This window comes from Carica papaya, chromosome 7 (genome assembly GCF_054855325.1).
Source record: "Carica papaya isolate Zhongbai chromosome 7, ASM5485532v1, whole genome shotgun sequence".
Lineage (NCBI taxonomy): Eukaryota > Viridiplantae > Streptophyta > Magnoliopsida > Brassicales > Caricaceae > Carica > Carica papaya.
In genome coordinates, this window is record NC_142315.1 from 8,337,910 (window position 1) to 8,480,136 (window position 142,227).

General features: G+C 34.0%; 12 protein-coding genes across 18 annotated transcripts; 6 read left to right on the forward strand and 6 right to left on the reverse strand.

Annotated features, from left to right (window-relative positions):
• Window positions 1-11,079: 11,079 nt before the first annotated feature.
• Window positions 11,080-26,663, forward strand: TIFY8 (TIFY domain protein 8). Of its 2 annotated transcripts, XM_022037799.2 has the most exons (7): window positions 11,080-11,513; window positions 12,434-12,600; window positions 12,715-12,829; window positions 12,899-13,169; window positions 13,288-13,375; window positions 25,828-26,056; window positions 26,351-26,663. In XM_022037799.2, the coding sequence occupies exons 1-7, from the start codon at window positions 11,288-11,290 to the stop codon at window positions 26,440-26,442; spliced, it is 1,188 nt and encodes a 395-aa protein (XP_021893491.1). In that variant the 5' UTR covers window positions 11,080-11,287; the 3' UTR covers window positions 26,443-26,663. The 2 variants fall into 2 exon arrangements, with proteins under 2 accessions (XP_021893491.1, XP_021893490.1); XM_022037798.2 differs by having other exon boundaries at window positions 12,715-13,169.
• Window positions 26,664-28,359: 1,696 nt separating this feature from the next.
• LOC110811373 (gibberellin 3-beta-dioxygenase 1-like) lies at window positions 28,360-30,306 on the forward strand. Its single transcript, XM_022037863.2, has 2 exons — window positions 28,360-28,909; window positions 29,631-30,306. The coding sequence occupies exons 1-2, from the start codon at window positions 28,425-28,427 to the stop codon at window positions 30,181-30,183; spliced, it is 1,038 nt and encodes a 345-aa protein (XP_021893555.2). The 5' UTR covers window positions 28,360-28,424; the 3' UTR covers window positions 30,184-30,306.
• Window positions 30,307-30,703: 397 nt separating this feature from the next.
• On the reverse strand, window positions 30,704-41,014 carry LOC110811341 (paramyosin-like protein). Of its 2 annotated transcripts, none has more exons than XR_015813535.1 (11): window positions 40,703-41,014; window positions 39,984-40,143; window positions 37,240-37,347; window positions 37,012-37,125; window positions 36,299-36,478; window positions 35,957-36,036; window positions 35,536-35,575; window positions 35,295-35,402; window positions 33,772-33,841; window positions 33,008-33,130; window positions 30,704-30,990 (listed from the first exon to the last, which is right to left on the reverse strand). XR_015813535.1 is itself a non-coding variant. In XM_088208215.1 (11 exons), the coding sequence occupies exons 1-11, from the start codon at window positions 40,894-40,896 to the stop codon at window positions 30,928-30,930; spliced, it is 1,251 nt and encodes a 416-aa protein (XP_088064341.1). In that variant the 5' UTR covers window positions 40,897-41,012; the 3' UTR covers window positions 30,704-30,927. The 2 variants fall into 2 exon arrangements, 1 of the variants encoding a protein (XP_088064341.1); XM_088208215.1 differs by having other exon boundaries at window positions 33,761-33,841; window positions 40,703-41,012.
• A 562-nt stretch (window positions 41,015-41,576) lies between these two features.
• On the reverse strand, window positions 41,577-56,810 carry LUG (transcriptional corepressor LEUNIG). 2 transcript variants are annotated; one of them, XM_088208214.1, is made up of 19 exons: window positions 56,682-56,810; window positions 56,340-56,477; window positions 55,531-55,628; window positions 55,257-55,366; window positions 54,653-55,081; window positions 54,473-54,561; window positions 54,043-54,121; window positions 53,893-53,968; window positions 53,566-53,615; window positions 52,940-53,251; window positions 52,647-52,859; window positions 48,162-48,407; window positions 47,938-48,055; window positions 44,958-45,067; window positions 44,569-44,718; window positions 44,299-44,454; window positions 44,066-44,182; window positions 42,627-42,833; window positions 41,577-42,044 (listed from the first exon to the last, which is right to left on the reverse strand). In XM_088208214.1, the coding sequence occupies exons 2-19, from the start codon at window positions 56,369-56,371 to the stop codon at window positions 41,901-41,903; spliced, it is 2,736 nt and encodes a 911-aa protein (XP_088064340.1). In that variant the 5' UTR covers window positions 56,372-56,477; window positions 56,682-56,810; the 3' UTR covers window positions 41,577-41,900. The 2 variants fall into 2 exon arrangements, with proteins under 2 accessions (XP_088064340.1, XP_088064339.1); XM_088208213.1 differs by having other exon boundaries at window positions 47,938-48,082.
• A 9,607-nt stretch (window positions 56,811-66,417) lies between these two features.
• Window positions 66,418-68,687, reverse strand: LOC110811342 (putative indole-3-pyruvate monooxygenase YUCCA4). Its single transcript, XM_022037818.2, has 4 exons — window positions 67,839-68,687; window positions 67,473-67,721; window positions 67,286-67,408; window positions 66,418-66,869 (listed from the first exon to the last, which is right to left on the reverse strand). The coding sequence occupies exons 1-4, from the start codon at window positions 68,478-68,480 to the stop codon at window positions 66,657-66,659; spliced, it is 1,227 nt and encodes a 408-aa protein (XP_021893510.2). The 5' UTR covers window positions 68,481-68,687; the 3' UTR covers window positions 66,418-66,656.
• Window positions 68,688-98,845: 30,158 nt separating this feature from the next.
• DBP1 (DNA-binding protein phosphatase 1) lies at window positions 98,846-105,536 on the forward strand. The gene is made up of 4 exons (XM_088208328.1): window positions 98,846-99,535; window positions 101,181-101,387; window positions 102,293-102,504; window positions 104,214-105,536. The coding sequence occupies exons 1-4, from the start codon at window positions 99,383-99,385 to the stop codon at window positions 104,776-104,778; spliced, it is 1,137 nt and encodes a 378-aa protein (XP_088064454.1). The 5' UTR covers window positions 98,846-99,382; the 3' UTR covers window positions 104,779-105,536.
• A 434-nt stretch (window positions 105,537-105,970) lies between these two features.
• On the reverse strand, window positions 105,971-113,097 carry LOC110819674 (pleiotropic drug resistance protein 1-like). Its single transcript, XM_022048953.2, has 24 exons — window positions 112,558-113,097; window positions 112,340-112,460; window positions 112,156-112,244; window positions 111,989-112,073; window positions 111,739-111,898; window positions 111,570-111,646; window positions 111,354-111,407; window positions 111,172-111,262; window positions 110,783-111,084; window positions 110,268-110,549; window positions 109,823-110,139; window positions 109,576-109,736; window positions 109,386-109,489; window positions 109,141-109,297; window positions 108,962-109,066; window positions 108,721-108,875; window positions 108,306-108,638; window positions 107,940-108,230; window positions 107,775-107,858; window positions 107,560-107,693; window positions 107,236-107,463; window positions 106,978-107,149; window positions 106,627-106,881; window positions 105,971-106,536 (listed from the first exon to the last, which is right to left on the reverse strand). The coding sequence occupies exons 1-24, from the start codon at window positions 112,884-112,886 to the stop codon at window positions 106,279-106,281; spliced, it is 4,344 nt and encodes a 1,447-aa protein (XP_021904645.2). The 5' UTR covers window positions 112,887-113,097; the 3' UTR covers window positions 105,971-106,278.
• Window positions 113,098-121,462: 8,365 nt separating this feature from the next.
• LOC110811363 (V-type proton ATPase subunit c''2) lies at window positions 121,463-126,182 on the forward strand. Its single transcript, XM_022037847.2, has 4 exons — window positions 121,463-121,745; window positions 121,863-121,940; window positions 125,514-125,684; window positions 125,816-126,182. The coding sequence occupies exons 1-4, from the start codon at window positions 121,618-121,620 to the stop codon at window positions 125,985-125,987; spliced, it is 549 nt and encodes a 182-aa protein (XP_021893539.1). The 5' UTR covers window positions 121,463-121,617; the 3' UTR covers window positions 125,988-126,182.
• A 163-nt stretch (window positions 126,183-126,345) lies between these two features.
• LOC110811362 (FAD/NAD(P)-binding oxidoreductase family protein) lies at window positions 126,346-128,100 on the reverse strand. The gene is made up of 4 exons (XM_022037846.2): window positions 127,736-128,100; window positions 127,352-127,656; window positions 127,080-127,290; window positions 126,346-127,004 (listed from the first exon to the last, which is right to left on the reverse strand). The coding sequence occupies exons 1-4, from the start codon at window positions 127,967-127,969 to the stop codon at window positions 126,504-126,506; spliced, it is 1,251 nt and encodes a 416-aa protein (XP_021893538.1). The 5' UTR covers window positions 127,970-128,100; the 3' UTR covers window positions 126,346-126,503.
• Window positions 128,101-128,378: 278 nt separating this feature from the next.
• Window positions 128,379-131,112, forward strand: LOC110811317 (Acyl-CoA N-acyltransferases (NAT) superfamily protein). The gene is made up of 3 exons (XM_022037774.2): window positions 128,379-128,666; window positions 130,190-130,312; window positions 130,604-131,112. Exons 1-3 carry the CDS (start codon window positions 128,513-128,515, stop codon window positions 130,819-130,821), a joined length of 495 nt encoding a protein of 164 aa, XP_021893466.1. The 5' UTR covers window positions 128,379-128,512; the 3' UTR covers window positions 130,822-131,112.
• Window positions 131,113-131,578: 466 nt separating this feature from the next.
• LOC110811330 (DNA-directed RNA polymerase subunit beta) lies at window positions 131,579-133,869 on the reverse strand. 3 transcript variants are annotated; one of them, XM_022037791.2, is made up of 7 exons: window positions 133,608-133,867; window positions 133,226-133,268; window positions 133,041-133,133; window positions 132,820-132,882; window positions 132,630-132,725; window positions 132,465-132,542; window positions 131,579-131,898 (listed from the first exon to the last, which is right to left on the reverse strand). In XM_022037791.2, the coding sequence occupies exons 1-7, from the start codon at window positions 133,757-133,759 to the stop codon at window positions 131,812-131,814; spliced, it is 612 nt and encodes a 203-aa protein (XP_021893483.1). In that variant the 5' UTR covers window positions 133,760-133,867; the 3' UTR covers window positions 131,579-131,811. The 3 variants fall into 3 exon arrangements, with proteins under 3 accessions (XP_021893483.1, XP_021893485.1, XP_021893486.1); XM_022037793.2 differs by lacking the exon at window positions 133,041-133,133 and having other exon boundaries at window positions 133,608-133,869; XM_022037794.2 differs by lacking the exon at window positions 132,630-132,725 and having other exon boundaries at window positions 133,608-133,869.
• Window positions 133,838-140,032, forward strand: LOC110811329 (DNAse I-like superfamily protein). 2 transcript variants are annotated; one of them, XM_022037788.2, is made up of 16 exons: window positions 133,838-133,856; window positions 134,018-134,119; window positions 134,267-134,591; window positions 134,748-134,914; window positions 135,164-135,229; window positions 135,621-135,673; window positions 135,756-135,837; window positions 135,974-136,020; window positions 136,354-136,435; window positions 137,034-137,126; window positions 137,266-137,298; window positions 137,393-137,481; window positions 137,568-138,723; window positions 138,828-138,913; window positions 139,206-139,290; window positions 139,511-140,032. In XM_022037788.2, exons 2-16 carry the CDS (start codon window positions 134,018-134,020, stop codon window positions 139,577-139,579), a joined length of 2,535 nt encoding a protein of 844 aa, XP_021893480.1. In that variant the 5' UTR covers window positions 133,838-133,856; the 3' UTR covers window positions 139,580-140,032. The 2 variants fall into 2 exon arrangements, with proteins under 2 accessions (XP_021893480.1, XP_021893481.1); XM_022037789.2 differs by lacking the exon at window positions 133,838-133,856 and having other exon boundaries at window positions 133,977-134,119; window positions 137,568-138,460; window positions 138,581-138,723.
• The last annotated feature ends 2,195 nt before the right edge of the window (window positions 140,033-142,227 follow it).

Consider the following 142,227-nt stretch of genomic DNA (forward strand, 5'->3'; position numbering starts at 1 on the left):
AAGCTATTGAAGATGATGAAACTTTTGATGATGTACCTATCAGAGGTACAAGATCCTTGTCAGAAATATATCAGAGGTGCAATTTTGTTATCTTGGAGCCTAGCAATTTCAATGAGGCAAAAACTTCACCAGCATGGATAAAAGCAATACAGGAGGAGATTGATATGATCAAGAAAAATGAGACATGACAGCTTGTTGAAAGACCAGAAGAGCAGAAAGTGATAGGAGTCAAATGGGTTTTTAAAACCAAACTTAATCCTGATAGCTCAATATGCAAACACAAGGTCAGGCTTGTGGTCAAGGAATATTCGCAACAATATGGTGTTGATTACCAAAAAATATTTGCTCCAGTAGTAAGGTACGACACTATCAGATTAATTATTGTTTTTGCTACATTCAAAAATTGGCAGTTTCATCAACTCGATGTTAAATCTGCGTTTTTAAATGGCTTTCTTGATGAAAATATCTATGTTGAGCAGCATGATGTTTTTTTAATTTTTAAAAAAGAAGATCATGTATATTTATTGAAAAAGACTCTTAATGACCTTAAATAAGCTCTAAGAGCTTGGTATAGCAGAGTAGATAATCATTTAATGCAACTCGGGTTCAAAAAAAGTGATAGTGAAGCAACATTATACATCAAAGGAGCAAATGACAAAATTCTGGTTGTTTCTCTATATGTAGATGACATGCTTGTGATAGGGGAAGATTCTCAACTCATCCAATTTTTCAATGCTCAGATGAAGGAAGCTTTCGAAATGATGGATCTTGGACTGATGAAGTATTTTTGGGCATGGAAGTGGAGCAATCCAGAAATAACATTTTCATATGTCAAAAAAATTATGCAGCAGAGATCTTAAAGAAATTTCACATGGCAGATTGTAAACCTATGGGTGTTCTAATATTTACATGTGAGAAATTGGGTAAAGATGTTGATTGAAAAGAAGGTTGATGAAGGTTTATATAGAAGTCTTATTGAAAGGCTTATATAGAAGTATTATTGGGAGTCTTTTATATCTCACAGCAACCAGACCCAATATCATGTTTGCTGTGAGTATTTTATCAAGATATATGTATTTTCCATCTGAAAAACATTATTCAACAGCAAAACGTATACTCAAGTATTTAAAAGATACCATAGACCTTAGTAATATGTATAGAAATGTTGAAAATGAAGAAGTGAAGCTCCTGGGATATTCTAATAGCGATTGGGGAGGCTGCTTGGATGATTTCAAAAGCACTTCAGAGAATCTTTTCTCTTTAGGTTCTGGTATCTTTATATGGAGCTTAAAGAAGCAAGAAACAACAGTTCAATCAACAACTGAAGCTGAATATATTGTTATAGTTTCGACTGTGAATCAAGCTATCTGGTTAAGGAAACTCTTAATGGATCTTTGTTGTCAACAAAAAGGTCCAACAGAAATCAAATGTGATAATCTTTCTGCAGTATCAATTTCAAAAAATTCGATATTTCATGGCAGAACAAAACATATCAAGATCAAGTTCCACTTTATTCGAGAAGTTTAACAATCTAATGAAGTGATTCTTGTTCATTGTTCTTCTGAAGATCAACTTGCTGATGTACTTATAAAAGCTTTACCTAAGGAGAGGTTTGAAATTCTCAGAGAAAGAATTGACATTTGTCACAAAAATGCCAAGGAGGAGTGTGGAACATATGACATTTTAGCTTTAGCAGTGAAGATTTTTTCAAAATTCAGCAGATAAAATCATTTTGAATATTAGTTGCAAGAGATAAATTACTTCAAACTAGTTTTAGATTTATTCAAATAAAGATTATCAGAAAACAATCTTCCAAAATCTTAGTTATTATATTTAAATTTTTGAATTGTAACAGTTTAGAAATTTGGTACTAAAATGTAGGAGATTAGTTTATTCTTTTTTTTTTATATATAAATAAGTATTTTAAAATGAAGATAAAATAATAATCTTTCTTTCCAAAATTTTTTTCTCGGATTACCATCAACCTTTCTTGTTTTTTTAAAACCAACAGGTTCATTTCTATTAGATTTGTACTTTTATTTACACTTGACTCTATGGTTTTATGATCCTTATTTGAATATGCTTACAATTTAGGTAATTGGGTTAAGAAATTTGTTTGTTTGTTTGAATCTTTTGTTGGATTCCTTTTGTAAAGATGCATAACTTCAGAAATTGGGTTCCATCACTTCAGATTTATAACATACTTAATGGATGGTTTCAACTGAGGAACTCAAAAATAAAGGTAGAGAAACTCTTGTTAGTTACATTGTTGCCAAACTCTGGGAAAACTTGTCTGAGTTCACAACTTTACTTGGCTCGGTCGTGGGGGTACATACTGGATTGTGTACACTGTTTGGCATTGCTTTATCAGTTTGTTCAGTATCTTAGGACTTAGGAGGGATGTGAAGCATTGTATTCTGAATCATTTCTAAGGAAATTGATTCATTATTTCCTAAAGCCTTCTAAAGGTGAATCTTGAGAATCATCATAAATTGAGTTACTAAGGACTTCCAAACTTCTAACAGTTGCATTTGTATGTATCAGTGTGAATATTCTATATTACTATACTTGGACTATTAAATATAACTAATGATTATAACTATGGTCAATATTGTGTCATTCTAGTATTATCCAAAGTTGTGTAAACATTTATCTTAATCCTTTAATACCTATTGATTAAAATGTGTAAATTCTTACAAGCTTAGAGTCAAGTTTGCAGGCACTCCAAAGGTTTCCATAATCTTCCAAGTATGACAAGCATTTGGGTTCTGACTGGAGGAGAATGTGATACCAACTAATGTCGCATGCGATGCCCTTCTAGAAGGTTATTGTTGAACATGCCATGTTCAGATGGCAATTGGATTGATGGATAAAATGACAAGAGAGGGAATTAACCTAGATGCTATATTTAATCAGCCCATAAGCAGGTAGGTTTAAGTTAAGAAGCATTAAGAATGGTACAAGAATTTCTAGTTTGTGAATGTTTCCACTAACAATTCTTTGGTGAAGAGTTTATTTGAGGAGAGATCTTGTCAGCACTAGCAAGATCCTTAATTTGATAAGATGCATAATGGGAACAAACTAAGGTGGACTTTTTTAAGAATGAAGAAGTCTTTTCATCATAATTTTTTTTGTTTATATCTTTCTGTGTTCTTATATTACATATACTACATAGGACAACATAACTAGAGTTTAATTACTTTCTTTTTTTTTTTTTTTGGCTTCAATCATAATCACAAGTTATAGGTACTCACACAAGATATATATTTATAGATAACATGTTTAATAATAATAAACCACTCATGTATTGATTGTTTACATAATCTAATCTCACTTAAAGTTCTTAAATAGGAGGTAAATAATGATAAAACAAGATTACTGCCAATCAGAATCTCTAAGTCACTGCATGTCATCCTAGGTAGATGTTACTGGCATATATTTAATTCAAAGTCACTAGTGGAGGGGGGTTTATGGAGTAGAAGGCCCATTGATAACAGCAAATCAAGAAGAAGAAAAATTAAAATCAAGAGTTTAGCCAGACTAAAAGCTTCTCAAACACCCTGGTAAAGTAGTCGTGGATTCTTCTTTTACGTTTCCCATTAATCTAAAGGTCATGAACGAGGGCCTATTGCCTCTGTGTTTAATAAATTAAGGGCATTGGTTAAAAGCCAAAATCCTAATTTTTTTTTTTATTATAATCTAAGCTTGGTGAGAACCAAATGTCCCTGGTCTGTGGAAGATTAGGAATGGATCAGTGTGAAATTTGGCCAGACGGCTCAAAAGGGAGCTTGTATCTGGCACGGAAATCATCCGTGGATACAAAAAGGTGATCTCAACACAAGATACTTTCACTTATTAACCCTCAGAAGAAGATGAAAGAACTTAATAAAGGGCATCAAGAACTCAACCGGAGAATGGATTGCTGAAGCTCATGAATTGCTAATTGCTTTATTGACTTCTTCACCAACCATACTCTACTAGTAATCTTGTCTTCCCGGAGGACTTGAAGGGGCTATTTCCCAATCAAATTACAAAGGAGGATAATATTAGCTTAGCTAAATCTCTTGATGAACAAGAGATCATGGGAGCCCTTAAAAGTATTGGTGCCTGCCCGCCCAGTAGGCCTCAAGACCAGATGGAATGACTACAATATTTTACCCATGAATTCTGGGTGTTTATTAAATATGATGTTATAACTTATGTTTTAAGTATTCTTTTACTCTGGGCTGATACTAAAGGAGTTCAATCAAACAAATATTTCTCTCATTCCTAAAGTTGAATATGCCAACACCGTGAAGTATTTCATTGTGCATTGTTAAGTAATAAAATTATTTCAAAGATTCTTACATTAAGATTAAGACCTCTGATGGATAAGATTATCTCCTCTTATTAACCTGCCTTCATCAAAGGAGAACAATATCACTGCTCATGAAATTATACATTCCATGAATGGGAAAAAAAAAAAGACAAAAAAGGGTTGGGTGGCTCCAAAATAGGACGTGGAAAATTGTGTACGAAGCATTCTCAAGAACATCAGCTTTTCAAATATTTCATTCCAAATTGAAATCATTTTGGGATCCCTCTGGTTAAGAAAAGAAATAACTAAAGCCTATGAGGTCCGAATTGAAGTTAAATTAGTTAGGCAAAACGAAGTCCAAATTAGCCAGCTTGAAAAGTGCTTCTTTGTATCATGCAGGGAGGTCAGTTCTCATCATATTACATGTTCACATTCATTCTTCTTAATTCATTCATTGAGGAGATAGAACAAATGTCAAGGAGATTTTCGTGGGGAAAACAAAGAAAATTAAGCACATGGCTACTATCCTGTTAGTTGTTATAAGTCATACTTGTTTAGTCAACTTTGAGGTACTGAAATTCAGAAAGCTAAAAGAATTTAATTTGTCTTTAATGACTAAACTAAGTTGGTAGATCCAAACAGACAAACCTAAGGCCTTGTGTCCAATTAATCAAATCAAAATACTTAGAAGAGGCTTTTTTGCTTCAAAAATTTCTTCTTAAACACTCAGATTCTTTCTTCAGAGAGTAATCTTGAGAAAAAAAAATTTACTAGATTCAGGTACTTGCAAGCTTATTGGTGATGGAAGAAAAACTAGTATTAGGTGTGACTCTTGAATTCTTTATTTAGAGGAGTTCAATCTAAAAAGTGAAATACTTCCTGAATAGTTCATATTAACTACTTAATCGACAGAAATTTTAGCCTATTGTAGCAAATATAGCATAGTGAGTGACTCAGTTTCATTTCGTTCTTATTCAACAAAAATGGAATGGTAGCGAGGAATTATCACGGAAGCAAATACTTGCAATGCTTATATTATGGTTGATTTTCTTTATTTTTGGAGGAATAGAGGATTACATGGTAATTAGTATGGTTTAATATATAATAATTTGTAATTTGCAATGATATATAATTAGTATGGTTTAATATTTAGTACATTTTTATGTGATAATGGGATGAAATTTTGTAGGTTAGAGAATTCCAAGTCACTCACTATTCAGGTGAAAAAGAAAAAAATTCAAGTCACTGAAAATATTTTCCACATTGTAAAGTGTAGCAAAGGAATCTGATGCAATGATATGGTCCACACACCGATATTCAAATACTGTAATTTTGTTTACTTCAATATGTCACATCTTATTATTCCCCTGCCCTAATATATATACATACATATATATATATATATATATATTTGTTGTTGTATAATAATGTCGTTCTCATGCTAAAATTCTTTGGCTTCCTATGCATAAATAATGTTATTATGGACTCTCTTTTATCTTTAAACTTAATTTTTTTTTTATAATACATATACATATATATATATATATATATATATATAGTGTGATAATATCATGTACTTACTTATACTGAGAAAGTCTTTATGGGTAAATACATATAATAATAAGTGAGTAACATACATACAATATGATATAAAAGTTTAGTAAATTTGACATGGTAAAAAATATGTATTTTTTTTTTGTGAAAATACTTTTTTAGATCACCATCACCATTATTACTCGTTAAATCAAAATTGAATTTTGGTGTGAATGAATATACATAGTCATGCCAATGATGCAAGGCTTGAGCATCTTTCCATAATTTCTTTTGTATTTTTCCTGTTTAAAGCTGTCTTCTTTCCTTGTTTAGCTCCATTCATAGTGGGCGTTGCACAAAAACTAAGTTTGGCTTTATAAACTATAATTAGGCAATGGTCTCGATTAGTGCATGTGTGCGTAAGAATACATATATACATCCATATCCATATATGTGTATGTGTCTATATATATATGTATGAGATGGTGGAAAGTGGAGTGCTTTACACGAAGGCCAAAGTGAGCAAGTGGGGAAAGGAGTTCAACATTGTACTTGAACAACATAAGGCATCCCTCCACTCCAAATATTCTTTCCTTTCATCATTCACTAATGAAGGGGTAAAAATTATGATATTATATTTTATATATATACCCTTTTAAACAACTATAACTATTTATATTCCATTCATAGACTAATGTCTATGTTAATGATAATAAAGATGATAGCGAAAGATAATATTGACGATAATGTTTGTACTACTAGTGATCAATAATAATATAAATAGGTAATAATAGTTATAGATGTAATGATAAATATATAGTGATGATGATGAGTCGATAATGACAGTGAGGTGATGATAATGACAGTGATAATGATAGTAATAATAATATTGATTGTGGTCATGATTGAAGATAATAACATCAATAAGATTGACGATGACAATATAACTAACAATTATTATAATAAAAAAGATAATAGTTGCAATAATAAATATAGAAATATATAACAATTATAATATTATTATCAAATGGATAAATAAAAAAATATATATAATAGTTATCTTAGCATTTTTTAATATATTACATTTGCAGGTAATGCTTATTCATCTTTAGTACGGTAAATAACACTACTCAATATAAGTCTATAACATTTTATATTATTCCATTAAAAAATTATTTCTAAATATCTACGAAATATACTACTTAATAATTAAACTAAACTTATAATTTTAGCTTTTTAGCAATAAATTTATATTTTTATTTATTAAAAAAAAAGTACTTAAATTAAATTAGACATGTAATTAACTCAGAAATTAAGATACTATTTAGTGCTAATCATTTTTAAACACTATTTTTATAATTAAAATTTTTTGATAGATAATTATGACATATATTATCAAAATTATTTTATATTTAATAATATTTTAAATTTTATTAAAATATAATTAGCATTAGTAGATTGTTTTGTTTAAATAATATATATATATATATATATATATATGATTAATTGGGTTGACCATTAAAAAAAAGAAAGAAAAAAACAAGCTTGCTGATTAGGGAGTCAAAGATTTGAAGGCTAAATGATGTTTAAAGAGAATAACATAATTGCAAATGCCTTTAGTAACTAGTGTTGATTGACACTTCAATTATTATTTTTATCATGTAGTCGGTAGAATTAAATTATGTAACCACTTAATCTCCATATAACTCATGATAATATATATATATGTATGTATATGTATATATATATATAGTAATGAACACATTCTGATGATTAAAAACTTTGTTAATCAATCATTATTTAATTTAGTATTTGGTAAAAAGTAATAAATTTGAGTCGGGTTTACTTCCATATATTTTATTTTATAAAAATACATGTATTTTTTATTAAAAATAATTTGTAATAATTTATGAATAATTTGAAAGATTCAAACCTTTTTTCTTTTTGGGGGGGAAAAATTGCCTAAATAGATTTAAACGAAATTATGGTCTCACTTTTGTAGGTAAAAACAAAAAAATATCGTCAAACATATTTATAAATATAGGCTTAATTCAATTAAGAACTTAAGTAAATTGTAATAATATTAACATTAAGTGTAAATAAAGTCATAAATTAAATGCGAAAGTGAAATAATAGAGTTAGAGTTTATATTTCTCACACAATAATTTAGAATATTTAATGAAGATACGAAAATATCATTTTTGAACGAGCAAACGAAAATTATAAAAATAAAGAAAAGACAAATAATTAAGCAATTCTAAGACGACATTCACTAGCTCTTGAAGGGAGTTTGGATGATGAACTATTCACAACTTTCTTGTTGATTGTGATCTGAATTTTGATTCTCTTGATCTGAAATATTTAGTAAAGGAGTAAACTACACTAACCCAGTAAGAATATCACACTAATAACAGATACGAAAAACTGAAAATTAGTAAAAATAAGAAAAACAATCAACGGAACCCTTAATTTAATGTAAATTCATTTACTATAAAGAAAGTTATTTATTCTTTTTTGTGTAACAAGTCTTTCCCAATAATAACTTGTAAAAACTTATATTCATGCATTATTATTTATCACATAGAATATAACAAGAACGATCATTTTAATTTTTTACCTGCTTACCGGTACCCCTAAGGGTCCACAAGGATGTCCTCCTACTCGTGAACCCAATATCCAATTAAACAATCAACCGATCGTCTCCATACCTCGTCCGGTAATGGGCGCCAAATATTCCACCACCTTGATACCCCGTCCGGTATAAATGTGAATTATATCTCCCAAACCTTACTGGTAAGGGACTTCTTAACCCCGTCCTACTGAGGTAACGTTCACAGTAGGGTTCCCTATGTATTGGACTCGTCCACCTTTTTCTGGGTAGCTAATAAGTCTTTCCCATAGAGATTTTCATCAGTATAACAATCAACTATATCTCATTTTATACTCACAGTTCATTTAGACAACAATATAGTTTAACATAACCAAATAACCAATGACGAGAATATTGATATGAAATGCAGGAAAAAAAAATAACAAAATAACCAAAAAGACCCTAAAGACCATCAATTGAGTTACGCACAATATAATAGTAAACAAATATAAGTAATACAAAAAAATAAATAGAAAATCAAAATCGAAACGATTATGAACTAACCAGTTCCGACTCCACTAGTGACCTGTAATTATTTTTAAGGTTCTATAAATTTTCATAAAAACGCACAATTATTAATTATTAAACTTTAATTTGCCGTAACAGAAAGAAGGTGAGAGATCCTTACTTGAATCGGTATCTAAAATACTAAACTTTCTACTGCGGCTACTGGTGGTCCTTAGGTTTTCTGCATTATCCCTACGGAATCCAAAACACTTGTCACGTACCTAAAAATACCATAGGAATTCAAAATCGGTATAAAAAATCTTTTTCGGCTAATTTCAAGATTCCGGCACGAAGGCACAGCTGTGCTCCGGTGGCGGTACCACTTCCCACGGTGGCGATTTGCCTCGGCCTAACCGTTTTCGACCGATTTTAATCAGTTTCGGCTGATTTTGTATTTATCACTGCGAAAAAACACGTTAGAGGGTTTTGGTTGGGCGAAAAAATTAGAGAATGGAAACTTACTGGCGATGGAATTTTCTGGGTGCAGCGACTCCGCCGGTTCACCTTCGCGGTTGGGAATTTTTCTTCGGTCAGCGTGTAGAAAACAGAACAGTGAACACAACGGTAGAAAAATTGCACGAAACGAGAAACGGGTAGGGGCTCATCGGAGGAGGTTGTGGGTTTTACTTGCGGCGGCGCAGTTGAGCTTCGCTCGCGGTTTTCGGTTCAGCCGCTGTCCTTTTTACACTAATTTGGCCATGGGAGTGCTCAGAATCGAATTCCGAGTAGATATGAGAATTTTTACATTTTTTCGCGGTCGGATATGGCTCCAGTGTGGCGGTAATCGGCGATCGGCTCCCTTCTCCGGCGAGTAGTTCTTCTTCTCAAGCGAGAGGTTGGCAGCTAGGATTTGAGTTCAGTGTAATGCGAAATATTTATACCAATCTTGTATTAATCTAGACTGTTTATCGCGTTTGATTTTGATCATCCTATCACGTTCAAAGATGAAATGAATATGGATTGTTCATTGCAATTTGATCTCATCGTCCGATCGCGTTTAAAGATGGAACAAATCCGGGCCGTCTACACGCACAGGATCGATCCAGGGCTATTTGATCGCAGGTCATACGGATCGCTCGCATGACATCTTGCTTGGCATTGATTCAGCGTGCCTTGCCACGCAGCGTGCTCTAGTTAGTCGGGGTTGCTGACTGGACGGTTCTACGTGACAAAATTTTTTTATTTGCACTCTGATCCCAAATTTCTAATTTTTTCTTTCAAAAACACCCACCGAACCTAAATTTTCACATCTTTTTTCCTAAAATTATTTTCAATTTTATCCTTAATCTATTTTTTTTCCAAAAATTTAATAAAAAATTAAAATAAATTAATTTAAAAATAATTTTTTATATATTTAAAATGTTAAAATTAATCCGGAACAAATTTCGGAACTGAGTATTACATTAAATTTTATATAAAATCATAATAATGCATTTAAAATTCTACTAAAATTAATAATATTTGAAATATATCATGTTAATTTTATAAATATATCGTACAAAAACTCAAAGTTTAGCATTTTAGGTATGATTCTTGTAATCTTATGGTCAAAATAAATGTGAATTAACAATTCACTCAAAAGAGTATGAATTTATGAACAAATTTTATGTAAATTTTAAATTTCTTTCAAATATAAACTAGGAATAATTTCTGACATTTTTTAATCAAATTAAGTGTGAATTTTAAAATAAATTACAGAAAAATTTCAGATTCACTCAAATAGAGCCCTAGTAAATATAAACATTTTAATAAAACTAATAAGCAATGAAAAGTGATTAATGATCAAATTATAAATATTAAACTTTAAAATAAAAATATATGAAAATGAAGTTTGGAAAGATGAATATTAATTTTTTTTTTACCCCCGAAAAAGAGGAGAATGTAAGAGAAAATGGGGGAGATAGTGGTTGGTTTTGTCAGCTTGTGTTGGGTGATCACGAGTAGGCAAACAAACAGTGTACTTTCTTTCTGCACTGCAATCAATAGAAGAAAGAAAAGAATGGTAATGGTGAATGGTAACTTGGTAATGGTGACTTACACACATTTTAACACAACAACATTTATACCCTTTAAACAGAAACACATTTCAGACATACCCATTTAATTCAATTTCACATCGCCTCACCAAAAGCTTACCTTTTTCTTTTTAATGCTCTCTCTCTCGTCCTCCTCTCTCAGCTCTTTTATCTTTCCTGAAAATCGCGCTTCCTTTCTTTCCTTCTCTCTCTCTTTCGCTGGCGATATGAAGAGAAAGAGGATATGAAGAAGCAGCAGCAACAGACGATTATGGAGAGTATGAAATGGCCGTACTGATGATAATGGCACATAAAACCAGTACCAGCAAAAGCAATGCCAGTAATGTTGATGCAAAGCAAGTGTTGAAGCCAATGTTCCATGATTTTCTGGGCATGAAGCCCATGGATTCTCCTCCCTCTTTACTTCCCAAAGCCACCGATTCCACTTCTCTATCCGCCTCTTCTGCTGCTGCTCGGCCTCCCATTTCCTCCACCTCTGATCTCGCCTCCGGTACTTGTCTCTTTGTTTCTTTACCTTCTCTATTTCTTCTTTACTCTCTTTATTTCTTTTGGGTGCTCGCAATTTTTGATTTTTTTTGAACAGTATTATCATCTACTCAAACCCTTCTTCTGCTGCTAATACTTGAATGTTGAATCTACTCAAACCCTTCTTTTACTTTCTTTCCATGGATCTTTTTCTTTTTATTTTTTTTCTGTATATATTGTGTCTGATTTACTGGCTAATGTTGGCTCCGCCTGTTGAGATGAAAACTTTCTCATTCATGTTGGTCTGAGTAATTCTTTAGTTGATTAGTTGTTGTGAGGTCACTAATGTGATTGGTAACTGTTGTAGGTCATTTCTTTTGGTTGAGCTCTCTCTCTCTCTCTCTCTCTCTCTCTCTCACTCACACACACACACACACACACGCAGAAGGAAATTTACTTTGATTTGAGGAAGTTTCAAATAGGAAACAGTTTATGGAACTTCTTACTAATGTTTTGCTTTAGCTTTTTTTATTTGAGAAAGTTGCAGGTTTTTTCTTCTATTATTTTCTTTTACTTAATGTTGTTTCTCATTCTGCTGCCACTCTCTAATAAGAAAGTTAAATTGAATCCAGCTCTTCTATTTTACTTTCACTGTTACTTAAAAGAATGTGTCATTGAGAAACTTTATCAACTCATTTTGCTAAGCACCCCCATCTGCATTTGCTCATGTGGTATATGTTCTTTTCTTTCACTCTCTTTGCTGAGTCCTTATTTTCAGTTCCTCCTCTGATCAGAGTAAGTATTGGTCATTTGTCTTGAAGCTTGTGTAATCATATCCTAGGAATTGCAAGTACAGTTTTGGAAAGTGATTATTGCTTTCTCTTTTGGGATTTATCCATCAGAATTGCAAGTAAAGTTTGATTCTTTCTCTCATCAATTTGATAGAAAGACAGGTCGGGAATCATCTTGAGGGAGTTCCATTCTATGGTCCAAGAAGGGACATATCTGCAACTGAGATAAGCAATAGAGTACTAGGTAGTAAGAGAAGTAACTCGGATTCTGCCTTCACAGGTCATGATTCCCTCGACAGCAGGCATTTGATGAGCATGAAGGTAGGTGTGGAACATCTCATCATATTCTGACTTTCCCTCTGTGTCAGCTAAAAGTTCCATTTGTGCTTTCAGTTATTTGAATTTTCTGACAACTTCAACTATGTTTATTCTCAGATACTCTGCAATGGAACTGCAGGAGAGCGACTTAGAAGGATAAGTGACGATGAGGGTTTCCTTGGCGTGCCGCACCTGAGGCCTGCTTCTGCATCTCTTATCTTGCAGCCCCCAGGTGGAAGTAGAATTGACGTGGATTCTAACAAATGGGAGCGAACACTGACAATTAATGCTAATTCTGCAGTTAAGTACCCGCCTCGTGGAGGTCAATTTGTGCCTTTTATGCATCAAGTGCCTTCAAATAGGTTCAAGGATGCAAATGCTGGTCCTTCAATCATCTCTCAAACAGCCGCTGATGAGGGATCTAGGACTGGGATTAAAGGTACTGGAATTTTGACTTGTAACCACGCCAGTAGTGGTGTTGCTGAGAAAAACTCCTCCGGATTATTGTCTAGTGGGAGTAGACTGAAGTCTGGGACTCACACTTCTGAGCCTGAGTCTTCAACTCCTCCAAGGTGAGCACAAGAAAGCAGTGTATTGTCTTCTCTATATGTTCTCTTTATTGTTTGCTTTCAATTGTTTTCTCTAGGCAGACAGGTGATAATATGGTATTTTCTTGCCTTGTGGTGCCAGTCAGCAGGGATTAACATCCAGTAGCCGGCAAATGACTATATTTTATGGTGGTCAAGCACATGTTTTTGATGACGTGCATCCAAACAAGGTATATTCACTGGTTTTTTCCCCCGCAATACTGGCATTTCAATTTTATGTTACTGTTTATCTTTATATCCACATTAAATAAAATCTCATAATAGCTTTTCTGTTTTGCTGTAAGAAAACAAGAGGAACATGGAATTAGGTTTGTAAGATTACTTCCATGTGCTCGTGTTAGAAAGGCTGCATTCAGTGTGGGCATGAGAATGCCTGCATAAAATAAAGCATTGAAAATTGGGCTTATGTTTGTTTCATTGCTACTTTTATCGAAAACTTCTTTTGAAACTTGCCCCTTCCTCTTTGATTCATTAACAGACATCATCTTTATTCTCATTGACACAGAGTATAACTTAGCAAGACAAGAATATAGTGATATGTCATTTAGAAATCAAGCAGCAAGGGAAAACAAAGTAAACTCCCAACTGCAAAACGGAAAAGGCAAACGCTTACCAGAATTGAAGGAAGAAGTAAAAATCAACTAATAACAACTAGGTGATCCTAACACGACATCAACAACCACTAAATTAGAAGGAACATATGAGCAGTTTGCTGCTGATGAAGAAGCCAACTAAACCGGCTGCTGGGGTTTAGAACTGAACAAAATGTGCCGAACATCACTAAGAGCAAAGGATCTACTGGGCTACAATGCATTTGCAGCAACTGATAACACACTCCTGGAACTGCAGAGAGATTGGAGATCTAGAGAACTAGGCATTGGAAAAGACTCCAAAGTCACTAAAGCCAGCTCCAAAAGTCCTCTAAAATCCTTTCCCCTGAACCTTCATAAACTATAGTTCAAGATATACCTGGTGAACAAACATGCTGCGGAAACCAGAGTTTGTTGCATCACTACAGTATTTAAACTTGGCAGAACAGTAGACATAACCCAAGAGCTATTAGAAAGACCAGGGGAAGGTCAGGCCTTGAAAAAAATGCACTGTACTGAGACGCCTTGAAAAAACCTCCATACGACTTTCTATTCTGCACCTCCCATATAGCTGTTCGGGTTGCTAAACACGAGCTGACCACCTGCAAGACAAGGTTTTTGTGTTGCAATTCCAGAATCCTACTGAGGACCTCCAAAAGAACCTAAACCTAGCCAGAGCTTCAGAAAAACGTTAAAAAAACTCATCATTCTCCAAAGATCACACCTAAGCATATTCTTGTCCCTCCCCCCCCCCCACCCCCAAATAAGAAAGTGTTTCAAGTCAAAGATTTAGAACCTCACATCCACAATTCTGAAGGTAGACTCTCCCAATGCTCCGCACATAGGTAGGCTGCCACCAGATCTTGTTCCCTACCAACAAACATAATATTCTTTGTATAGGTAGGCTGCCCCCAGATCTTGTTCCCTACCAACAAACATAATATTCTTTGTTCTTCTTCTCAACTCCTTTATTTCATTAAGCCGCTGGTTAACATGCACGAACATAATATTCTTTATTCTTCTTCTCAACTCCTTTATTTCATTACCCACAAAATTAACAGCCCAAGGAGCAAAACCTTTAGTTATGATATTGCTACTATATAATTGCTCAAAATGCCGAACACAATGAACCACCCCCGTTGAAATTCCTAATAAAAACAAGTGATTCTTTACAGCCAAGAATTCTACACATTAGAGTGCAGAATATCATAATTCTTTTGAAAGATACATTTAATGTCTTTCAACCAATCCGGCACCACCCCTGCAATACCCATGGGATCTAGCTTCCCTTGTGCCTAGCCATGTATATTGGATTTTGGACACCCATTCTTAGGAAGACACCAAACAGAAGATTGAGCTGATGAAGGGTTTCCGGGAAAGATATCCACCTCTAATAAATAAATGAAGAGATCGTTCAAAGAAGAAGCCTGACAGTCCCCTAAAGCCCATACATTCCCCTGAACCCAAAATTTTCTGTTTGAACACTCATTCTTTCCAAGCCGACTAAATTGATCAAGATACCACAGAAAAAAGAAACCAAAAAGACATCAATCGCTCCCTACTTAGACAAAGACCATTTCAAGAGTTAAACATGTCCACTAGGAAAACACCATCCATAATGCCTCGGTGCTTTAAAACCTCAAAAGCATTAATAACTTGCACTTCCAATTAATGGACTGAACCTATTGCTGGCTTGTGGTTTTGCACCCTCAACCTGAGTACTCACTCCACTGAAATAGGCACTTAGACTATGCTTGTGATGCTCACCTACAATTTACTAAGAGATGGCTCTCTGTTTCAACACTTTCCTCACAGAAAGGGCAAACACGTGCTATGTCTAACCTAATATTATAATGCTGCAAATAACTCTGTTGAGGCCTCATCTTCCCCAACCTAATTTATAATACTGACATACAATGACTTCAATCTTTTCAAGAGCCTTTGCTTGCAAACCAAAAACTCTGTTGAGGCCTCACTTTTCCCAACATCAACTCTGATTTCCATTACCTATAGGACTTCATAGAGAATGGCACATCAACATTGTCCAAACCAACATATCCTAACTAGACCTTGATGGGGATACCAACTGTTGAGACTTGAGGAAAAATTGAGTGAGAAATTGAGAAAGTTAAGAAGGATAAAGAGCACAATACAATGAAGAAAGAAGGAAAATGTTATGTTTCCGAAATTAGGATTTTGTCATTAGGCAGTTATCTAAAATTTCCGATTCTAGAATTTGCTTCTTCTCATTATTGCGATTTTTTATCGTAGTTCACCAAAGGGAGCTGCTATCTTGAATCTCGTTAGAGAGAACTCAAATCTCGTACTATAAAATAATATACTGACTTGTTTTTATTAATAGCAAATATACTTTTTTATATAAAGGTTACAATTCTTATTTAGGAATTTTAATATAATTAGTAATATAAATATAATTAGAAATATCTTACTAAAATATTGAAAATCTTATATTATTTAGGAATCTAACATTAATAGCAAATCATTTACTACTTAATGATCCAATACTAATTAGGATTTTATTTTACTATTTAAAAATGTAATACTAATTAGAATTTCATATTTACTATTTAGGAATTTAATACTAATTAGGATTTTATATTTAATTGAACTTCCACATTTTATTTATGTCTTATAAATGCGTCCATAACATTACTCTCTCCTGGTCATCAAGTTTGTTCTTAAGCTTGAGATGTGGATATAACTGCGTTGTCGGTCTTTTCTTGTTGTTCAGGACCAGTGTCGCGTTCAATATCGAGGTAGAACAACCATTTAAATTGGTGACTCCGAACAAATAGCTCATCGCAGTTGTAACACAATCTCTTTAGCCTCATTTCTGTCATCTCCACCTCTTCTTGATTTCTTTATAAATGGAGATGAACCGTTATCAGATTGTGTCGTAACGTTGCTGCCCTATGGAGTTGGTATTTTTTTAATTGAATTGTTATGTTTGGTCACGGACTGAGAATTGTCAATATAATTGTGTTCGGTTATACCCCATTATTGTTGTTCCCTTTCAAAAACGTTGGTCATACTCGTTTCATGTATAAGAGTGGTGGGTGATTGCATCTCAATCTCTAAACGGAGAGAATCCATCAATCATGTTGTGAACAAACTTACCTACTGATCAACCCGAATGACTTATTTGCTCTTGCCAATTTTTCTTGGAACTGCCTCTAGTAGTCTGTAACGGATTTCGTCTGTTTCAAGTTTACCAGTTCCCCCAACAGGTTACTTCCTGTTGGCGGCCCAAATTTCAAAGAATAATAGTTTTTGAATTCAGTCCAGTTGAGTGTAGGTTGTTCAGATTCTAACTAGTGATACCATAATTTCGCCTCTCCAAACATATGGAAGGCAGCCAATCTCACCTTATCCTTTTTTGGTGTGTGTTGGTTGGCAAAAAACTTTTCACATCGATGCAATTATATTAGAGGATCTTCAGAGCCATCGAACGTTGGAAAGTCTAACTTGGTGTAGCGGGAAACAGCTCTATTTCCTGGATAATTGTTTGCATTCCGTGATTGACTTTCGGTGTGAAGCACTTGAGGTGCCTGTTCCCGAGGGTGGTTATTGCTTGCAATCTCTTCTGATTCTGTTCGTCTATCACGATTAAAGCTAGCCAGTATCTCTTTAAATTGCAAAGATAACTTCTACAACTAGCTGCCCAATTGTCTTTTAATCTCTGTATTCCGTGCCTCGTTTGAGGCCAGGGCTTCTTGAAGCATTAATCATAGATCTTCTTTTATTGCAGAGTTGTTCATCGTGTTAGGCTCTGATAGTAATTTGTTAATTTTCGAGATCAAAATCTTGCCATTAGGCAGTTATCTGGAATTTTCGATTCCAGAATTTTCTTTTTCTCCTTGTTGCGATTTCTTGAGTAAAGTATTTTATAAAAATAGATTACAACTCATCAAAGGGAGCTGCTACCTTGAATATTGTTAGAGAGAGCTCCAATCTCGTATTTTAAAATAATATTTTAACTTGTTTTTATTAATATCTAGCATACTCTGCTATATAAACATTATAATTCTTATTTATGAATTTTAATTTTAAATTTAATTAAGAATATTTTAGTAAAATATTGGAAATCCTATACTATTTAGTAATCTAATATTAATGGAAAATTATATGCTATTTAAGAATCTAATACTAATTAGAATTTCATGTTTACTATTTAGAAATCTAATATTAATTAGAATTCCATATTTAATTGAACTTCAATCTCTTAGTTAGGCCTTATAAATGCGTGTATAGCAGAAAAGTTGCTAAAATATTTTTGATTGATTTTTTCAGCATACATTCAGCTCCTTAAATAGAAAACAAACTTAAGGTAGTCAACATAAACATTAAACCAGATTTAATGATTATGTAACTTCCGAAAAACAGATTTCCAATACTGATTTAATGAAGATCTGCATATTTCCAACAATTTGTATTAATTTTCTGCATATTTCCAAGAACTTGTGTTAATTTGCTGCATATTTCCAACACTTTGTGTTAATTTTTCTGGAGATTTACATCAGTCTTTATTCAAAAAAAAGACTCATAATTCAACACTAACAACTCCCCAAAAACTGCACCATACCCCTCACTCCCAATCAAATAACACTCTCCTCAAAGGGGACCTCCAACACCCTATCAGAATCCATTCATGAGCCAAATAAACAAATAAACCTGCTTGAAGCATCGGTAAATGGAAAACCTTGGGAAATAGATTTTCAAGACCTAATCTCAACCCAAATGCTTAACCAAAAGTATCCTCCCTCTATAACCAGATGATAGAAAAAACAATATTGAGTCATCTAACCCGTGAAATCCATCATTTCTCCACTCTTCGTAATATCCTTTCAGACCCTAAACACTCTTGCGGGAATTGGTGTGGGAAAGGAAGTGCCAGACAATGTAATCATACAACTAACAGATAAACCTCCGCCAAGGACCCTCTACGTCTGCTTTCATAAAAGAAAGGAGCCTTAACATCTACCTCAAAATTCCAAGGCCATTTAAACAGCAGGCCTTGTCTCAAATCCAGAATAGTACCTAACCTTAGGCTCCTTGAACTTTTACTATTAACCCCATTGTGGAGTTAACAAAATGGATCTATTGGGCAGCCTCACTTTCTCCATACACTTCAACTTCTGCACAACCAATCTACTCCTCAACCCATCCAACAACCGTTTCCCGGTCTCCAAAGCCTCTGGATTATTCCCTAAAGAAAGACCAAGATATGAAACTGGAACATTTGCTACTTTAAATATGAAACGGCAATCTCATCCATTCTATATTTTCTATTGTCTTCAAAAGATCTTGAGACTCGGTTAGCTTTACAAGAAACCACCAAATTGATTGAAAAATTTTTCATCTCAAGCCTTGAAAATAGTAGCCACAAATTCAACCTAAACCCTCTTTGTGACAGCTTCATATTTTCATCCCAGAAATCAGTAAATTCCAATCAGGTGTGAAAAGAAGCCCTTCTCTTGCCACCAGTGGGACATCCTCCTTCCAGATAAACACAAACCCGCTGTTTTTATGGATTTCGATAACTTTCACCACACTGCTTACCTTGTTTAGAATCTCCATTCTGACCTCATTGAACCCCAAAATACTCTTTAACCCACAACATAGGAAGACAATCATTCTATTCCTATATGGTTTGAAAATGAAACTCATTCCAACACGCAAGAGATCATTCAGCTAATCATTTATCCCGTTATTGGAAGCCTTCACAGCATAAGGAGCACCAAAACCTCTGGTTTTTGTCTACACTTGACACTGGCTCTCTTAACACATTGGATGCTGTCCCTAATCCTCTTTTATTTTTTTTTTATGTGAAACATGCCACCGTCGGACTTTGGACTCTTGCTTTCTGAATTCCTTAGAAATAGTCGCTCACTACAGCACAAACTCCATTTGCTAACTTCACTCTTTTAGTAACTTCATCAATATGGCCGTACCTGACAAACTGAAAAACTGTTGATTTACCAGGCCTGATTCTATTAAACACAAAGACACTTTCACACACCTGTAGTTCTCCAAAAAAAGACCAAAGCTTTCTGATATATGCTAATTAGTGCAGGTTATCTACGGACACTGTGGAGAGGCCATCTTCTGGCTGATGATGCTGCTAGTTCCGAAATCTTTGATGACTGTTACCTTTCTTCAACCCTGACCCACTCTCTTTTCCAATCCTCTCTGGGAAGATCTTTCTCACGCTCAGAAACCACTCAAAAAGTTCTACAGACCTTCAGTTCACCTTTGTCCATGTACCTTTTGAAAAATATCAAAAAAGACTTCTGTCTCAGGCTAGATTTACTGGTCTATATAAATGAGTAAACAGGTTTACTGTTCTAGCCACTAGCCCTTAGTTTCACTAATGGTGGGTGGTCTGCGTGCATGATCCTGTATTTCTAAAGTGCAACTAGTTGAATTAGAGATGATATGAGTTATTTGATTATCTTTCTTCAATGGTCTACTGGTCTTTAATTCTTCCTGACGGCATCTCTGCAAATTCATAGTGCTGCTTGTGGCCTGGTGCCCAACTACCAGTAGCTTGCATACGATATCTCCTTCTGTAGACTTATGGCCAGTTGATATGTTGTTATATCCAATTTAGCTTGATTGGAGGAAATTTTATGTTTGTGACTGCTTTATTTACTTATTTTTTAATCTGATCCATTCAGAAATGCAACCATTTTTTTATTTCTGCTGTACTTTCATTGCTGATTCTGATTCTTGGAGTAAGAATTCCGCTGACTGAAGTTTTAGTCCAAAGGGTGTTAGCTTAGATTGAGACCACACACACATATATATATTAAACAAGGGCACATTTTTCTTTTATGGGTCCATAGGAGGTCCCTTGGGTGTATGATAGGTGTAGAATGTAGCCAATTGCCTCTCTGCCTTTAAAGTCCCTCTCATGGGCCCCGAAGGTCTCAGCGGATTCCAGTGAAGAATCCGCAATATCTGGGATGAGAAGCGAGAGGGGAAGATTTCCCATCACGCATGATCTGAACCACCTCCACCTGAAGAACTGGTCAACACTATCCACTAAGCCGAACGGATCTGCCAGCCACCACGTCTCCATAGCACGTTCTCCATAGCTGCTGGATTTTCTGCTATTTTTCTTATCCTTATTGTACTGCATATCTGTTATTTGCCTTATCCAGAGTCGTAGAAGTAGGAGGCGGTTGTCTCCTTTTTGTGTATTTAAACCCCCACATCATGAATGAAAGGCAGATCATTTTTACCCAGAAATTACAGGTATTTTCTAACATTTGGTATGAGAACGGGCTTGGGAATCAGCTACACGATCAGCCATGACAACAAATAAGGAAAGAATCGAAAACCTTGAGACAGGGCTGGGAGGCTTGCAGGACAGCGTAAGCCAACTGGAACTTGGAATGACTGAAATCTGCGGGCGATTGAAGAAAATTTGCAGCGCCTTTCCGACTCCATAATTCGAAACCGAGACCGATCCACCGGTCACTCCTTCGGGAGACCAGTGATGGTTCAGCCGCACTCGGAGGAAGAGAACGAACGAACAAAGGCAGGGTAACAAGGGCCTTACCCACGACTGACCAAGTTGGATTTCCAATGTTTGCTAGAGATGACCCCACTGAGTGGTTCAGCCGAGTAGAATAGTTCTTCGAATTTTAGGGAACCATCGACCAGGTTTCACTAACAGCTTTTCACCTTGAAGGAGAGGCAAATCAGTGGTGGCAATAGTTGCAGAGAACGTACCAAGAGGAAGGCCACACAGTGACTTGGACCGAATTTATTGAGGAACTCTGGGCCCGCTTCGGGCCGACTGAGTGTGAAGATTTCGACGAGGTCTTGTCCAAAATCCGTTTGGTGGGCTCATTAAGGGATTATCAAAAAGAATTTGAGAGGCTGGGTAACCGAGTTCAAGGTTGGACCCAGTGTGCCCTTGTGGGCACCTTCATTGGCAGGCTTAAGCCAGAGATCGCTGATGGAATCCGTATGTTTAAACCCAGAACCTTGAAAGACACAATTAGCCTGGCCCGCATGAAAGAAAATTGGTTGGGGCAGCAATGCCAGGTGGGTCGGTTTGGGCGTAACCTGACCTTTGGCCTGACCACCAGTCCGCCGAGAACCCTAGCCTCCGAAACCAAATAGCCAAAACAACTCTCCTAGGAGGAAGCTCAAAGGCAGGGTGCACAAGGGCTATGCTTCCATTGCGACGAAAAATATACAACCGGCCACCGATGTCGGCGAGATCAGCTCCTCGTTCTCGAAGGGAACCCCATCGAAGTAGGGGAAAATCTGGAAGAAGAGGAACCCGAGATTTCACTCCACGCTCTGTCGAGATGGACATCCAACCGCACAATGAGAGTCTCAAACACCATCAAAAGGCAGAAAATCGCGGCCCTCACTGGTAGCGGATCCACCCACAATTTCATTTGTGAGAGATTGGCAAACGGATTGAACCTTCCCATGGTGCCAACCAAGCCGTTTACAATTCGGGTCACCAACGGACAACCACTCCAGTGCGATGGACAATTCAAAAATGTCCTAGTCAACCTTCAAGGTACTTAATTCTCCCTAACCTTTTGTCTTTACCACTGATGGGTTTGGATATGGTTTTAGGAATTCAATGGCTGGAGAAATTGGGGACAGTCACATGTGATTGGAAGCGATTGACAATGGAGTTCTCTTGGGAACGACAAGTCCGACGGTTGCAGGGAGTAGGTGGCCAAGCTATATAGCCAACATTGCTGAAGGCTCTGTCAAAGGTTCTCAGGCAGAGGCCCTCTGTCATGGCCATCTGCTTTGACGGGCAGACTCCCAGTCGCCTCACAGAGGTGAGGACACAGGAAACTCTTCACCCAGATTTTCAGAAATTTTTGGAGGAATTTTGTGATATTTTTTAGGAGCCAGAAGGGTTACCACTAGTGAGAGGACTTGACCACCGCTTTCCATTGAAGGAGGGAACAAACTAATAAATGTGAGGCCTTACAGGTATGCCCACTTTCAAAAATTTGAGATTGAAAAACAAGTACAGGAGATGCTGAAAACATGAATTATTAAAACCAGTGTTGGTCCCTTTTCATCCTCGGTATTATCGGTAAAAAAAAATGGGATTTGGAGATTCTGTACTGATTACAGGGTCCTTAATGCGGTCACCATCAAAGACCGTTTTCCGATTCCGACAGTGGATGACATGTTAGATGAGCTCCAAGGAGCCACTTATTTTACTAAGTTAGACCTCACTTCAGGATACCACCAAATCAAAATGCATCCCGAAGACACACATAAGACGACATTTCACACGCACAACGGGCACTATGAGTACTTGGTTATACCATTTAGCCTATGCAATGCACCCTCCACCTTCCAGGCAGTCATGAATTCTATTTTCAGGCCCCATCTCCCCTAATTCATCTTGGTGTTTTTTGATAACATCTTGATTTACAGTTCCACTTAGTTAGCCCACCTAGAGCATGTGAGAATTACCTTTGGGATTTTGAGGCAACAACAGTTCTTTCTCAAACAAAAAAGGTGCATGTTTGGCAAACAGGAACTTGAATATTTGGGACACATAATTACGGCTAGCAGTGTGAAGGTGGACCAAAGAAAGATACAAGCTATGTTACAGTGGCCCTGACCTAGTACTATCAACGACCTTCGCGGATTCTTGGGGCTCACCGGTTACTATCGTAAGTCTGTACAAAATTATGGCAGTATTGCTAGGCCACTCAATAATCTATTAAAAAGGGGCAACTTCCTTTGGACTTCTGAAGTAGAATCAACTTTTGACGCCCTTAAACAAGCCATTACCACCAGACCAACCTTAGCCCTACCAAACTTCATAGACCCCTTTACCATTGAGACTAACGCTTCAGGACATGGAATTGGAGCAGTCCCTCACCCAACAGGGGAAGCCAATAGCCTACATGAGTCGAGTCCTAGGGGCCTTAAACCCAAATTGGTCTACTTATGCCAAGGAACTACTAGCCGTTGTCATAGCCATCCAAACCTGGCGACCATATTTGATGGGGCATAAGTTCTATATACAGACCGAGCACAACAGCCTCAAGCATTTGTTGGACCAGCGCATCACCACTCCAAAACAGCAAAAGTGGGTTTCCAAATTGTTTGGGTATGATTACGAGATAATCTACCGACTTGAAAAGGAAAATAAGGCCGCTGATGCACTATCAAGACAAGTCATAGGGGCCACCCTCGACACCTCGTTTGTGGGTAAACATCAGATATGGGATGATATCAAAACCGAAACAGAGTAGGACCGCTACATGCAGAAACTCCAGAAATCAACCAAGCAAGCCCCCCGATAATCCATATCGTTGGCAAGATTGCCTTCTCTTTTACAAAGGACAGGTCGTGATCCCTCCCCACTCCCGGCTCATTCACCAACCCTTACAGGCTTATCATGACTCTCCCCTTGGAAGGCATTCTGGAGCGTTGCGGACATATAAGCGGCTAGCTCAACAATTTTATTGGCCTTCCATGAGAAAGACTGTCCAAGAGTATGTGGGCCAGTTGTGAGACTTGCCAAAGAAACAAGTCTGAGACCTTGGCACCCACGGGATTACTACAGCCCCTACCAATCGCATGTCAAGTCTGGGACGACATCACTATGGATTTCATTGAAGGGTTGCCCTCATAGGAAAAGGATACCATTCTGGTAGTTGTGGACCACCTCAGCAAATTAGCTCACTTCTTGGGCCTCTCTCATCCTTGTACAGCCAAGACAGTCGTAGAGAAGTTTGTAAACAGAGTTGTAAGGCTCCATGGAATGCCCAAGACCATTATTAGCGACAAAGATCCCATCTTTATCAGCAAATTTTGGCAAGAGTTTTTTAAGATGTCAGGAACACAGTTTAAAATGAGTTCTGCTTACCACTCTCAAACCAATGGACAATTCGAAGTGGTCAACCGCTGCTTTAAACAGTACCTCAGAAGTCTAGGCCACCTGCGCCCTAACAAATGGCATGCGATGTTACCATGGACCAAGTTCTGGTATAACACCACCTTCCACTCATCTATTGGGATGACTCCTTTTCAAGCTCTCTACGGAAGACCACCTCCAGTCGTTCCGAACTACAAGTCTCAAGAAACACCAGTAGCAGAAGTTGATCACCAGCTGGCAGCCCGAAATGTTCTCCTACAACAACTTAAATCCATCTTACAGGCTGCCCAGAATCGCATGCAACAATTGGCCAATCCTAAGAGACGGCACATTGAATTTCAAAAAGGCGATTGGGTTTTCCTAAGGCTACGGCCCTACCGTCAACAGACAGTTTTCAAGAGAGCTCTCCAAAAGCTCGCATGTAAGTTCTACGGCCCCTATCAGATTCTCCAACGCATAGGGCCCGTCACATACAAACTCAAACTGCCAGAAGGTTCACGCATTCACCCCGTTTTTCATGTATCCCTGCTCAAACAACAAATTGGAGATTCCACAGTTACCTGTACTGAATTACCATCCACCAATGAGGACGGTAAACTCCTATCAGAAGAGGAAGAAATAAGAAATTAGCCATTTTTCTTATGATGGTAGGTTTTATCTTACCAAAGGTTTCTGTTCTCCAGTCTCCACAGTTATCAACAGAAGAGGTTATCCAACATTTAGTTCACTTAAGATGTGCAATTCTCATGAAAGATCGAGTTTCCTTTATTAGTATGTCTAGCATTTAAGATGTTCAAAGTTCTTGAAGAGATTACATGAACGGGTTATTTTTGGTGAATGTTAGTTGTCTTTATGGTGAAATATCAAAATTCAAAACAAAATGGGACAGCTGCAGGACTTCTTGACAGGCACTAGTACCAAACAAGATATTCTTTAAATAGTAGCATTTCTGGTGGGAACTTGTGTAATTAACTTGTACATTCAAAAAATTGTCTCCTGTTGTTTCTTTGAGGGTTGTTCAATAACCAAAATTCCTGAGGGTTTTGGACTGTTGAGTATCTTATTCTTAAATATTCATTAATATGTTCATTCCTTTACTTGTCTGCGGGGGGTGCAATTTCAGGCAGATGTTATAATGGCCTTAGCTGGATCCAATGGAGGATCTTGGTCAACGACCTACTCTGCAAAATCTATCATGAAGCCTGTCAATGAAAGTAACATACCCAGTGGAGAATCTGAAGGAGGTGGAAATGTCAATAGAGCGTTCCCGCAGGAATTTCATGGAATTTTAGCTGCCATTGGCAATACTAGTCAAGGAATTGGTTCTGCTGATCGAATCTCAACACCTGGAGGTAATCCCTTTAAGCTTATACATTTTCAGCATGAAGCTTTTTACTTTTGGCTGCATTTATACGGATTACTTTTGGATGAAGAGTACATGAAAATATATTGTTAAATGTGAATAATTTTCTTCGGATGCTTCTAACCCGATACATGAGCAATTCAAATCATACTACAGCTTAATTACTTGAATTAGTTGAGACATTGCTTTCGTGTAGCAGGTTATCATATGATGATGTGAATTATTATTTTTTGGGTATTAATAACACGTTCATTACGTATTGCTTCTTTCTGTTGAAATGCAGGCGGTCATCACAGTGGCGGAGTTACAGGGAAAGAGTCCCGAAACTCCATTCAAGCAGCAGATCCTATTATTGAAGAGAACAAACGAGTGTAATCTTCAGTAATTGCGGTAATTTCAATATTGTTTTTAGCTGTCTGGGTAGGAAGATTTGGGTCCTCTTCTCTGATTTCTTCTTTATTTTCTTCCATCATTTTCCTTTTCTCTTTGTTTACGGGGCTGAGAGAAAGAAAGAGACAGAGAGGAGAGGTTTAGTGTACTAATCCTATCTTGTTCATAGAGGAATCAAAGTCAAGAATGACATATCTTTTTTCATATTTTTTCACCATATGCTTCTTTTTTTCGCGCTTCCATCAACCATCTGCGTTTCGAAAACCAAAATGGATCGATTTAACATATCAAAATAGATTCACACAATCTTAGTTGTAAATCATATGATTTTGTTCATATAAAAGAATATCAACTCGAGCTTTTAAGTAACAAAACTTAATAATAGCTTTTGGTTTGAGTGGATAAACCAAGTATTTTATCTAACATTAGCCTATTATTATATATAGTTATCAAAATTCTGAAAGAAAGACTTTCAATTTCTGTTATTATACACATTCTTATTTGAAGGATTTTGTAGGTTTATTCATCGGGACTTTATAAGTTTTCAAAAATTGAATTTCAATTATTTGTGGAAACATATCAATTAGTAAAACCGTTGATAAAAGAAAGAGATGCTGTATATGAATCACTCGTATATTAGTCCTGTCCATATTTAAAAGAATATTAGCTTTACCTATAAGAGACAAAAAGATTTTTCACCAAATATGGTATTTACATTTTTGCTATATTAGCAAACATTTAAATAAAAAATTAATTTACATGGGTAATAATTATAGTTTATTAAATATATATATATATAAGTGGTAAATGATATATTAAAATATATGTGATTATTGAGCAAATTAATTCAATAAAAAGTAATTTTAGGTGGAGTTGTTTGATGCATTGAAAGTAAACATTCTGTTGTGTAGTAATAAGCATAAGAAAAAGTGATGGATTTGAATTTCCAAAAATTTTGAGAATACAACATATTTGTGTTTCATTTATTAATCATAATCAAATTTTACTTGAGAAATATAAATTCAGTAAATAATATTAATTAACTTTAAATTAATAAAAAATAATTTTAAAATAGATTAATTATATATATATATATTTATAAAGAATGTCAAATTATCATAAGTTTCTAGAACGTTTTGTAGTTATATATAATTTTTAACGTACGGAGTAATGCCAATTTCAATCAGTGTGACTTGGCATATGACAAGGGTCGGTGGGTCTACATCATATATATATATATATATATATATATATATATACACACAAGTACGATATATGTATATGCATGTGTATATGTACTTGAATGATAATAATTATTAATGCAAAGAAAAAAAAAAGAGCAAATTGTTTTTTGGTTTTATATTATTAGGGACAAAATGGAAGATCAATCATGTAACCACAAGTGAATATGGGCTGTCTTTGTTCTTCAAAATTATTAAAATGACTCTATTAATTACCTCCCTCGTAGCCAGAATCATGCACATGAAATCCATTATCTTTCTGATTATATATATATATATATATATATATATATACGTATATATTGTTTTCTATATTTTAAGATATGTTTTATAATTCACTTAATTCTTTGAATATGCAAAAGGGCAAAAATTCAAATACATGTGTAATAATGTAAATATTATATAGATACATATATATATATGTGTGTGTATATATAATTCCATGACATCCCACAAGTGATTTCTGGTATTTTTTGTCCTCTTTCTTGTCTGTTTTCTCCATATCTTTCTCATCAAATCCTTCCAAATTCCACCCATGTAAGTACAGACATCCATTCTTCCAAACACAGCCGACCTCATCAGCAACCTCCCAACTCAACTCTGTATTATCCTTCAACTTACCCATATACACGCACCTATATATATATATATATATATATATATATATAGACACACACACACTCATTCCCCACCTACATATATTTGTCATTACACCCCACATATGATATGGCTATGGCTACTCTCTCTGAAGCTTTTGCAGACCACCATCTTCATTCTCCCCGTATCCTTCCTCTAGATTTCAACTCTGTCGATACCGTACCTGAATCTCACCGCTGGCCTATTTCCGACGACTTATTCGCCGCCGACCACCGGCTTTCTATACCGGTAATTGATCTCCAGGACCCTAATGCGAGTCAACTTGTGGTGCATGCATGTGAAACGTGGGGTGCGTTTCAACTGATAAACCAAGGGGTTCCCACGGAGGTTGTGGAGGAGGTGGAGGCGGAGGCGAAGCGGCTCTTCTCTCTCCCGGCTCAACAGAAGTTCAAGGCCACGCGCCAGCCCGGCGGAGCCACCGGCTACGGCGTTGCTCGGATCTCCCCATCTTTCTCTAAATATATGTGGCATGAAGGTTTTACTGTCATGGGTTCGCCGCTTCATCATGCTATGCAACTTTGGCCAGAGCCAGCTGATGATTATACACGGTTTTGGTTTGTATACTATATTATTATTTTCCATGCAAATCCATGCACGTAAACAAATTAATTTATACACGAACTAATTAAAACCTAAATAACAGCCACAAGAAGACCGTGCAAATTATATATATATATATGTTCACATAATTATAATTGAGTGCTTAATTAATTAATTAATTAAAAGGGATTTGTTTTTTTAAGTTTAAACGATATCATTTAGTTTTTTTTTTTGGTAAAACAATTAATTTTTAGTTCAAATTTACTAAAATATAAACAATTAAAACTATTAATATTCAGCCGCACTTGATATCTCAAAGTCAATAGTGATTCAACATTGATAGATTATTTTCAAAATTTAACATTTATTATAACTTAATTTTTATTTTTTATTTTTGTTACAATTTAATTTCCAATAATTTTTTTCTGTTTCAAATTCTTAATTTTTTTATTAAAAAAATTAACGTAGTTAAACTATATTTATATACTTTAAGAAATACTTCAAAAAATAACATTGATTAATTGATTAAATTAATAATTAATAACAATGAAAAAATATTATGGACCATAATCTTGTAATACATGTCCTGGTAATTAGACCTAAAATTAATAAATAAAAAAATTATGTTAATTTTTTAAGAAAATGGTACTTATAAATTTTAAGGAAAAACCCAGGAGACTCTCCTCTCGTTTCTGAATGTTGGGTTTTGATATTAAATTAACTGCATGCATGCAGTGAGATAATAGAAAATTATCAGAAGAAAATGAAGATGGTGGCAGAGCAAGTAACACAACTCATCTTCAACTCACTGGAAATCGACAAGGAAGATGCCAACTGGGTTGACTCGGCCTTCGCCGCTCTACAACTCAACTGGTACCCTTCGTGCCCGGACCCGACACGAGTGATGGGTCTAGCTCCCCACACCGACACTTCTCTCATAACCCTTCTGCACCAGAACCAAACCAGCGGTCTCCAAATTTTCAAAGAAGGCTGCGGTTGGGTGTCAGTGCCGCCTCTGAAAGGTGCGCTGGTCGTTAACGTCGGTGACCTCTTGCATGTTGTTTCAAACGGTCGATTCCAAAACGTTCTCCACCGTGTGATGGTCGACCTGAGCCGGAGTCAAAGATTATCAGTGGCTTACTTTTATGGACCGCCGCTTGATTTTAGAGTTAGGCCTCTTGTTAAGCTGTCGAGTCAAGTACCTCGGTACCGACCTGTGACTGTTGAGGAGTATGCTGTCATGAAGGGAAAGAGTTTTGAGAGAGCCATGTCTCTAATCAGAATTTAATTAATCTACTTCTCTTTTTGGTTTTCTTCTTAGTTAATGTTTATAAGATTGTTAATTTGATTTTATATAATTAGTGCATGTTTTTGTACAAAGTGAAAATTATAATAATAATAATACTGGAAATAGCTGTTGAATATACAGAATCCAATTCTAACACCGCTCTGTTTCTCAGATCAGATGAGAGCTTTTATAATTTTTAGTATAATTCTTAAATTTTGAATTTTGATCACAATATTATAAGAGAGACTTCTGAAGAAATAGTAAAAAATAGAATCAAATCAGTTGTCTTAAGAAAAAAAAACCCATTTTTATTATTAAAAATATAAAATAAAAATGACTGAAAGATTCACAGGCTCGATATGAATATTATAATAAATAATACATGGAGACAAAAAAGGCATTTGTCTTGATCTGAAGAAAAGACATGAGTGAGAATAATCCTGTTAAAGTATTCCAGTGCAAGATAGATATCCTGCCATGGGAGCCAGAGAAAATCTTCCAAGGAATAAGACGCATGACCTCATCAAAAACAAGAAAAGCAAACTTTAATGAATCAATCTCATCATTTTCTTGTCCATTATCTTATATTTCTGACTAAGCAGTAAGGATATAATGATTTATTTACACAGGTAAAACAGTAAGTCAAACAAATACACATGAATGGAGTTCCAACTATGATATGGCCAAGCCTCCCCTATCCTTTCTTCATTTGTCATTTGTTTTGTCCGAGTGATGTTTATGGCTTCATTTGGATCTTTCATCAGAATCACCCTGGCCTCTCAATCTCTCATTCCTAGCACATTCCTCCTGGTAATTGAAGCTCCAATTAAATTATTTGAAGAAGCTATCACAAACAGTGAGCACTTTTGACATCAAGTTGAGACATCAACCATAAGCAGATACCCAAATTTTTTATGGACAAAATCTCATCTCAACTAAAGCAACTGATGGAAATGCATCATTATTATAACCAACAAATTTAATGCAATAAACAGCATAATCCTTCAAGAAAAGTGTCAATTCCATAAACTAGAGAAAAAGAGGTGCATCTGATATTTTATGATATAGTGAAAGATTCAATGAGATTGGTATGCTATTTTACTAGAAACAATTGCTTTTAGCTTGATCTCTGTTGGTTCTTTTCTTGAAGAAATTGATCTCTGTATTTCAGGTGAACATGCAGCAACTAAAATCCAAAGGTACAACCAAAAGCACTCAGACAAGTTCAAGAAAGGAATCTCACCTTCCCAAAAGAATGATGTTACAGATCGGTATTTAAAAATCAGGTTATGGGTTGAGTTATATGGAATTTGGGGAGTAGGACTCCTCAGAGTTAGAGAAAACCTCATCCTTAGAGTTAACATACTCTACAACCTACGTTTAATTAATTACTCTTGTTGATTTTATTCATGCAAACTACTTTCATAGTTAGAGTTGCATAAACTTCTATTTTGAATAGACACTGATAAATTATTAGTTTACTAGTAGTAATAATAAGTACCATAGATACAGAATTCCTGATTTCAAAGATCAAAACCTTGTGCTGATCATGTCTCTTAATTAACATAAATAATTACTATTTTACTTCAAACCAACCTCTTAACCTAACTAAGCTCTTTTTCCAAATTTAATCTTTAACAGCATCAGCCCAAACTTAATCTCTTGTGAGGCATGCACCTAAACAATGACAGTCTCCCGCTTTCTTCTTCTCACATTTCTTTTTTTTCTCTCTTTCTTTCTTTTTTCTTTGACTATTTCGGAGCATAACATTACTCACTTCTACCAAAAGGTGCTTGTCTACAAGCACCAGAAGGTTGTGTTATGATACTGTTTTGCATTGACAGACATGGGTTCCTTAACTGCATTTTAGGATAAAGAAACTCCAGCTTGCTGAATTCCCATCAACTAAGGATGAACTTGGTTCCTCCAACATAGGGTTGAATCTGAGATTTTAATTGTTGTTGTAGCTTATTTCCTGTTAACGAAAAAATTCTAACAGAGAATATCAATAGGTTGTTGCATGCAGAATGTATGAACTCAAACCCTTTTGTTTGGTTGTGTCCACTGTATTGTAAGGCCATCTACTGCCGCTGTTAATGCTGCCCTCAAGCACAGCCTGAGCATCTGGTTTACAACTTGAAAGCTCTCTAAACAGCAGCTGAATCCGTAATCCATTCAATCACCTCCTTTTGCTTTTCCTCAAATATAGAGTGATCTTTCCTCGGTTTTTTGCCTGGTCATGATTCCCATCCTCTTGGTACATTCATGCAGACCCCTTAAATTGTTGTTGAAATAACTTAAAATCATCCATAGCCTCCTGCTCTCATGCCAATCTATTACAGTCCCTTACTTAAGGTTGGGATATTTGGAATTTAGGGTGTAAGGTTCATTAGAGAAAACCACCAATCCCTAGATTACATGCCATACAGCCAGTTTTTACCTAATTATTTTCTTATCAATTTTGTTCATGCAAACTGCTTATATATTTATTGGGTAAGCTGTAACATAGGTTCTCTTTTTTACAGACTAATAAATTCTTAGCCTCCTAAATAATAATAAGTATCATAAATACCAAATTTCTAACTTGAAAGATCTAAATTCCAGATTTCAAGAGTCTTTAGCTTACCCTGCTTCTTAAGTAACGTAAAATAATCCACTGCTCTATTTTATTCCAATCTCTTAATCAGAATAATCACGTTTTCCTAATCAAACCCAAGTACTAAAAAGTGCTTATGCGTGCGTAATATATGTCCATAGAATAATAAAAGGGTAAGAAATTTTAAATTTGACTATAAAAGCGAAGCATAACAATAACAGTGCTCACCTGAAAAGCTTTTAAGAAAGAGTAGCAGCGTCTCTGCTCTGAAATGGCAGCAGAATATCTTTCTTTGAGAGCATCACACACCTTTTGTTCTTCTTGGAGACCAAGCTGCACCTTTTCCAGCTTCTGCAAAGCAGATGCAAATATAAATTGCCCTCAAATAATAAGAAGCATATTCTCTACACAGAGGTACAAACAGAAATTGAACATACAAAAAATTAGTATTCTTCACTGAAATGGGAAAAGGGAGAAGAGAAAAGGGGGAAAAAACAAAGAAACCCCGAGACTAAAACAGATTGCAGGCATTCTCAAGAAGCTTGACTGCTCTACCCGCAAGTAATTTGAGTATTGAAGACGATGAGTTCTGTTCTAAACATTTCTTAAATGGTTTTCTTTACTTCAATAAGACTGTTATCATCTTTCCTGAGATAGCCATTTCCAATCTCCACTGGAATTGCGAGTTCTGCTCTAAATGTTTCTTAGATGATCTTCTTTACTTCAATAAGACTGTTATCATCTTTCCTGAGACAACCATTTCCAATCTCCACCGGAATTGCGATGCTATCATCTTTGTTCATTAACAGACCATACAATTGTTTGCTTATGTTCTGTTAGGATTCTTTTTGTTGACAAGATTAGCAGGATATCTCTTTTTTTTCTATCTCAGAACAGAAAAAAAGACATTCGCCAATTTGTACTTATTTTCTCTCTTCTCTTAACGAAGCTTCTTTTCCTATCAACGAATGTGATAGTTACCTGTTGGCTACCTTTTATAATTCCCTCCATGGAATGCATTAGCTTCATTCGGCCAGCGGGGGTTGAAAATGCTTCTTGAAACTGTAGAAATTATACATCAAACACAAGTCACAGAGGTGAAGACTACTCAGAGAGGATATAGTATATATGGCAGGGAATGCTTCATTCAATTTAATTGTCTAAAACTACAACTAAAACATATAGTTCACTCAGACAAAATTAAGCAGAACTAATTGACCATTGGGGGGAGGGGTGAGGAAGCAATGCTAATTGACTAGAGATTAAGGGAACATAACTCTTCAATCATGATAATCAAATCCCAAAAACGAAAGCCATGTGGCTAATAGACCCAAAAACAACATTAATATAGGACCATATATGCATCTTCCATTAACATTGTCGACTACATGCATCACTTGGAAAAGAAGCTTTCACAGATGGTGTGATTGATTGTGAGTCAACAAAAGTCATTAATCAAATAGGATTTTAGAAAGAACTACCGAAGAAAAAGCTATACATTGACCGCAGATCGCGCACAATCGAGCTGTCTCATTTATAGTAGGTTATGATAAAATTTGTGAAAGAACAAAGAGTGAAAGAAAGGAGATTAGTGGTTTTTAAAGGAAAATTTGTCATTCACTGAATAATTAAAAATTAAAAAAGTAAAAGAAAATTGTTTATAGTATTTTATTTAGTCTAGCTTTGTAAAGAGTGCAGGCATTACTTGTAAAAAATAGTCAACAATGTCTTTTATTACAAATTGTAAGCGGTCACTTTTTAACTCTGGACAATCTTAGTAGAAGGGCGAAGGTTTTGTGAACAGATTCTATTTCCGTAAAAGGGCAGCAGAGACGGTCAATCACCTCGTTCTTTGGTGGCCTGTATCCTACCAGCTGTGGTGCCGGGCTTACCGTCTATTGGGAGTGAATTGGGTCATGGAAAGTTCGGTTAAAGAAGAAGTTTGGGCACTGCGAGGCATCTGAGGAAATAAACGCTACAACAAGCACTTAAGCCTCATTTTTTAGCTACCTTATGAGTTATTTGGAAAGAGGGGAATAGAACTTTTGAGGATATAGAACTGTCTTTTGATAGATTAAGGATACTTGCCTCAAAACCCTTGGTCTTCTGATAGAAGGCATCCTCTTTATTCTGATGAGGATTTAGGAGAGTTAGTTGATATTTTGACACACTTATAATTACTTTTGTACCCAGGTTGCAAACCGTTGGTGTTCTTATTCTTTTTCTTCAAAAAGAACTGATAGAATGATAAGTTAAGTAGTTACATAAAAAATATTTTTTAAAAAACAAATAAAAAAGAACATTTACTTTAATCATTTTGAGATCTTTTCTTTTCCCACATTTCCTCCAATTTGGAACAAATATAAAAATTAGTTTTGAGGGAAAGTTATGGATGCTCACTGTTGCTTCTTCCCTTATTTTTACCTTTTATCTAAACAAATGAAATGATGGTAAGCATCCTATGTTTTCATTTTCTTTTCCCTCACTTCAATCCTAACATAGTAACGAGATGTACCTGTGAACTTAGAGAATTCAACAACAAATTTTCTTTTAGCATCAATTCTTTAATCTCCAAAAGGGCATTGTAGGTAGCATAGTATTTCCTGGTCTGTTGAAATTTTTCCTGTTTATTGACAGAAAGTAAACGCAGAGAATTCTCATTAGTAGAACCAATAAGAGACCAACACACACATGGCAAGGGATTTATTGAAAAGTTGGAAAAGATAGGCCTGTTAAGCCACAGAAGGGCATGTGACCTGGATATTAGCATTCAGTTCTGAAAATCGACGTTCGTACCTGCAAGGAGAGGAATAACAAGTAGTAGATTTTGAACAAGGTACTATATCACTTTAACGCAAGTAGTTCAGTGATCAGGGCCAACCAATTACACATCAATTTTAAACATTTTAAAAGCTATGAATAATGTATTCCAAAAAGAGAGAAGTCCAAATACTTGCAGAAGATTGGATCACCAAAGCTTGATGGTAGTCTTATTTTGGTCAGAAAATTTAATTACGGAAGTTAAATAAAATAATTTCCTTCAGTTATAATTCAATATTTCATTATGTTTAACCTCGAATAATGGTGTCCATGTACCACAGTTATGTTATCAAGACATCTTATCACAACAAATATTAGCTCTCTAGGCTTCTAAAAATTACAAGAGAAACTTCATACTGCATAAGTTCCGATTGGGATGGCACATCATCAAACTGCCGCTTTAATGCTACTAGCACCCTTAGTTTAGATGCCAATTCCTACAGGAAAAAAAAGAAACAAACAGCAATTAATTTTCTGCATGTAATAGAAATTTTGAGGTTAATTTAAGTTTCTCACAAAAAATTAAACGAAAAATGCAGATAAAATACATGAGAATAAAATATCAAACCAAAACTCCAAATACAACCAGATAGAGCAAACCTGGCTAATCACCATGACATTCCACAACTGTGAAAGAAATAAATATGGCACGTAAAACTGCTTATAGGAAGAAAAAATATGTAAACAACATTATCTTACCTTCTTTGCTGAATTCAGCTGCTCCAATAATTCCTTCAAAGAACCATTTAGACCATCAGCCAGACTGTTGGCGTCACAGCCAGTGCCTACTCTCTCCTCCAAGTCACTAATATCAGCTTCCAACGCAAAATGTTTTGCACTATTATTAGACTGGAATTCCAAGTTTCGTTTCTCCAATGCCTGGATAAACCTTCCAATCGTGACCATCAACAACACTCAGTGAACAATATGATAGTTATAGAAAACAGACAAAACGATACAGAAATGGGTCAAAGAGTTAGAACAGATACTGATGCAGATCAAAATTACAGCTAGAGGTACACAACAGCAATGAAGTCCCTTCCTATCAGTCTATTGCATAATATACTGTGAATATTTTTGTGGAACCTCAATATATCATAATAACTAGAGAGAGAAAACACTTTTTTCTTGGATTTAATTTATAAAGGAAACAGAAAATTTTCACTAATCACATGGATATTCAAATGAACACATAAAAACGTTTATTTTTTTGTCTGTATGGTGAGAGAAAATAATACCGCCAAGGATTTAGTTTTATGAAGAGACAAACAAATTATCAGTAATCATATGGATATATACACACACAAAGAAAATTCTGTTTCTATATCTATGTACAAGCACAAGCAAGAGAACCTATAAACTTATAAGTTCATAAATATGCATCAAATATCAAATATGAAAAAGAAGTGCACCTTTAACAACTGCAAAAGATATCTCAATTTTTGCACTGAAGTATCGGCTCCATCGTTGTTGATTCTCTCTTGCAAGCTTCGTAATTCATTCATAATGTTATTTTTTTTTTTATTCTGAAACAGCATATGCATGAACAGAAAGGAAAATGTAAACAAAAGGAGACCAAATTAATAGAAAGTGGATGAAATAAATGAAGACAAAATAAATAGAACAGTACATCTAGTTACCTGTTTAGTCAACTCAGCACTCAACATCTTAATGGAAGTTTTGCTGCTGTTCAACTCCTCCTCGATTTGCTGAAGGGTACGTTGTCTATCTTCAATGGGATGTTCTACCTGAGTAACCAATGCATCCCAATACAAATTTGATATAGCACCAAAGAAACAAAAGAGAAACTGTTGCTATTGAAAAATACTGATGCAGAACGAGTTATGCCTAAATAGATTAGAAATAATAATTTTTTAAATGTAAAACTACTATATTATTTAGAAATATAATATTCTAGTTCAAGTAATTTAAGATTTTTATTTTTATTAGTATTTTCCTATTTGTATTAGGATTGGTACTCCTAATATCATTAGTATTTTTTCTTATTCTTATTAGAATTATATATTTTTAATTCTATTATTTTAGTAGTTCTTAGTTTAATCCTAGTTGGGAAAATTGATTTAGAGATTATTATAAACATCTTTATAATTTCACTTATTGATTCAAGTATTTAATAATACTTATTTTGAGAATTTCTCATAATTGATTGCATGACTTGATCAATCCTTAGTTGTGATATCTAGATTTTCCCCAATTTCTTAGTAGACAAATTAACCTTAATTTGTCATACTTCATTTAGGTATCATACTTCATGTTATTAGGATTACATATTTCTAATTCTATTACCTTAGCAGTTCTTAGTTTAATCCTAGTTGGGAAAATTGATTTAGAGATTATTATAAACATCTTTATAATTTCACTTATTGATTCAAGTATTTAATAATACTAATTTTGAGAATTTCTCATAATTGATTGCGCGACTCGATCAGCCTTTAGTGTGATATCTAGATTTTTTCCAATTTCTTAGTAGACAAATTAACCTTAATTTGTCATACAAATATTCTTACTGGGCAATTTTAGAGAGGGAGAGAGATAGATACCTTAATTTGTCATACTTCAATTTCTTGTATACTCTTTCTTGTTTTGCAGTTTCTTTTGCAAAGATGTGTAATGGAAAAAGTTTAAAGCATGTGGAATCGTAAGGAAGAGAATGAGTCATCACTCAAGGATGATGGGATTGACAAATCTTTCTTGACTGCAATTAAGCACAATTGTGCAGTTAACATAGAAAAAGGTCTAGAGTATTCTCTAATTTTACAAACTGTAACTCGTTGTGAAAACAAATACAAGAAACTTGTCATCCATGAAGAATGTTGAAAAAATCTTGCTTCAATATCTACAGCTGAACAACTCAATCTTTAGACGCTACTGGATCCCCAACCATACAGACTAGCATGAACAGATAAATTGAGCATTTTGCTAACTCAACAAACTCTTGTTTCTATTCATCATGGTACTTGTAGTGATCCAATCCTGTGTGATGCAGTTTCGACAATGTTCACACATATTCTTTTAGGTAGACCTTGACTTGTGATTGAAAAGCTTAATATGATGGGATAATTAACACTTATCGTTTTTATGCATGACATAAAAGATATAGTTTTAAAGTCTCTTACTACAGAAGAGATAAAAAAATATAAACGTCCAAGCACCTCTAGTCAGTGGAAAACATAAAGAGGAGTCCTCGAACAACAGTCATGTCCTCATAAGAGTAAAGATATTGAGATTATTCAAGATCTTTCACCACCTATTGAGAGTTCTATAGAAGTTCAATGCAAGGAGGAACCTAAGCCAATAATTAGGACTAATGATATTCAACTCAAAGATGAAGTTGAAGTGCCAATTGGTCAATATGTTGATTTCATCCCACCATCAAGATCCCACACTCAGAAAAGGTTACATGTTTCCATCATGTTTGCTGCTGAAGAGAACGACCAAGCGAAAAGGTTGCTACATTTTTTATTTAAAAAAAAAAGGTTGTCACATTCTTACTGGAAAGCTCGAGTATCAAGTTTTTACATTATTAGTTACTTCAAAGCTCATGGACAAGTTTTCTCCAATCAGGGGAGAATGATGTAGAATGAGTTATGCCTAAATAGATTAGAAATAATAGTTCTTTTAAATGTAAAAATTATTATACTATTTAGAAATATAATATTATAGTTTTAATAAGTTAGGATTTTTATTCTTCTTATTATTTTCCGATTTGTATTAGAATTAATACTCCTAATAGTACTAATATTAGTTTCTTATTTTGATTATAATTAGTATTCTTAATTCTATTAATTTATTATTTATTAATTTAATCCTAATTAGGAAAAATTACTTAGAGATTATTACAAATAATTTTGTATTTCACTTATTGATCATTCAAATATTCAATAATATGTATTTAAAAAAAAAGTATTATATAATACTTTTTTTGAGAATTCTCATAATTGATTTTGTGACTTAGCCTAAGAATCCTAAGTGTGATATTTAGGTTTTTTCCAATTTCTTAGTAAGCAAATCAAACCGAATTTGTCCTACACCGAATACAGATGATAGATTTGCAAAGCTTGCAACCAATTGGATGGTACAGTTCCATTCAGGGCCTTACCAGAAAAAAGTGAGTCTGGATTACAAGATTAAATCTAGCTCAGGATTTAACAAGTACGACAACCCCGGAGGAAAAAAAGATGCTATCCACTTGAGTGCACATAAAACATCATGAAATATCAGTATTCACATATTAATTTTTCGACCTAGTTCCAGTCAGAAAACTAAAATAAACATCTGTAGTTGAAAATGCTAAAGCACCTCATATCAAGACAAATCACAGTTATCTAGGAGTAAAAATAATAGCCTTAAGCAAGCTTATTACCTTATATTTACTATCTTCTTTCATCTTTTGAATAGAGTTAATAAGCCACTCTACCACAGGAATCACACCTTCATAGTCAAGGTCTAGAATTTGGATAGCCTGAAGTTGATATGGACATCCGATGAATCTGAGAGCTTCTTCTATCTGATTAGCAGCTTCACTACACCACAATCAACCGACATTACATAATACTATATTTGCATGCATAAACACATAAAAACAAGTTTGAGTTGGCCATAATCTTATGATCGATTCATACGAATGACCAGCATAAATCACAATAAGATATCTCCAGTGAAAAATGAACTTGAAAAATGCTTAGATTGAGGTTGTTTAGGTATTGTAAAGTAAAAGGACCTGTCTAATCACCAGGCTATAGCTTATAAAGTTCTCTTGAAAACTTAAAAATCTCAATTCTTTTCCCAACCCAATTTGAAGGACTAGCAGTCTAAACTACTTAACTATGTAATGTTTGCGGAAAAAAACTTCAAACCTACAACAAAATTAACACAGGACAATTCAAAATCTTCTTTCACAACCTTAAATTTCATAAACCTCCCGAACAAGGAAAGGTTAAACACATATTAACTGATCAAATGCTACCATTTAAACAAAAACAGAAACAACTGAATTCTAAATTAGAGAAGTTATTTACATAACATATATTTAAATTGGTACATGCACTTATATATGGTGGAGAAAGAGGGAGAGCCATGTACGTTTTATTGAGAACTTGGATCGAAGCGGCGTCTAAAGGGGAAGCGACGGTTGAGAGGGCAGCTATGCATCGGGAAATGCCGGCGATGAGATTATCGGCTGTGGAGGTAAGGACGGAATCTGGTGTGAGGAAACCGGCCGATTCGAGAAGACGGAGCATCAGCTGTAGCTGACTGTCTGACTCTGAGTCAGCCATGGCGCTTGATTCGTTGGTCAAAGTTTTCCTTGTCGCGTTTGTCAACCAGGATCTTGAACTGTATAATGGGCTAAGGGTGAAGTTAGAAACATTTCAATGGTTTTGTCAAAATGACTGGCCTTAGTTTTAGGGTTTCTTTTGGGCCTTTATTTTTTTTTTAAATCGTCATTTTAATTTGGATTAATACAATTGGTCCTCAAATAAATAAATAAATAAATATCTGATATTGCTAAAATAAATATAAATGTATTCAAGAGTTTTTAAGTTATTTAAGGTGGATATATTTTTATTTAATAATAAATAGTTATATCAATCACTACTTAACTAAATGTTTGTCTGCATGCATGAAGACATACATACGTCTTCTTCTTCATTCCCCACATTTATATATACATAATAGTTTACATCTACCACATATATACGTCTGTAATACATATCATCAAGAAATATATAAGAACCTTCAATCTTATTAAGCTATAGTTGAAATTGTGTGAATGGGAAAGCACGTTTCCAGCACTGGGGAAATGCTGAAAATCTGAGTAGGCTATACTCTGGCATCCGAATTCAAAAAACGAATCAAATTCTAGTACCAGAATTTGTAAATAGATGAAGCCGATTATCATATACGAGCTGACATGAATTGTCACATCTAACATTACGAATATGAAAATGAGCGTGCGTAAAGTGAACGCTTCCACACCATGGAATGTATAGTCCGTACCGTAAAAGATTAAAAGAGTGGACAGCATAACAACCAGTCATGATACTCAACCAGAGATGTTACATGTCACAAGTCAGACATTGAACAACAGCATGACCTCTAACCAAACATAGAAGACGAGTTCGAGGTTAGTTAGGGTTATCCAAAGCTGATTTTCCAACAAAACACAAAATGGCCAGATTTGGCAAGATAACGACAAAACTACAAACATTTGATTGACCCTCTAAAAATAAGACCTAATCATGTTTCCCCCGGCATTCTCTTGAGGGGGGAAACAATCATATTATTTCCACAGCTTCACAAACTTGTCATGACTGGCTGAAGCAACCAACCCGGTAACAGTTGATACGGCCAAAGCTGCGATAAGCCCTTCATGGGCTGATAGAGTCATTGTCTTGTTCTCACTCATGTTCCAAAGCTCTAAAGACTGCACCAAATACCCAAGAATTGCAGGTCAACATTAGATTATTAAACTTTTGCAGCCATAAATACAATTTTAGTCTATTTTGATGTCAGGACTCTCAGAACATGCAATTAAAATATGAAGCTAAGAAAGTGAATGAAAAGTCAGGAAACAAAAAAGCATTTAAGCCATAAAATAAAAAAAGCCTATATGAAGCTAAGAAAATATCAAAGACATAATAAATTACAGTCTTAAAAACAAAAAAAATAGCAAATTCGTATTTGTAGTGAAAATGAAAAAAAATAAAATACAAAAAAATAAAATTAGAAAAAGTGAAAAAGCTCATTAATTAGCAGCACATAACTAATTGGGTATTTTATTATCAAAAATGTTCAAACTTTAATCATTCATGAACTGGCGTTCATCAGCATTTTAATATTATCGTAACCTCTAGTTGCAAAGTGTCTGGCTCATAAATGAAGTGCGGACAGATCTCACCCTCACACCAGTGCCATACCGTTCCAATATAGATATGGCCAGAAATTATCACTTGCACTGGGTAGCCAACTTAAGGAAATAAACAGTCATCAATATAAAGAAACTTGCCTGGTAACAGCCAATGACTAGCAAGGACGGATAAGTAGGATGGAAAACACATGAATGGAACTTGTTGCCGTTACAGCTCAATTCATGAACACAGTCACCTTCACTACCGGAACCAAGTGTCCAAACTCTGACAGAGTCCTCGCTGACAGATGCTAGAAACTCACCAGAAGGATCCCAACACACAGAATGTATTGGTTTAGTATGTCCCTATAATCAGAAATTCACGTTTTTTTTTTATAAAGAAAATTTATTAGTGAAGGAAAGAAGAATGAGGAATACAATTAAAGAGAGTAAGGCAACCTCCTCAAAATGAAATTGCCAAAAATAAAGAGATGCAAACAACTAATACTCTAACTGCTAGGCATAAAAGCTTCCCAATTTCGATGGAGCTCGGTTATGCTAGTGATGGAATAGTATCCATGCATTACAATCAGAAATCCACATATAAACCCTCATGCATTAAGTAAACAATAAACACTTATCAAAGTGACTCCTGTACCACAATAAGATCTCAACAATAAACAGTTTTCACTAGAAAAGATCTTGTTCCTTTTCTTTTTTTTGTTTTTATGATTTTTTAAGGAGGATACTTTATCCTCCAGGTATACACTGTATTTGTCCTCTTTCTTCCTTATGAATCTTCTTCTTTTGTCCAAAAGAAGTTAGAACAGATGTTTTTTTCAGTTAAATAAAACCTAGCTTCTTTCTTTTCCCTTATCTCCTTGGACTTTGGCTACACGGAAATGTTTTTGTGTACTAAGTAGAATATCAGCTAACAAACTGATGATCAACAAAAGAAAAAATTATATCGTTGGCTATATTCAGAAAAAAATTCAAAATTTTATACAGGAGTCATTTACAAATCTATATTTATTTCAACTAGATGGTGATGAAAATTCTATCTAAATTAACAAAAATTGTGTGCTCGTGGAATTTTATATGACAGTGGAACAATATATTTCAAGTTTCACCAAATTTGGAGGTATTCATAATGCATTATTTTAGTTCCACATAATTCCATGCGAGCTCAATTTTTATAATCTCCTAATCAAATTTATATTTTTCCTAGTTAAAAAGAATATATAGAAAAATATATATATTTTTCCTAGTTCTATCTATATATAATATAGTTAGGCTGCCTCTGAAGCATATAAAAGCACTGCAGCAAATTCTTACTGACGTTCAAGCAAAATACAATAACATTCAAATTTGTTATTGATGCCCAGTGCAGACTTTCCTAGCAAATGAATCTTGGCCTTTGGAGGTCACCAAGAGAATCCATCATTGAATTAGCATTTGTCAAATATAAAAGGACTCGAGCAAGATGTTTGAGGCAGCATTTTTCACCCTTAATGGAAGATAAGAAACCAAGGTACATGAAACTAGGGATCCTAACCTTAACATAATTGTATGATGACAGAAGAAAATGCAAAACTGACCTGCAGTGAATGCCGACAAGCCTGTGTTTCCACATCCAATATAGATACAACATTCTCTGCTGCAGCAGCAAGATACCTTCCAAGACGAGGTTGAAACCTCATCTGGGCTGTACCACCCTAATACACACAAAAATATTAGTTTGCATATTACAAATTTACAAGAAAAGCCTGTTCCCCACCCAACCAAAGTGTTTTACTTTGAATTGTTCTAGCCAAAAACCAAAGTGTTTTACCTTGAACACTCTAGCACAGCTCCCATTATTTATGCTCCAGTATCGTATTTCACCATCACCATCACAAGAACAAATGAGATCATCTTTATTTGGGTGGAAGTCCAGTGACATAACAGAAGCTGAATGCCCCATAAAGGTACGCAGTGAATAACCAGGCTGCAAAATAAAGTAAAAGAATTTACAATGATTTCCAATAAACAAAATCAACTAAACTAGTGCCGATCAGGGTGATAATCATAATTGCAAATCAGTAATAATGCATCCACTAACATTGTCTGCATCCCAAACCCTGACAGTTTTATCAAAGGAAGATGTTGCCAGACGAGGCATGCTTGGACTGAAACGGACATCAGTAATCAAAGATGAATGTTCTTCGAGAGTAGATTTAGGCTTCAAAGTATCGGTGTACCATAGTACTGCCTGCATTATAAAACCAGTGTCCAAACAGTTTTAGATTCTACGTGTATTACGTCTAAATCAAGCAAAGAGAAAAAAAGAACTCTTTTTATAATTTGTGAATCAAATGCATAATCAATATGAAAATTAAATCGAAAAATATGAAGCAAATCCATATTCTTCTTGCACCTCATATTTGGTGTTCTTACAGCAAAAGATTAATGCACTTAAGAGCATAAAAGGTCAACCTATCTTCTAGTCACCTTTTTGTCATGGCCACCACTAGCAAGTAATTTTCCATCTGATGAGAAATGGCAGCAAATGACTTTGCTTGTGCTTGCTCGAACAGCACTTATTTCCGTAAATGTGAACCCTAAAATTGATTAAATACAACACGAGTCAGGTGGATAAATAACAGCAACTCTTAAAAAAAAGCTAAGTACATCTCTATTCCATCTGATGAGAAATGGACAGCAGATAACTTTGCTTGTGCTTGCTCGAACGTATCTCCATAAATGTGAACCCCAAAGTTAATTAAAATTCAACACAAGTCAGGTGGACAACAGCCACTATATAAAAAAAAGAGCTATGATATAATTTATTTTGAACATCTTTTAGGGGATCATTTATTATGAAACTCAAATAGCTTGACAATATGCATATACAAGCACAGAATCATGCCAATATTTTTCAGAGCTATATTTCCAGTTATTAAGAGAACAAAGGAGAAAGAAAAAGAGAAATTAGTTCGAAACAAAATATTAGAGGAAACTCAGAAAATAAAGAAAATGTGCACTATCACAGATAGATCATTTTCTCCATCTCTTGAAGATATAACCTGAACCATTTCCAGAATTTGTCCCTTCAAATGCTGTTGCCAATGAAACAGTTCTCACTTCTTTTATCAGGATAAATGATTTAAATTACAGTTATGCCCCGATAATAAGCAAAGAAAAAGGAAAAAAGAGAAAGGAAGAAGTTTAATTAGGTGGAGACCCCACAAGAGAGGAAGAAAATTGATTCAGGAAGCATTCATGTCCCGCCTCAAACTGTCAGCTTCTCTAGGTATTCTGCTTTCTGTCAATGGACGACAGCAAGCTTCAATTAGCAGATCTGAATGGAAGTGGGAACTGCAGATAAAGGTCGGTATGAGACACAGGTATGTACCAACAGGACAGGAATTCTACCATGCAGAAAGGGAGAAAGATTGTTTTATGTTTGAGGAAAAGCAAAAGAATCTGATTAAACAGATCAAGCTGCCGTCAGGGAGCATCATGGTCCCAAATCCAACCCTCAACTTTAACCACATCCAGCATCTGTTCTAGATTCTGCATAGAACAGCCTCATAAAATCCTCTGTTCAAGATTTTCTAATAACAGTAAAAGTGATGAGCTGCAACACCAGCCAGAATCTCGGTTCAGGCAGATGCTCTGAGCAATCAACAGTCAACATTCAGTTGATGGGAATGAAGCTGGAGTTCCTTTGTCATTAGATGCAATTAAAGATGTTCAGGTAGTCAATACAAAACAGTATTATGGCACCATCTTTTGCCCGAAAAGCACCATTGGAAAAGGGGAGTGATGTTATGCCCCATAAATAGGAAAGAAAAAGGAGAAAGAACGAAGCCCAAAAGAAAGCCAGACAATATCCCCATGTAAGTGCGAGCCCCACAAGAGAGGAAATATTGCATGATATCCTTAGGACATTTTCGGTTAATTAGGAAAATAAGGTTATCCAGGTTAGGAGTTTGGAACAAGATAGAGTAGGAAGTATGTTTTGTTAATTGAAAAATAGGATCTACCAAAGATCCTTAAAATTTAGAACTAAGATCTTTAAAGTTAGGAATTTGATATCCATGGTAATTTTCATTACAGGAGTACATTAAGAATTTATTAGCATCTCTTAAGGAGGAAAAACATACCGTATGTCTTACCTAGTCATATATAAACTGTCACATGACTTAATTAATAAGAAAATACATTAATTAAAAATAGGATGTAGAGTAGCAAAACTCTAGAGATTGACAGGTCTTGTCTAATGAGCTGTAAACACTAAATTCCACATATCTCAGCCCACAATTTGATCCTTAAAAACAGGCCAGGAACATTAATACAATTTTTTTTTCTTTTGAGGAAAGAGGAAAAATATTGACAAGGCAGCCAAGGGGGTGCCCCATGTACAAATATTACTGGTATGGAAATTATGCAGAACCCAAGAAGAAATTAACAGAAAAAGAAAGTACAACACAACCTCCCACTAGTTTCATTCTTGAATCAAAGAACTAATACAACCTTCCACATTGAGAAAAACCAACATGGAGTGCAGACAACTACCTATAGATAACAATCAAAGGAGCTGTTCAATGTGATTTAACACAACAATAATTGGTAATACAGTTGGAAGACTAATTCCAAGTGATATGAAGACAAAAAGAGAAAAGTGTTTAACAGAAAAATTTTATGAGAAGACATCCAAACGAAAATAAAAAAGATTTCCCAATAAAACCAACAAAATACAATAATTAAGAAAAGGAAGTCCTTTGCTAGTCATTCCAATCACTAAATTACCAATTTCATGAATACACTAAAAGAACCACGTAATAGTGTCAAGAAGTTCGTATAAATACGAAAGACTTTCATTACATAAGGTAATCCACTATATTCTTAATCCAAAAAGATCCCTCAACCATTAAAGAGCCAATTGATCCAGGTTGCCCCAGAAACAACAAAGCTTTGATTATACAAAATGAGATGTAAGTGACCAGCACACAAGAATGATGGGCTCATGGGCCTGAAGAAAAGGGAAGACCTGCTAGTGACTGCCCTCAAATGAGATTGCCAAATTTAATATGTGGATAGCGGTGCCATAATGCTTGAAAATAAATTAATGAAATGGCTAAAATTCCTGGTGCCATAGTTACCCACCTTCTCCAGATCGACCCAGGTTACCTAGAAAGCAAATTCAAAATTGAACTATACTAAACCACAGAAGAGGGCACCAGTCCATGACCACGGTAGAGAAAGAAAACATAAAATTCTTTTCCCAACAATTTAGCTGTATTGGATAATTGTTGAATGGCTATACTAGTCAAAATATCTGTAAGTAATCAGCATTTTGATTTTTATAACAATGCAGAACATGAACATGGAATATTTAGATGTGGGAGTTAGGGTTGGGACTGGGGGAGGACAAGTCACCACAATGCTGGAGAGCTAGAATTTGAAATAGATAAATAAGGCACACCTTTACTAACATCCATGCAACGACCAACTGTATCTCTAGGGTCAGTATCATCATGGGATAAAAAAGATTCCACATTTTCATCAAGGGATCCATCCTCCACAAAGCGATCCATGTCAGCCTGCAATTCAATATCTTTATCATCCCACTGCCAAAATGGAATGTCAATGAGACTTTACGCAAGGAATTTTCAATTCCTCCAACTATACTAGCAGATGAAAACTCACCAACTGATTTGATGGCGATGTAAGTGTGCCAGTCCCATCAGTGCCAAACATCATCAAAGGTTTGGATGAAGTACCAGTATGTGGTAATGCAGGCATTGAAATCACATCTCCAGGTGTGTGAGTTGATGGTGTTGAGGGTGCTGAACTTGGGGATGGCCCAGCTGTGTTTGCAGTTCCTGAGCTATTGGCAGGCCCTGAAGATGAAACAGGCTGCTTTCTCTTTCTCCCAGTCTGGTTTTTTGAGACCTTAAAATGAATAAACAAGAGATGTGTTAGAAATCTACAAAAATTTCCCGGAGGATATTCACCAGAATACATCTGCTAATACCAACCACAATATTTTTTAGCAGAAAGGACTTACATAGCTAGAAAACTGAAGGAAAAAAAAAAAAGATGAATCCGGTCCGTATTCACAGGGACTGACAACAACCACAACCACAAAGTTGTTATAGCTATTGAATCAATATTCAATCTCATAAATCCAATTTTTTAGTCAGGAATCCAAGATCGCGAATTAAATCAAATAGTAAAATTTGAGACATAGTCCACTAATCAAAACTAACTATCAGTTATATAACTTTTAATGAAAAAAATCACAAATTAAAATATAAAAATTTATACCTATACAACTAAAGAAAAATTTGTTTCTCAAAGCAAATTGTATAAAGATTGTATCTTATAATTAAATCATAATAAGTTATCTGAATATTTGATTAGATTTACTTTTAAATAAATTCAAGTCAATCACAAAAATTCAAATCGTGAAATTTACTATCAGTTTTAAGTTTGGTTTAAGATTCATGATAAAATATAATTCAACCATAAGATTCAAATCATTTGTTACTGAGTCGAACCGCAAGATTTGAATCATGAATCCTAAGATTCTAACATCAATTGTTACAGTCACAATCACTGGTTTTTCAGCAATCAATTAAATGAAAAGAAATCATTAATTTTTATTCACAAGCAATCTGTTTAATACTGATGAACCACTAATGTAACGATAGGGTGCCTACATAATCAAATATGATTAGAATCCTTGAATACAAGAAGAATAACAAAATAACAATTCTAAGAAAATAAAAAATAAAATACTAAACTAATGATAAGGCTATTCTTAATAGTTTCGAGATTAGCTAAATATTCCCTACATGATAAATAAAGATTATATTTATCTCAATATCCTATAAAATTAAAATGTACCATTTGGTGGCTTGGGATGCTGTTAAACACCCATTTAAAGAGAGCGGTTGTGGAAGCATATCAATAGTTGAGTTCAACAAGGCATTAGAAGACAAAATAGCTATGAGATTCATAAAGTAGCGGAACACTCATTGGAGGAATGTGATCAAAGCCAAGTTTGGATAGAAAGTAAGGAATGGTTTACTAAAAACACTAGACAGCCAAAACGAATTGGTTTATGGAACAAGATAATATCAGGCAAGGAGGATTTTCAGCAGTGTATCCAATGGAAGATTTGATCAGGGGACAGAGGTTTTGGCAGCATTGATGGATTTAGACATTAGATCAATGTTTTCCTACAAATTTTCCTTACTCCGGAACAAAGTGGCAACAGTGGCAGAATCTTATTGTAGTACCATGAGAAATGGCTTTTGGGTGGTGGACCTGACAACAACCTAAGTGATTAGGAGGCAGATGACCATGTCAATTTTTTCGACCTTATATACCACTGCGAAAGACCAAATGAAACCATGAATGAGGAGAAGTGGAAACTCAATTTGAATGGGGCTTTTTCAGTGAAATCCTACTACCTCCATCCAACAAAGATAGAAAGAGTTGATTGAAAACTTTCCTGGAAACTTATTTGGAAGATTAACGCTCCTCCAAGTGTGGCTTTTTTTGCATGGGAAGTGACAAGAGAATGCACCCTAACTATAGATAATTTGACAAAAAGTGGAAGAGTCTTTGGACATGGATGTTACTTATGTAAGAGTGATGTGGGATCAACAAACCACCTTCTTATTTGGTGTCTTTTTTCATATCAAATGTGGTCTATGGTTTATAGTCTTCTATGAGTCCATTGGGTAATAGTTGGAATCAGTTAAAGAGGAGATTCGAGCATGGTGAGGCATCAAAAGGGATAAATGTTATAGCAAGGGCATAGGTCTTATTTCTCTTGCTACGTTCTGGGTATTTGGAAGGAGAGGAACAAAGGCATGGAATTTTCATCTGATAAGTTCAATAATTTATGGCTTCAACCCTGGGTCTTGTGATAAAGAGTCATCCTCTTCAAACCTATGAGGGTCTTGGACTTTTGAGTGACTTTTTTACTAACCTTATAAGTTCTTGTGCACAGGTTGCATCTAATTGGTGCTTACATATAATACACTAATTTTTCTTCTCAAAACAAAAAAACTAAAGTTAGCAATTCTATAATCTTCTTATTCTACATCATTCTCCCCATTTAGTAAAATATCGAACTAACATTTCCAAATATTGAAGCAACAAGACAGTTAAAGCTTGCAGATGTATTCCAAATAACTAAAATACACAAAACTTGAATCATCATGAGGAAACAAGAATACTTCCAAAATAAGGATTCTGATGAAGTAGCGAACGGAGCAGGAATGACAAAATCCACAAAAGGAATCACCTAATTTTCCTTAATATTGTTAAGAGCCAAAAAAATATTTGTAGTCTCTTCAGGTGGAGCCTCTTTCTTCTTCAAATTAATTAGAGCATTATTACCCTCAACCTCATCAATGTTTTTACTAGCAAGAAAAATTTGGAGATCCATCACTAGGCAACTCAACTTATCTAGAAGGAATTGTAACATCTTTCACAATCTCCTTAGTTACATCTTTTATTAACTTGCTCTCATTACCTAGATGGTCAATGGTGTCTTTGGTTACCTTATCTATTAACTTTTTCTCATTAGTCGTATCATCAATGATAATACATCATTTTATTCAATGGTAGGAAGTCGCATCTGGCACATTGCCGATCAATACATTACTCTAATCCTCCAAGGCAATGCATGATGGTTGTATTGTCTGCATCAGAGATGGTTTAAGCTTAGTGGCACTATTTTCAAGAACTCTCCCTACTAACTCATGAACATTGAGTGAAACTTTATTGTAATCTCTTAGAAGATGCTAATAACTTTTTTGTAAGTGGCCACAATGGCTTCCATGTATGACAGAACATCTTTACTTCAGGTCAAATAGATTTTAAGATGTGCTTGAACATTTTCCTTCACAACCAGCATCCAAGGTCACTATATATAGTCTAAGTCTTGCAATACTTTCAAAATTTTAGATCTCTTTGACATGTGATTGCCCAATCTTATCAGTAATAAGCCCAAAAACCTTATACATTTGTACATCATAAGGACTATTTGGTGCCAGTATTCTAGCGAGCTCACATATGCTGTAAGCAACTTCAAATATCACATCAATATTTGAGTACTTGAGAAGTTGACCAACTATCAATGCTCTTAATAATGGAAGAACTGCATCTCACGTAGACTTGAAAGACAATTGATATACCTCTAAAAGACAATACTTAGCTTGAATACACATGATTGACACCGTCGTTGGAAAGATGTGATTAGAGGCTAAGATTGGTAGACACCAGCCAGACTTCTATGAGGTTGAAGGATAGGGCATTGTCAACTACCACCCCACAATGCCGAGATCAAGTTCAGGCGGATGGTTGCTGGAGCTTGTGTTTCTCTCCCCCGTACCTGGGCTTGTATGGCGAATTTAGGGTTTTTTATTTGGAAAAGTTTGGGGTTCCTGGTGGGAAGTTGTGATTACCAATGCACAATTTCTACGCTAACACTAAACTTGATGTAGCATAATGAAATAAGGTTTTAAAGAGGGAAAATATTTAAAGAAAAGAAAAGATAAATCAAATCCACAATCACAGGAATTGACAATAACCACAATCACAAACTTTCAGCACTAAATTTATCGAGAGAGTCAATAGTTTTTATATGTGAGGAGTCTGTCTAATAATGATGAACCACCCATGTATTTCAGAGTGCTTACATACTGTAATTTAACTAGAATCCTTAAATAGAAAAATCAAAACAAAATAAGACTTCTAACTAAATAAGAAACAAAATACTAAGCTAATAGTAAGTCTACTCTTAATAGTTTCTAAGGTGAACACCCTAAATAATAAATTAAGATTACATTACATAATTTCCTACAGTATTAAATTGTATCAATTCAAGGGTCTTATTGTTCCACATCAATTTTTGCAATATAACTAACCCACTCCAACGTTCCAAAAGGAGAGGAATAGAAATGGGGGATGGGGCTGCTAATAAGTACCTTCCAAGATGCCTCAACATATACTATATATTTTAGGTCTAATAGAGAGAAGAGAGGAATGATCTTCATGGCTACTCAATAATCATACAACGAAAGTAATAAACATTCACAGTTTATAAACCAAAGATAACAGCACCAATTAAAATGCACATAGATTGGAGCTAAGAAAAAAAAAAAGGCAGACCTGATCATTTCCTCGAAAGGAATTCGACATGCTCCCATCCATGGTTACACTACCAGCACCTCCCATTTTATCTTGTTGATGAAGATTGTGATTTGAACTCTGTGATTGCTGATTTGAAAGAGAATGCTGCTGAAGTGGCTGCTGCTGTGGATTACTGCTGTTCTGTTGTTGTTGTTGCTGCTGCTGTTGCTGCTGAAGCTGAGCCATTTTCAGCTACAAGCAAAAAACCTTTTTGAAACAGGATACCAACATGTTTTAAAACCAGGAAAAATGTGTAGGGAGAAATGTATAACCTTAATTAACATTTCTGCCTCACCACGAGGCAAAAGAGGGCCACCAGCTTGTAGAGGTGCTCCAACATTTGGGACCACATCACCAATGGAATTTGCAAGACCATCCTTTCCAAGTGTCATACTTCGATTATTCAAAAGCATTCTCAATCTTCTACTCTCATCACTGGAAGATGGTGATGTCATATTTTGCTGTGCAAGCAAAAGCTGCTGCTGATGTTGTGGTGTCAACATCTGAAGTTGATGAAAGGGTTGAGGAGCCTGGATAAATGGTTTTTGTTGCTGAAGAAGACCATTGCGTAGCTGATCCAGTCCCTAGCATAGGAAGAACAAGGTTAAAATTTCAAAACAGAAACAAAGGGAGAAAATAAAAGCTATACTTTCCCGAAAAGGTCAATTTTTTAACAAACTCAGAAACATTCTAGTGTGTTCAAGTTTAGCAAAAAAATAAATGTTCATAAAGTAAAAAAAAAACATGATATAGATGTGTACAAAAGAGCATACAGTGAGTGGATAGCAAAGATCAATTTTATAATGCATTCAGAAACACTTTAAGATGTTCATGTTTGGCCAAAAAAACATAGGTTCCTAAGATAAAAAAGATTGTGTAGATGTATGAAAGAACTTACAGTTAGTGGCCACCCCTTCAGCGTCAAGTTGTTACCGCCTTGATTAGAGCCTAAAACAACATGAAAAATGTCATCTTGACAACTCAATGAATCCTTTTTTTTCTTGTGCTATGGGCAACGCCCATGTAACCATCGAACCAAAGCACTCTAGAGACTGCTGGGTATGTGCGACCATTGGACTAGACTACCCAAATAAACAACACAATGCATCTTCTATAGATGAATAAATGAACTGGGATATTCATTCTTTGTGTCCTAATAAGTTGAAACAGCTCAAATCATGTTACTGTGATACAGAGAAAGGACTCTGTTTCTAGCAAAACATACCAGGAATTCCAATTAATGATGCTTCAGGACCTGCAGCTCTTGGATTCAAAACAGGATTGATCTCACTCTTTATGTCCTGGTTTCACAAAAAAATTCATTGCATTTTAATCCAAAAAGTGAAATGGGATATCTTCCATGTATATGACATACCGGACTGGACCCTGGCAGTTGCTGATTTCGAGCTTGGACTTGTGGAGACATCCCACCTGCTGCGCCATGCAAAACTTGCCTGAAAATCAGTTTTAAGGCACCATTAAATTTAAAAATTAAAAATAAATCACAAATCCAATGTCCCTGAAAAAGTAACAGCTACTTGGATAGCACAGGATATAAAATGTCATAAATATCTAGGAAACATTTCCAACACTTTTGATGTGCAAATTCATACTGGAATATGCTCCTAGCTATTTATGAATAGAGTCATCAGCACAATCTAGTGTCCATCATTTCTCAACTCCTAAAGGCTTCACACATACTACTCATTTTAATTGACATATAAAAAGTACTTACATCCATCTAGAGGCGAACATAAAGGTCCCTTTTAAATGTCTAGTAACAAAGGTAAAATTAAGAGAAGTACCCTGAAGGCTGGCCAGTTGCTGCAGCTGATTTCAATATTGAGGCATGATTAGGATCCAGTAGCTGGCTGACATTATCACCAAATCTTTGCTGAAAAATAATTCCGCAGATGATTAAAAGATTATACAAATTATGCCAATAAAAATGAAAAATTAAAACAAAAACACAACAGAGTACCAACCTTCATAGCAGCATCATCCAAAGAATCTCTCTGAAGTGGCAATTTCAATCTTTCCTCATACATCTTTGTAGCCAAGGCATTGGCAGTTCCAGGATTCTGTCGCATGAGAGGATCATTACCAACAAGCCCATTTGCAGCACCATTCAGAAGATGTGGCGCATCTCGACGCTGTGGCTGCTGCTGCTGTGACTGCTGCTGCTGCTGTTGTTGCTGCTGTTGTTGCTGTTGTTGTTGTTGCTGCTGCTGCTGCTGCTGCTGTTGTTGCTGTTGTTGCTGCTGCTGCTGTTGCTGATGAGCATGCCTCTGAAGCAGGAGCTGTTGCATCTGCAGTTGCTGTTGTTGATGCTGTGGTTGCTGAGATTGTTGCTGCTGTTGTTGCTGCTGCTGCTGTTGCTGCTGCTGTTGCTCCCGTGCTTTAATCAACTGAGTCTGAAATTCAGAATACATAAGCTTTAAACGAATAACATGAGTTCTTTTCTACATAAGAACATCAGTAAACCAGCAGAGATTTCTTCTGCTATTTATATTTTAATAGATACTCCAGACAGAAGTATATGGACATAAACATATAAACACATTTTACAACAGTTGACAAGGAACTAACCTCAATGTAAGATGCAGCAACTTCTGAGTGCTTCTCATTGGTCCTTGCAATAAATATGTCCCAGAAAACAGACCACCATTCAAACAGAAAACCACCAGGTGCATCAATAGCTGGAAACCAATATTGAAAATTCATAACCCACCACTATGTTGAAGTATTTATATAAGGTATCGCAAAAGAAAATAAAGAACTAAAAACAGAACAAGAATCTAAGAATTGAGTGGCTTTTTCATTGTTTTTTCATCTTAATCCTCAGAGTCAGTCTGTTAATTACCAACTGGATCTGATGACACTTTTCCTTCAGCTTGAAAAGCCTGAGCTGAAGCCTTTAAATCTCTTTTCACTAAATAATCGTGGATATACACATCTAACCTGTAATGTCAAAAATAAAAGAAAAAAATATCATTTTGCATTGAAATCACTGATACAAACAAAAACAAATATTTCAAAGAGAAAACGGCTACAAAAAAATTAGTGAGGTAAAACAAACTCAATAAATAAAAGTATCATATGACAGAACCCTAACAATAAATAGGGGACTGAACATGTAAAAGTACAGTTAACAAGTGCCAGAAGCATATACAATATTATATTAAAAAAAGTAGCAAATAACAATAAATCAGCCCTTAGTTCTTTCATCTGATTAATAACAATAATGACGATGAAGAACCAGTTCATAAACGCAATTCCTTTTTATCCAACAGGTGCTCAACTGAAAAAGAAGATAAATCGCCAAAAAAGAAGTACAATGAAGAAAAGGGTCATCAACAGACTAAATCACCTCAAGTGAACCAGACACCGAAAACACTGAAACCAAAAAACACCACCACCCAACATCCATTTTCACATGGGCAAACCCCAAAATATGCACATATGCGTGCCAAAATAAGCTTCGAAGAAATAAATTTCCATACAATAACAAAAGAAAATGCGAAAATAAGGAAACCCCACATACCCAGAACCCAAATCAAGCAAGGAAAAGAGCAGAAAATTAGCATTAGCAAGACATGAAATTTCCTAAAACCCAGAGAAGAAAATGAAAGTAGAAGACTGGGAAAACAATGATGCATAAGAAAAACTTACATTTTATCAGCTTCCCAGTTGGTTTGAGTCATTTTGACGAATCCAATACCCCACACACAACAGTGAGTAATAATGTTAGATTCTCAGAAATTAATTAATCCCCGAGAGCTTCTCTTCACCACCAGATAGCATATCCCGCTGACAAAATAAGAAATCGTTTCGAAAACTGTTGAAACTACACGAAAGATAGCAAGAAAGATGCAGACTTGGAGAGAGAAGAATCTATGTGGAAGAATAGAAGCAGAGAAAAACCTCTTTAATTTTAGCAAATGAAAATATAGGAAAAATAAATTACTCATTAAATCAAGGAATTAAAGAAAGAGAAAGATGGATATGGATTACCTGCAACCCACAAACGTTTAATTTGTTTGAGAGCTTTCTATTTTTCACTTTTTTATTTTTAATTTTTAATTTTTTTGAGACTGAAACTGGGTTTTCTTTTTCTGTAGCTTTGGTGGATTAGAAGTGAGAGTTGCTGTTGCACCAGATATCATAATGGCTTTGTTCCTATGAATTTACCTAAATGCCCCTCAGATCTCTTCCAAATTTCAGTCCAAGGCATCTTTTGTAGCATAATGACTTAAATACCCTTATAAATTTACTTAATTACAATCTTCCTTCTCCTTAACATTACAAGTAGGGAGGACTTATCTGTAAATGCACATTCAGCTCATTACAGACCTAATCCTTTTTCAATGTAGGACTCCTAATTTGCTTTATTTACTAAATATACCCATATATTTTGACATTTTATTAATTTACCCCAATTAGGTGGGTATGCCACGCCTGATCAGTATCTTTTCAGAATATTTGTACAATCTCTTTTTTGAGAAACAAAATATTTATGTATACAATCTTAAATTGAAAATTACTAAATTGTATCTCTCTATATATATATATATATGTAGATGACGATTAAATTTTGTGATATGACAATAAAAAAATAAAGAAATTACTAATTTTATTTCATTAAATTCAAAAAAATTAAATTAATGGGATCACCATAGTAATAAATTTTAATTTAAAATTAAATGACAAAATCATCTCTTTATTTCCACCCAATTTTTCATATAATATTTTTAAATAAATTTTTAATATATAACCGACTTAAAGTTATTGATATTGAGTTCTTACCCTCTTTTTTATTTAGAAAAAAATCAAAATATGAATTAATTTTTAAGAATAAATTTTTTTATAGAAATGGTAACCGAATAAATTCGTAAACAGATAATACATTTTCTCGTTTACGTCTCGTTGACTTTTTTTATTATTGGTCTTAATTGTTTATGAGATTCGTTCTTTTTAATTGTACTTGATCTCAAAGAGAAAAGAGAAATCGAAGATTCTCCGTTTTTTCACTATAATTCTTTTACTTTTTACTATTAATCTAAATAAGATATAAATAAACATATTTTCAATATTAAAATCCAACATATGGAAAATATATATATATATATATGTCTAGATTGTTCATAAGAAAGATAATGTAGTAATTTAGTTAATAAATATATTAATATATATTTGAAGGTAGGAACAAAATAAGCCTTAAGGAATTTTTTGTTGGGTTGGTTGAGACAAAATTATACTCTTTTTCTAGTCTCATTTTTAGGTTAAAAAAATCATAAAATCATTCGATAAAAATAGAACGAAAAAATTTGAAGTAGTTATTTTAGAAATTTCCGACAATTACAATTTTTATGTAACTGAAAATTTAACTATCATTTATGGTTTAATCAAATGAAACTTTTAAGAGTAAACAAAATACAGTTTGAACTCACTTTTAAATAGTGTAAACGTTGATTAGTGATTTTATAATTTGTACTTTTATAAATTATTGATTTAGAACTATTTATCTATTACAATTGTATAATTATAAAGTAGTTGAACAATTATTTGAGTATAAATTAAGATGTTTGTGTACATTCATTCTTTGATGACATAATTACATATATTGTGTAGTTAGATTTTAGCTATGCGTTGATTTAATATTTATTTATATATTCTCAAATATATTCAAAAGTCTCATTTTATTATACACACTTACTCTATAAAAATTAATGTTCAATGTAGTTACGTATAGTAGATATCGATATTATTATGGAATATGAAATTCACAACAAATAAAGTTTATAATTTTAACTTTTTTTTTAATATAAAATTTAAGTTTACGAGAAAAATAAGTATAATTTGATAAAATTTATTCATTTATAATTGAGATATGAATTAACATGGTCAAATTTTATAATTAAAATATTATGTTATACGAGCTACATATACTCTTAGTAAAATTAAATGTTGTATTTTTTTTTCTATATATATATACTCGTTTTAAACTAATGTCGGAACATATATGAAATATTTAAAATGATTAAATCTAAAGCTCTCAGCAAATAAATTTTATAATCTTGACTAGCTTTTCATATCTTTTAAAGTTTATTTGAAGGTGTTAAATTAGATTATAGAAACAATTTTAATCTAATAAACTTGATTATTTCAAATGATATGGTAATTAGGCTATAATTTTGGAATTAATTATAAAACAAAACAAGTGGGAAATTGAAGCTAGCCCAAAACAAACAAGACACTGGACAGCAACCAGTTTGGGCCCAATTGTATTTGCTTTCAAAGTACAAAAAGAACATGCCTTGATAAAAGTACAAAAGTAAGTATATATAAATAGAAGATATATATATATATATATACACATATATTTGTACTTTAAAAAACTCCAATTCTGGCTTTTACCCAACATATATTAAGATGTAAGTAATATATATATATATATGTATATATAAGAGATTAATGGTTGGGTTTATGTTTTTTATTTCTTGAGAAAGAGATTTGAGCCTACAAAGTGACAAACATTCTGTAATTATTGGTGGGTCTGAAAATGGAAGGATTGATCACGTCCAAATAATAATTTTCCATGCATTGAAAAACTTCATTCCTATGGTGACTTTAGCAGCCTTAGCCCACTGTAACCTACCTATACATGTATATAATATGTATATGTACTTATCTTAAAAAATAAATATGTATATCTGTGCGGTCCAAACTCTCTCCCTCTATATGTATGTTAAATATTATTTATATATATATATATATATCTCTCTCTAGAGAAAAGCTTCACCCACAACATTAAAAAGATAATTGAATTTCGATCGGACCCAAAAAGAAAGTCAAATCTTACAGATCAAGTACTAGAAAAATCAATTATTTGTTAGATAAATTTCAAGAAATTAATTATTTATAAGAAAAAAAAAGGAGATTGTGTGTGTGTAAATATATATATATATATATACGGGGATATAGGTAGGGGAAGACTTAAAATCCAGCATGCATGCATGATTAAGTACGTACTCCAATTTTCTTCTCTTGGTATAAATCAAATCAATTTTTTTTTTCTTTTTTAAATTAAAGACTTTATTTTCCCTTTAATCAATAATGGAATTTCACGTATACAAAACAATGAAAATGACTCTGCGGTCAATCATAAAGAAACAAACAATCCTAATTTCAAACTAGTTGTTTGTATGTGTGTGTGTATATATGTATATATATATATGTAGCAACAATATGATATCGTCAATATAAACAAAGCTATACAGAAATATATTAAAAAGAAACAAACATAGCATAGAAAAATAAATTACTAGCTCAATTTTAATATAAGCAAATAAATAAATTTTACGTACTTATTAATTTACCAATAACTACATTTTTTAGTACGAATTGAAGGGTAATTGGTAAGAATGTTGAGTAAGTCGATACATACATACATACATATATATATATATATATAGTATATAAGTATCATTATCAGTTTTAACTATCAAAATAAATGTAATTTGAGCATTGAATTTGTGACATAATAAATTTAGTAGTAATAAAAGAAACAAAAAGTAATTAGAGAAGTCAAGAACGGGGAGCCAGATGTATATATATACATGTGTGTGTGTGTGTGGTCTCTCTCTCCCCCCCTGGTACCTTATAACATTACTCATGTCAGCTGAAGCTAAGCTGCTGCAAAAGCAACATGCCACTGAGATCAAGTGGGCCCCCCAAGATCACATAATCAGAGAAGAAATTCCTGTGGACCCCCTTTGATTAATTAAAAATAATAATAATAAATTGTAATATCATCATCATCATCACCTCATCATCACCATCATGATCGTCATCATCTCATCACTATCACAAGGTAATTACAAAACCAAGAATTGGTGTACGGGTGTGCATATATATATATATATATGTAAGTCGTTTATATTGTAGTATGCATAGAGAGAGTAGTAGAGTGTATAGTGTGTATATATAGAATTTGCATGGGCATGGAAAAATGGCATGCATGCAAAACCATCAGTCACTGATCGGTACAACTGCATGCCATGTCATGCCAACCTATACTTGCATAGATACGCCCCCGCATCGAATCCTGAGTTCACTCTCCACCCCACTCTCAACCCCAAGCGCGTGTGTTTACAACCAACATAAATAACGCAAACACACACACACACGAAATCGTGTGATGGATGAGATGACAACCATGGACTTTTAAATGATGCAATCAATTCCAAGTGATTTATAAACTGAGTTACATATATATATATATATGTGTGTGGGTATATAATAATGGAGAAGGATGACGTCAGGTGTAAGTGGATAGAAAAGTGGTTTCAGGGGGAAGGGGTGGGGAAGAAGGCATGGCATAAACCATGCAATCTGCATCTGCCCCACTGGGACTGCACTGCAGCAGGTCTGTCATTGCTTGTATATGTATATATATGTATAGGTGAGTCAGAAGGGGAGTGACGTAAGTTGGGTGTGAATAGCGTAACGCATGCTTGGAAGCGTGTGATGGAGATGATGGAATTGAATGCAGAAGACATAGAAACAGATTCCTTCTAACTCTCTTCTTGGACTTTTCCTTTCCCCTTCTCTTTTCTTCTTGTCTTATGGCGGCAGACTCAGAAACGGAGCTGTCAATCCGTTTCTCTCCCTCCTAATTTACCAATATATATTATTATAAGAGAAAAGAGATGATAGATGGTGAGATACTTCGTGGGTGTTGGGGTAACTTGTGTAGTACACTTCAATTGTCCGAGCATCTAGCTGACCATGTACGGCCACCAGGCATCATATGGAGGGGTTTGCAAAACTTCTACCTCTTTTCCCCTTTTACTCACCACCTTTCAATTAATACGTTTATCTTCTACGTTCTTTCACCTAAAATTTATTACGTGTAGCCCACAACTCAGAGAAAAAATAAATAAATAAAGAGATATAATTAGCTTATTATTCTTATCATGATGATTGGATGATAATTGTTAAGAAGACAAACACGATAATGAATAAGAATAATGGATTTCCACGTGTAAGTAATGAGGAACTATACATCCACGACATCTTCCATATGAACATTCAAAATACATAGCCTAAATAGTAAAGACAATGTTAAAAGAACATAGTGTTTAATGGTGATTCATTAACCCGATAGTTAATTTTAAAAGTTAGCGTCAAGGATGGTGCCTAAAACTAGAGATTGAAGATAGATACTAGAGACTAAAAGATAAGTATCGATTATGTACTGCACCTCAAGTGCAATTGCATTCTGTAATAATAAGACGAGAGTGCTGGACCGAGCAATAAGCTATTAAGTTGAAGAGGAAATGATCTTTTTGTGTGCAACAAGTGCATACTCAAGGTGGTAGATATGGAGCTCCTTAATATGGGTGGCACTTATTACAACTTAATGTGCACATGTTATATGTAGAAAATGACAATAAAAAGATTAGTGTGAGAGATATTAAAAAGGAGAAAGGCTTATGAAATAAGAAACCATAATGGAAAAAAACAAAGAAAAATGAAGATAAAAAGAAAACCTTACTTCAATTTTTGAAGATTATTTACGCAATTTGTAATTCTAATATTTATATATATATTTTTTTATAAAACTGATTCACAATTTTTGATAATAAACTTAATTGAATTGAACTTATAATAATAACTTGAAGTTGTAAAACTCTTTCGAACTATACACTTAGATTTAAAATTTTAAAGTAAGATTGTTTTTTTTTATTAAATAAAAAAAAAAATTAAAAGATATAAAGAAATCGTGAGACTCTCTTCTCTTCCACAACATGACCTCTACTACTAAAAAAAAAACATCTTAAATTAGGTAAATTTCTAAATGAATAAATTATTTGCAAAAATATTGTCTTTTGGTTTCGCATTTTGAAAATTTTTTCTTTAAAACTTGTTTCAAATCACATATAGCGTCCTACACTTTTAAAAAACAAAAAAAATAAAAAATAAGGTGCCTTATGAGATACTAGTGTAAGTCACTTTATTAGCACAAGACTTTCTCTACACATCAACTATCATATGTTTACAAGTCTTCTTTCATATTATCGTTGGAAATTCTTTGGGTGTATCTCTTGAAAATGAATTTTAGAAAAATCTAAGTTTTACATAGATGGGTATATATGATAACTCTTTATGTTGTTAGGTATTACCCTTGAAAAGGGATTAATGAATCAATGCATATTTGAATATAAATGGGTGTCGATGTATGAAATGCAAATATCAATCTCTGTTTTGTAGAAAGGTTATTCGTTTAAGTTTTATGATTATTTTCTTCGTTATGATTATAACTCTATTTAGATGTGATTTTGAGCATGATAACTATAATAGATGAATGACTTAAATATTTTCTCAGTGTATTATGTCATATTAATGATATATGGTCTTTATTCTTTATTTCTCGAATGAAATTTTATGGTTAGAATATAATAATCTTTAATTCAAAATTGGTCCGGTGTTCTTTCTCATGAGTAATAGGTTAATGTGTAGATTTAATATGTTAGTGTCCAACAACATTTCTATATCGTATCAAGTTTCTTAACTCATTATTAGGATACTCAATGAATCATTTACAAAAAAAAACTTTGTTTTATGTAATTACAATGATTTTAAGCTTTTATTTAAATGGTGGTTCTCATAAATCTTCACACTAGCATGAGCGATAAAATTTTTTACTCTCTATAACTTCGAGCTCAACAATGTTGTGATTTCTAACACTTTGGTCATTGTAAAACAACTTTAGTTATTTATACTTTGTAGTATTTTGTAGCTTTTAACAATGTTTTCAACACCTTAAAGTTGTATAAAAAAAGTTAATGGCTCAGTCTTAAGAAATTAAAGTGAAGTTGACATTAAAAAACTTCAAAAAATTAAGAAACTATAATTTATTATGATGACCAAGATATATTGTTAGATTACTTAATTATCCTCATCCCATTTATGAGTACATAGCTATATTTCCCCTTTAACTTTATTTCACTTACCACTTTGCCCTCACTTTTTTCCGCTTCTGTATGTCGTTGCTATATGTTGACAATCGTGTCATGGCCTCAAGTCTCCATTATATTCTCACATCATCTACTTTTCCTTAATACTTTTGCATCCTTGTGTTTTCGGTCACCTTATGTAGTGTTTGTACCAGCTCCATTCTCAAATTTGGTGGTGACTACCTGATTGGTGAGGTTCTTTTTCTTATTTGTTACAATTATTATGACATTTATTTTGAAAATATGCATTCAAGATTTTCAATTAAATCCAACCTGCAACGTTTGCCTATTTTTTTAGGTTATGATTCTTTTCTCATCTAAACTCCTCGTGATTAGAGCTTATTTTGTTCATTAGATGGATTTGTATATTATAAAAAATTGCTCTAAATTGAGGATTATTGTAACTGTAAATTTTTCTTTTTATTGGATTTGGATATGGTAGAATTAATAAATGCATTGGTTAAATTTGAAAGAAAGCCTTCAGAAACTTAAAGAACAAACAATAGCCATTCTTTATAAAATTAATTCTAATTACATGTCAATTTAATAGTACTTCGCTAAGCACGAGAGTTTTTAGCATTAAACGCATATTTTTCATACTTTAAAAACTAAATACATGACGAGATAGCACTCACACTGATAAAATTATGTGTCGACCTGTATAATAATACATCAATCACAAAATGATGGTGCACTACTTATCATGTTGCAGACCACCACTTACCATGTGAAAAGTTGTTATTAGTCCAAAAGAGAAAATAGTGGCATGATAGGGGAGAGATAGACATTATGGTGCATTACTCAATTATAATAGTGAGTAAATTTTAATTTAACATTTGTGTCTGATGTATTACTTTTTTTTTTTCTTTGAAGAAGTAGATTTATTTGTAAATGATAATAAAATACCATCGAGAAAGATATAAAGACAAATTTTTTCAAATAAAAAATAACATAACTCAACTTAAAAGCTAATAGAAATCACAAACAAACAAAAAGCAATTAGAACATTTTTCTTTATTTTTAATATCACGCAACTTTTAGATTACTACTCTCCAAAAGTTTTGATCAATATATTATAGAACATAAGGGTGTTCCAGTGCCCAATACTCGTGGTTTAACCACTACACCAATCAAATTTTGCCACGTGTGTCTTATAATTGAGAGATTTGTATTTCTTTGACTCATAAATCATTTTTTCATTTCTTTTAACTATCTTAATTCTAACATCAATTAGAATTGATCACAAATTGTTGAGTCCTATAAACAATGACCTTGTTCATATAAACACATCTTACATATACATGTAAGTTACTATATATATATATATATATATAAATATAATACCCAAGTTACAATATTGAGGACGATATAGACACACGTACAAAGCACAAGGGAAATCAAGAATTGGTTATACTTGTTTTATTTTTAAAATCACGATCAACTTGGTATATTCGAAAACCATATAGTTTTTTAACTTTTAAAGCTTTTTGATTAATCAATATCCATTAGTCTAGTAAGGTTGTAATATGATCTTTATGTTTTAAACAAATACAGCAATTTAATTAAATGGATTGTTAGAGTTACTACTAAAAAAACAAGTCAACTTTTTCTCAAAATGTACATATAAACATGTCTCAGAATTAGAACACTGTAATTCATAAACTTGATTTATAAAACTCTCTCATTTTTCAAAAGATTTATAATTTATTGTACAAAATTATAATCTTTGTTCCAAACAAAAGAAGTGAATTTATTTTTTCAAACTAATAGAAACCATTATAATTAATCCAAATTTCAGTTCCTTATGCAATATACCTATGTATGTATATGTATATTCAATATATATACGTCTATATATTCATGAATATGTAATAATTGGCCATCCAACAAAGAAAAAAAAAAGAAGAAAATATTAGGGTTATAGCCTGATTTTTTAGGTATTAGTTTTGGGTTTTCAAAATATTTTGACATTTTGACACCAAATCTGGTTTATATCAACACTTAATTTTCACGAAAAGCTGCAACCACAGTGAAGAAGGAGCTGCACGCAGACTCCTTTTCTTTTTTCAGGTTCAACAATCTAAACTGTATCTATTGCCACGTGCAATTTACAAGACATGATTAGGTTGCCCTAGGTTCAATTCCTACTTAATTTTTTAATTCTAATTTTTAATATTAATTTCAGTAATTCTTATTTATTTTATTTTGATACGGGATATGAAGAATATCGGGAAAAACGGCGTCGTTTTGGTGTAAAAATATGTATATAAGCTTTAATTTGTCATTTCATCAACCAAAACATGACTTCCCTCAATGAGGAACATCATGATTTTATATTTCTATTTAAATACAGGCATATAATTTTTATATATAATATACGGTATCAAATTTTAGTAATGTTGGTTTTTCTCAATCATGTAATAAGGTGGTCAAACGATTGATAAGGCAATTAGGGAAAGTTAAGAGCACCATTCATTGAATACATAGTGATTATGTAAGCCCGCTATTTTGATTTTTACCCAATCCTACTTAGCATACCTATCATTCTTAGACAAGAAACAAACAAAATTAAAAAAGTACCCATTTTGGAATTATACATACACACACACATATATATATATATATAGACTACATCCAAGTCATGTTTGTAAATATATAAAATTATATACATAAAATGACAAAACATATAGTTATTTGAACTTAATTCTTAAAAGGGTGCAAATATTACATTTCATTTATGAAATTATTTATACAAAGCTAAAGAAGATACATGAGTAGGAGGGGATAGATATAGCAACCCCATTACAAAATTGACTCATTTACAATATTAAAATTGGTAAAATTAAAAAGGTATTTAAAAAAAAAAGAAAAGAAAAGAAAATGCCTACCCAACTTTTTTTTTTTTTTTTTTTTTTTTTACCCTAAAGGTCAAAGTTAAAGGTTAAAAAAGAAAAAAAAAAGAAATTGATTAAATAAGATTAATTTGTGAATTACAAATATTTTTGTAATCCTTTACTGTCCTCCATTGACGGTCAATATCCTGGGCAATTTTAACGGCGTCAGATGCCGTTCCTAGAAGACCCCTTCTCGTGAACCCAACCGTGTAGAGTCCGTTTTCCCCCTTCCATCCGTTAGGAAACGGCGTTTTAGGCATACCATCTTTGGTGAAAAAATCACATCCCTGTATCAGAGAGAGAGAGAAAATAAAAAAAAATAAAAAAAATTAATTAATTTTTAAAAAATTCCCAGCACGATATTTAATGATAGTTACACATCGTGGGATGAAATAAAAGAGAAAAAAATATATATATATTATTATATAACAAATATACGCGTGTGTGTATATATATATATATATATATATATAAATTAAAAAAAATAAAAGTAGAATAAACCAAAGAGAGGAAGAGGGTAACTGATTTATTCTTTTTTGCATGGAGAAAAGAAGAGATTTGTAAGCTTGTTTGGTGTGTGCATGTGTCCAAACCAGAAAATGATAGATGATTCAGAATAAGATACAAGTAAAAACTAAAATTTTCAACTGCTGATGATCATAGGGAGATGAGCTTCAGTAAATTAGAAGAAAAAGAAAATTACCTCGAGCCAATTGGGAACATTGCTGGTATACCCAGTTGCTAATATTATAGAATCAAACTCTCTTTCTTGTCCGTCCATAAATCTTGCTCCATTTCTTGTTATCTCCTTCACACCTTCCATTACCTACAATGACCTTGAAATTAGAGCAGAAGATTTTAAAGGGTTTTGCGGCTTTAGCTTAGATTACCTTAATTTTTCCGGATTTAATTTGCGAGAGTGCTCCGACGTCTAGGACGGGAGTCTTGCCGGTGATGTTCTTGAGCTCGATTGGGCCGGTTTTGGGTCTCCGGAGACCTAATTTGTCTGTGTTGCCCAATGTCAAGTTAGCCATTATTAACAACAACTTATCTACTAACTTTATAGGAAACCATTTCAACAGCGCCATTGCTATGCCAAATGTTGAGAAACCAAGCATCTCCCTCGGCAATACATGCACCTGTACATATACATATACATATACATATACATATCTATCATCAAAACACGTACACAACTATATATGGATAAACCCAGAAAATGATCGGAGAAAATTCAAGTGTATTTGTTTACTTACAGTGTTTCTAACCACCATGTGAGGAATGGCATTGTATCTACAAAGATCTAAACAAACTTCCATCCCTGAATTCCCACACCCAACAACTAAAACCCTCTGGTTCTTGAAATCAGAACCAGACTTGTACAAACTGGTATGAACAATAGCTCCACCAAACTTGTTTATCCCGGGGATTTCCGGCACTACCGGCTCCGCATTCTCGCCGGTAGCAACGACCAGCCATCGGGAAATATAACGGCGATCCTGCGTTCGCACTGTCCACAACCCGGAGGTAGGATGGAACTCAGCGTTCTGCACAGTTTGATTGAAACGAGGGTGAATACAGAAATGGTCAGCGTAGGATTCCATGTAAGAGATGAACTGAAGCTTGGTAGGGTACTTGGGAAAGTTTTGAGGAAAACCCAGAAGAGGTAATTCACAGAAATGTTTAGGAAGATGAAGTTTGAGTCGATCATAAGTTTTGTGTTGCCATAAGGAAGCTATACAATCGGTTTTCTCGAGGAGAAGAGAAGGGACGCCATGTTTGGCTAAGCAAGCTGATACGGCTAAACCAGAAGGTCCTGCACCTACAATGATGGGTCCATCAACGAAAACAGAGGTTGTTTCTTGATCGTCTTCTTGGTCTTTACAGCAAGGTTCCATGTGTATTGAGGAGTCAAAGGTTTGTTGACAAAATCTTTTGGGTAATCGGAGAGAGAGATTCAGGGTTTTTAATGTAGATGAAAAGAGGGAAGGGTTTAATGAGGTGGGGTCTTGAAGAGAGTTAAATTATCACAGAGAAAGAGAGAGAAACAGAGGAGGAGGAGGTAATCTGGCCGTGAAGCTACAGAGTTTATTGTAGACGGCAATGGGAGGGGGTGGGGTAAAATAGACAAAAGATTTTCTTTTCTTTTTTCCTTTTTCTTAATATATATATATATATATATATATGTATGTATAATTGAAGACACGTCGCTCACTCACCACTTGCCCAAACAACTGCAGTCTAGACACGCTCTACGAAGGATTCACAGTACACTAGTACCAGACTCTTCAACCCTTTGGTTTGGTTTCACAATTATATATTTGTATTTGTTAAATTTTTGTTACTATTCTTTTTTTCTTTACTTTTAAGTAAAAAATTTAAAGAACTAAAATGAAAATTAATCAACTTAAATACATTTTTGCCCATTATTTATTATTTTTACTTTAATCTACTTTTTTTTTATAAATATATTAAAATATCACTAAAAAAATAACATTTTACAGGACAAACAGAATAGAAATAAAAAATAAAATAAAAAGTAATCGAGAAAGACAGTCGTTAGTATTTTAGTTCATAATCAATTTGGTGGAAAAAAAAAAGGGCACGTTGATTGCAATCTCGAGGCAACCAAGTCCAAGTAGCACGAAACTCTAAATTTTTAAACTTAAGTTCTCTTATTAGCGCCTCTATACACCAGTTAAAGATTAGAATTGGAGTGTATGGGAAGAATAACAATACTAAATTTGAAAATTTGAAAGCTACTTCTCTAATGCACATTGATAATGAGAGGAAATACTTATGTTTCAACTTTAAGATGATTTGGGTTTATAAACTACTTAGCCCACACACGACATAGTGCGAATTGAAGATTATAGAGAACTATTATTACAATTGCTTTGTCTTCTTTTATAGAGTATCATAAGTCAAATTTTTATTTAAAGCCAAATTTGGATTATATTTTATGCACCTTAAGGATTGGCCGAGGGAGGAACATTCTTTATTATGATAAAAATACAATAATAATTGACTTTTGGGTTGATCTTATTCTCTACATGAGTAATCTTGTTTCTCACAAGCATAACATGTCCCTAATAATTAATGCATAGATACGGATTTTTTTCATCTAAATTTTGCATTATGTTAGATGAGTTCATTGATTAATAAGATAGTAGAGCCAAGCTTCTAATGTGTTCTATAAACCAATAGTAAGATTCTATTTAAAATCTAACCACAAAATTCTGGTTATATGACATTTTAAAAATAATTGCTCATAGGAATCCTTATATGACATTTTAAATACATGATTATTTAGACTAAGAGTATTTAATGAGGACAAAACTGACAAGCTTTTATATAGGACCCTCCATGATATAACTTTGTCTTACTTGGATCTTGGCCTTCCCTAAGCATCTTCCACTCTTTAGAGTTATAATTTGAGCATGACTACAATACAATTTTTCATAGCAAACCTAGTATATAGATTTGGTATAAATACACCTTTTTTATTAGGCAACTAACCCTATTTGTATGCAAATGATATATTAGTCAAAAATTTGATTTTAGCTATATTGCTAAGAAAGAGATGTTTAGTAAACTTTGATTCCAGTGGCTTCTATTAATTAGCCATTAATTAATTAACATGAGCATATCTTAGAACAATTTAACAATTTAGCTTCTAACCTTTAAGACATGCGATCCAGGGATCACACCATATATTAATGGTTTCGTCACCCCCTACTAACTTACAAAACCCTTTAGCTATAATTTTTTTTTTTTTGGCTTTCAAAAGACATTTCCAGGAGAAAGAGTTATTCTTTTTGGGAAACACTTGGTCCAGTGATAGACCTCTCAAATACTTAACATTAATAAGTTACATTCATAACTCTCATAAGCCAATTTGAATTTGTCAAGGCAACATGGTTATGAGAGCCACATTAAATTTATTAGCTTATTGAAACCCAAACCTCTCAAGCTTTTATTTTGTTAAGTTTTTCTCAACTAATAGGAATAAAATCATGGGAAACTTTTGACAACTCGCCTAGGACGTTTTTGGGCAGAACAAATGAAGATATGGTATAATTACACACTAAATTAATGACAACCCTAACTAAGGTATCCTCCCAAAGAATGAGAGGGAATAATACTTACATTCAATAAGCTTAGAGTTTATTTTTTTAGGAGCTCACCAAAACTTAAGTTCACGACTTTTTGAGTGATCATTAGAAGGCTTAGATACTTGCTATTGGCCAGAAAAGCCTCTAGGTAAGAGATACTCAATAATCTTATGCTTGTATATAGCTTGACATTTTTGCTAAAAAAAAATGTTTTATTCTTACTTAGGGATTGCACTTACTATAAGTAATATTATTAAATGCAATTCAGGGTTAAAACTAAATTATAGTTATTTGCTTGGTAAAAAAATTAGAGCTTATCAATACATTTAAGAAGATTGATGGAAAAGGGTTTGAAGGCCTTCTTTTATATCTATTAATTCTTTGTTAGACTCATTTTTAGACAACATCTTAGTGGGCATTTTTATGCGTAGAATAAATAGGTAAAAAAATGACAAGGGGTCACCTTACCTGATGCCTTTTGGGGTTGAGCACCTATAGTTATGAGGTAATCATGATTTGATATGAAATAGTATAGAAGTGTTTGAGGTAAGAGCTATATTACTCTAGGGAGAAGCCCAAATTCTTGATGATACATTTAAAAACATCACATTCAACTCGATCAAAGACTTTTTTTATATCACATTTAATAGCTAGCCAATCCTTAGGACCTTCATTCCCTTTATGGAATATAAAATTTCATGAGAAACAATCGCAATTTCATGAATAACTTTGTCATTAATAAATGTTGACTAACATAGATATATAATTTTATCTATATGGGAGAATCTTGAGTCAATAATCTTTAAAATAATTTTTATAACTAACATTGCTAAGAGATATGTGCCTGAATTGACTTACAGTGTGAGCTCCTTCCATTTTGATATAATCTTTAATAATAAGAAATTTAAGGACTAATACTCTATTCTTCTTCTATTTTAATCGTTTTGTTAATTTATTTATTAAATATATAATACTTATACTATATAGTATATTATATTATTAAAATAATTTAATATAAATAACCTACTATCAATTAAAGTTTGTTTACCCAATTTGTAGGGGTGTACACAGTCCTGCCCAAGCCAAAACTGATTGTTTTTGTTCTACTCAAACCTAATAAAATCAAATTCACCTTCGGTCTGGTCTTCATTCGGATCACAAGCGATTTTCAATCCCAATCCTGGTCTTACAATCTGGTTCAAGATAGTTGTACATCTCTACCAACCTGAATGAACTATATTCTTTAATACAATATTACATCTCTTTAAAACTAAACACTCTTATTATCATTTCCACATAATCTCATCATCATAATTGAATATTTATTTCTCTCCTCATTTTTCTTTTCTTCTGTTCTAACACTACTATTACGTTATTTTTTTTAGATACAATTATGACATATTTCTTTGTAAGAATGATAACAAATTTTTAGGAAAGAAATAAGACAAATAACAATAGATATTAGTTCTAGAAATCTGCCAATATATTATAGTCAGAATTTTACTTGATTATAATTCTATTATTAGAAATATTTTATCGTATAAAGTAACGAGATATATTTACATGTTTTTTGACATTTATTACTAAAAGAATTGTTATTTCAAGTGTAATAAGAGATAAAGAGGATGAGTAGAAAAAGATGATGTTTGGTTGTGAAAAATAGGATTATTTGGTGATTACAACAAGAGATTTTGGATATGGAAGAGTGACATATTATATTGGGCATTATATTCGAACAATGGGTTGATATTCTATGTGGCACAACTATTAAATCTAAATGAAAGAAAATTGAAATGTTGAGTTCAACTTGTTTTAGGGTACTAAGATTGACAATATAATATATATATATATATAGATATAAATAGTATATTTGGTAGTGATAGGTAGCCAAATATCAATTCATAAAACCAATTTTGATAAGTTATAAATCAAGTTGGAGTAATTTTAAGATGATATTTTATTTGATATAAAATTTATATATTGCTATAAACTATTTGATGACATTTATTATAGCCAGTAGAAATATAATATAATACGATTTTACCATCATTTTATATTAAAATAATAGATATTATATTGATTAGAATATTATTTTTCTCTATGAAACAGAAAATATTAAATTATTTAGATTTATTTTTATTGTATATTTTTTATATCAATTTATACATAGACAAATATATTAAATTATGAGAAATTTTTTTTATAACTTTGATATAAAAGTTGATTTTGTATTTAATTAAATACGTTGTAAAATAGTAATGAATATTAAGTATAAAAATTTTAAGAAAAAATTGTCATAATTATTTTTTTAAAAGTAATCTAATAATTTATATTACTTTAAATTATTTACCATAAGTAATGAAATTTTCTGTTTATTTTTTTCAATATTGCTATAATTAATTTCGGATAATAATTGTTTTATTTTAAAAATAAAAGAAATTGAAGTAATTTTAAAAAAAAATATGTTTTTATTTATTAACTTTTGATTTGATATATATACTATTAATAAATTATTTTTTACTTTTATTTTATTTGTATAAAAAAATAAAAAAATAATTTAACACACACACACACACACACATATATATATATATATTTGAAACATAGTAAGAAGGCCGTACAGCCACAGTTGATTCTTAATTGTTAATTGGATGGAGCACAACAACAAATAAATGGAATAAAGAAAGTATCATCACCGTTGTGGAGATGTTTTAGTTAAACTCTCACATTTTACTTCAATCCCATAAATTTAAATTTTATTGAAAATATAATAATTAATTTAATAAATATAAGATTTAATTTATCAATATGTAACTGTAACAACTAAATTGAATTTTATTTTAACGAGTTATTATAATTTTGACTAAAAATTTATTTTATATATATTAAATTTCTTTAATTAAAAAGTTACATAGGGTTAAAATATTTTATCTAATTTTTTTTATCGAAAAAAAAAAGAAAATATCATATAGCAAATGACAATATTTAACATTTATATGTTTATTTTATAAAAATATTATTTTAATCTGGACATATTCATATATTTTTATTAATAAAATGATGTAAGAGTTGCATATTTATTTTGCATTTGAGTTTAAATAACCTTATTATTTGTGTAAATGTCAAATATCATGATTTACTAGTAGACTCATTATATACTCATTCTTGCAATTATGCAAGATTCAATTTTATGTTGTTAACAACTAAAGTAACTTCAAATTCAAAAATAAAATATATCATATTATTTATAATACATTTTTTCATTTATAAGGAATTTAAGTCATTGCTAACTTTGTTCCTGAATATAATCTTTTGTTTTTAAATTAAAATTTAGTTTGATAAAAAAAGAGTGACCTATTAATAATATTCTAAAATTATTGACATGTATATATATAAGATTTGTGAAAGTAAAATAAGTTGTTGCGTAACATAATTTTCATAAATATTAACTTGATTTTGCCGTAAAAGAATTTAATACTTACTGTAACTTATAAGTACTATTATTCAAATTCCAAACTCTAACACAAAACATTTCATGTAAAGACTTTAAAGAATCAAACATAGCTAATGTCAAACCCTAAAATATCATTTCAAACCTTGATTTTAAAGTCTTAAATATCACTTGCAAACTTGTGAACAAAAAACTTCCAAATAGATTCAATTTTAGCGTTTTTATTATTAGACATTTCATCCAATAAAAAATCAAATACCTTTTAATGCATATGAGTGAGGAGCTTGGTACGCTGATGATGGTGCAAGTGTTAAAAGAGAGATGTTCAAAGTCAAACGAGAGATGAGAGGTTATTGAATATTCAATCGTTTCGTTTGCTAAAGTTTTCAAACGAAGACAAAATGATTTGTAATGTCAAATAAAGATAACAAATGCCTTATATGTTTTGGTTATGAAAACGATTTTATCTATTGATGGTTTTAATTGAACTTGAAATAAACTAAAGCTTTAATCAGACGTTTTAATAGTTTTCTCAATTTAAATGAAGATAATAAATAAATAGAATAATTATGATATGAGAGATAGACAATGAGAGAAAAAAAAAAAGTTTTAAGAGAGATACTTAGTGGAGATAAACTTTTTGAGAGCTCAAGTTACCAAAAACATTCGTCTCATTACCACACGTGTCTTGGCATGTGCTGTGCTCGCATATGGTACATGTATGCACTTTTGTTAAAGTTAAGAATGATAATAGAGTGAGAAAACGGGTTATTTACTTTACCTTATCTCGGTAGGCAAGTAAATGGTACAAAAATATAGCTGATGGAGTAGCACGAGTAAAAATCTTATGGGATGACGGAAAATACTTTATAATATTTTTTAAAAATATTTTTTTAATGTTAATTAAGTGAAGAAAAAATCAGAATATATCTTGTATTGTTAATATTTTTATGGTGATATTGTTAAATCTATAGTCTTGTATTTAAAATTGATTTTTTAGTTATATATAAAAGTTATACATAAACTATATATTATATATAACTAACTTTGTATAAAATTAAATTTGAAGCATCAAATCCCCCCTTTTGATTAATTTAGATTACCAAGCGTGACAAAAAGATAATGTGAATGAGTTGTTAATCCGATTAATTAATATAAACATTCTTTTTGTGAAAAGATTAATTAATTAACTTTTTTTTTTTTTTTTTGGTATTTTTACCAGGAGCGGTAAGTGCGGTAGTGGTCCGGTCTAGATGCATGGATGTTTTAATTTAATATTATATTATGTTTTTGATGTGTACTTAATGTAATTAATTAATTAATTAATTAAGTAATTAAAGAAGAAGATGTATGATTCAAATGATTAAACCTATGGATAATATGTTCATGTGAGAATTAAGTGGCAATCATTAGGTCTATATAATGTAAATAAATGCTAATATTTCTTAATATAAAATTAGGTAAAGGGTTGGCCGACGGTCAATTTAATTTAATTTAATTTACCTTAATTACTATATTTTAAACAATCAATTTATGCAAAGCTGTTGATCTAAGAACAAAAATTATTAAATTTTTTTACAAAATAGACTATTTCTTTAAATCTTTTTTAAAAACTATAGAACAAAAATTTAAGTTAATTTAAATTATTTATATTTTTAACCCGCCTACCTAACGTTATTTTATTTAAATTACGATGAAATTAATAGAAATTAATAATTTCATTAGTAAAAGCTGTTAATATTATAGATTTTTCTATGCTTTGAGTAATTAGAAGAATATCATAAAATTTGATTAATGACATTAACTAAAGTTAACTATATCAAGAGTTAGGTCAAGTTAGAATAATAATTAACTAATTAATTAAAGTGTTTCATTAATCACTTTGGATTTGAGATGAAAAATTAAGAGCAAATTGCTTTATCATCTGAGTGATTGATTAAAATTACTTAGAACGTTTAAATAAATTATGATGTAAACTCAAGTACTTACAAATTTACACTAAAATAACTTTGATTGGGCTTAATTAATGGTAAAGTATTAATTAAGAGTTTAAATAAACAAGGTATAATGGTAATTTATGTTAAGTAGTATGAGACAAAATAAGGCTCCAATAAAAACATAAAAGTAAATAAGCTAAAGTTAAAGATAACAATAATTTCATATTTTTCATAACTTACTTGTTTTTAGTTTCCCCAAAAAATAAACCTAATAGAAATCCTAATTTAAAAGTTCAAATGTTGTATTATCCTTGAAAGTTTAAATTAAGGTGATGAATAACATTAGAAGATTGAAGAAACATCAATTAATATAATAAATATATATCTTGAGGATGACGATAAATTATCTTAGATTTAGAATTAATTAAGTATTCTGCTTGACACAACTAATTTTTTTAAAAGGAAAGTAACATACACACACATATATATATGTATATTTGAAGATATTTAAAAAAAAAAAAGACGTAGAGACATACAACATAGCTTGAAGCTCAATTGTTGCAAGCATGACCATGCAAAGTCAAAATCTATTTGCATTTACAACCATAACAAAGAGGTAACTCATACAATCTTATTAGATTACCTTAAGGCTTGCAATTCGCTTTGCTTTTGTGTAGAGAGATACATTTAAATTTTGGTGCTAAAATGTAGCTTGTATAACTTGATGAAAATTGTGTTATGTGAATTTGCATTTGGAAATATATACCTTTATTTCTCTAACAGTATAAGTAGCCAGCAATAATTGGTGTATAGAAAGATGCTTATTCATATGCAATTTGACTTAGATGTTTGTTCATATGCTATTTGACTTCTCTCTTTTGTTCACTTACATGAAAAATAGATTAGAGATCTATTCTATGATTATAAATCGTAGCATGCTTGATAGCCTAATGCCCTATGATGAGGCAAATCATAGCAGCTTGACAAGGGAAAATTTGAGAAATAGATGTTATGTTGTGTTAGCTTGAGGTTGTTGGCAAAATATGGAAAAAGAAACATTAGATAATCTATAGTTAGAGTACATACTTAGTAGAATATCATAATAATATTCTCCACTAAGTTATTTATGTCTAGGTAAAATATTGCGTAAAAAGTTTCTAGTGTTGGAATGTATTTTGATATTTAAGTTTATAAAGGTAGACTATTGAAGGGTACATGCAGAATGGGTTGTAAATATGAAGATTGTGGGCGTATTTCCATTTCAAAGAATCCTATATATGTGTGATTAGTAGGAGGTAATTGTTGGTGGAAATGTTTAAGGGGTATTACTATTATAAGAGTTAAGTATTCTAAGTATGGGTAGTTGAGGTAATTAATTGGCCTACTTTGTGGATAAACAGTTAGTTTGGGCAAGAGGAATATAATTAGGGAGGGTAGGTAAATTGGATCTATTCGTGAATGGATAATGTGCCTTGTGCTAATAGATTTGTATAAACTTAGTTTAGGACTTACTTATTAGCTAGTATATTCTTCTATATGAGAGAATCTTTAGGCTAGAGTTCATAGAAAACTAAGGGTGTGCACTTAAGATATTTAGTTTCAAATACTTGTAACCACAAGTGGGGGTGTTTAGGTGAAAGAGTTCCCATGTCAATTTAGTAAGAAGAGATAGATTATAATAAGAATGATCTTTAAATCCTACTCCATTTAAATGTTTAGAGATCGTGAGAGTCTGCTAATTTATTTGCATGAAATCATGTTGTTTGTGTTATGGCATATCCCACCAAAATTTTCTTACAACTTAGTGAATTGAGTGATAATGAAATGGATAATTTAAAGATTTTCATAGGGTAGTTTTGCGATAGCTTGAAAATACTTTCGAGTTAATTTCTTATATTTGATATATTTAATTTAGCTTTGCTTTTGTTTGAAAATATTTAATTAGGTTAAGGACATAGTGTAGAGTTAAACGGAAAAAGGATGGATAAAGATGAAGGAGTTAGAATTAGCATGAAGAAACATGAGAAAATATAAGAATATTTTAAATGAAGTGGTATAATAAAAAGTGATAATTATTAAACAAAATGACATAACAAAAAATAACAACTTTTAGATAAAATAGTAAGACGGAATGGTTGTAACTTTTTCCTCATGGCTCCCCACTCCGATAAATAGGGGATAGGAGAAGGAGGGGAAGAGATATTTCAAATGAAAGAAAAATAGTAAGAAACATAGAGGTGAAGGAAGAAGAAAGAGTATGAAGTGTGTGATATTTGAGAGCATTTTGAGATTTTAGATAAAAAAAACTTGGGAAAACTTTGCTAAATTTGTCAGAGCAAAGAAAGAGGAAGAGAAGAAGAATAAGGCTCACGATCAAAATGAAGCTATAAACCATTAGAAAGGTAAGTTTTTTCTTAAATTTTGATGTTTGATTTCTCTTTAATTTTTGGTATTAGTTTTTGAGTATTGTGTTAGATATTTTTGAGTGAAGAAAGTGACCAAAAATTATCTCCAAAATTTGCCGAATTTTTAGAGAAAAAAATCATAAATAAAGCCGGGACTCTGCCAAAATTAAGACTATTATTGCTAAGGACATAAGGTAAGTGGTATTATGAATTTATAGCCTACACAGTTTTGAAGTATTTTACGTATTTTCAGTATAAAAATGTGCACATGTTTAATTTGTCTTCCGTGTTTGTTAAGTACGTATTTGATAAAGTTTTACTTTGTTATAAATGTTATTTTACTTTGTATTTTCAAAATGTGATTTTGATATGTGTGCATTACTCATTATGAAAAAAAAGTTATCTAAAAGCACCTGCATTATGCTAGGCTTCAATCTGATCGTACATAACCGTCTTGTATTCGAGTGTATTGACGAAGTGATTAGTGTAAACCCATACATAACCATTCCGTGTTCAGGCGTATGGAAAAACAATATGATCTACGTGCCCTAACCGTTCTGTATTCGGGGGGTAGCAGTGTTTACTCATCTACGTCATTCTGTGTTCGTATACATCGGGAATCAGTGATAAGTGTTTGTGCCTATGCATAATGTATGATAACTGATTAATCCTCCATAATAGTGATGAAGTATACAACAAGCATCTGTTTTTTGATTTTTATTTTTGTCTTATGATTCATATATATTTTAGAAAGATTATATGATATATATTCTGTTGTGTGTAAATAAACTATATATTGCATGCATTATGTTGTGATTTCATAATATTGCTTGTTATGATATTTTATCTCACCTCTCCTATTACCCTCCAGATACAGAAGATACCGCTACAGAGTGAGCGGTGATACGGAGGAAATCTTTGAAGTCTAGACTCTGATATTAAGGTTACTGTTTTGTATTTTTGTTTAGTAGTATAAGTAAAAAAATTTAGAGTCTCGTACATATGTTTATGTTTTATATTTAAGGGATGTAACACTTCTGCGACTCTTTTATTATTAATAAAGTCAAGTTATTTTACTTAATTCGAGTCTATATGATTTAAAGAAATATACTCTGGTCATTACCCTATAATGGAATCCTTAATTTAGTGTAAATTCATTTAATATAAAGAAATTCGTTTATTCCATATCTACGTAACGAGTTTTTTTAAAATTAACCTATAAAAATGCATATTCATACCCTTTTTATTTTCACATATAAGATAATAAGTGACGATCACTTTCTATTTTTCCGCTTACCAGTACCGCTGGGGGTCCATAGGGATGTCCCCCTACTCGTGAATCAATTTAAATAATTAACCGGTCATCTCCATACCTCGTCCAGTAATGGGCATCAAATATTCTACCACCTCGATATCCCGTCCGGTATGAGGGTGAACCATATCTCCCAAACCTTTCAGGAAAGGGACTTCCCAGGCCCGTTCGACTAACGTAACGTTCATGGTAGGGTTTTCTATGTACTGGGCCCGTGCACCCTTTTCCGAGTACTCAGTAAGTCTTCAACATACAGATTTCCATCAACATAATAATTAACCACGCAATACCAATATCTCATTTTGTATTCACAGATCAATAAGATGACATTCAAGTAATCAGTTAAACTTATCATAATCAATATCCGAGTAATCAAATAACAAGATAAATCATACAAGAACGAACCAATTAACCTAGATAATCGAGAAGATAATAAAACTATCAATGTAAACAAGCACAACGTAATAGTAAGCAATTTAGGCAGTATAAAAAAAATCAATAGAAAATCAGGATAAATATGAACTAACCGATTCCGGCTCCACTAGTAACATGTAATTTTTTTTAGGATTTCCTAATTTTTCATATAAACACGAAATGATAGATCATTAAGCCTCAATTTACCGTAACAGAGAATAAAGTTAGGAATCCTCACCAGATCGGTATTTCAAGATATCGCACTGCCTACTACGCCTCCTAACGGGTACCAGGTTTCTTAAATATTTTATACAAAATCTAAAACACTCGTCATGTACCCAAAAATACTCTAGAAATTCAAAATTGGTGTTCAAAACTCATTCCGACAAATTTTGGGGGTTCTAGCACGGCGGCGTCGCCATACTCCGGTGCTGGCTTCACCGCCCACAATGTTGGTTCGCCTTGACCCGACCAGTTTTTGTTGATTTTGCTCGTATCCCTGCAGAAAACACACTAGGGGCCTCGATTGGCCCAAAAATCACAAAACAATCAAACCTACCGGCGGGGAGGAACCTCTAGGTACGGTGGCTCCGCTAATCCTCCTTCGCAGCTAAGGTTCTTTCTTTGATTAACCTGCATAGAAAAAGATGGTGAATACAATAATTAAATAATTACCTGAAATAAGAATTGGGAAGGGACTCATCGGATGGGTTTTGGTCGCAGCAGCTCTGTTGGACTTTGCCCACAGTTTTCAGTTCACCCGCAATCTCTTTTACTCCGATTTAGCCACATAGGTGTTAGAAATTGAATTTCGAGTGGGTATGGGGAATTTTCACCATTTTTAGTGGTCGACGGTGGCTCTAGTGCGACGATGATCAGCCTCCTTCTTTGGTTTCTGGTTTTTTCTCTCTGACGGGGGTCGGCGACTACAGTTTGGGTTCCAGTGTGATTTGAGGTTTTTATATCTATCATGCGTTGATCTGGACCGTCCATCACGATTTGATCATGATCGTTCGATCGCATTTAAAGAAAAAATAAATATAGACCGCCGACATGCACGGTATCGATTTTGGATTATTCGATCGTGGGGCACGCGGATCGCCCACGTTACACTGACGTCAGCTGCCACACAGCGTACTACAGTTCGTCAGGACTGCTAACTGAATGGTCCTACGTGGCACAATTTTTTTTATTTACAATTTGATCCCCTATTTTTAATTTCTCTTTCAAAAACACCTCACGAACTCAAATTTTCACCCTTTTTTCCAAAAATTAGTTTCGATTACATGCATAACCTCTTTTTTTTTTCCTATAAATTTAATAAAAATTAAATTAAATTATTTTATAAATAAAATTTTATCTATTTTTAAATGCAAAAATTTATCTTGGGCCAAATTCTGGACCCAGGTATTATAACTCTCCTCCCCGTAAAAAAGAAATTTAGTCCATCAAGTTTGTCACCATCTTATTTAGTTGAACAGTTGGGGATGCTAGGTCCTAAAGTCCGATTCTAGCCTTCATGTAAACTTAGTCTGCATGTGATTCTGCCATAAGACCTTGACGAATGGAATTTCTCTGTTGCGGAGTACTCTACTCTTTCAGTCTACAATCCCACTAGTACCTCCTCAAAGGATATATTCTCCTATAGTGAAAGGGGCTCTTGGGCCAAGATGTGTGAGGGGTCCGAGTTGTATTTGTGTAGTATGCATATATGAAAAACATTATGAACCCTGGATAAGTCTGGAGGTAGTACCAGTCTGTAGGCAGCGACACCAATTCTGGCTAAGACTTCAAATGACCAAATGAACTGGGTATTTAATTTCTCTCTCTCGTCAAATCAACTGATTTCCTTAAAATGAGTGACCCTGAGGAACTCTTGATCACTTTTCTTAAATTCCAAATCCTTCTTCCAGGTGTCCACATAACTCTCCTGCCTGCTCTCAGACTTCTAGATGTTCTTATTGATCTTAACTATCTTGGTTGTAGTTTCCCCACTAGATCTGGGCCGAATAATTTTTTATCACATACCTCTTCCTAACAAATCAGTTATTTGCATTGGCGACCATACAATACCTCATACAGAGCCATACCAATACTTGCATGGTAGATGATATCGTAGGCAAACTCTTTTAAACGTAAGTGATCATCCTAATGGCCCATGAAGTCAAGAACACAAGCTCAGAGTATATTCTCTAATGTGCGAATCGTCCTCTCTAATTGTCCATCGGTTTGAGGATGAAATGCAGTACTAAGAGACAGTTTCCTTCCCATTGTTTGCTGAAAACTAGACAAAATTTAAGAAGTGAACTTTAGGCCTCTGTCGGATACTACTGTTACTGATACTCCATATAACCTGACTATATCCCGAATACACATTCTTGCTAGCTTTTTTAAGGAGTCGGTCATCTTGATAGCCAATAAGTGAGTAGACTTGGTGATCATATCGACAATTACTCAAATGACATCATGTCCTGAGTGTGCTCTAGGCAACCCTGTTATAAAATTTATCGTGATGTGTTCCCACTTCTACTCCATGATCGATAATGGCTGAAGTAGCCCATCAGAGTGTTGATGTTCTGCCTTAACTTGTTGACATAATAGACACTTGAAAATAAAGTCGACTACCTCTCTTTTCATCCCGTTCCACCAAAACTAGGGTTGAATACTTTGATATAATTTAGTACTTCCGGGATGCATGATAAACTTTGAGCTATGAGCCTCTGTCATGATGTACCTTTTTAATTAACTGTCACCTAGAACACACACCCTGTTCTGAAATCTAGGTAACACATCAGTAGGACTCAGAATTTTGAATTTACTTCTTGGTCTGTATCCTTCCTGAAAGCTGTTAGGGTAGAATCGACGGATTGAGCTTCTTTCATTCTCTAGATCAACTCAGGTTGAACAGTCAGGTGGGCAAAATATGTAACTCTCTTCAAATTCTGAGGTTGTATATGTTGTGTGGCCCCAATTACCCTGCATTTTTAAACCATTAAGTGAGCTAACATACCTGCACTTTTTCTAGTGAGTGCTCCAGTTACCATATTGCCTTTGCCCAGGTGATAAAAAATGTTGTAATTTTAGTCCTTGAGAAGTTCTATCTAATGTCTCTGACGTATGTTTAGATTATTATGAGTGAATATTTATTTGAAGCTCTTATGATCGGTATAGATCTGAATAGTCTCCCCATATAAGTAGTGCCGCAAAAACTTCAAAGCGTGGATAATAGCGGCAAGTTCTAAGTCGTGGATGGGGTAGTTTTTATCATGTCTCTTCAACTGCTTGGACCCATAGGCTATGAATTTCCCGTACTATTTCAAAATACAACCCAACCCTATGTAGGAGGCATCATTATAAATAGTATATCCACCTGTCCCACTCATTAAAGCCAACACGGGTGCAGCAGTTAATTATTTTTTTAGTTCTAAAAAGCTAATTTCACAGTTCTCGTTCCACTCAAACTTAATATTCTTCTTTTTGAGCCGGGTCAAAAAAGCGACTAGGCTAGAAAATTTTTCCATAAATATGCGCTAATAACCTATCATTCCTAGAAATTTACGAATCTTCTTGACTGAGGTCCATCTCTCCCAACCAAACACTATTTCAAAATTTTTAGAGTTCACTGACACTCTATCCCTTGATATCATGTGCCCTAGGAAGGTAGTTTGCTCGAGTCAGAACCCACACTTACTTATCTCTACATACAAGTTCTTTTCTATAAGAACTTGCAAAACTTAAGTCAGGTGGTGAGCGTATTCTTATCTGTTTTTTAAATATAATAGGATGTCATCGATAAATATAATGACGAACTGATCTAGAAATTGTTTGAAAACTCTGTTCATCAAGTCCAAAAAAATGGCTGGTGCGTTAGTTAATCCAAACAGCATGACCAGAAACTCATAGTGTTCGTACCTGGTTTTGAAGGCTGTTTTGGGAATGTCTTCTGCCATGATCTTTATCTGATGGTAACCTAAACGCAAGTCTATTTTGGAGATATCCTGAACAACCGTCAACTAGTCAAAAAGGTCATCGATCTTGGAGAGAGGATATTTGTTCTTGATCGTGGCCTTGTTCAATCTTCTCTAGTCGATACATAACCTTAAAGTCCCATCATCTTTTCTTATAAATGTGACTCTAGCATCCAAAAGAGACACACTATATCGGATGAACTTATTATCCTGTAATTCATTGATCTGTTTCCTCAGCTCTTCCATCTCAACATTATTCATACGGTGAGGGGCAACTAAGATAGGCTCGATGCCTGGTTGAAGATCTATGGTGAAGTCAACTTATCTGTCCACTAGAAGTCTGGGTAGTTTATCAAGAAACACATATGAGAAGTCTCAGACTACCGGAATCTCTTGAATGCAAATTTTTTTCTTAGATTTACTTAGTTAGAGAAAATAACCAAGCTAAAACACTTTATAATAGGAAAATTATCATGATGGAATAATGTTTAAAATTTTATTAGCTTGTAAATGACTCTTAATTAGAAGGGTTGAATACAAGTTTCTTATGAAAATAATTTACAGTATCGTGATACGCTGCTAGACAGTTCATTCCTATGATTACATCAAAGTCTCTCATATCAATCTCTATTAGGTCCACACTCAATTTACTATATGCTATATTTATGATATAAGCTCTGTATATAACCTCCCATAATAGTGTCATACTCTAGGAGTATACACAAACAATACATAATTAAGTCTTTCAAATAATACATTTAAGTTTGTTGCAAAAGTATGTGAGACAAATAAATGTGAAGCACCAATATCAATCAAAATATGTGCAAGTTGATTACAGGTAATGTACGTATCCTGTATCATGTTTGGGTTATTTTCAGCAACCTGTTGAGTGAAGTTGTAAGTTCTTACCTAGATAGTAGGTTTAGTCTAATTCTGATTTGGCGGGCACTCTATCGCGTAGTGTTGGGCTCTCCCACATATGTGACAAGTATTGTTGAAGCGATAACAGGATCGGTCCTCATGATCCTTGTCATAGTGCTGGCAAGTCCTACCTCGTCTTGTTACTGGAGCCTGAGGAGGAACATGAGTCACTAGCCTAAGTCTCTTGTTTTGCTGAACCAGTGTAGTGGGTTTTGGTTTGTGGTGTGAAATCGGGGGTCTGGGATTCCCTACTACTGGAGAAAAGATGCAAAGGTTCCTCTCCACTATCTGTATATTGACTAGAATAACTGAGTAAGTACTCAGTTCAAACACGTACAACTATTTTCTAATCTCGGGATGGAAGCCCCACTCGAACTTTCTTGCTTTCCTATCTTCATCCATCATGCTCTCAGGGGAATATTGGCCCAACTCTGGAAATGTTTGGACATAATCTCACACACTCATGTCACATTGGACTAGATGTGCAAACTCCATTTCCTTCAGATACTGGAAGTGCTTTAGGAGATACTCTGCATTTCAAGCCATCAAGAATTATTTCCAAGTGACTAGAATGGGCAGGGTGGCCTGCTTGAGCTGCCACCAGTGGCCTGCCTAGCCCACAAGCATGTAGGTGGCAAGTACAACTTTATGTTTGGGAACCACCTCAAGACTCGCAAAAGCTTTTGCTGTCTCAACTAACTAGTACTCGATCTCTTCAAAAGAGGATACCCCTATAAAAGAAGATGAGTTTAGTCTGTTGTACCTTTCAATGCAGCCTAGGTCCATCATGTATGAAATTAGGTCCCATGGAAGAGGGACTGGATTGTGCTGGGGAGGGAATTAGAAGCCTTATTGTGGTGTTGGATTATACGGTGGTGGCACTGGATTATATTGTGGCAATACCAGATGATGCAGTGGAGGCACCAAATTGTACTGTGGTGGTCCCAGATGGTATGGTGGAGGAGCAGGGTTGTACCAAGCTAGCTCTGGATCTTCCCGCTGCAAGGGTGGCTCAAATTATAGCAACGGGGGAGGGTCAGATAACTCCTTCATTTCCTCCCGGGCCTTTTAAGTAGTGATTAGTCTCTCCAGCATCTCAAAGTGTCGGGCAATATCCTCTCAAAGCGAACCCTCTCAGGCTGCTCAGTTTAGTGGGGGGTCTTCTTCTCCTTGTCTATCTATACCTACATTTCACAAAGAAATGTTGAACGATAATTCGTATTTGGTGTTTCTTAAGTCTTTGTGCAAGGAATTATTTCAAAGAATGCGACTCTGATACCAACTGCAGAGGCTCGGAACTTAGATGAAAATAAATTTATAAATTAAATAGAGAAGTGAATAATAGAGTTAGAGCTTACATTCCTTACAAAATAATTTAGAATACCCAATAAAGTTATGTGAATATCCATTCTAAAAGACAGACAGTAATTAAAGCAAAACGAATAAATAAATATCATAAAAAAAATTTCACTAGTACTTGAAGGGAGTTCAGGTAGTGAACTACTAACCACCCTTTTATTGATCGAGATATGGATTTGGATCTTGATCTAAAATAGTTAATAAAAGGGTGAGCTACACTATCCAAGTAAGAATATCGCACTAATCATAGACACATAAAATTAAAGGTTGGTAAAAATTAGAAAAATAACTAATGGAGCCTTTAGTTTAGCGTAAATTCATTTAATATAAATAAAGTCATTTATTCCATATCTACGTAACTAGTTTTTTCAAAAATAACCTACAAAAATTTATATTCATACACTTTTTATTTTCACGTATAAGATAAAAAGTGACGATCATTTTAATTTTTACCCGTTTATCGGTACCTATAGGGGTCCATAGGGATGTCTCTCTACTTGCGAACCAATATAAACAATTAACCAGCCGTCCCCATACCCCGTCCGGTAATGGACACTAAATTTTCCACCGCTTCGATATCCCGTTTGATATAAGAGTGAATCATATCTCTTAAACTTTACTAGTAAGGGACTTCCTAGTCTTGTCCGATTGAGGTAACATTCACAGTAGAGTTTCCTATGTACTGGATCCGTTTGTCCATTTTCGGGTAACCAGTAAATCTTTCACATATAGATGTCTATCAACATAACAATCAACCATGCAATACTACTACCTCATTTTGTATTCACTGTGCAATAAGTCGACATTGAAGAAAGCAATTAGACTTATCATAACTAAGAACTGAGTTATCAGATAATAAGATAAATCATACAGAAAGGAACCAATTAACCCAAATAATTGAGAAGACTATAAAACTATCAATGTAAACGTGCACAATATAATAATAAGCAATTTAGACAGTACATAAAAATCAATAGGAAATCAGGAAAAATATAAGTAATCAATTCCCGCTCTACTAGTAACCTGTAATTATCTTTAGAGTTTTTTAATTTTTTATAAAAATATGAAATCATACATCATTAAACCTTAATTTACCGTAATGGAGAATAGGGCGAGGGATCCTTACCCAGATTGTTGTTTCGAAACGTCGCGCTTCCTACTACGCCTCCTAATGGGTACCGAATTTTCTGAATTTTTTATGCAGAATCCAAAATACTCATCACGTACCCAAAAATACTATAAAAATCTAAAATCGGTGTCCAAAATTCATTCAGGCCAATTTTTAGGTTATGGCATGGTGTTGCTGCCGTGCTCCGGCGCTGTTTCCATGGCTGTTCACCATGGCCTAGCCGGTTTTGACCAATTTTGGCCAATTTTGATCAGTTTTGGGGTCTCTGTTGGCCAAAAAATCATAAAACAACTAAACCTACCGCCAGGGGGGACTTTCGGGTGCAGCAGCTCTGCCGGTCCTCCTTCGCGGCTGAGGTTCTTTCTTAAGCTAATCTGCACAGAAAGGGACGGTGAACACAATTATCGAAAAATTAGGTGAAGTGGGAATAGGGAAGGGGCTCATCGGAGGAGTTTTGGCTGCACTAGCTCTGCCGGACTTATCCCACAGTTTTCGACTCACCCGCTGTTCTTTTTGCTCCGATTTGACAATGGGTTGCTCATAATCGAATTCTGAGCGGGTTTGAGAAATTTTTACATTTTTTGGCAGTCTGCGGTTGCTCCGGGGCGGCGGTGGTCGATGTCCTCCTCTGGCGTCTGGTTTTTCTTCTCTGGGGGGGGGGGGGGGTTGGCAGCTAAAGTTTGGATTCTTGTTTAATGGTATTTACATCCATCCCGCGTTGATCTAGACCGTCCATCTTAATCGATCTTGTCCTTTTGATTGCATCTAAGAAGAAAATTAAACTGGATCGACTATCGTGATTTGATATTGACCGTCTGATCGTGCTTAAGGGAGAAATAAATCTGAACCGTCCTTGCATGCATGATCGATCATTAGCCGTCTGATTGCGGGGCACGCAAATCACCTACGTGGCACTAACGTCGGCGTGTCTTGCCACGCAGCATGCTCCGGTTCGTCGGGGCTGCTGACTGGGCTGTCCTACGTGGCACAATCTTTTTATTTGTACTTTAACCATCTATTTCTAATTTTTATTTTAAAAACATCCCCCAAATCCAAATTTTCACATTTTTTTCTAAAATAATTTTCTATTACATCTTTAACCTATTTTTTCAATAAATTCAGTAAAAATTAAATTAAATTTATTTATAAATATATTGCTATTTATTTTTAAATGCAAAAATTTATCTTGGGCCAAATTCTGGGCTCAAGTATTACAATCTCAAATTTGTCTCTCTGATTTCCAATACTAATTTAATTTAATGGAAAACTTTTGAAGTTTATGGATATGTGATCTTCTCTTGTAGTAATTTCATAATAAATTGGCTACTGAACATATTTTGAACAATAAAAATAAAAGGAAAAGAAAAATGATTGAGAGAAATGAAATTATTGGATTATTATTCATAGAGCAGGGAGAGTTTGCAAAATTGGTTTTTAAAATTATTAATCATGTGATTAAGAACCCAAAAATCAATTGATTGTTTGTATTAAGTTACTATTGTTTGCTTTTTGTTATTTATGGTGTGATGAGATGCTAATTATATCATATTAAAATCGATTAATTTTTTCTTTCATATCCACAGACCTAAACATAATCTAATTTGGGTTAGCTTTTTTATTGTGTTTATGTGAGTTCACTTTGTTCTTTGCTTTCGATTTTCTATTTATATGCCCGTTAATTTTATCAATCTTTATGTGTTGAGTACATTTATACCTAACGTGGAGGATGATAAATTGTTGAAAAAGCTGTCCTTTATATTAATAGATTTACTCTACAAGCTTATGAACCTTTGTAAATTTTAATTGTTGATTTAAGATTGCTTTCTAAAGGTTAAACCATACTAATCAAAAGGTTCATTATTTTAGGTTATCTTATTTGACACCTTCAATAGTCTTTTATTACTTTTGTTAAGTGATTAATTTTTTTTTGTTAGACAATAAATTCATGTTACTTCTAAGGAGGAAGTAAAAATTTTTTGGGCGTGAATCCATAAATTTTGAACTTGTCATGGCAAGTATTAATATGCTTAATGGAGTTAAAGTCTCATTACTCTATTTACATTAACCATGTTATAACAAATAAAAGTCAACAATACATTTTACAGGTATATAATAATTACGAATCAAATCACATGATATTGATTTGATTTTGCCTATAGATCTCAATAGTAGACTATTAGTCCATTCATTAAATTATTTTGATCATTCTTACTAGTCAAGATGGTGAAACACATTTTACAGGTAGCACTTAAAAAGATAATCATGTAAATTTATATGATGACATTTCATATATAGTATAGTAATACTTGTTCTTATGATATTAAAATGCATTTGCATAACACATAAAACCTTAAGGTTCTATGACATTCCTATTATCCTAATGTGGCGGATGTTAATAGTTAATATTTCATGCCCTTACTATTTATAATATGATATTTGATTTATTTGAGGAACTTGTGTATTATAGATCTCATTTGAATAAATGCTTATTTTCCTTGTATTATGTGAACAAGTTTCACTTAAATATGTTAAAAAGGCCCGTTAGAAATGGACTGCATGTAACCTATGTTTTGTCAAGCTACTTCCATATAGGAACTAAAACGCACTGTTTAATGAAACTGCTCGTTTTGCATGATGCTACACTAGAAAAATAGGTATAAATACCTCTTTTTCTCCATCAGAAAACCCTAAATTGGCTTTTTCCTCTCATGTAGACACCAGAAACTCTAGTTTTCTATACTTCTTTATTTTGTAGATATTCAACTTGGACATCAAGACACAACAACAAGTATCTTCTTCAATGGAGTAAAGGTATTTTACATTTATTTTCTAATATTTAATCGAAGTAATGTATTGATGTTAGAAAATATAGGATCTGGTGTGTATTGAGAAAGAAGAAGTTCACTTTATAACAGAATGAATGTTTATTTCTGTAACACCCCAAATTATTATTATTATTTTTGTATTATTTTATTGTATTTTAAATTTTATTGTAATTTATTATGTAATAATATATGTTTTTAAATTGGTTTAATTTAATTTAATAGAAATAATAATAATAATAATAATAAAAAGGGATAAAATTATTTTTAAAATTTAATTAAAAATAATTTTGAGAAAAAATGATGAAAATTTGGGTTCTGGGGGTATTTTTGAAAAGAAAATCGAAAACAGGGGGTCAAAACGTAATTTAAAAAAATTGCGCCACGTCAGCAGTCTGATCAATAGCTCCGGCCAACCAGGACACACTGTGTGGCAGAGACACTGATGCGGGAGGCCACGCGGAAGGGAGCCACATGTGCGATCCGCGCGCGCGCGATCGAACGACTGAGATCTGTTCCCACGCGCACTGACGGCCCAGATCAAAAGCGCGCATGGACGGCCCAAATCGCACGCACACAGACGGCCCAGATTAAATCGCACACAGACAGCTCAGATTGTATCCTGATGTACGGTCCAGATTTATTTATTTTTAATCGCAATCGGATGGCTCAGATTAAATCGCGATGGATATCTCAGATTAAAAGCAGAAGGTTATAAGTAATCTCATCCACACCCAAACCCTAACCCTAGTCACCGGAGCCTTCACTAGAGAAGACCACCCAGCCACCGGGGGAACCGACCGCCGCCAAACGAGGTAAAATTTTTTCTTTTGGCTCGAATTTCGATTCTAAATTCACCTGTGGCCAAATCGGAGCCAAACAACCAGCCAATTGGCTAGAAAACGTCGCCGCGGGTTTCCTCGATTTTTGCCTCCGATAAGGCCCTTCCCGATTTTGGTTTGATGTAATTTTTACACTAATGTGACCACTGTTCCTTCCTTTACAGGTTGACCGGAGCAAAACACCAAATCGCGACTCGAGGTGGAGGAGCCACCGCACCGGAGACCCCTACCGCCGGTAAGTTTCGATTTTCGATATTTTTTCGGCCCACCGAGGGCCCTAGGGGTATTTTATCATAGGAACCAATCCAAGTTTGGCCGAATTCGGTCCTGGGTCTGATTTTGAGTTATTTGGGGACATGTGTAGGTACCAGAAGTGTGTTTCAGTTCTTGAGGAGAAATTCAAAAAATTTAGGTACTGCCCGTAGGCGCAGTGAAAAACCGGTTTTAGACTACAAATCAAGTAAGGATCTCCCACCCTATTTCCTATCACGACATTAAAGTTTAATAAATGATAAAATGGTATTTTATGAATTAATAGATATGTATAATTAATTGAGGTTGCTAATGGAGCCCTAATCTGATATATTTTTCGGTCAGTTTCTGTTTTATTTATTTTACTGTTTTAAATGTGTTACGGTATGTGCCATATTACCCATGTTTTATTTGACACTGGTGTATCGCATTCATTTGTTTCACATATTTTTGCATCCAAATTTAATGTATTACCTGATAAACTTGATTCAATGTTATTTGTGTCTACTGCTGCGGGTGAAAAACTATTGGGAGAAGTTGTCTATAGGGCTTGTGCCGTAGAGATAGCAAATAAAAAATTGAGTGTAGACCTAATATGGTTAGACACAGGGGATTTTGATGTAATTTTAGGGATGGACTGGCTAGCGGTGTATCACGCCATCATAGATTGCTTTAGCAATAAGGTTTTATTTAATCTTCTTAATAAGGAGTCATTTACAAATTAATAAAATCATTTAATACTTATTCCATAATGGCAAGTTTTCTTAATTATCAAGTACCTTAACTTTACTATTTTCTCTAACTAGGCAAGCTCAAGAAAGAGAATAATATTCAAGAAATTCTGGTAGTCCGAGACTTTCCAGATGTGTTTCCAGACGAACTACTCGGACTACCAGTGGATAGGGAAGTCGAGTTCACCGTAGACTTACTGCCAGACACCCAGCCCATTTTGGTTGCTCCTTACCGCATGAGCCGCGTTGAGATGGAAGAGCTGAGAAAATAGATTATTAAACTACAAGACAGTGGTTTTATTAGACACAGTGTGTCCCCTTGGGGTGCCGGAGTCACTTTTGCCAGGAAGGGAGATGGAACGTTGAAACTGTGTATTGATTACAGAGGATTGAATAAGGTCACAATCAAGAACAAATGTCCCCTTTCCAGAATTGATGACCTCTTCGATCAGCTGCAGGGTGCCCAAGTCTTCTCCAAAATAGACCTGCGATCAAGTTACCATCAGGTGAAAATAAGAACAGAAGACATCCCCAAGACGGCCTTTCGAACCAGGTACGGACACTATGAGTTCCTGGTCATGCCATTCGAGCAAACCAATGCCCCGACCATCTTTATGGACCTGATGAATAGGGTCTTCAGAGAATTCTTGGATCAATTTGTTATCGTGTTCATCGATTACATATTGGTCTACTCAAAATGCAGAGAAAAACATGCTCACCATCTAGCCCAAGTTTTGCAGGTCCTAAGAAAAAATAAGTTATATGCATAGTTGAGTAAAAGTGGATTCTGGCTTGAGCAGACCGCCTTTCTAGGACATATCATATCGAAGGAAGGAGTATCAGTGAATCCCGAAAAGGTTGAAATGGTACTTGGCTGGGAGAAGTTGACATCAGTTAAGAAAATCCGTAGCTTCCTGGGAATGGCCGGTTATTATCGCAGGTTTGTTCGAAGGATTTTCTAGCATAGCGGCTCCCGTAACCCGACTCACAAAGAAGAATGACAAGTTTGAGTGGAATGAGGACTACGAAAGAAGTTTTTCAGAATTAAAGAAGCATCTGACCACTGCACCTGTGCTGGCCTTACTGAGTGGATTGGGGGGGATATAGAGCTTATAGTGATGCCTCCTATCTAGGCCTGGGTTGTGTTCTAATGCAGTATGGGAAGGTCATAACCTATGGATCCAGACAGTTAAAGAATCATTAGAAGAATTATCCCACCCATGACTTGGAGCTTGCCGCAATCATACACGCCTTGAAAACCTGACGCCATTATTTATACGGAGAGATCTTTCAGATCTATACCGATCATAAGAGTTTGAAACACATATTCACTCAAAAAATCTCAACATGCGTCAGAGAAGATGGATGGAACTCCTCAAAGACTATGATTGTGATATCTTGTACCCTCTGGGTAAGGACAACGTGGTAGCAGATGCTCTCAGTAAAAAAAGTACAAGTATCTTAGCCCATTTGATGGTTTCAGAATGCAGACAAATTGGGGCCACACAATAGGCTCGACTTCAAGATTTGAAGAGAGTCACATGTTTGGGCCATCTGACCATACAACGCGAGTTAATCCAGAGGATAAGGGAAGCCTAGTCAGTCGACCCCGCCCTAGTAGCCCACAAGATTGATGCAGAACAGGGAGTGAGCTCAGAATTCCGAGTCTCTACTGATGTGTTACTCCGATTACAGAACAAGGTGTGTGTCCCAGACGATAGTGAGTTAAAAGGAGACATCATGATAGAGTCTTATAGCTCGTAGTTTGCAATGCATCCCGGAAGCACCAAAATGTACCAAAGTATGCGATCCCGATTTTGGTGGAATAGGATGACGAGGGACATAGCTGACTTTGTATCTACATGCTTGGTATACCAGCAGGTCAAGGCAGAGCATCAGCGCACATGCGGGTTACTTAGCCTTTACCGATCCTAGACTGGAAGTGAGAACATATCACCATGAACTTCGTAACGGGGTCACCCAAGGCTCTTTCAGGACATAACGCCATCTGGGTAATTATTGACTGGCTTACCAAGTCTTCCCACTTCTTAGCAATCAGGATGACCGATCCCATGGACAAGTTGGCAAGAATGTAAATCCGAAAAATAGTCAGATTGCATGGAGTTCTGGTGACAGTGGTATCCGACAGGGACCCCAAGTTCACCTCTCGGTTTGGGAGTAGCTTTCAGCAAGCCATGAGAACAAAGATGTCTCTCAGTACTGCCTTCCACCCTCTGACTGATGGACAATCAGAACGGACAATCCGTACACTTGAAGATATGCTTCGAGCTTGTGTCCTTTGACTCTGGGGGCCATTGGGACGACTATCTGCCCCTGATAGAATTTGCCTACAACAACAACTACCAAGTGAGCATTGGCATGACTCCGTATGAGGTGTTATACGAGCGTCCATGCAGATCACTGATTTCTTGAGAAGAAGTGGGTGATAGAAAATTGTTCGGCATGGAGCTAGTAGAGGAGCCACATCCAAGATAGTTAAGATCAGAAGAAACATTTAGGCGGCGGAGCCGTCATGCCGGAATTTCAAAATTGGCGGAATAGGCCCTGGGTGTGATTTTGAGTTATTTGGGGACATGTGTAGGTACCAGAAGTGTGTTTCAGTTCTTGAGGAGAAATTCAGGGAATTTAGGAATTGCCCGTTGGCGCAGTGAAAGACCGTTTTTAGACTCCAAATCAAGTAAAGATCTCTCATCTTATTTCCTATCACGATATTAAAGTTTAATAAATGATAAAACGGTATTTTATGAATTAATAGATATGTATAATTAATTGAGTTTTCTAATGGAGCCCTAATATGATATATTTTTCGATCAGTTCCTGTTTTATTTATTTTACAGTTTTAAATGTGTTACGGTATGTGCCTTATTTATTCTATTATTTTGAATGTATGAATCACTGTTTGCTTCACTGTTGCTTAATTTTGTGATTTAATATATGCTTGCCTTATGTATGCACGTTGCTTGCTTAAATAGTTATGTTTGAATGGGTAACGAAGACTAAAGGTAAATAGGAATGAGATTGAATTAATAATTGAGTAAGTTAACAGCCTCACTAGATATCTTGAGAGATGGTGGACGGACCGGGTCCATAGGGAAGCCTACCGAGAATGTTGTCTCATACCGGACGGGGTATGAAAACTTTAAATATTTTGGCACTCATATCGGACGGGGTATGGGGACGACCCGTTTCACCCTTATACCGGACGTGGTATTGAGGTTTGTTATTTTGGCGCCCATACCGGACGGGGTATGGGGACGACCCTAGATTTAAGTTGTTAAGGTGAATGGTTCACGTGTAGTGAGGACTCCTATGGATCCACATGGATACTGATAGGCTGATAAAAGAGGAAATTTGTTGCATGATGATTGAAATATGAAAGTATGACACGCGTTATGTTACAGAGTGAGTATGATTTCATGATATTTATAATGTTATTGTTTTCATAAGGTTTTTTCATGAATCTCACCGAGATAAGTGGACAGTAAAGGGTATTATTATGGATAAATGAATTATTTACAAATTATGCTCCATTGGTTGTTTTTATTTTCTACCAACCTTTACTTATGTGACTGTGAGATAGTGTGATGTTCTTACTGGGTTAGTGTAGCTCATTCCTCACTTAAGCATTTCAGATAAGGAGGACTTGGTTCCCGAGACCGTTTTGCAGGAAGTCGGTGAGTAGAAGCCTAAAGGTTTTAAAGTTTTTCTTATAGCATTCATTTCTAATATTTCTTTTAGTTAGCTTATTCTTTCATATCTTTAATACGTTTTGGTTATTGTGTAGGAGATGTTAACCATAATCTATTTTATTTCGCTTCCGCACTTAGAATTTTTATATACATTTCCTTTTAATTTCTGGGGCCGTTACAATTTCCTTGTATTACATGAGTAAAATATAAAATCAAACATTGATCACACGCAATAATAAATCCATATGATAACCGTGAATATAACTAATATAATTCACTCAAGTCAGTAATTTTTTACGTTAAAACTAAGTATGAAAAAAAAGTTGTTGCAAAGTTCTTATGTGTGTCATGGGACCTCATTCATTTTCATGCATAGAATTATATGTTTTTTTGCCTATTAAACCTAAGTAAATCTTACTATTAATTAAAATTGAAAAGCTTTTTGTTTGAGATTCCAACTCATAATTGTGTGAGGTACATTATAAAAGAGAAAAAAGTGAAATGCAACCAGAAAAAAAAAAAAGATGTGAAACATGTAGGTGTCATTTAAATTTTACATATCTAAATATTGAAGTATTCATTCATTTAATAATTCATTAAAATTTAATGTCATCGATCCCTCCATATAGTTATGCTGACTACAAAGATTGATAATTGATATATGTACTTCTATGTATGATCAAATTTATAATGTTATTAAATTATTGTTAGTTTGATTTTAAATTATTTCATAAATTTTAAACAAAATTTATCTTGATTTAACTAACTATGTATGTAAATTATTCTAAACTACGAAAGAATACTAAACTTTTTATTTAAATTGAAATAAATTATAAAGTTATAGATTACTACTTGTTCTTATGTTCGTTTTCCTCCTATAAATAAGTAAAATACATTTTAAATTATTTAAAAAACACTTTAATTAAAATTTAAGTGAAAAATTGACAACATTAGTATTTTAACACTTAAACAACACCATTTAGGAGAGGGAGACTCCTTATAAGATCTCATTCAAAGTTGAATAAAAGTTCATAAGAAAATTGAAACATCCATAACAAAAACTCCCTCGATCAAGTTCGGTTTTGTTTTGTTAAGGACACCAAATATGATCTAACATCTACTTTATCCATACAACAACCAACAAGCTATTCTTATTTATGACAGTTGACTCAAATAAAATCGACATTAGTGGGGGATTGAAAAAAAGAGCATTATGAATTGTCTAATACATTAATAATATACACTTTAATGGAAATACAAGAAAGCATGTGATAAGAACTTAGGGATATATTTATATTAATATGGTTACTATTAATTGTATTTCGGTTTTAGTTTCGATTTTTATTTTTAGTCTTATTCAAATTTTTCGGTCTTAGTTACACACCCACTACATAATTTATGTTTGTTTCTGAAACCCAATAAGAGTTTGGGCCAGAGATGGACATTCTATTCTTTACTAAGCCCATTAAACCCTAAATAATTAGCGATACGACAATCTGCTTATGAGCGCGCGCGCGCGCACACACACACACATATATATATATGCAAGTACAATCAGATTTTTTCTCTTCCACCTTGTACTGCACGTACTATAAAACTACCAAGTACTACAATCTAGATATTTCAGACCCAAATCAAAATTACTTTCAATAAAATTATAGTGAATAGAAATAATAATTGATTTTTATTGATAATAAAGCAAAGATTTATAGATTTAAGATGTTATGGGAGATTAGTTTAATTTAATATTAGGTTAATCACAAAGAGAAACATGTGGGTGGGGGCTGACGAAGGTTGGGGGTGAAAGCAACAAGCTGCCATCTCCGACGAGCAGATGGCCGAGGGAGATTCTCCGGCACGACGGTCTCAAGGGAGTTAGCATGCCATGGCGGACACATTCTCTTTTCGCTCCATTTGCCACCTGCGGCAATTGAATAATAATATTCCTGGTTTATATCAGTCACCTGTATCAATCCAATTACCAAGCACGCCATCGCCACCGCACTCTTCTTCCTCCAACATTCTTCCTTTTTCCTATATGTACATACACACATATATATATATGTGATTCAGATCAAAATCAATCAATCATAAGCTATAACGTTAATTCTACGTTTTCTTGCTTCTTACCTTGAAGGTAATTGAGAAAACGTGTTGGCAGGAGGAGGGAGATGGAGTGAAGGTTTTTCTCGAGGAGGAAGGTTTAGGCAGCAACTTACTCTCATCGCCATCATCTTCACTCTCTCCCTCTCTACCTGTACAGAATAAATTGGATTCCGTTACCCTGCTACTATATTACAACGCATGTGTGTGTGTGTGTGTATATATATATACGTATATATGATTATAGTGTTGTCAATGGGAGAAATAATTAATAAAATATATAATTTTATATTAAAGTTGAATTGCTTGCCGTCTCCTACTTGTTCTCAACGTGTGGAAAAGATGGTTAATTTGTCATGACTCGAAAAATCTCAGTCGTTGGTATAACTTCTCAGCTTCCAGTTGTGGTGTTTGACACGATCACCCTATCCGTGACAGGCGGAGGCTGAGGCTGCCCGGTCGATTTTTCAATTCCTCAATTTTCCTTTTTTTTTTTTTTTTAATATAAATAAATTTATTTAAATAATAATTATATAATTAAATTTTAAAATAATAACTCGCAGATATTTAATGTAATTAATTATAAAATATAATTTTTTAAGGAAAACTCACGTAGGATATAGACTTACACTTTTATTTTTTTTAAAAAATTGAAAATATTAATCGTCCAACTACACAATAATTGGTCAAAAAAAATTATTAATACAAAATGAAAATAACGATTAGCACGTGTTGTCACGTGCTGCTACGCCATTAAATCTATCTATGTCGGCACGCGTTTGATAAAACCCACATGCTAACTTCTCTCTGACGTCAAACGTTACCGTTTCGTTTAACCAGACGACTCCTCTTCACATTGTTCCTGAGCATTCGCCGGAAACCAGGAATCCTCGTGTCAATCGCCCAAAAACCTCTCTCATGTCTTCCGGAGTAGATCAGGCTCAAATCTCCACATTTCTTCTGTAATCTATCCTCCATATCCATTTAAACCCTAAAATTCTCACATTATTCACAAAATCTTTTTTTATTCTCTCACCCGCATTGAAGCCCTAAATCCTCAGATTCAACTGTCAAAACCCTAGACACCAACAATTCCTTGCTTCCTCTGCTCTTCTTCTCTAATTACCTGATTTCACTCCTTAACCCACCCAACCACCTCCTACAATTGAAGGCCCTCGGAAATATCCACTAGAATTATTTATTGTTGCCATCTAATTCCAGCTGGCCTGACTGTTCGATTGACTCGCCCACTCGTAATCTTCTACAGTAGTTTTCTTTTTTGTGTTTCTCTGTTCTTTTCTCCTCTGGAGTATGTAATGGTGGAGAAACATGGAGCGAACTGAAGGGGTTGTCGGTTTGGAAAATGGGAGTACGAGCGACGGGAGGCCACCAAATCCTCTAGCCGCCAACTACAAGCAGTATTCAATCAGTGATCCAGTGGCGGTGCCACATAAGACGTCGTTGGTTCGACACGCGTCTTTTGTGAGTTTCTCTTTTTTGGTCATGGAATTTCTGTTCCTCACTAATGTGTTTCAGGTTTCTCTTTTTGAATGTATATTTTGGTTGTGTTCGGTATGTTTCTTCCTTCTCTTGTTCTGTTATGAATTAGTTATTTTGGAGCAGTGGTTTTGAAGTTAGTGATCAAATTTTATGATGAAGAGTTTCTGGTTTCGACTTGGGAGTGAGTTGAACGATTTTTAGTAGAGAAACCCGAAAATTGAAGCCGTAGGACCTATGTTGATAAATTCAAGTATTACCTAGTTCATTTATTGAGTACTATATGAAGCTCCCGCCGTCTTTAACGAATAGTAATTTCCAATAATGGTGACCATGAACTGCTCCATAAGCTGGATTCTCTCTCTCTTTCTCCCTCTCTCAATTACAAATAATATTGTCACTGTCCTATGCAACTAATGTATATTTGGTAATATTCTGAATAAAAACCGGGGCTAGCATATTCTCCTTCTCCAGTCTGAGATATTTTATTTTCTCCCTCAAAGAAAATCCCTTAACTTTTAGAAGTTTGAATTTAGTCGTGTGTTGTGATACAACGATTGTACTGTAATGTCTTTGCCGAGCATATTGTTTGAACTTTTTTCATGTTCATTTAAATCTCTCCTCCTGTGAATTTATTCATCATAAGCTCTCCCTCAAGCTTCTCAAATAATCATCCTGCCTTCATATTTTTTTTAAATCTCTCTTCCTCATTCCTTAAAACTTTTCTTATTTTATTAATTTTCTGATCTGAGTCTCTAAATATTTGTAAAAACGGTGTTCTCCAATTACTTGCATATTTTCAAACATTGAATGCCCGGGAGTTAATTTTAGGATTTGGGAGACAGGTTGGGCATTTGAGTGTAGGAGACAAGTAGAGAATGTCTCTCATTGTTTCTTTAATCTGATTTCTTAACCTGCTGTCCTACCCTGGTCCAAACCCAGGATTAGAAATATGCTTCTTTGACCCCATTAATGTGTTACACCTGAGTACTTGACTGTAATATTTTTGGTACTTTAGGGAGTCATGGTAATTGTACCTTCTAAAAGTTCAAGGACTTAATCATAATGTAGGTTATAGTTTGGGAATGGAAAATGAAACGATCGCCAAAGCTTTTATTTAGTTATCATTGTTTGCCAGTTTGTATATATCCTGAATATGACTTATTTCAGGGGCTTGATTGTAACATAGCAGTAGGGTATAGTTTAAGAACTAGAAAATAAATATATCTCCAAAAAAGTTTTGTTTAATGCTTATCAGAGTATGCAAGTGTTAATTGTGAGCAGTTGTAATATGTTGTTAGTTTCTTCCTCTACTGGGTTGTACTTTTTGCTAATTTTCTTATAAATTGCCCTTTATTTAGTTTATTTTTGTGTTAGATTTGAAATGCCAAGGTGATTTGAATTCATTTTGTTTCCTTGAACAATGGGAAGTAACTATGAAGTTAACAGGTTTATGACTTTCTTTAAGCACTGCACGCTTCCCGTCTGTCATGTGGATATTCGTGCTTTTACTATTATTACTGGAAGAATGTACCATTGATAAATTACTTTTCTGTTTTGGATCTCGTGTTGCAAGTCTTTTTTTTTAATTTCAAATTATAATGTTCAAGGTTTTGTTACCTTTGAGCAGGTGAAGATGAATTCAGATGATATCTCTACTGAAAATGGACTTGGTGTAGATGACAGCGAGAAGCAGTTCATTCCTGTTGTGCGATCTGGAGCATGGGCTGACATTGGGTTTCGCCCAAGCATGGAAGATGTATACTTATGTGTTGACAATTTTATGCACGATTATGGTCTGGAGAATGTTATAGATGGGCCCAGTGCCTTTTATGGGGTATGTATTTTCTCGTTATTATTTTTAAACTTACATATTGCTATTTTTCGTACTACCATGGTGCAAATTTTATCTTGGTCCAACATTATATGCTTCCTGTGGTGTTGCTTGCCACCTCCATCTTGTAGCCATCAATCTAAAATCTTTAACTTTTACTGTCTCAAGTCTTCAGTAATGCGAAGTTTGGAAACTTTAGAAGTAATAATTTGGGCAGTTTAAGAAAAATAGCAATCCTAATATGTAATGTTTGCTTTGCATTTTTATTTCTCCCTTAATTCTTGGTTGGTTTGAATTTTTGTTCTCTTTCTATGTTTCTGTTTCATTGAGCAAAATAAGATCATTGCTATCATATTCTTATCAAACCAACATTGCACAAATGTAGAAGCTCCTGTTTTTTGAGTGTATGGCTGTTAAGCAAGGAAAAGATTGGTGCTAGAGATGTTGATGGCGGGGTTTTGTTATTAGAATAGGATTTTACTGGATGGTGACACTGATAATGGCTTGCAATTCTAAAGTAATTGGTAATTCTGCCACTCAATAAACCGTTATGTTCCTAAAAAGAATCACCACTGTGTGGTTGTTACTTGCAATAGTTATTATATTGGTCCTGATGTTTACTGCTGGTGGAAATATGTCACTGGTGTTTGTGGTTGATTGCTTATTGCCATTTGTATGGTGATGGTGGTGGTGGCAGCAATAGCAACTTATCTGCTTTTTTGCATTTTTACTAAATGTTGGGAAATGTATCAAATATATGCTTCTTGTTGCTCCCATATTAACCAATTTCAAACGATGTTTAGGTCTAAAAGTATTACCTAGTAATTCATGGCTTCCAACTATTTGCACATTCAGGACTGTGCACTCCAAGGTTAATAGCACTCCAACATTTGTATTCATTTTTTTAGGTATTTGATGGTCATGGTGGAAAACATGCTGCTGATTTTGCCTCCTGCCATTTGCCAAGGTTCATTATTGAGGATGAAGATTTTCCCGGAGAGATTGAGAAGGTTGTTGCTTCTGCATTTCTACAAACAGATACTGCTTTTGCAGAGGCTTGTGCTTTGGATGCTGCTCTTGCTTCAGGAACAACTGCTTTGGCAGCTCTTGTTGTTGGCAGGTTAGTTTTTTTCTTGCTTCTCTAGTTTTCTTTCCTTTCTTCTTGGATTGTTGTGAGGGAGGACAGTTGGGGATGGTTATTATAAGCTGTCTGCTTGGGAAATACATGAAAATCCAAAAATATGGTCCTGTTATTTACTTTTAGGTAATTTGTGCATTGTCCTTATTTCGGTCATGGGTCCCCTGATACAGTTCTTTGGGAATTGCATCTCAAGAAAAGTAGTTCTTGATGTTCGTGACTTCAAGTTTATATAAACCCTAACCAAGCTCTTAAACTTCTAGCATCGGTTCAGTTCCTATGCTTTGGAATTAGCACATAAGAATCTATCAAGTTCCTATCACTGGCATTCTTGGCTGAAACTTGCTGTCTTAACTAGTTTCTAGTAAATATTACTATTCCAGTATCATGATCACCACCCACACTGCACGAGTATACTTAAATGTATGATTTATGGCTCTCATTCTATTGATATGGGTCTTGGGTTTGTTACTCTAAAACTATGTCTTATATGAATATGATATTAAAATCTTATGCTCAATTTTTTTTTTTGGAGAGGTGAAAGAGAAGTAATCATATTAACAAGGCATCAAAAGGGCTGCATCCTAAGTACAAAAGAAGTTTTTATGATGAAAACAAAAATATCTATAGGATTCCCTAGACCCTTTTCAGAGGGAAGAGGATATCCATTAGATAAGAGAGACATAATACCATCAAAAATGTTTTTGTTCTTCTCTTTCCAGATAACCAAATGAGAGTCAATGGAATGAGTAAGGTAAACTCTTTCATGGACTTGCACTCAAACGCCATCCTGTGCCCATAATTCATCTGCAATTGAACCTTTGGTTGCATAGGACAAGACCAGAAAGGACAGAGATTAATCCCCTTACCTTTTAACCACTGCTTACCGGTTTGGGGATCATATACTTCTAAAAAGAGGTTCATACTCGTACCTGGCAATTAGCACAGACCATGCCCAAACTCACCGATTTGTCTTCCTCAGAATCTCCTCTGCTAAAGAATTATTTAACTTTTGGAATTTGGTATTGCAAATGGAACAATAGACTTAATATTTCTGAATCAAGTCTTCAATTGTATGTTAATGGTTCTTGATAGAATTATATAATGTGCCTTGTGAGTGACAGCAAAAAACGGTTCTTCGAGGAGGCCCTTTAAATATTGGCAACTGGAAAGGACCCATTTATTGTAGTATAATCTATGATGAAAATAGTACAGTGTTTAGTTGATAATCATTTGACGTAACTTTGCCTGGAAATGAGTGTGGATTTTGGCCAGTTGCATAGTCAGATGTGCCTATTAACCTGGTCAGAGCCTGACAGGTCATGTGAATAAGCTACCCAGCTACTTCATAGGTTGGTCGGAGGACATGGATTATATTATCTGTATACGTGAGAGCTTTTTGGTCTCTTAAGAAAAGGGTTGTTTGAAAGCCTGATATTTGGTTGTGTTAATGTGCATGTTTATCAGGCTAGCGAAACACTCCCATTCCTTAAGTAGGTAGCTGGTAGATTCCTCTATGCAAGTGTGTTAGAAACATTTCAATGAACGAAGTTGGTGGACTTGTGAGGGGTTAATGGGTGATCTTTTACTTCTAGAAAATTGTTTCTCTGGTTGTATGGATGTCAATCTATTAGGGAACATTTTCTTAATTGTCTTGTACTTGTTACATTAACCTTTATTTCTGATGGCAGGATGTTGGTTGTTGCAAATGCGGGAGATTGTCGAGCAGTCTTGTGTCGTCGTGGCAAAGCAATTGAAATGTCAAGGGATCATAAACCTATTTGCATCAGAGAGAGAAATCGCATTGAGGCAAACGGAGGCTATGTGTATGACGGCTACCTAAATGGGCAACTTAATGTAGCTAGGGCACTGGGGGACTGGCATATGGAAGGAATGAAAGGTAGTGAAGGAGGGCCACTGAGTGCAGAACCTGAGGTCATGAGCAGAGAGCTATCGGAGGAGGATGAATTCCTCATCATAGGATGTGATGGAATCTGGGATGTGTTCCGAAGCCAAAATGCTGTGGATTTTGCTCGAAGGAGACTTCAAGAGCACAATGATCCTGCAATGTGTAGTAAGGATTTGGTTGATGAGGCATTAAAAAGGAAGAGTGGGGATAATTTGGCTGTTGTTGTGGTCTGTTTCAAATCTGAGCCGCCCCCCAACCTAGTTGCTCCCCGTTCAAGAGTGCAAAGGAGCTTTTCAGCTGAGGGATTGAGAGAACTGCAGAGCTTCTTGGACAGCTTAGGAAACTAAGATGGTGACAAATGCTTAATTATTGTTAACATTATCATTATTATTGTTGTCCTTGGTGGGTTGATTAAAAGACTCTTGTAGTTTAGACATGGAGCGAATTGAGTTGCAACTGTACCATATGCGGCAGCAGTGTGGATAGACATAACAGGCGGTGCCTGTTTTTTGTAGGATTTAATGCTTGATGCTTCTGCCTGGTATAAGGGCAATTATTAATTGGAAGACTAGTCCCCAGCATTCGGGGGGTTTCTACTGTCCAGTAGAGCTAACATTGCTTCTGAGTGGTAAAGATGAGATTGAATGGGAAAAGCGAGAATGGCCGGCTGGGTTCATCTTGCTGTGAATTCACTCTTCATGAGATTTTTAGTTGCTTCAATAGTTCTATGGCGAGAACCATGTGGACTGAAGCAATATGAATGCCATTTCTGTTTGTCTATGTTACTGTCATGTGGTCTGAGTCTCTCGCTGGCTGCCAAGGAGCAACCTCTGCTAGACCCGCCGGGAACTTGGGGAAATTTATAGTGTGTTTCTGAAGTGATAGTGATGTAGGACAATTTTTTGGGTGGCGAGTGATTTAGGACATTCGTTACATTTAATTGGTATATCTTAATTTTGTATAAGAAGAAAATTTGATGTGGACCGGCAAATTCTAATGTATTCCGGTCAAATGAAAGGGGCGTTGGCGTTGGCGGCGACTAGGATCAGACGATAATCTCTGTAACTTGAGTTGAGTTTCTTGTTAAGGAGTAATTTACAGAAAAGACGGCTTTTATACTATTTTATTATGGGGAAAAAAAAATATATATATATATATATGTATTTAATAATTTATTAATTAATTGTTAAAAAATTTTTTAGAGATCTAATGCTTGTGTCGTGTGAATAGAATGGTGTTTGGTTAATAAATATTTGTACCAACCATATAATAAAAATAGTAAAGAGTGAGATAATATGAGCTCTTCTGGAAGTTAAACAGGTTATTTGAGATGAGGAGAAGCTCTAAACTCAAAACTCTCAATTTCTATTTCTATTAACTTGTCTTACGTAGTTCCTTTCTGTAGGCCAAATAAAAAGATTAATGGAACTGAATCATTGAATTAGGGAGACAATAAATGAGAAAATGTAAAACGAATAGTGTAAAAGTTATAAAAAAAAAAAAAAAAGAAAAAGAAAATATTACTTTACAGCATGAAAATTACCATAATAGATTTATTGCATTTTATATTTATATTTATATTACAAGTAATACAAGTACATATATTGTCTTTACCGTTAAATTCTTAGCACTCCTTCTTCCTTCCTTTCCTTGGAAAAATTATTATTATCTTTTTTTAACAAAAAAAAATAAGACATACATCATGAAGCTATAATTTACAGATTTCCTTTATGGAAGAAGAACAAAAGAAAACAAAAAACTAATGTATAGGGATTATAGTTTCCTTCATTTATTGAAGAAGGAAATTGTCGTATTTGTATTATCGTATATATATATATATAAATATATCACCTCTTCTGGAAATTAAAGACCTTAATTGAGAAGGCAAAAATGAATCCAAAGAGCACTACAAAACCCACAACAATGGCTGCAACTTCTCCAATGAACTCATGTTTGAATTCAAAATTTCTTCTTATAAAATCTTCAACACTTTCACCATTATCAAATCTGTCCTTTACGTCTCCAAATTGGGAAGCTACTAACCCATATAGTGTCCAAGCAGTAGGACAGATTCTAGAGTACCATCTCCACCATGCAGGAATTCTCTGTCATTATTATATCTTATATGGGTTAATATTTTGTGTCTATATATATATATTTTGTATGGAATTATACTGAGGAAATCTTAGACTTACAGGAAATGGGATGATGAATCCTGAGAAAAGGTTCCATATTGATAGAAATGCAGTTGAACTAACAGCAGCAATGTGTTGATTAGGAGTGAAAGCGACTGTCATCATGCCATAGAATGTGAAGTATAGGAAAGTGAAGTAAGTGAAGAAGATAAACCAAAAGAATTTAGCTGCTTCCCACTCGAATCCGGTCATGGCATAAACTATAGGGCCATATAGAAGTGTTTGTATCAGAATGTATGGCAGCTCAATTACCACCTGCAAACAATATTAAATTTAAATTCAAATTCAAATTCCTCAACGATATGTTATAGTTTTATGTGGGTTTGATTCAAGTTCTTGCTCGTGATATACCTGGGCGAAAGCGTATGGCAAGGCCGAATACAATCCAGCTGCTCTTTCTCTGTAGAACACTGTTCTTTCAATTGCCACAACTGGCTGAACTGACGCACAATTTTGAAAACCAAGGAATAGGACCGCAGCATACATGGAACCCATTGCATTCAGTAAATCTTGTTCTCTTCCTCTGCAAATTCCGATTTTCTTTCAATTTCGGTTCATTTTAAGCATTTTCAAGACCGCCCAGAAAGAAAAATTTAACCTTTTGTTTACCTCTTGGAGCCTAGATCCCAGAACATTGTTCCAAACATCAAAGCGGTGAAGGTTGTGAATAATAATCTAACTGCAGTATATGGCGGGTTTCGCCAATGGGACCAATGTTGTTTCCATAAGCAAGCCATACATTGTGTGAAGAAAGACTGTGAATATTGCGTTGGAAAGTACAAATCTTTTGATCCGGGTGCAGGCGTACTTAGCTCCTTGATGAGTTGCTTATTTCTCCTGAATAATCCATTTCAAAGTGTTTAAGTTAAATCATATTACCAGATTCAAGAATGAGATATGTTTTTTTTGGTGTTGTGGAATGATCTTGATTACCTATATAGTTCTGAATTGTTGTATATGTCAGTGAATCTAACTCCAAGAGCTTCTTCTTGTGCCGTTGTAGTCACCTCTAACATCCAAGTTGCAGGATTGTAGCCATCTTTGATTTTAGGTATTCCATCAATTGCCTTGATTAATTAATGAAAAGCCCACATTAGCAATATAATTAGAAAATAATTATAAATTGCTTAATCCAGTATATCACCAACCTCAAAATGCTTAATCAAATGGCAGGCATGAAGGCCTAAAGGACCTACGTATATGGCTTCACCTCCTCGTTTTAAAAGAAGCAACTGCATTGTGAGAGTTTGAAATGCAGGTATTAGCTTTCACTTAAAACCTACTCTTTTCATATTCCCGGGAGAGTAACTGACCTCGTCAAATGCATCGAATATGTCAATGCTTGGCTGGTGGATGGTGCAGACGACTGTTCTTCCTGTATCCACTGTGTTCCTCACTGTTCTCATTACGATAGCTGCTGCTCTCGCATCAAGACCTGAGGTTGGCTCATCCATGAATATAATTGATGGATTTGCCACAAGCTCAACTGCAATTGTCAGCCTCTTGCGCTGCTCGGTTGATAGACCATTGATGCCAGGAAGTCCCACAATTGCTTCCCTTAGTGAGGTCAGCTCCACAAGCTCCATAACTTCCTCAATGAACAACTGCAAGGCAATTCTCATTCATTATACAAATTAAAGAAGACAGAATTTGTTGTTAAGGGCGGACTGAGAATTCACCTCTCTTGTCATGGAATCAACCTCCGGTGGTAGACGAAGCCAAGCCGAATAGACTAAAGATTCATAGACTGTAACATGAGGGGAGTGTATATCATTTTGCTCACAGTATCCAGATATCCTAGCAAAAGTTTCCTGCTTTTTCGGATACCCAGATATTTTGATGCTTCCACTAATGTAACCTCCAGTTTTTCTTCCTGCCAACACATCCATCAAAGTGGTCTTTCCAGCACCACTAACCCCCATCAGAGCAGTAAGCACTCCTGGCCTGAAAGCACCACTCACTCCTTTCAGAAGCTCTAGTCGGTCCTCGTTAACTCCTTGAGCTTTTATTTCCTGCAACATAAGATTGGAGTCACATTTAGCCATTCGCTTCTTATTTTGTTTCTGGTTTCTACTAGTAGAATCTTCAAGGTACCTGGGGCATGTCAACAGCATATCTAATTTCATCGAATGTAATAGAAAGGGGTTCGAAAGGAAGAATCATCCCACGCTTTCTGTTCTCGTCACCTTCATTAATGCTGCCTATTCTTCCTGAAGATGACAGATTCCTACGACTTTGATTCCCTCTTTCTGCATTGTTTTTTGCTATGTTTATGTCATTGGAGGAACATTAAGAGGGGAAAGAATTTACAAACATAATGATGTTGATCACCCACCGGAACTCTTTACTCTTGCTGGCAACTCTATGAACTCTCCAGTTCTGTTTGCATTTTTCTCAGCCAAGGCTTGTTCAGATAGTACTGCCTGAGGCTTTCCAAATGCTGCAGAATTTTGTTGGTCATTGTCAGAATATAGACATCAAATTCGAGAGACCAATATTGTAGATGGTACTTACGATCTAGATATTTAAGAGCAAAAGTGAAAAGGATGTTGAACAGGAAACAGTATCCGAGTAAAGCTCCTACTCCAATCCAATACCAGTAGGCTTCAGGGAATAACCCGCGAGACTTCAAGATTGAAACACCTAATGATTCTGTTGCATTTGGGGGAATCTACAAGCACCAATAGGATTCATAGACCAATTGGTTAGTTTTCATCATTTGGGTAGTATGTTAAGGTTATAAGTAAAAAAATGCTCACATGATTCCAACTCCTGCCAGTAAATTCGTTCACAGCTATCGCATTTTGTCCATACATCATTGGTGAGAACCAGTAACCCCACAACCACCATTTCTTCACATCATCTGATCCAGTAGAAAGAATGAAACCTTTTAGCTCTCAGAACTCGTGATACGATATCCCTTGAAAATAATCAAAATATCAAAGTAACCTCGTGAAACGATGAATCCCCCCATTACAAAAACTAACAGTAATGAAAATGAACCGAAAGTGTTGGCCACGATCATGTCCCTTCCTAGGGATCCTATCAGCCGGAAAAGTGCTGATGCCATCTGGTTAAGGCAGACGAGTACAAGATACTGTTTGAAGAACCTGCCATTGGTAACTTCGATTTCAGTATACTATATATAAACTCTAACATAGAATACTGAGTAATCTTGGTTCTCTCATTTTGTTACCTTCCAGCATTTGGATCATAGCCTATGACATAATAAGTCATGAACACCCAAACAGCAGCTTCAAGGAAGGTGATTGGGATCTTGAGAATCCACGTGGGCAAAGCATATGCCCAGGCAGGATAAAAGAGTTGGTCCCTTTGCTTGTAGAAAACAGGAAGTTTCATTATAGTCATTGCTAGCTCTGAGAACCCGTTGAACATTATCATAACCACTGTGAAAAAAAGAGCACCCAGAAAAACTCCACCATCTTCCATTGTATCTCGATGCATCTCGGTTCGTAGAAACAATGTCATCGTTATGAAAGCCATTAAAGTCAGCTGCAAAATTAAGGAAAGATGAAAGTGGCCATTAGAGTCAGCTGCAAAATTAAGGAAAGAGGAAATTGGACATTAACTTGACTTCTTTCTTCGGTGTATTTAGTTTGTTGGGAGAAAAAGATACTCACTTGGAACATTTTGAAGATGTAGACAAATGAATTCCTCTTCATGAGCAAGAATTCTCTTGAGATGCAAGCTCTTAGAAGGTCCTTCTTACTAGCACCATATTTCTGGGTTGTTAACGCAGCTGGGTGACTTTTAGACTTGTCAAATGGAGTAGCAAGCTCATCACCCAGTTTCCTGCCAATATGAAATGACTGAAACGCCTCTGCAAATTCTTTCACACTAACGAAGCTGTAAGGCTCATCTTTGTTCGCCCAGTATTGCTCTTGATCTTTCCTTGATGTCACCTAATGAATCACCACAAATAGAAGACAGTAAATATGATATTCAATCATATTTTTAAAAGGTACGTAATTATTGAATTTTATATAAAAACTCAAGTCACAAATTACCAGTAGCTTAAGGTTGAACTTGAGTTTTTAACAAACTACTATATTGAGTTTAATAAGTTACTGGACTAGCAGTGCTTGGAATTGAAACATTACAAAAAATATGATAAAGAGTTCGATATGATTCTTACTTCTTGTAAGAAGTCAGCTACTCCTTTCCTTTCAGGACACTTGAATCCCATGCTTTCGAAGAATTCAAGAACGTTTTCACGGGGTCCTTGATAGACAATATGTCCATCCGAGAGTAGAATTATATCATCAAACAAGTCATAGGTTTCTGGTGCAGGCTGCAGCAGGGAGATGAGAGCAGTTCCATTGAGAATATGAATGGACTGTCTCAGTGAATTCACTATTTGGAATGTCGTGGAACTATCCAAACCAGTCGATATCTCATCCATGAAAAGTGCTTTTGCAGGTCCAACCAGCATCTCCCCTACAACATTAACATCCAAAATTTCTTTTAAGCAACTAATTCAAGAGCTAACTCTCATATACATATTTCAATATATGATTTGTATACCAGTTGTAACACGCTTCTTTTCACCACCAGAAATACCACGGAGCATTTCATCCCCAACCAGGGTATCGGCACAAATTTCAAGTCCCAAAATCTGCAAGATTTTTAGACAGTTAAATTCGTTTATGGTGATTTCTATCTCTATCATGTTGTGGCCGCCTGATTGAGTCTCAAAATTATAATACCTTAAGAATATAATCAGTAACCACACTGCTTTCCTGCCCTTCCAATGCCGCTGACTGCAGAATTTGAGTAATCTAATTAATGCTTTTCAACTAGCAAAGTTACCAACATTTACAGACATGAAATGATATGATAATCATATTAACAAGCCAAAAAAGAAAATGTAGAAAAATTTAACAGATTATTTTTTCATTTTGTATTTTTATAAATTCACGAACTTTCATGTAAACATCGATGTCGGGATCTGGTTTGATGTTGGCTTCCTTTTCTCTTCTTGATAATTCTGCCAACATCTCTGCAAAAAATAAAAGTTTGATTCACAGTCCATGTGAGAAGTTGACCAGAAAAGATTGATAATCCAAATTTTATATTCACTAAACAACTGACCATATCTGGGTCCAACTCCTTGACATCTTGCAGAAAATTCAAGAGTTTCTCTCACTGTCATCTCTCCTATATGAAGATCATATTGGCTTATATAAGCTGATGTTCTCTGCGGCACAAACTCCTCCATTCCACGACCGTTGTACGTAACTCTACCCGAAAACTAAACATTTTTTTTTATCATTAGTAAATAACATTCATTAAAGTCTTACAAAACCATAAACATATATAGTACTAGAAAGATTTAACTTACTTTTAAATCTTTGGTGAGCTTTCCAGCTAATGCCAAAAGTAAAGTGGTTTTCCCGGAACCTGGCGGACCCAAAAGTAAAGTCATTCTGCAAAAAACCAGATTGATCAAATGAGTCCCAGAAGAGTTTATGAGTATATCAGATTTCCTTTTTTAAGTTTTTCTCCCACCTTCTTGGCTTGATGATTCCACTGACATCATGAAGAATTTGTGAAGGATGCTTTCTACTTGGAAGAATATGAAGATAATTCAAGAAACCCTTTACAAAACAAACCATTATAATTACATTTACAATCAAATTTTTAGAGTTGAAGAAGAAAAACATATGAATATACCCAGATTAAAATCACTTACCTCAATGATGTTAACAGTGAAATTGAACACCGTAGGTAATGCTCTACTCCCCACATGAGCTTCTGCTTCTACAGTCAAATGCTCAAATCGAACCTCAATTGTAGGAAAATCAAGCCCAACTCTGTATTTGTTTTTAAAAAAATCAGAGACAAATAATTTTTTGATTCCCACAAAAAAAAAAAAAAAAGAGAGAAGAAACTGAAAAGTTTATTAATTACCTCTCAATGCGTTGTTTAAGTTTTAACAAGAACTTCTCGTTATCTTCTTCAGCAATTTTAACAAGTCTGTCTAATAAATTCCTTCTCTCCACCATCCCAAGACTCTTTATATCAATCTCTCTTGCCTCACCTTCTTCTTCATTGAGAATTCCTCTCCTTACACGTAAATAAGTTGGAAGCTTTTCTATGGCAGCCCACTTGAGAGCTTCTTCATCGTCTTCTTCCACACGAGAAGATCTCTTGGAGAATACTTCAGCGTCCGTGTTCCTCCATATGCTTGAGCTGCTTAAACGTGCACTACTTCCTCCGTACAAATCAGCACCCTCCATTTTCCTAAATGCTATATTTATATATATATATATACATACAACTCTCTCAAACTTCCATTAACAAAAACTCAAGCATGCAATTCAGTATTTCTCTGTTTTATAAATGGAGACAGAGATGACAGAGTGGCTGTGTCTTCCTCTGTTTCCGTACCGAGGAGATTATGAATTTCTGACTGAAGTTTTGATGCTTATGGGTGTGGGTGTGTGTATATATATACATATATATATAGGTGTTAACAACGCATGAAATCGCTGACAACGAAGAGTCAATCTGTCGATGCTTTGAAATGAGGTGAGCTCATGGCATCTGTCATGCATTCATATAATTTTTACAGTTCAAACTTGGTTACAATTCTATATATTTAAGTTAAAAATATCATAAATTGGATGCAATTGACTAACATATTCTTTAATCTTTAATTGACCAACACGATCTTTTAACTTTTCACTGGAGTTTTTATCAGGCGTTTCATATTTAATAGTTCATTAATTATATTGTCTTACAGTGTTCTTTAATTACAACATATATATATATATATATATTTAATTATGTTTGAGTTAAATTTCATGAATTAACCCAAACAAATGATGATAAACTTGAGTTTTACTACATGTCAAGATAATCGTAGCACACAGAGTTATCATTTTAACTTGGTTTCTCCATGATTGAGTTACGTGAAAGTAATCATATTTTAATATTGAGAATTTATTGTTACTTATATCTCCCTTGACAACACCATAATAATTTTGTAGAGATCAACTGAGTGGGGTTGTCTGTCAAAGATTGAATATCTTATGACTATGCATTTGCATTTGTGGTTACTCAAGAAGTTTAAGAAATTTTTCTTAAACACGATTAACTTAAAAAGATTGTTGAATCATAGAGATTTATTAATGAAGTTTCATTATTATTTATATCATAACTCTATCGAGATTACAAGAGACAGAAAATGTATTTACGTAAAAATTTTTGATAGAAATGTTCTTTTTTTTTTTTGTTCTTCGTAAATTATCTTGATGTAGTTAGTAATGTCAATTAGGATACGCGGATTCAATATAACTAATAGATAAAATTTATTCAATTATGTTGTTAATCAATGATATTAATTATTAGATTGATTGATAGTTAGACAATTAAACCTAATGAGTAACAGAAGTTTTACTCAGTATATTTGTTTTGAGTGAATGATTAAATGTTTTGTTTAATGTGTATTGTATAAATATTAAGTTTGATTAATAAGGCTAGTTAAATTTAAGACAGAACTGTGATTAAAAAGTCTAATCAAGAGATAAGTAATTAAATTAAAAAAAATAATCGGTTAAAGTGTGTAATTAGTTAATTTGAATTTAGAATGAGATAATTAACGGATAATTATTTTACAATACGATGAATTTAAAATTTTTGTTTTCGAGACAAGAAAATAAAAGTACTTTTTTTTAAAAAAAAATTAGAGTAAGAATTGGAGTTTTGCTGTAGAAATGGGAATCTACGAGGAAGAAAAACAAAGGAGAGAAAGAAAAATGTCTTCCTAAGATTCTTTACAAGACAAGGTTAAGTAACCTACCTGTTTTTAAATATTTAAAAACATAATCATGTTAGATTAACATTTTTTGATGTTTTAATAAAGATTAAAATCCTAATTATGGATCAAATCTCCAATTATACGATGATCCATTTAGTCAAATATTAATTAATTAATTAATTTTTAAATTCCACCAATGTTTGGTGATATAATTATGTGTAAAAACATATATGGATGATAGGTAGATTAAGTACGAACAACAAAAATGTTGTTTCCACGATCTAATTAATTAGTTATATATATATATATATATAAAAACAATTTGTTTGAGCATATTAAGGTTTTAATTAAGTACAATTAGTGGACTATTTCTTGGTTTTGCATTAATTAATTAATTAACTTTATAAAAGTGAAATTTTGGAGTTTGTTCGAGAAATCGGGTGATTGATTTCTTGAGAAAGAAATAATAAAATTCGAGATTTGTTTACTTTTTTTTTTCTTGGTGATCAAGGAGTAATAAATCTTGACTTTGAATGTTCATTAAGTTATTATGGGTGGGTGGGTGGAATCGGATTCACTCCAACGCCATAAATTACATATACATATACATACACACATTTCTCTTCATGCCCAAATTGAACTTTGAATTAAGAGAATAAATTATTAAATTTATTATAATTTTGTAATTAATTAATATATATATATATATTCTTTCTTTCTTTCTTACACAATGCGTGTCCCACGTGTAATAATCCCCACAGCTGCGGAGAAAATCTTTATAATTAATTAATTTTTTTTTTTAATTTTATAATTCATCAAGATGCATTGAACCCTTCCCTTTCTTTCCTTGTACCCAAAGCCAATCCAATTTTCTCTTTTATTATTTATTATTTATTATTTTACTTGGTTATTCTTAATAATGCCATCACACTGCAAATGCATGTCCTGCCCACCCCCCATTTTAACCCCATATATCATAATATAATACATTTAAATATATTAAAGTAATATGCAATTACCATACAAATTTCATTTGTTTCAATTTTTTTTTTTAATAAAATGCAAATTTAAATTATATGTTTTTGTTTTAATAAGTTGAGAATGAAATTGAAAATAATTTTTTTAAAAAAGTGTAAAAATTTAGATTCAAATTGTGTTTTTAAAAGAAAAATAAGAAATTAAGGATCAGAACGCAATTATAAAAAAATTGCGTCACGTAAGATCGTCCAGTCAGTAGTCTCGACGAACCGGAGCGCACCGCATGGCAAGGCATGCTGACTCGGTGCCACGCGAGAGGCTACGCTGGCGATCCGCGTGCCTCGCGATCGGACGACTCGGATTCGTTCCCTCTTCAGGCGCGATCGGACAGTCCCGATTAAACGCGATGAACGGTCCAGATTCATATCGGACAGGGTATAAGGGTGAATCGGGCCAAATATGAGGACGACTCGATTCACCCTCATACTGGACATGATATAGAGGGATGATATTTTTAGCACTCATACTAGACAGAATATGGGGATGGCCAGTTAGTTGACGATGTTGGATATTGGTTCACGCGTAGTGAGATATTCTTATGGGCCCCCAGGGATACCAATAGACAAATAAAAAGGAAAAGTGGTTATTATTGCTCACTTGAAAATGAGATTATGATGTTATTTGAGTCATTGTCTCTATAGGTCGATTTTAGAAATATCATAGTGGTAAATATATGCAATAAATGGTTTTTCTTATGATAAATGAATTTACTTAAATCAAGAGCTGCATTGATTGTTTTTATAATTTTTACCAACCTTCAGTTTCTGTATCAGTGAGTAGTGTGATATTCTTACTGAACTAGTGTAACTCACCCTTTCATTAACTATTTCATATCAAGAGAGCTAAGACCCAGATCCCGATCAACAAGCGGGTTATGAATAGTTCACTACCCAAACTCTCTTCAAAGGCTAGTGAAAGTCGTTCTAGAATGCTCAATAGATTATCTTTTGTTTATTTCTTTGATTTTCGTTTATTCTTTTAGAATGGACATTCTCGTATCCCTATTGAATATTCTAAATTATTGTGTAAGGAATATAAATCCTAAATTTTATTATTTCGCTTCCGCATTTAATTTATGACTTTATTTTCTTTTAAGTTCCGATCCTTTACATTTGTAATTTATTTATTGATACATATTAATGTATATACTTAGTTGTAAATTTAAATATTTAAGTAGAGTTTCTCCAATTATACAAGATACTGTATATAAATTATAGTTATTTTATAGTTATTAAGTAATTAAATTCTAAAATTAATTTACTTTAAACTATATTTAAGTCAAATGCAATGTCAAGATTAAATAAAAAACAATTCAGATATAGATAATTGATGTTATATTTTGAACACTACCCCTTACATCATATAATAGAGGAATATACTTATGCCTAATGAAAAATACAATTTTTAAAGTTTGAACTTATAATCTTTAATTAAAATATTATGAATGAACCATCTTCTTAACTTAAATTTATATAAAAAAAATTAATTTGTTTATCTATATATATAATAATATGTTCTTATAATAATTTGTTGTTAGCTAGTTTAACCAATTAGATCTTTGTTTTGTGTTGTTGGTAGAGTACAAAACAAAAAGAATACTTGTTTATTTCCTTATATGTGAGTGCATATATAAATTGTTCTTCCCTTATGTGTGTGTCTGTGTGTGTGTGTGTATATATGTGTTGTTCTTTGGGTGAATAAATATATATATATATATATATACATGCATTGTTGAGTGAATAATTAGGTGGTCTTTTTAAGCATTCATAATAGTTTCTAAAAAACTATATATTCATATATATATATATATATATATATATACACACACTCTAATTAGGTTAACAAACTCTAATAATGGTATATATAGTTGCAAGTTGATGAAGATAAGACAGGACAATTGTGCCAAACTACCAAATTGGAATCTTCTATCACAGATTAATATTTGCTTACCCAAGTTTTTTTGTCTTAATTCCAAATTTTAAAATAATTTACTCTCTTGGTTGGTTAATCAAGGTCATTATAAGGTTTATATATATATATATATATATATATATATGACACACAATCACACTATTTTTTAGGAAATGGTAATTAAAAAGCATAAACTATAATTTTGAAAGTCATGGTTATAGAAAGTTTGATGAGCTTAAATACTCCATGTTATAGTTCCAATGATTCCTTGATGCTAAATGACATGCTTAAGATGCTCATACAAAATTTATATATATTTGACAATTGCACATTACATATATATATATATATATATATATGCTTACACTAGCCGACGCCAAATTGACAATCAATGTTCTATAATGTCCATATAATTAACTGAGTAAAAAGCCAAACCATCTCTTCAAATTGATTGTGAAATTATATATCTATATATATATATATATATATACACACACACCATATCGTCTTTTATGGTCCAAAATTTTTCAGTGGTTAGGAATATGTAATTTTCATATTAAATGTTGTACTTCTATAATTTTTATTTTTATTAGTTTTGAGTTCCTATAATTCAAAATTTAATTTGATTGAAACGAGAAAAATATGTTTATTCTGAATATATTGAACTAAATAAAATTAAATTCAATTCAATTCACTTAAATACGAATATAATTATAGAAGATTATCTGCATAATAAATAAGATAAAATTATATGAATTGATATAAAGTTAAAATCTTGAATTTACAAAGTCTTTCATCTACGAGAGTGTTTATCACGGACTGAAAACTAAATATCAATCGTTGATCCAATTTGAATACATCTGTTGTATAAATCTCAATAGAAAATTGAATAATAACGTCAACAAGTGATTGAATTCGGTAATTTCTCACGTAAAATTATTTCAAGCATCGAAGAGACCCAAAAAAAAACAAAAGCACCCTTTTGAAAATTCAAAGAGAGGAAAACATGTTATTCACATTTCATATATAAAATGATGATTAGAGACAGAATTAAAAAGCTAAGGAGTGATAATTCTCAAAATTCAAAAGATCACAATCATATTTTGTGGTTGACACTTATTTCTCAAGTCATTTTCCTAAACACAACTTAAAAGTCAAAGAACATGAATCATAATCTATCCAAGCAAAAGGAAATTTCAAAGTTTTTAATCCAATAACTTTTTAATTGCACTAATCACGTTTATAATCATCATATAATATAATTTATTGTTATGGAAAATGGCCGGCGGCTATAATAATGTAGTTGACCTCTAAATTATTGGGTCTACAACAAAATTTTGAAACCAATTTCAAGATTTATACACCCAAACAATAATGCATATTAAAATTATTACTTTGAATTGAAATTCTACGTATGTGGACTGACCCAGATGAAGTTTCAAAAGCTAATTATACAAATAATTAAATCAAGTTTAAACAAATTAAACATCAATTATTAATGTATTAATTATACAAATAATTAATTGAAATTTAATGATGAGTCGGGACGGTATCCACTCTCAAAATGCATTATCAATTTCAAAGCAAAATTAAAAACCTTAACCTAAGAAACTTGTTTAAAATATTTGTCAACGTTACCTAATAAACATATATATATATATATATATATATATATATATATAAATCGTGGGCGACAGAGCGTATGGGCTTTCATTAAATGTTGTTTTTTTGGTTTCTTGTTTTAAATGATTTTTGAGTGGTTGGTTTATTGTTTATATGCCATCAAGACTATGGATCTCTCTTCACATGCGTCCATGCCCCTTAAAATTAACTATACTACTTTCTATCTATCTATATATATATATATATATGTGTGTGTGTGTGTGTATTGTATACTTACAGTGTTATAAGTGAAAAATAAATCAAAATATTAAAAAAAAAATCGAGTTATTAAAGAGGAAAAAAATTAAAGTATCAAAAAATAAATAAGAATGAATTGAATAATTAAAAAGAAAGAAAATCAGAATAAATTATATTTTTTATAATTAATTAATTATTTCGTAATATATATATATATATATATATATATCCCACCATCTATCCATGATCTGAACAAAATAAAAAAAATTAAAAAAAAATATGAACAGACAAAATAAGATTTGCCTCATTAGAAATGTTGGATTCATGATTTGATATTTCTTTATTGTTAATTCATATTTGAAATAAGTCAATGAATTTATATAGTAATGGAGATAATATGTCACATTTTATACCACTCTGTGTTTTAGTAATATATGTTGTCAAAATTATTTGCAATGGTTAAGTTTGGTAATCAATAATTTAATACTTCAGTTTATTTAAATATTATGAATTTAAATTTCACTGATAATTTAAAATTTATTTATTTTTATTAATTATAATAAACAAGTCCTACTGAAACATAATATATTTGGATAATAATTATTTTATAATAATTAGATTCTATTAAATGAGATAATTAAAATTAATTAAAAAGGTGATTATATGGTTTTTAATTGGATGATATGCGCATAATTAATTAATTAATTACATTTTTCATTGCATGGAATCTCACCTAGCTATGGATTTGATATTATATTGAGTACATGCAAATTTTATTTTCATTAAACCTGAATTTCTATTTGGATTTTAATGTTAACTGTCTCCTAATTAAAGTTGTGCTTATCATGAATGATACACACTACTTGTTTGATAAAAATAATTATGAAAAATATTATTATATTAAAAAAATAATTATAGTTCAGAAAGTATATAATATTAATATATTTCATAATATTAAAATGATTGCAGTTTACTTAAAAATTACGAATTCAAATTTTAGTGAGAATATAAAATTTGTCATTTTATTGAATGTATTAATGAATTGTAATTAGTAAATTGAGTCTCGGGTAAACTAAATTAGTTTTTCTTCTTGTAAGTTGTTGTAAATAGAGGGTACTTGTACATTTTATTCATAAGTTGTTTGACAGTTTTATAATTACTTATTGTATTTGTACACTTAAAAGCTAAGTTTTAGTCACCCTTAATATTATAGTTTAGTGATTAAAATTTTTACACTTTATTTTAAAATTACAAGTTCAACATTAATTGAACATGTATAATTTATTACTTTGTAAGTATATTATATATTGTAATGATTTAATTGGGTATTATACTGACGAATCATAATAAATTTAGACATAAAAAAGATTTTACGACGATTATATTCCACTAAATAGGGTACCCAAAGTTGTTTAAAAAATTCGTACATGTTAATAGTGGTTGGATATGAAAGTTTTACGTACTTGTAACTCGAAAGTCAGTCGGGTGATTATATAATTTTGGTTGGATGATTTGGACATATTCATTGCATTGCATTGAATTTCACCTAGTCATCAATATTGAGCACGTGCAAATTTTATTTCATTAACTCTGAATTTTCTAAAGTTGGAACCTTTAATATTAATGTCACCTGACTAAAGTTGTAGTTATAATGAATGACACAACTTCTTTTTAACATAATTTTTTGTATTGGATAAAGAAATTCGAATATGAACTATTGCATAATTAATAAAAAAAAAAATTGATGCAAAAACATGAATTTTAAAAGACAGACTAAATAAAGGTTTCATAATACAATACTCTGAACTCGAAATTTAATAACTTTAAATACATATAATATTTGAAAAGAATATTTTTTATTAATTTAATTAAAGTATATACTTAACGACTTAATTTCATGTTAATAATAATTTAATTAATTAAATTTTTAATTACAGCATACACATCACATTAATTTTAGTGAAAGTAAAATATTTTAAATTAAATAATTAAAATAGTTGAACCAAACTGACACCTAAACATAAAAACTAATATACACATATATATATATATATATGTATGTAGGTATGTATGTAGTAATATTATATGATAGATGTATACAAATCCAAAATAATATAAATAGGTTTAGTCGGATCAGGCTTCAAGCCCACAACTCAATGAAACTACTAACCAAAGATTGAAGAACAGGAAGTTCACACAAAACGACGCCGTTTATCTCTTACCAGCCAAAATAATACGGATGAAAAACCAAAAGGACATCGTGCGAGCGAGAACCTGAACCTGCACGACCACATACATACCACGTGTTATGGAATATTAGATCAGGGCTTTGCAATCTGAGAGAACCAAGCAGATCACAGCATAATCGGAAGGGGGACAAATTATCGGAGAAGAAGATAATGCCGGCATCAACTATGGTGGGGGATCCGAGCTCGTGGTCTCGAGCGATGGTTAAGATCTCTCCTTACACCTTCTCCGCCGTGGGCATCGCCGTTGCTATTGGCGTTTCCGTCCTCGGCGCTGCCTGGTACCTCGCTTTCTTCGATTCAACGATAAAATTGCATGTTTTTATTTCCTTTGGTACTTTTGGTGGATTCTGATTCGCGAGACTTATGTCAGTGGGTTTGTACGTCCATTTGATTAGGGGGATTTACATAACTGGAAGTAGTTTAATTGGTGCTGCAATCAAAGCTCCTCGTATCACTTCTAAGAATCTCATCAGGTACCTCTTAATTCTAACCCTTGTTTAACTTCTCTTTTGCCCTCAAGTGTTTTCTCTTAATTTGCTTTATTTGTTGTTGTGACCATCCTTCTTAATCGATAAGAAAATTTTTAGTGGAAGTTATTCGTAAGTTTGATCTTATCTAAGTTGTTTTCTTTTGTCAGTTGTCCTTCTATTAGCACAGCCTGTAAAATGTTTAATTGCAGGAATCTCTTAGTTAAATTTTATAATTTTGATTTTTCTTGTAAAAGCTACGATTGAGTGTTATAAAAAGTAAGCTAATTTTTAGGGAGATTTCCCTTAAGATACTACTTTGTATAAGGATTAGACTTCTACAAGAAGTAGGATTCCTACACTTCTCCTCAAGATAGTTTGAAGATGTTGAGCAAACAAAGCTTGGAATTCAATTCTTCTAAAGTCTTACAAAGTAATGGTTTGGTGGAAATATCCGTGGTTTGATGACAAGATTGAATGTGCCACAAATATAGTACTCCTAACTCATTTTTTCTTTAACGAAGTGTCTATCAATTTTTACATATTTAGTTCGGTCATGATGAACTGGATTTTTTGTTATGCTTATTATGGATTAATTGTCATGGAACACTTTCATAAGCTTTGAAGAGAGAATTCTCAATTCACCAAATACTCTTTGTAGCCACATTCCTTCACGGATACCATGTGCTAAAGGTCTAAATTCAGCCTTAATACTACTCCTGAATACCACTGATTGTTTTTTTCTTCACCAAGTATCCCCAGACTTATGTATAGTATATGGAGTTGGATCTTCTAACAGTCATAAAAACAGTCCAGTGTAAATCATATACATTTTAATTTCTTACTTTTGTTTTTCTTTAAAAATAGTATTTGTCCAGTTGTCATTTTTAAATACTTAAGAATTTGAGATATCGCTTCTATAAGTTCTTCAGTTAGTTTATTCATGAATTGACTTGCCATACTGATAATAAAACTAATATTTGATTTGGTATTTGAGAAGTAAATCAATTTACCATCGAATGTTGGTATCTTTCTTTATCAACTAGAGCACTATCAATTTTACTTCTCAATTTAATGTTGAGATCCATGGGTGTATATGAGAGCTTGCATTCAAACATTCCAGTCCTTTTTAGAAAATCTAGCACATTTTTGCTAAAAAACTGATATTTTTTTTTCTTGACCTAGTAATTTCTATTTTCAAGAAATATTTGAGGTTTTATGGGTGTTTAATAATAAATTCTTTAGATAAGACATTTTTTAATCTTAGTAACTCATCTGTATCATCTCCTGTAATTATTATATCATCTACATGTACGAAGGAGATTGTTTTTTTTTCTTGAACGATCATACTTGATAAACATAGTATGATCTGTTTGACATTGTTTATATTCAAATCTTTCGATTGCCTTAGTTAATTTTTTGAACTATGTTCGTGGAGTTTGTTTGAGTACATATAGGGGCTTTTTGAGTCTTCAGACTTTTCTGTTAGTGACTTGACTTTAAAAGTCTGGTGGTATCTCCATATAGACTTCGTCATTTAGTTTTTTATTAAGAAAAATATTTTTCATATCTAGTTGGAATAGTAGACAATCCAGATTAGCAGTTAGAGACATTAGTATCTGAACTGTGTTAAGGTTTGCTACTGGTACAAATGTCTCCTGATAATTGATTCCGTAGGATTAAGTAAAGTCTTTGACAGTAATCGAACTTTGAACCTAGTGATACTACCAGCAACATTATGCTTGATTGTGAATACCTGTTTATAACTAACTAGGTGTGTCGCTGGCAGTAATTATGTTATTTCTCAAGTCTCATTCCTTTTTTAAGACTTGGATTTCCTCCATGATTGTTGTTTTCCATTCGAGTACTTTTAATACTTCATATATCGTTCTTGATATCTGTATTTTATCAGTATTGCTAACAAATGTCTAGTGAGTTGATGAAAGACCTCTGTATGAAACAAAATTGTGAATTGAATGATTAGTGCGTGCTCTTTTTTGTTTCTTATAAGTAATAGATCTATCACCATATAAATTATCAAGGGAGAGATCTGAACGTTCATTACTTAAAATATTCAGTGATGTAGGGTCTAGATCAGGATTGGATTCATGACTCTGATAAAATTATTGTGGTTCTTTCTCTTTTTGGTTTTTGTTCCTTCTGGTGTAGATCCGAAATTAAGGTTTTTCAATTTGGCGAGTAGGTTTAGGTACAGGTGTCTCATCTTAATCTTTGTTTAGGAGACTGAATTAGTTTAGTTAGAAGATGATGAAAATATTCAATGGTAGAGTCTCAAAATTAGGATTTTTGTGTATTCTTTTTTCCCTTTTCTGCAGAAAAATATCTCGACTGATTGAGACCATTGAATATTGTTGTTTTTGTTTAGTTTGTGGCTAGTGATGAGAATTTGAGTGGTTTTTGATTCCGGTGGTTTGATAAAATAATTTCATCATAACAAGATATGACTTCAGAGAGGTCCTTGATTCTTGTCATGACCATCCCATATTTGATCATCGACAAGAGAGGAAAAAAAATATTTTTTCTAGGTTAAGAGATTCTATACTTGAAAAAAAAAAGGTTTAAAGATTCCGCTCTGATGCCATGAAAATTTGTAATCAGATTTTCTGTTTATTGAATTTTTATTTATAATACTTGATTTACAACATCGGGTTATTTATAGGAGAAAATTAGAGAGAGTTTTAGTAGAAAGTTAAATATAAATTAGTCCTATAAAAGGAAAAGGTTTTCTAGTTAGGAAGTCGATTATAATTTTTCTTTATAGGGAGGTGTCCCTAAAGATACTACTCTGTGTAAGAGTTAAACTTTTACTTCCTACACTCTTTTTGGCCACTATCAAGTTTTCGTTCTTTTCTTTGATTTTCTGAAATATACGTGCTAAGCTCGAAATCTTGCTTGTATGCGAGAATGGTTCATTAAGGCTATAGAATAAATAATAGATTGAGCTCTTTCGTACCTGCATGCTTTTGAAAAAATTGGTTACACGTATATAGTATAAATAATGGATTGAGCTCTTCCATATCTGCATGCTTGTGAACAAATTGGTTACAGCTCAAACATGTTTTTAATTTGTAGAAAAAAGTTACTCTAAAATTCAGTTTTTAATTTTTAATAAGTAAAACATGTTTTCTATCAATCTTTGGTTTTTTGGAAATGTTCTAGAGAGTACTTTCAATTTTCCACAGTTAAAACACCCTAACAAATTTGATGAAGGGAAAAGAAATATCTTATTAATCAATAGACACGAGAAAGGAAAGTCTTCTCGTAATAATTGAAGGCATCAAGCAATAAAGGGATAATTAAATATGTTGAATTTAAGCATATTAGTCTTCACCAAACTTAATTTAGAATCTGTTTAATTGGCCATTGCTTTCATGGCCATTATCCTCAATTTGCCTGTCTACATGTAATTCTCCACTTTCTGATTTGATCAACTGAAGTTCAGACTTCCATGTGGAAACAAGTTACTTTGGAGCTTGGGCATGTTTTTGATAGTGCAGTTATTATGTTTCGCTTGTTGCAATTTGCTAAACTTTGGCTTTGATGGTTCTGTTAATTCAGTGTAATCTTTTGCGAAGCTGTTGCTATATATGGGGTCATTGTGGCAATTATTCTACAAACAAAGTTAGAAAGTGTTCCAAAATCACAGATCTATGCACCTGAGTCCCTTAGAGCAGGCTATGCAATCTTTGCATCTGGGATCATTGTGGGATTTGCAAACCTTGTCTGCGGGTTTGTCTCTTCATCTTTTGCTTCCCTTTTTATTTGAATTTTCATAATGTTCATCTAGTTTTATCCTCTAGTCTTTTCTCTTGTATCATCCTTACATGCAATGGGTGAAATTTTTTTTCTTCCGGTGACAGGTTATGTGTAGGAATAATTGGCAGCAGTTGTGCATTGTCTGATGCCCAGAACTCAACACTTTTCGTGAAGATTCTTGTGATTGAGATCTTTGGTAGTGCACTGGGGTTGTTTGGAGTGATTGTAGGAATTATAATGTCAGCTCAAGCAACATGGCCTTCAAAAGGAGTGTAATTTGTTGTTCTGGTTGGAGCATGTGGAGTACAATATCCTTTATGTATTTTAAATGAACTTTCCCTGTTCTTTTCTCCTTTCTTATTGATAGGCATGTAAAAACCTGTTCGGAAGTATTATATTGCACCTTTCTAGTGCTAGTCTGTATTTTTTCCTGCGAGAAATAAGATTTATGGAGAAGTCTTCTTGTTTGAAGTTTGAGATATGGATGTCAAAGAACCCATGGGAAATTATCCTCTCCCATTTGGTTGTGGAAATTCAACATTCGTGGATACCAACTCCTCGTGCGACATCTGCTGTGAACCCTCATCTTAGCCATTCGTTGTTGGAAGTCTGCTTTGTACTGATAAATATCAAATGATCATAAACACTCAAGAGTTGTATTGTTATAAACTGGAAGCATGGGTTTTACATTATAGGAGTGATTCTGAATAGACAATAGAGTTTGTGATTCTATGGTGTTGTCATTATGGACAAAGTGCTTTTATCTTTATTACCAGTCAAAGAAGCCTGATGTCAGTGAATTGACAAAGTAGCATTAGAAAAGAAAGGCATGTTCCTCTGCAGAAGCTGTTGACAATAATCGAGATCTGCTGTCTGCAGATCAAAGGGCTCTTGATCAGGAAGTGATAAGCCTTGTTTAATTCTACCTAGATGCCGGGAATGCAGGACTTGTTTTGAAGTGACTGGCAATCGAATAGACTGATACTCTTCTAGAGCCAAGGCCAAGTTTTGGGGTCCCCATTTGTGAAGGCATTTGCCCAGAACAGCAGCATCTAGAATTGACATGTTTGTGCTTCTGACTCCGTGAGGAGTTGTGGGGTGAGCAGCGTCCCCAACTAACACCACATTGTCCCAGAATATCCTTTGCAGAGGATCACAGTCGTATATAACATTGATGAAAGGATCTCTTGTTTCCTTGATGAGTTTTGAGAATTCTGGAGCCCAAATCTTGTCTGCTTCTTGGTGCATCTTGTTGATCATATCATTACTCACTTTCATTGTCACTGAAGTTCCCTGGAAGCATAAGGCGAAATAATGAGGTAAGGGGAAGGAGTTGATTTGTGAAATAGACATGGAAAAATCCAATACCTTAAGTTGAGGCTCAGGTTGATTGATGTACCAAATCCAATTGAGTTTTTTGTTAGGAATCTCATAAAGTACACTGTGGGTTTTAAACCCCATGTCGAAGTATAAACATTTGCCCAGATCAGGATACCTTCTCCTGATGTCTTGAATAGTTTCCGAATCCTCATTCCCGGAGTAATAAAAAACACCTCTCCACGCACAATAACCCGAATACCTGCACAGCAAAACCAGCATAAGAAACAGAGAGAGTAAATGGATAAATAGACATATCAAACCTTAGTTTGAGGTGAGGAAGGAAAGCCAGACGGATGGAAGATAGGCATCCATCTGCCGCGACCAGTAAATTTGCTTCCATCTGGATGATTTCTTGAGTTTTACAAACTCTAAGGTTAACTTTGACAGAGAGTTTATCCGGGGAGAGGGTGAAAGAGAGGAAAAGATGACCCCAGAAGAAGATATGCGGTGGTAATGGGTTGTGTAGAAGAGAATGGAGATGGGGCCAATATGCTGCTCTGAAATTGAAGTCCTCGTCTCTTGCAAGTGTCCGTGTAGCCTTGTTTTGGGGATGTGTTGCTTGGTTCTGTGGAGAAGAAAGTGGTTTAGTTAGTAAAACTGAGAAAGAGAAGGAGAAGGTGGTGGGAAATGGTAGGGTAGTGTACCTGATCAAAAGAGAGTGGGGAGGTGGCTTGATGGAGGAGGTGAGGGTGATGGAGCCATGAAGAGATGAAGAGTTGAGACTGGGGGTCAAGGGCTAGGCCGGCGCCGGTTGGGCTGCCGCTTGGGGGTGAGCTAGATTTCTCAATCACCGCAACCTCCCAGCCTGCTAAGATGAGGGTATGCGCACATGATAAACCTGCTATGCTTCCTCCCACTATGATTGCTTTAGGCTTCATCTCTCTCACCCCTTCCTTTTTCCTTCTACTTTTTTGCTAAAAGAAGGTTGGAATGGGAGGAAGCCAGTTTCCAAAAATCATTGAGGTGTCCACTTGAGATTTATTTAAAGACATTTTAATTCAATTTTCCCAATTAAAAGCAAATATTGTGGGCCTGTTAACTTTTTGTTCCTCATCTACTATCAAGAGAGTAAAGAAGAAAAATCATGAATTGTACTTAAATACCCAGAAACTTATGTGTAGTGTTTTCATTAATAAACTATTTAACTAACGAAAAAATAACAAGATTAAAATTAAATATTATATGAAATTCTACGATCCCATATTTTCTATTATAAAATTCTTAGAATATTGGTTAAAACGACGTCGTACCTGAGGAGTTTGGTTGCTTTCCAAAACAAAAATGAAAAGCCCACTAGAAAATCCAAATCCGTTCCTCTCCCCCAAAGCTCCGTCTAATTCTCTCCTCCGCCTTCACTCAAACTCACCATTCAATTCAACCCTCCTTCCTTTCTCAATATCCGAGACTGATCGCAGCACCCAATGGGGGCTGGGCGCGAAGTGGTAATATCGCTCGATGGAGTGAGGGACAAGAACGTGATGCAGCTCAAGAAGCTCAACACTGCTCTCTTCCCTGTTCGCTACAACGACAAGTATTACGCCGATGCGCTTGCCTCCGGCGAATTCACCAAGCTCGGTTCGCTCCCTCCTTTAATTCTCCCTCATCATTTATTCCTCTTGCTTAATATGCCGGTCTCTTTGTCCTTTCACAACTTCTCTGCGTTTTTTTTTATCATCCACATTATCATTATCTTGATGCTTTGTGTTTACCGTGTCGTATATTGCTCGTGCTAGTGCTTTTGAAGAGGGGTTTTATTGTGTGCTTTCGCTTACAAGGACTAGAAAATGTGGTTTTCCCTGTCTGTTGTGCTTCCTGTTTTCTTTTGATCAGTTGTTGAAATAAAAGTAAACGCCCTGGAAGTGTTTGATGATATCAGTTCTTGTGAGAAAACTAAGATGGTAAGTTTAAAGAAACGCCGAGCTCTTTGCTTGTTTCGATTTCTTATGTCTTGATGTGATTATGCTTAATGAAAATTAGGTGAAGAAAAGGAATCTTGTCTACTCACTAACTCACCGTACCTTAAGGAAATCATGAGTTCCCATTATAAAATTCTCTGCAGTAGCTGTGGTTGTTTGGAAGGAAGTCTTTGACCTACTAAATTAATCTAACACTCTCAGTTGAAACATGTGCCTATTTTCTAACCATTCCTTTCAAGAAAATGTTATTTACCTTGTTCAGTAGTTGGATATCATACCATTACTTCCCTCTTTTCTTCTAGTGCCTTCACCTTGACCCTATCGTTATTAATCAGTGCAATCATTTTTATCAATTTTCCACCATTGTATGTGTACAGCAACTTCTCTAGTTCTTTACGCGTTATTGTATGTCAATGTGCATGTGGAGGTGCACGTACGTAGTTTCATGTAAATACTGTAGTTGGTATAGATTCATTTCCCTCTTTCAGTGTTGCAGAATAATCAACAATTGGCAGTGAAGATTGCAAAGGATTTTCTAGATATTCCTTTCAAGATCTTCCGGACTATCCTTACTTTTATTGAAACATTTTGCTTGTTTATTTGTTTCTGCTTACTTGCATAATGTTGTAGGTGATGTCAGAGAACTCTTTACATTTCCTTGGATAGACTGTCGAACATTAAAATTTCATTTTCATCTTGTGTTGGTTTTCAGCTTTTTAAGGTAATTGATATATCAAAGAGAAGGAGCTGAATTTATATGTTGTAGTTTCAAATGCTTGTCTAGTTCTTAAATTTATTGGTTTTATTTCAAAAAGCCAAAGAAAGTTGTCTACTGCCTTCCTTTTTACTTAAATTGATTCTGCAGTGTTTTCCTTTTTCAAACAACACGCAGTTAGTCCTTACACGCAGTATCAACAATTTGTTGTCATTATGAGATTCTAAAAGTGCAGACATTGTCCTCTTTTGACAGAATCAAAGTGCACTGTGCTACTGTTCTGAAGCAAAGTATATCTATTGGGTGATTGTTAAAAATAGTTCTGTATTATTCTTTGCTTGCAAGATGTCATAATAATAGAGTGTTGTTATCTCCAACATTGTTCATTGATGCTGCAACACATCACCCTGGTTAATATGGGTAGACAATCAATTCATCTAAACTTCACTTTTCACTTCCTTGATCAGCATATTATAGTGACATATGTGTTGGATCAATTGCCTGTCGGCTGGAGAAGAAGGAAGGTGGGGCTATCCGAGTTTACATCATGACATTGGGTGTTTTAGCACCATATCGTGGGCTTGGAATTGGTGAGTAGTGGGAATCTTTAATCTTTCTCGTTGTAAAGTTGGCCAAGGTATTGAGACAACTTAAATGTGTCTCTTCTAGTAATTAATTTTGCACGAGTACTTAACTCACTTTTGCTGATGTGAAGAAGAGTGTGATCTGTGCTAAATAGCCCACTCTTCAAACTGACCAGAGAACTAGATATAAATATCTTCTTGTTAACATTTCTCTCTTTGTGAACAGAACTTAAGGTTCACAACATATAGTAGAAGAATGTTTCAGCATGTTGACCCAAAATTTCGGGGTTTGTGCAGGCACAAGACTGCTCAGCCATGTTCTTGATCTTTGCTCGAAGCAGAACATATCTGAGATTTACTTACATGTGCAAACAAACAATGAAGATGCCATTAGCTTTTATAAGAAATTTGGGTTTGAAATTACAGACACTATCCAGAACTATTACACCAACATTGACCCACCAGATTGCTATGTTGTGACAAAGTTCCTTACCCATCCTCAAGCAAAGAAATGATGTTTTTGGAGATACCAACAAATGTGGAATACTATCCTTGTCCCATTTAAGCATCAACTTATTGTGATTAACTGGCAGATAAGGATTGAGAATCCATCAGTGAGGTGAAGTTATCTGCAATGGGTCCAAGGAGCTGAATGTTTATGTTCAACAGTTAAAAGTAAACAGAAACTTTTGTTTTGTTTGTTTTTCTTCTGAAAGTTTAGTAAACCGGCTTTTTTGCAGCTTGATGAAGAGAAAATGTTTGATTATGATGAATGAGCATGAAAATCCACTTGATTATTATTACAATCTCTCTGTTTTTTTTTTTTCTTTTCTAGTCTAGCCCTTAAAGAGCTACCTAATTGTCAGACTGAACCCAGGATGAAGAGGTCTCCAGGAGACCCAAGTGCCATGAGCTAGAGCTGCTCGGGCATAACAGTCAAAAATATTTTTCATGAAGTTTAAACTCTGAGAGAGCAGTGACAACTTCAAGAAAAACATTAAGCTAAAAGCCTAAATCTAAATATTTACCTTAATTGTATTTAAAGTGGTCCCTGATTTAGTTTTCTGTTTAATTAAGTATTGGAGTTATTAATTTGGTTCAACTCAATCTTTTCTGTTAACAGAAAACTTAATTGTAGTTTAGTACCTGTCAAATTTTATTGACATGGCTATAATCTATCTTTTATACAAAACGCCTCACCAAACACAGCAGAAATCAAAAGCACTGGTCGAAAATTTTAGCAACGCTGTAGTGGGGGCAGAAGTAGGGGAATTGAGAATAGCATCATGTATATTAATGCAGAATATATACTGACTTGTACAAGATATATACAGATCGGTATTTACAGAGCTCAAGCAGGCTCATCATTGTAAACAAGATAAGTTGACACAGATTTAATCAAAATATTTACAAACGAAAGATCATTCAGCATATTATCTCATGCTTTGAAGTATTCAACAGAGTGGTGGAATAGGAACCAGAACTTCGTATCTTCAAGTTTGCTTTCAGTAAGCCAAACCACCGGCAAAAGCATCTCCATCATGAAGCAGGCTCTCCGTCAACCAATAACCATCCCACAAACCACCAACCCTCTGCCGATAAAAACATTAATCCACAAAATTGATATATCCAAGATTCTAATAGAATATATATGACATTCCTCTAAGACGGACAATCAATATCAAGAAATAGTTTGTTAATAACATATTTACAATAGAAGTTTCAAATTTTAATATCTATAACTTAGAATGGCACTCAGATGGCAAGCAACTTGTTCTAGGATTCAATATTCTTCGAGTGGTAGCACAATAGTTTTCTCCATTTCCAGTATCGTGAAGCGTTAGTTCATGAAGATTTTTCCTAGCGGATTCACGAAATTCCCAAGCTAAAATGATTAAAAGATTAGTAACATGATCAATGACATCATTTCTTCTCTACAAAACTACAACCATATTTTTGTTGACATGGAAAACATCAAGGTTCCCAAGAACTTGACCTGCGTGTCTGTGTAAAAATACATATAATAACCACCAAGAAATTAGGACATCTCATAAGAAGTTTCCATGGAAGTCTGAGATAGTTAAATGAGAATGGCATCAAAGGAAATTCCATTACTTCTACAGATGTCTATAATGGATGAAAAGTGAAAGATTCAAACCTGAACCATTGTAAATTCAAATGTTTCTTCTTCCTCTGGCCGATTTCCTTGTATCCAAACCCGCTGTTTGAATCGATCCTGCTTCCAGATAAAGAATACTGCTGATTAGAGAAAAAGAACTTAGACCGTTCCCCAACCAGGCCAACAACTGGAAGCAATTCATACCTCCTTCACAAATAAACTACTCAAGATTTTTCTATCCTTGTGCCCAAGTAAAACACGGTAAGTAGAATGATGAAAAATGCGCCTGAATCTTTCAAACTACAAGCACAAGAAAGCAACAAATTGGGAAATGCAATAATTATAGACATTACCAAACAATCAACAAAGTGTTGAAACATTTAAATTGACTGACCTGCCCCAAATCAAAGAATGGTCCAAAGTAGGTAGATCTTTCGAATGGATCAAATCCAGCAAACTGCCAAGCAAAAGAAAGGAAGTGTTCAGAGAAAACACCCACTACACTCTTTCACCCATTCAATGACATTAAAGGCCTGAGGTTATTTTTTAGTGTATCACACAAAAGCCAATATATATATAGATATATAGCACCGGGGTCTGAGAACTAGGAACTACCCTATACATGACCTCAATTCCGTAGTCTGGACGTGGTTGATCATTGTATTTTAGTGCATCAAGCTGACACTGAACAGCTTCTTCCGCACTAAACTATAACAAGAGTATCAAGTTACATTAATGCGCTGAACTGTTATATTGGTACATTATGATGCTCACTTCTCAGTCAAGAATCAAGAAATTACATTTAATCTCGGTCCAAAAGGTCTCTTCCTGCGAGTTTCAAGCCTGCAACATGAAAGAAAAAGAAACTTGGTAGGGTATAACATCATCAACAATAAATATTTTCCTGCTCTATGGAAGAAGCAAGAAAAAAAAAAATCCCTAAACGAAATGAGATCGTCGATACTTTCAACCTAAACTATATCAAACAAGCACCCTGGATACCAAGTGGATATCTCGCACTCCAGATATCCGACAGACAACAAATTGACGCCCTCAAAAGAACATTCACATATCAAATTGAGGACTGAAAATAAAATATCTACCAAACTTAGCTTCCATAAATTAAAAAGGTATCGCTAAGAAAAGCGTGCATGTGCTAAACATCAAAGAATAATCGTATACCAATTGGCAGAGAGGAAATCCGGAACATCAGCAGAGGCTCGCACGCAAGACTTCAAAGAGACGGTCGTGGCTCTGTTATCTCCATTTAAGGGTTTAGATTTGGAGAAGAGAGAGACTGATTGCGAAGAGGATAGAGAGGGACAAAAAGACATTGCTTTCTTGCAAAGGCTTTAGCTCCTGCTGCTTGAATTATGCTGGAAATGTTTGAAACTCTGTTAATGCCCGACTGAGGCTGAGGATGACGATGAGGTTTTTCGCCATGTAGACATATTTTTTTAGTTAATTAATCTTTGAAATTTAATTATGTCATAGTTATGTTTATAATTACTTAATTATAATTAAATTCTTTTACATAAATTATGGCGCGTGTTTAAAACGCCTACTCGCTGAGAAACTGTCTAACGCGCCAGATGCGTCGTTCTTCTCGTGCCGTCCACTTCCTCGCCGCTACAGCTGCCGACGCCAACGCCACCGCCACCGCCAACGCCACCGCCATGGCCTCTCGACCTCGCGTACTCTCTCCCTCTCTCTCTTTATCTCTCTCTCTATATACATATACGTATATTGTCGCATACCTGTATACGAACATTTGGACCTGGTTTACTCGCTAATCATGTATGCTAACGAAATAACAAACAGTTTTGTGGCTCTTGGTACAGTATAGAGGTGGCCGGAGCCGCGGTAGCAGGGGATTCTCCAATCGAGCGTACAACGGAGGACGTAGTGACCAGCTCGTGACTGGAGATTCTCACTACCAGTCGGTTCGAGGCGCGAACCTAGGGTTCAGGCGAGGAGAGCAAGCAGGAAGCTTGTCGAGGCAGCCTTCTCAGCTCAATCAAGGGGCGTCTCCTCATTTCAATCAGAATCAGCGGTTTCGCCCGCCTCCCCGGTCGCCGTTCAACCGAAATTTGGCTCCGCGGCCTTCAAAGCCATTGGATTACCGAAGTTGGGAGTACGCGAAAACGGCACCGCCTCGTAATTGTGGTATTTGCTTTCGAATGCTCACGACTTCAAGAAGAATTTCCTTTTGAGAGGAAAAGGAAATTGTTTTACTTAATGGATAATAAGGATCTCTGCTTTCTTTAGTATTGATTATTTTACATGATTACATTTTTTAAAAGAAGTTAATATGTTATGCAGAGAAGTTCGTGGTTTTGTCGTATAATATATTAGCGGATTATCTTGCTAATAACCACCGGAGCAAGCTTTATTTTCACATACCGCCTTATATGTTAGATTGGGAGTGGAGGAAGCACAATATCATGTTTGAGCTAAGATTGTGGTCTGCTGATATTTTGTGTTTTCAGGTTCTCTCTCTTGACATGTCTTGTGCCTCATTTCAAGTCTTGCAAAATCTTTTTCACCATTTGCATAATACATGATTCTCTATTCTGGTTAACCGCATGTATAATTATACCAAAGATTTATTTTATCCTCATCTAGCAGGAGTTGTATTCCATGTTATGATATGACTGATATATATATATGTAGTTGTGATGCATACATATGTGATTTGAGACTTTGATACAGTTTGTATCCTTTTACTGTATATCCAGGAGGTTGATCGATATCAAGAACTAGAGGAGGAGTTAAAATATGAGGGATATAGTGGCATTTGGAAGGTGTGTTTTTATTGCCTCTTCTCCCTCCACCCTCTTGGGATCATATTATCATCCATGTATTAATATTTATTGGTGTTTGGAGTAAATATGTTCTGGTTTATTTGGTAAAATTTGTCTTTTTTGTGCTGAAGGATATGCATATCCAGGTCTTTGTTGTTATTAGTCACTTAATTGTCTATTGGTTCCTAGGTTGTGTGTCAGTGCTTCCGTGTAGGAGAGAAATATTTGTTGTCTTGTTTATGGTAAAACTTATCAGTTATACTTCTTATGTTCTAATTTGTGTCTTGAAAAGTTTTTAACATCTAGAACATTTGAAAAAGGGATTGCATGAAAACCATGAAGAATGTATTGTGCACAATAAATGTATAACTTGATTTCATACATTTCATAGATGCGAACTGGAAATGCAATTGATGGCTGTGCAGTCTTTTGGAGAACATCACGGTAAATCATATTATCAGTTTTACTTGGAAGGAGAATTTTGTTTGTGAATTTTGTAGAATCTCATTTATTTACCTTAATAAAGATTTAAGTTAGTCCATGAGGAATGCATCGAGTTTAACAAAGTTGGCCTCCGGGACAATGTTGCTCAGATATGTGTGCTTGAGGTAAATCAAATCTTTTACTTAGAAACTGTCTTGGATTTCGGTAGTGTCATTATTGGTTTATTTGATGGTTTCATCTTGGTGCTATTCCTTTTCATTTATATATTGGTTTTCATGTGCCTTTTGGTTTGTTAAACAGCTTTTGAGTCAAAATCACAAAAAAAACATGGCTTCATCACCAACAAGGTACTATACAAATTTAATTAATTTCTAGTTCTGATTTCTGAAACAATTGTTTCCTTTTGCTTTATTTTTCTGGTTTAGCGCATGGACTGATTATTGGTTTATAGAAAACCAAACTAAACTACTCATATCACATTCGATAATCTGCTCTAACGTCGTTACACGGTTTCTACTTTGTTCAGATATTTTTTCTTATTCGGAAAAGGGGATATAGTTTACATTTTTTTTCCTTGCTTATGTCTCTAGTGTCTTATATGCTTTTCAGTTCAAAATTTCCGATCAAACTTTGATCATTTATTTAACCTTCTAAATTAACAAAGAGTTTCGGAATTGCAGTTCTGCATGTCCTAAGCAAGTTGTCATTTGTAACATTCACGTACTTTACAATCCTAAAAGAGGGGATTTTAAGCTTGGCCAGGTATTTGCTATTACAGAGTGCGTATTGTGTCAAATTCATGGTGCATCCCCTTCTCTTTCTTCCCCTTCACCCTCTCCACTGCTCTGCGCACACACACACAAACACGAACACAATATGAATTCATTAGAGCAATTCTGTTGTTAACTGAGTTTTGGCATTTTTTGTCGTAATAGTAATGGTGAAATTTAAATGTTTCAATAGAATTTACTCTCAACAAATTTGGTTGTTGGAATCTTCCACATATTACGCACACACACAACATACAATGTGAATTCATCTGAGTGGGTCATCTTGTTAACTGAATCTCAGCATGTTCGTTGTAATTATTATGGGAAAATTTTTGTTCCAAGATAAGGTTACTTTAAACGAAGTCGGTTCTGGAAAATTCTTTGCAAATATAACCATGATATGTTTACCCTTTTTTTTTCCGAGACAAGCATGATATACTTACTTGACTGGCAATATGGACAAAAAAAGAATTTGGTATTCTTGTGTCTAACAAAGGTTTTATTTCCTGAATAAATTCCTTGTTTCTGAAGGGTTGTAAATCTGCTGAATTTTGAATCCCTTACCAATATGTGTAATTCTCATCGAACAGGTGAGGATGCTCCTGGACAGAGCTCACGCAGTTTCAAATATCTGGAATAATGCGCCTGTTGTTATTTGTGGGGATTTCAATTGTACCCCAAAGGTTATCTCTTCTTTCTTATTTTAGGCATTAGTTAAGTCTTTATTTTTCTTGAGACATAGATGTTGTGTTAGCCCATTCGCTGGTATTTTGTCTTTTTATATTTAATGCATAATGAATGACATTCCTTTCTATGTAGCAGAGTCCATTGTATAACTTCATCTTGGAGCAGAAGGTAAATTTTTTCTTCTATATACTTCCAATACCATGCTATATTTGATGACTGAAATTGTGTGAATTTAAATTTTGAGTTGCTTTGTCTTATGCAGTTAGATTTGTCTGGAGTTGACAGAGACAAAGTATCTGGACAAGCTTCTGCTGAAATTCATGCACTAAAGCCATCTTACTCTAGTTCAGGGTAGAGTTGAATGTAGTTTCCTAGGAAATTCTGCTGGGTTTTTGTCTGTCCTTGTTCTTTAGGTCAAGGCTTACTGTATTTTGCAGGAATCAGACTGATGATTCAAAACAAGCTCTTTCAATAGTAGATGGCAAGGAGGTTGGTGTCAGGCTGAGTGATTCTCTCTCAAATGTACAGAATGAGAACAATACTGATAAGCAGAACAATTTGTTCTCACATCAGTCTACTGTGAATGTCCTCGATGCATCTGATAAATCTGGTATTGGTTTAGAGTCTAGGAACAAGGAGAGCACATTGCCTGATGTAAAAGAAGAAACTGTGAGGCATGAGGTAGATGGCTCCAAGGATGAAGCTTTTGTCTCTGTTGATAGCTCTAAAGGAAGTCTAGGCTGTCTTTCCGGTGAAGATGGGTGCTCCATGGATCAGGCAAATAATGATGTTCATACAATTGCTGCTCCGTTTATTTCTCATGAAAAAAATGTTTGTTCTGACGTAACTGAGAGGAATGGAGGAAAAGGTGAAGCCACCTCCCATTCTCTCCAAGAATCAGTTAGTGAACATGTTGATTCGGATATTAATATGAAAAATGAAGGAACAAGATTTAATAGTCCTACACTCGCCTGTGTCAGTGATGATTGTCCTACCGATATAATAGTCAACAAAGAGCTTCCAAACACAGGCAACTCGGAAGTTTCTTCGACAGAGGCACTCTGCCGGTCTAGCTTGATTGATGTGATTGATGTCTCTCACCCAAAGAAGTTGGGAAATTGGTCATCTAGATCATTTGATACGGATGAGACATGTAAGCCATCAGCCTTGTATCAAACAAATGAGTCCATTATGTGTTCTAATACTGACTTTATGTTGGACAAAAAACTAGAGAACTTATATTTGGTGGAGCCCGATGCCGCCATGATGGCAGATGGATGCATGAACAATGATGAGATAGCATTTGTGTCTGCATCGCACAATGATGAAGGTGGCTTTCCATCAGAATTTAGTGAATGTTTAACATCGAACTTGGATCACTCTTCTAAGGAGTCTAACCAACAGTTAAATTCACTAAATGAAGTTCTTGATGATGTTTCTCTAAACTCAGATTCTGAAACTGTCAATGTGGAGAGAAGTACTTATGATCCATCACTTTGGACTCCAATGGAAATAGCAACTGCAACAGGCAACCAAGATAGCACTTTGGTGGAACATCCTCTTCAGCTCAAAAGCACATATGCAGAAGTAGAGGTAGACTCCCTTAAGCTTTATAACAGTTTACCTGATCCTGTAGTTCTAAAAGCAGTCCTGTCTAATCTATCAGCCACTCTGACTTCTTTTCCACATCTTTCTAGGATTATTCACAGACAAGAGATTCAAATGGAGAGCCCGTTGTGACCAGTTACAATAGATGTTTCATGGGCACAGTTGATTATATATGGTAAGCAAACTTGATGGTTCTGCTTTTGTTTTCTAAAGACTGCTTTACAGATTGGACTTGTGTTTAACATTCTGATTTTAAGTCTTGGCAGTAGTTATTTCTGAGTCAGTTTTTACTAGTTGCTAAAAATCAGACTTGGGTTTGAAATCAGTTTTCAAGCAGATTTTCTTGGGTTAATGGAGCTTGTGTTCTAAATTTTGCTTTATGACCTACTGTGGCTCTTGCATAAGTAGGATAAAAGAAGAGTTTATTACATATAATGAATGCATTTTTAATTGAATTTGATATCCAGGCGTTCTGAAGGTCTCCAGACTGTCAAGGTGCTAGCTCCAATACGAAAGCATGCTATGCAATGGACACCTGGATTCCCAACAAAGGTAAAATGTCTATTCTTAAGTCTAGTTTGTTCAAGTTTCAGACATCTACAAGAAACTAAAAGTAATTAATTTGCTTCATTTTTATTAAAGTGAGAACAGAGACTGATAATCTGAAGACCAGGTGGTTACTAGTTCTAGCCAATGCACTGCAGTTTCATTTATGCTCGACTCCTTTTATTTATATTTAAATAGTGCATTTTCTTTTTTATGTCTTTTCTAGAAATGGGGTAGCGATCACATTGCTTTGGCTTCTGAATTGGCATTTGTCGAAGATCTCAATCCAAGATAGTACTTGGCATGTCTGGTCTTTGACCATAAAACGTTGGAGCTGCATATCAACCCTTCCAATTTTCTAGGTTTTTCCTGCATGTGCGACTTGAAGGCCATAGATAAGTTCTGGCAGTTTTAGGTTAGTACTTAATGCTCTTGTCTTCAACTAGGGAATCCTGGAGTTGGCTATCGGCCATGCATTGAGGTCTTCCCTGTATCTGCAACTTGAAAACCATAGATGAGTTGCAGAAACTTTAGATCAGTAGTGGGTCTCTTTCTGTTTATCAGTGTATCTTATTTTGTCTGTTCGAGAGGAGATGGGGGAGATTTCAGGCTACTTTTGGTACATTAAATTTTTAGTTTACATTTTTTAAATTTATTTATATTTCATTGATAAAACTATAACAGTTGGTTAATTATGAAGAGAACAATATCGAAAAGAAAGATGGAACTAAAAGATCTTAGAACACTATGTTTTAAGTGTTTTTTTTTTAAGAAAAGTATTGTACTTCTGGTTTGCTTATTTTACAAGTATGTAACTCATATAATCTGTATTTATTCTCAGATATGTAATTTCCTTATTCGTTATTTTCCTAAGATAAGCATTCGAGATCTTTTAGGAACTTATTTTTCATTGTAATTTTCATGTCCTACATCTATAAATTGGTCTTGCACATTGACTGTAAAGCATTAAGTATCAAAACAATAAAAATCAAAGCTTTCTAGTTTTGGCCCGACGATTATTATCAACTTATAATATATTTTTAATTTTTTGGTTAACTAAAAAACTGACTCTAAATATTAAGATTATTTTTATGATGTTTTATCAATTCTTATTCTTTTTTTTTTAATTACTTTAGTTTCGGTTATAAATTAATTATGGATTAAATGAACATAGTTTGTTTAAAAATAAGTTTTAGTGTTAATTTTATATGTATGAGTTGGTATTATATTAGTTGATCATGAATTTTGCATCATTGATTAAATTTATAATTTTTTTCACTAAAATTTATAATTGGTGAACTTTATATATAAAAATCTAAAAATCTTTTGTCTTTTCTCGAACCCGCGGTTCCTTACTATTAATATTATAAGAAGAGGTCAAATGTTACTTAAGCAAATTATTATAGTTGTTTAATTGGTTTTATGGATACAGTATGGTTTACAAACTTTTATGCTTAAAATATGCAAATTCATATTAACCTCTCCTACAGATTTATTGGTTAAAAAATTTAGAAGTAGCACATATGATGGCTTAAAAGAAGAATTCATTCTTAAGTCGTATTAGAATTTTATGGCAAATTAATTATAACAGTCCGTGTACTAGAAAAGAAATAAATTATGAATTAAATGTGGAAGTGAAATAAATAGTTAAACTTTACATTCTTTACACAATAATTCAGATTAACTAATAGGGTTACGAAAATAATCATTTCAAAAGAAATAATAAAAAATTAAAGAAATAAATAGAAAATAAACGACTGAGCATCCTACTTGCAACCCTCTTGTAGATCGAATTTTGAATTTTAGTCATCTTTATCTGAAATAGTTAATAGAAGAATGAGGTACACTACTCCAATAAAAATATCACGCTACTCACCGACACAGAAATGAAAGTTAGTAGAAATTATAAAAATAACTAATTGAGCTCTTAATTCAAGTAAATTTATGTATCATAAATAAAAATCATTTACCGCATACTTACCGTAGTGAGATTTTCAAAACCAACCTATATAGTTAAGAACATAAACAATACCATAATCTCATATGCAATCATTCGGAATAACAACTTTTCTCTTTTATCAGCTTATTGGTATCCATTGGGGTTCATAGGAATATCTCCACTACACGTGAATCTTTATTTAATATTTTCAAATAACAGGGCGTCCCTATACCCCGTTTGGTATGAGTACCAAAAGATACCATCCCTCAATACCTCGTCTGGTATAAGGGTGAAACGGGCCGTCCCCATACCCCGTTCAGTATGAACGCCAAATTATCAATTCTCGATACCCCGTTCGGTATGAGGTAACGTTTACGGTAGAGTTCCCTATGTACCAGTCTGTCCACCATCTTCCAAAATATCCCGTAAGGTTGTTATTCATTCATCCACCTAATTAGACAATTTTTCGTTTACTTTTAATTTTCAGTTACCCAATTTAACTGTAATCACATAAAACAAGCAATCCATAGATCAAGGAAACACAATTATATCATCATACCAATTCCAATATATTATCATGCATTCAGAAACTGTAAAATTAGGCAATTAGTTAAACATAGCAAACAGTAATAAGTAACCGATTTTGTCTCAATTAGTAATCTATAATTAATTACGAATATTTTCTAAATTACACAATATACCGTATAGTTATTAATTAAACTTTAATTCCATAATAGGGAATAATATGAGAGATTTTTACTCGAATTGGTATCCGAGCATTAAGTTTTTTAACTGCACCTACTGACGGTCCCCAAGTTCCCTAAATTTTTCTTCGGGGATTAAAACATGCTTCAAGTACCTAAAAATACTCTAAAAAATCCAAAATCAATATTAAAAACCCTTTTTGGCCAATTCTGAAATTCTGGCACGGCGGCTCCACCGTGCTCCAGCGACGGCACCACCGCCCGCGGTAGCGGTTTGCCTCGGGTTGGCTGTTTTCAGCT

What these genes read in the sequence shown, in the direction of transcription:
- TIFY8 (XM_022037798.2), top strand. Translation starts at nt 11,288, where the DNA reads ATGGCCGTACTGATGATAATGGCACATAAAACCAGTACCAGCAAAAGC. An exon ending in ATGACGTGCATCCAAACAAG is followed by an intron (nt 13,376 to 25,827) that starts GTATATTCACTG and finishes GTGCAATTTCAG; the next exon opens with GCAGATGTTATAATGGCCTT. An exon ending in TCGAATCTCAACACCTGGAG is followed by an intron (nt 26,057 to 26,350) that starts GTAATCCCTTTA and finishes GTTGAAATGCAG; the next exon opens with GCGGTCATCACAGTGGCGGA.
- LUG (XM_088208213.1), bottom strand. Translation starts at nt 56,371, where the DNA reads ATGACTCAAACCAACTGGGAAGCTGATAAAAT. An exon ending in TTGCTGCATCTTACATTGAG is followed by an intron (nt 55,082 to 55,256) that starts GTTAGTTCCTTG and finishes TCTGAATTTCAG; the next exon opens with ACTCAGTTGATTAAAGCACG. An exon ending in GCAACTGGCCAGCCTTCAGG is followed by an intron (nt 54,122 to 54,472) that starts GTACTTCTCTTA and finishes ACTGATTTTCAG; the next exon opens with GCAAGTTTTGCATGGCGCAG.
- LOC110811363 (XM_022037847.2), top strand. Translation starts at nt 121,618, where the DNA reads ATGCCGGCATCAACTATGGTGGGGGATCCGAGCTCGTGGTCTCGAGCG. An exon ending in TCCGTCCTCGGCGCTGCCTG is followed by an intron (nt 121,746 to 121,862) that starts GTACCTCGCTTT and finishes CCATTTGATTAG; the next exon opens with GGGGATTTACATAACTGGAA. An exon ending in ACTTCTAAGAATCTCATCAG is followed by an intron (nt 121,941 to 125,513) that starts GTACCTCTTAAT and finishes CTGTTAATTCAG; the next exon opens with TGTAATCTTTTGCGAAGCTG.
- DBP1 (XM_088208328.1), top strand. Translation starts at nt 99,383, where the DNA reads ATGGAGCGAACTGAAGGGGTTGTCGGTTTGGAAAATGGGAGTACGAGC. An exon ending in TGGTTCGACACGCGTCTTTT is followed by an intron (nt 99,536 to 101,180) that starts GTGAGTTTCTCT and finishes ACCTTTGAGCAG; the next exon opens with GTGAAGATGAATTCAGATGA. An exon ending in GGCCCAGTGCCTTTTATGGG is followed by an intron (nt 101,388 to 102,292) that starts GTATGTATTTTC and finishes TCATTTTTTTAG; the next exon opens with GTATTTGATGGTCATGGTGG.
- LOC110811341 (XM_088208215.1), bottom strand. Translation starts at nt 40,896, where the DNA reads ATGGCTGACTCAGAGTCAGACAGTCAGCTACAGCTGATGCTCCGTCTT. An exon ending in AACTGAATGCTAATATCCAG is followed by an intron (nt 35,403 to 35,535) that starts GTCACATGCCCT and finishes GTCAATAAACAG; the next exon opens with GAAAAATTTCAACAGACCAG. An exon ending in CTTTCTTAAAAGCTTTTCAG is followed by an intron (nt 30,991 to 33,007) that starts GTGAGCACTGTT and finishes TTCAATTACCAG; the next exon opens with GAGGAATGTGCTAGGAATGA.
- LOC110819674 (XM_022048953.2), bottom strand. Translation starts at nt 112,886, where the DNA reads ATGGAGGGTGCTGATTTGTACGGAGGAAGTAGTGCACGTTTAAGCAGC. An exon ending in TAGCTGACTTCTTACAAGAA is followed by an intron (nt 110,550 to 110,782) that starts GTAAGAATCATA and finishes GTGATTCATTAG; the next exon opens with GTGACATCAAGGAAAGATCA. An exon ending in TTGATTCCATGACAAGAGAG is followed by an intron (nt 108,231 to 108,305) that starts GTGAATTCTCAG and finishes ATTGCCTTGCAG; the next exon opens with TTGTTCATTGAGGAAGTTAT.
- LOC110811330 (XM_022037791.2), bottom strand. Translation starts at nt 133,759, where the DNA reads ATGTCTTTTTGTCCCTCTCTATCCTCTTCGCAATCAGTCTCTCTCTTC. An exon ending in CTTTTGGACCGAGATTAAAT is followed by an intron (nt 133,134 to 133,225) that starts GTAATTTCTTGA and finishes CTCTTGTTATAG; the next exon opens with TTTAGTGCGGAAGAAGCTGT. An exon ending in CATTCTTTGATTTGGGGCAG is followed by an intron (nt 132,726 to 132,819) that starts GTCAGTCAATTT and finishes TTGTGCTTGTAG; the next exon opens with TTTGAAAGATTCAGGCGCAT.
- LOC110811373 (XM_022037863.2), top strand. Translation starts at nt 28,425, where the DNA reads ATGGCTATGGCTACTCTCTCTGAAGCTTTTGCAGACCACCATCTTCAT. An exon ending in GATGATTATACACGGTTTTG is followed by an intron (nt 28,910 to 29,630) that starts GTTTGTATACTA and finishes GCATGCATGCAG; the next exon opens with TGAGATAATAGAAAATTATC.
- LOC110811329 (XM_022037788.2), top strand. Translation starts at nt 134,018, where the DNA reads ATGCGTCGTTCTTCTCGTGCCGTCCACTTCCTCGCCGCTACAGCTGCC. An exon ending in CTCAGATATGTGTGCTTGAG is followed by an intron (nt 135,838 to 135,973) that starts GTAAATCAAATC and finishes TTTGTTAAACAG; the next exon opens with CTTTTGAGTCAAAATCACAA. An exon ending in GGGATTTTAAGCTTGGCCAG is followed by an intron (nt 136,436 to 137,033) that starts GTATTTGCTATT and finishes CTCATCGAACAG; the next exon opens with GTGAGGATGCTCCTGGACAG.
- LOC110811342 (XM_022037818.2), bottom strand. Translation starts at nt 68,480, where the DNA reads ATGGAACCTTGCTGTAAAGACCAAGAAGACGATCAAGAAACAACCTCT. An exon ending in ACATGGTGGTTAGAAACACT is followed by an intron (nt 67,722 to 67,838) that starts GTAAGTAAACAA and finishes GTATATGTACAG; the next exon opens with GTGCATGTATTGCCGAGGGA. An exon ending in ATGTTCCCAATTGGCTCGAG is followed by an intron (nt 66,870 to 67,285) that starts GTAATTTTCTTT and finishes TCTCTGATACAG; the next exon opens with GGATGTGATTTTTTCACCAA.
- LOC110811362 (XM_022037846.2), bottom strand. Translation starts at nt 127,969, where the DNA reads ATGAAGCCTAAAGCAATCATAGTGGGAGGAAGCATAGCAGGTTTATCA. An exon ending in CCCCACTCTCTTTTGATCAG is followed by an intron (nt 127,657 to 127,735) that starts GTACACTACCCT and finishes TCTTCTCCACAG; the next exon opens with AACCAAGCAACACATCCCCA. An exon ending in CTTCCTCACCTCAAACTAAG is followed by an intron (nt 127,291 to 127,351) that starts GTTTGATATGTC and finishes TTTGCTGTGCAG; the next exon opens with GTATTCGGGTTATTGTGCGT.
- LOC110811317 (XM_022037774.2), top strand. Translation starts at nt 128,513, where the DNA reads ATGGGGGCTGGGCGCGAAGTGGTAATATCGCTCGATGGAGTGAGGGAC. An exon ending in CGGCGAATTCACCAAGCTCG is followed by an intron (nt 128,667 to 130,189) that starts GTTCGCTCCCTC and finishes TTCCTTGATCAG; the next exon opens with CATATTATAGTGACATATGT. An exon ending in ATATCGTGGGCTTGGAATTG is followed by an intron (nt 130,313 to 130,603) that starts GTGAGTAGTGGG and finishes GGGTTTGTGCAG; the next exon opens with GCACAAGACTGCTCAGCCAT.